General features: G+C 35.0%; 7 protein-coding genes, 1 long non-coding RNA gene and 1 other non-coding gene across 11 annotated transcripts; 5 read left to right on the plus strand and 4 right to left on the minus strand.

Moving 5' to 3' along the window:
- The first annotated feature begins 3,253 nt into the window (after positions 1–3,253).
- Positions 3,254–4,133, plus strand: LOC112722735 (uncharacterized). Its single transcript, XM_025773868.3, has 2 exons — positions 3,254–3,489; positions 3,735–4,133. The coding sequence occupies exons 1-2, from the start codon at positions 3,404–3,406 to the stop codon at positions 3,838–3,840; spliced, it is 192 nt and encodes a 63-aa protein (XP_025629653.1). The 5' UTR covers positions 3,254–3,403; the 3' UTR covers positions 3,841–4,133.
- A 149-nt stretch (positions 4,134–4,282) lies between these two features.
- LOC112722734 (prolycopene isomerase, chloroplastic) lies at positions 4,283–7,926 on the minus strand. The gene is made up of 7 exons (XM_025773867.2): positions 7,338–7,926; positions 7,072–7,182; positions 6,936–6,989; positions 6,560–6,841; positions 5,322–5,513; positions 5,063–5,221; positions 4,283–4,959 (listed from the first exon to the last, which is right to left on the minus strand). The coding sequence occupies exons 1-7, from the start codon at positions 7,698–7,700 to the stop codon at positions 4,408–4,410; spliced, it is 1,713 nt and encodes a 570-aa protein (XP_025629652.1). The 5' UTR covers positions 7,701–7,926; the 3' UTR covers positions 4,283–4,407.
- Positions 7,927–24,441: 16,515 nt separating this feature from the next.
- Positions 24,442–26,779, minus strand: LOC112722739 (uncharacterized). 3 transcript variants are annotated; one of them, XR_003162826.3, is made up of 4 exons: positions 26,178–26,779; positions 25,163–25,230; positions 24,815–25,082; positions 24,442–24,710 (listed from the first exon to the last, which is right to left on the minus strand). It is a non-coding gene; the product is annotated as an uncharacterized lncRNA (long non-coding RNA). The 3 variants fall into 3 exon arrangements; XR_003162827.3 differs by having other exon boundaries at positions 25,163–25,217; positions 26,178–26,727; XR_003162828.3 differs by having other exon boundaries at positions 26,182–26,306.
- Positions 26,780–28,396: 1,617 nt separating this feature from the next.
- LOC112722737 (prolycopene isomerase, chloroplastic) lies at positions 28,397–30,977 on the minus strand. The gene is made up of 6 exons (XM_025773870.3): positions 30,261–30,977; positions 30,126–30,179; positions 29,749–30,036; positions 29,463–29,654; positions 29,211–29,369; positions 28,397–29,115 (listed from the first exon to the last, which is right to left on the minus strand). Exons 1-6 carry the CDS (start codon positions 30,729–30,731, stop codon positions 28,564–28,566), a joined length of 1,716 nt encoding a protein of 571 aa, XP_025629655.1. The 5' UTR covers positions 30,732–30,977; the 3' UTR covers positions 28,397–28,563.
- A 795-nt stretch (positions 30,978–31,772) lies between these two features.
- On the plus strand, positions 31,773–43,005 carry LOC112722736 (dynamin-2A). The gene is made up of 22 exons (XM_025773869.3): positions 31,773–32,366; positions 32,609–32,659; positions 32,752–32,872; positions 33,043–33,135; positions 33,442–33,503; positions 33,698–33,815; positions 34,269–34,611; positions 34,938–35,085; positions 35,390–35,491; positions 35,567–35,686; positions 36,215–36,298; positions 36,647–36,774; positions 38,255–38,339; positions 38,460–38,586; positions 39,221–39,297; positions 39,968–40,024; positions 40,386–40,533; positions 40,639–40,787; positions 41,061–41,174; positions 41,252–41,319; positions 41,968–42,143; positions 42,461–43,005. The coding sequence occupies exons 1-22, from the start codon at positions 32,226–32,228 to the stop codon at positions 42,691–42,693; spliced, it is 2,745 nt and encodes a 914-aa protein (XP_025629654.1). The 5' UTR covers positions 31,773–32,225; the 3' UTR covers positions 42,694–43,005.
- Positions 43,006–43,380: 375 nt separating this feature from the next.
- On the plus strand, positions 43,381–46,895 carry LOC112722741 (uncharacterized). The gene is made up of 7 exons (XM_025773871.3): positions 43,381–44,435; positions 44,565–44,631; positions 44,720–44,770; positions 45,349–45,401; positions 45,512–45,722; positions 45,930–46,100; positions 46,676–46,895. The coding sequence occupies exons 1-7, from the start codon at positions 43,615–43,617 to the stop codon at positions 46,730–46,732; spliced, it is 1,431 nt and encodes a 476-aa protein (XP_025629656.1). The 5' UTR covers positions 43,381–43,614; the 3' UTR covers positions 46,733–46,895.
- Positions 46,896–48,947: 2,052 nt separating this feature from the next.
- TRNAV-AAC (transfer RNA valine (anticodon AAC)) lies at positions 48,948–49,021 on the minus strand. Its single transcript has one exon. It is a non-coding gene; the product is annotated as a tRNA-Val (tRNA).
- Positions 49,022–49,077: 56 nt separating this feature from the next.
- LOC112722742 (mitotic spindle checkpoint protein MAD1) lies at positions 49,078–58,627 on the plus strand. Its single transcript, XM_025773873.3, has 16 exons — positions 49,078–49,419; positions 49,520–49,619; positions 49,699–49,859; positions 50,051–50,248; positions 50,335–50,427; positions 50,653–50,769; positions 51,745–51,992; positions 52,547–52,718; positions 53,946–54,053; positions 54,153–54,356; positions 54,738–54,900; positions 55,498–55,588; positions 55,689–55,758; positions 57,146–57,274; positions 57,472–57,510; positions 57,893–58,627. The coding sequence occupies exons 1-16, from the start codon at positions 49,240–49,242 to the stop codon at positions 57,980–57,982; spliced, it is 2,163 nt and encodes a 720-aa protein (XP_025629658.1). The 5' UTR covers positions 49,078–49,239; the 3' UTR covers positions 57,983–58,627.
- Positions 58,628–102,477: 43,850 nt separating this feature from the next.
- Positions 102,478–105,652, plus strand: LOC112722743 (protein NRT1/ PTR FAMILY 4.3). The gene is made up of 4 exons (XM_025773874.3): positions 102,478–102,844; positions 103,009–103,226; positions 103,378–103,815; positions 104,502–105,652. The coding sequence occupies exons 1-4, from the start codon at positions 102,715–102,717 to the stop codon at positions 105,393–105,395; spliced, it is 1,680 nt and encodes a 559-aa protein (XP_025629659.1). The 5' UTR covers positions 102,478–102,714; the 3' UTR covers positions 105,396–105,652.
- The last annotated feature ends 9,657 nt before the right edge of the window (positions 105,653–115,309 follow it).

The raw sequence follows: 115,309 nt of genomic DNA on the forward strand, positions 1-115,309 counted from the left end.
CCTGAAAATCCAGCCACTAAATGATCATGAAAGTCACGTGTATAAGGGTTAGAAAGAGGTTAGAAAACTGATTTTTAATCCTATGGAACAAAGGTGTAAAGTAAAAAGGGTATTATGGTCATTTTTGGAAAAAAAGAGAGTTAAAAATATAATTTAAATGAAAAATAAATAAAATTCTGAAATTAGTATCATTAGGAATAAGATAGTAATTATATAAATTATTTGAGTCAAAATTATAATTATAATAAAGTTTCGGGTCTAAATAAAAGCTTTAGTAAAAGTTAGAAGTAAAACGGTAAAAAGTGGTAACTAGAATAAGTAAATAAATTAATAAAAGGTGAAATGATCTTTTAGGTCCCTAAGGGTAGAATTGACATTAATTAAAAGTATTATGGATAATTTAGTTATAGAAAAAATATTAGGATTAATCCGGTAACATTTTGACGGTAAATCAGGTTAAACGGTAAAATTAGAGTACTTAGGAGCATATTAGTAATTTTAGGCATAAAGTCAAATTAAAAATGATTAATTAACTTAATGGAAGGTTAGAAGGTCTTTAGTAAAAGTATGAGGTTAGAATGATAAAGTAATAACACTAGTGGTGAAAGCGTCGCTAAAAGTCTAAAGAAAGCTAGAAAAACGAAGTTATATACAGAAAGGGTAAAATTAGAAATGTACAAAAAATTCCAAGGACAAAATGGTAAAATATGTGACAAGGCTGAGATATTTTAAGAAAGGAACGGGCACAAGTTTTATTTAAAAAGAAGGACAGAGAAGTCCCTTAGAGATAAAGTTTATTGCGATGTGTCGTGAAAAAAGAAATGTAAACTCCAAGGTGCTAGAGGTTGTTTGGAGGCGGGTATTTACCCACTGATTGCTAAAACTATGTTTTCCCTTTGTGCGTATATTATGGCGTCAAGTTTTGCGACGATTGCCTGTTGTCACGGACTGGTGGTATGCTTAACCACATTGAGACGTATACACGGACGGACGCAATTGGGAAACCATATCTAGGACTAGTTCCTAGGTAACGTCGGGTTGCGGGTAGTCAACCGACGCATAAGCTCATGGCCTGCATAGGACTAGTCATGCATCATACTTGGTTGCTGCATTATCTATGTTTGTGGTTGCTTACTTGTACCTGTGATGCTTACTTGTACCTGTGATTGTATTTTGTCTCTGCTTCCTGTACTTTGTGTTTGTTTACTATTCTGCTATATACTTGTGCTTGTACTTGTTTGTGTGACTTACCGACCTAACTGCGCGAAGTCTTAGACTTAGGCTGCGGAACCCCTCATAGGATTCCTGTGTAGTACCCTGCTGGGAACCTTAGGTTCTCACCCTTACTTCCCCATTCTGCAGATGCAAACTGGCAAGATTTTCTTTGAGTTTCTAGCCTTGGGACTAGCGAGCAGCAGTAGCATTACCGGAGGGTCAGAGCAACTTCTCTTACTTGGGCTACGTGCTTTTGTAAATACCTATAAGAACAAGTTAGAATAGGTTCTAGCATAGTTATCAGAATCGGACCGGACTGGCTGGTTCGACCGAAAAACCGATGAACCGGTAGTCTGGCCGGTTCGGTTGGTAGATTTGACCGAATAAGCATTCGAACCGGTCAATGGTGGTCAAACCCGTTGAAAACGGCCGGTTCGCGGGTCAGATCTAACTAAACCCGCCGCGGGTCCACGGTACACCTGCGGAACACCGAAGCATCGTAGGAGTGCCCACTTGTGTGCTTTTGTAAATACCTATAAGAACAAGTTAGAATAGGTTCTAGCATAGTTATCAGAATCGGATCGGACTGGCTGGTTCGACCGAAAAACCGATGAACCGGTAGTCTGGCCGGTTCGGTTGGTAGATTGGACCGAATAAGCATTCGAACCGGTCAACGGTGGTCAAACCCGTTGAAAATCGGCCGGTTCGCGGGTCAGATCTAACTAAACCCGCCGCGAGTCCACGTTACACCTGCGGAACACCGAAGCATCGTAGGAGTGCCCACTTGTGCCCAAAATTGTTGACGGAAGGTTTCGAACAGGGAGCTACGCCAAAACCCAACCTTTCCCTTTCCACTGTGGCAAACTTAATTCTTACCTACATATATGACAAAAATTATATATATAACAAAACCTAATGATTTTTTATTTTTTTTTATTTTTTAACGTATGGATTTACATGGATACCAAACAATAAACAACACATAGTATACAAATATATTGATATATTGATATTGATTGTGTTATCTTTTATTTTTTATTTATTAAAATTGAAAAAATATTTTGTATTAATAACTAATTTATTATCTTTTTTGCATTATAAATTATATCTAAGAATTGATATTTAATTGTTATTAATATATTTTTGAAAATATGCATTTAATTTTTAATTCTAATTTTATTTTTATAATTTTATATTTTTATCTAATTATGACCGGGTCAATCGGGTAAATCAGTGACCCACCGGTTGAACCAGTAACCCAGTGACCCAGTCATATGACCAGGTCAATTACCGGTTCGATTCTGATAACTATGGGTTCTAGACTAGGGTGACTCTTGTCAATCGAGGCCTGTTAGTATAAATATGGAGTCTGTAAATATTTTCATGAATAAGCAACGACGTAACCCAGTGTGAATTATTATGTACTAAATGAGCTTTCGGGCATATGTGTATGATATTACTATGTTTTCTGTATTTTCTATGCTTCATGTATATATTATCTATTTAACTTTATCTATTTCGTTATATCTATATATCTGACACGCGATCTCGACTAGTACAGGCTCATATGTATATATTTAATATAAGGTCTAAAGTCTCTAGGAAAAGCCATGTAGTAGCGCCTAGCGGCTAGCATTGGTCATGACATACTGAAAGTTAGTTCGTTACACTAGGTTTTATTTGAAATTGTTAGGAGTTAAATTGATGCCTTAAAAAATTTGGTCACGTCATCTAACCGCTATCAATGTCAATTAAAATTGTCAGGTCAGCTTTCTGGTGATGAAAACGACGGAAGAACCAAATTGAAGCACGAGTTAAAATTTTAAGTTACAATTAGAGTCAATTGAAACTTTGAAGACTAAATTGAATCGGAATCAAATTTCAGAATTATTTTGAGTATTAAATCGATTATAATGGTTAATTATAAAAGTCAATTATTAATGCATGACTTCTCTATTCCGCCGTAATGCCGATTACAAATGGAGTGTGCGGTGTAATTTTGCGTGGATGTTTCTAATTTTGCGTGTAAAATAAAAATACAATAGAATAACGCAACCCGTAGAGGCATAGACGGGAGACCGCAGTTATTGGGGATCAATTTGGGAACATAGAATAGAGTCGAATAGAAAAGTAGTCCTCCATTGACGAAGGCAGCACGAGAAGAATTAAGAAAGAGACAGAGAGAGAGATGCCGCAGCCGAGCAAGGAGCCCTGCAAGAAAGAGGCCTGCGACATTCAAGCTTGCCTATCCAAGAATAACTTTCTCCCTCAAAGGTATGCTTCCAGTAACGTTGCTTGAACATGGAAATGGTTTAGGGTTCTTGTCAAACCTTTTTGAGAGACAAATGCATATGAAATAAATCTGAGAACCAAAACGAGCTACATATTTATAAACTTTAAAAGTACTCACTAAACCGTTTTCAACACAGGGCATGAGTGTCAAGTAGCAATCATCCAGTAATATTTTAGTTAGCACTGAGTTGTTGGAAGTTTGTCATATCTGCTTTCATAATGTGTAGGTGCATGAAACCCATTGAACTGCTGAACTCCTGTTGTGAGAAATGCGATTTTAAGTCAACTCACTGTGCTTCCCTTTCTGGACTCTTGAAGCAAAAGCCAAAATGAGAGTTGGGTTGGGTTATATTCTTAGAAATCAATGCTGGCAGCTACAACCCTTCAACCAAAAAATAGGAAACTCACGCACACGAAACTTCATGAGGTTACTCATTTAGGGGAAGAAGCTTATGAAATAAAAAGGCACCATGCCATTAGTATTGATTAGTGGTAAAAAGAAATTTAGATATTTTGGGGGTGATATTCCATTATCATCTTTATACTAAACAAAATATTATGATGCAATAATATTTTCTATGTATGTTTTATATTGCTATATCAATAAAAAATTGATACATTATTCAGATTGGTATTTATTTTAATTGTATTTCCTTGAATTGTTATCTGATACCTTGATTGAGGCACATGCTAGTTATTTTCTTATTGTCTTTAATGCTATTATCTCCAACAAGGCAACAATATTGAAAGAATGCAGATGTTTAGGCATTTGGTCTTTGGTAAAAGGAGCTGAGATTTTATTCCCTGTAGTTAAAATTTCTAATAGATACACACAATAATTAAACAATAAAATATCTCAATTGAGAAGGAAGACACAAAAACTCTCATGTTGTGCGGTTTTCATATACCAATTGCATCAAGCAACTGGGAATGTTGAGACACTGAAACTAACGAATTTGCTGCAATTGCACCACTGGCAGCAACGGCAGGGATCCCAATTCCAGGAAAGGTGGAGTCTCCACAACAGAAGAGCTGTGGGATGGGAGTTGAAGAGCCAGGAAAGCTTTCTTTGCCAGCTTCCAGTGCTGGCCCAAATGTTCCTCTGTGCCTTCTAAGAAACCTTCTATGTGTCAGTGGACTTCCAACTAACTTCACTTCACATTTCTCCCTCCTGAAGCCTTCGCCAAGCACTCGCTCCACAGCTTTCCAGATAACCTCTGATCTCTCAGCTTTGAGCTTTCTGTATTCGGGACTTGTACGTTCAAGTCCTTCCCATAACTCGAATGGTTCAGTTCCTGGTATATAAGCATGTAACACATGTTTCCCAGGTGGTGCCATATCAGGACTAAGTACACTGGGTACTGATACCAGCACTACATTCTGTTCAGCATCAACACCTCTTTCCCAGTCATTTACAACTACGTGATGAATCCCCAGATCGTCGCGGATACCCTGCTCAACCAAACATATTGTTGTGAGTTGTGACTTGTCACACTAACAATGCTATCCATAGATTCAAGTGAAAAATAAATCAGAAACAGAAAGGCAGGCCAACCTCAGCATCAATTCCCAAATGGAGATGCATGAACGATTCACATTGAGGGGTGGTTTTAATCTTATCCGAGTAAGACTTTGGAATAACGTCTTTAGGCAGCAAACGCAAAGTGTCCCACATTGATGCATTGCTCACAACAGCCTTTTTAGCTCGTATGAACTGCACAATGAATAATATATATCAATATATCATATCCAACAACCCCAGTTTACCTTACTTAGGTTGATCTTTATGCCTTTTCTTTTAGTCATATACTTACTTGACCACTTCTCAGCTTGACTCCAATGGCTCTGCCGTTTTCAACAACAATTTTTTCCACATGACTCCGAAGAGAAATCCGTCCACCAAATTTCTCGAGTCCTCTTACAAGAGCATCAACAATAGCAGCACTTCCATGATTGGGGAATTCTAGACAGCTTCCTGGTTTGTACCATTCTGCAAGCATATACACCTGAAAATTTGGGGGAAAGTAACCATTCAGGCATCAATACAAGAAACTGTTATTGGTAAATTAAAGTTTCAAGTTTCAACCAGCAGTGTTACTATTGCTTAGAAGATGAAGATTTACGATAAATGACGGATCAATCTTCTATTAGTCACTAGTTAATACTCAATTTAACTCCTAAAATTACGATTGACTCAATTTGGCCCTCAAAATTTACAATTGTAATTCATGTTAGCCCTTGAGCTGATTTCCGTGAATGATATGTTGATTTTGCACGTTAACTTGTTAAGATTGGGACTCCTTGCTTGGATTTCATGTGACTGAGACCTATTAGACCTCCTAGAAGTTTGATGGCTCTCCAACATTCTCATGAAGATGACAATAACAAGTTCAATTTGAAAATTTTGCAGCTCTGGAGCAACAATCAAGCTTCTAGAGCTCTAATAAGTCCTGATCATATGAAACCTGGGCGAAGAACCTAAATTGTAACAAATTAATATATCAAATCAACATGTCGTTAATGGAGATTAGCTAAAGGGTTAATGTGAGTTAAAATTGTAAATTTTGGAGTCCAATTTGAGTCCATTGAAATTTTAAAGATTAAATTAAATTCGACTTCAAATTTCATGGGCCAAATTTCATGGGGTGAACGCGGATTGGATTGGATATGGCCAAAATTTCGATCCGATCCGCACTAAAATCATCAAATCGGATCGGATCCAATATCCGCAGTTTTTAAGCTTAGATCCGATCCGATCTGATCTGCACATTTTCGGATCTGATATCGGATATATCCGCAAACATAAAAATATTTTTAAAAGCTTATTTTTATTAAAAAAAATATCAATAAAAATCATTTTTCTATTCTTTTAAATATGTTTACTCTTAAAATAATATTAAGCATATTTTTCTTAAATAATAAACTAAAATAATACCACATATATGATAATTATTAGTTAAAATAAAACAAACTTCTTGTGGTAGCAAGAAACTGATGTGCAAATGGAATGATATATATATATAAAATTTCATGTGTAGTAGTTGGTAGTTACCATCTCTTGTGAGATTACACCATTAGTTTTCAACCCTGAAAATATGAATGACCATAGGTCAATCCAATTCCGTATGAAAGGGTCTTTTATGTGCAATCCATCAAGTATTTCCGAGAATGGTCTGGAAAGTCTTTTGGCCCCAAAAGGTCCCCCCATTTGAACAAAGGATTTTATGAGAGAAGGAGCATATCTAACTGCTGCTGTCGAAAGAACGCCAAAATCTCCTCGAATAGATAGAGCAGGAAGCGCCATTGCTGCTGTTGAAAGTGGAAGTATGGTATCCTGTCAAGGAAGTCACAAATTTTCTATGTTGTCAAGCTTGTCTACCTACTCTTGGACATTATTTGCATGGAAAAGCGGAAATGTTAGAACTCACCATAAGTTTCTTCCATTCTTGAACAGCATTTGGTCCTGCATACTTCTCAAGGTCCTGCAAATAACTGAGCTGATAAGTAGAAATCAAAACAGAAAAAAACAGCAAGGAATGAGATGAGTATGCAAGTTCCTTCCACCTTCAAAAATTCCGTAGGCCCTACTCGAAACCTGAAGTCACCTTCAGGGATGTAGACATCCCATGAATCATAAGTGGCACATGGGATAGACTCGCCCAATGCATCTAGAACCTGAAGCCATAAAAGCAAACTGAGAACTGAGAAGTCCCAAGCAAGGTAGTAAAAGAATGTTATAAAACCACTTATTCTAAAAGTTTAGGCAATTAGATAGAGACACGTGAATAGTTATATCTCGAACAAAGGAGATAAAGCAAGGGAAATAGTACCTGGGCAAGAGGATTAGGCTGAGAACCCTTTGATTGCAAGCCAGAGAATACAGATGGACCAGAATCAAACTTGTAGCCTTTGATATCAAAAGAATGGGCAGCCCCGCCGGGGCGGTCATGGCTTTCGACAACAAGCACATCCTGCTCGTATCTTGCCAGAAGTCCTGCACAACACAGTCCGCCTATCCCACTGCCAACCACCACAACATCAGCTTCTGCCGTGGCCGTGGATGAAGGAGGAGAGGAAGATGCCACCTGCACCTTCCACTTGGCTGTGGATACTCTCTCACTTGGAACAAGAGGAGGAGCAAGAGCAGGATATCGAAACGTTGCAGCTCCCATCATCATATTCATGGTATGCATTGGATGTTGCAATGAATGAATGAATGAAGAAATGGCCGCTTTGATGATAGTTTTTGTAAAAGTTCGAACTCTCAATTAATTGAACCAAGATCGCTCATTCACATAAATGACACTGATATTTTTCTCTCAAACTCACCAACACTCTTAAGAAGATAGAGGAGATAGTTTCAGTACTAACTCAAAGCATTTTTCATTCATGGCACATATAGCTATGCTACATTTGCTTGCCTTTATATAGGCAAAAGTTAATAACTTAAAACCAGTTAAGAGAAAAGTTTAAGGGTATGTAGAATTTATCTTTTTGGTCAATATTTTTAGCCATCAGACCAAATTCTTTTAGTTTAATAATTTAACAATATATTTTTAAGTTATACTTTTAAATAATAATGATTATTACAAAAAATAATAAATTTTCCTGATCACATAAGATTCTCTTTAAATTAAACTATTAGAAAAGGCAACTTCCTTTACGTGTCAAAACATGTACTTAATTGTCTTAATCTCGATTCACATGGTATCAAGATCAAGAACTATCTCCACTAGGGTATCTTTGACTGTCTTTAGCATTATTAATTGATTATCATTTATCATCTACCAACTTGGTCAAATCTACACTGCGACTTAATTGAACACACATAGCGTCAAGTCTATGATATGATGCTTTTCTTGAAGAAAAAGCGTAGCTCATTTTTCTTCCATCCTTCCTCCATTTCATGTGATAATTCCATTCGTCCATCAGCAAGTCATGTGCCGGGCTGCCAACAATTACTATAATTCAATTCTTTGTGAGTAGTGACTGGTGTGCGGTTCCATTCCACCAGACTTTGAACGAAGACTTTTTCTTTAAATATAGTATAATTTTTTGTGCAACGCACGAGGCCAATTCAATGTAATTGTTATTGTTGGATTCAGAATATAAAAGAAAAATGTGTACCACCAGCTCGGAACATGAAGTAATTAATAAACAAAAACTACAAAATGCATGATGCCTTCAATTGGAAATGGAGGGCTGGAGTTGCTCTTATTCAAATTAACCGCCAAGCACGCTGCATATTTTATGGCCAGACTTGGAGTCTGCAGACGTGCATTATTATTAAACAATAGTCAGTACTCTGATGGCTTGACCCTTCCAGAAGCTTGGACAAATTCTTAACCGTGCCATGAACTGTGAATCTGGTCATTTACCCCTGCTTTTTCTGTTGTGATTTTTCTCCCTTTTGTTAATTTTCTCCGTTTTCAGACAAAAATAGTTAAGTTATATTAGTTTAATATTAAATATTATGTTAAATATTATTTTGTGTTATTTAAACATATATATATATATATATATATATATATATATATATAAAAGAATAATATCAATTTTCAAAGAATTTTTAGTTGGATAATGTAGTCCTTAACAAATCGATATTCACATTCAATTTTGGTAAAAAATTGGACAAATCATTTCGTATTATTATTTAATAAAGATAACAATCTGTAATATCAGGATTAATTCGTTTGATGCAATAAAAATTTGGAGACTAATTTAGTAATTAAAATTTGACAAGTATTAAGATGTGCGACTAAAACTTTTTTAAGAATTGGTTTGGAATATTATTCAAAATATAGTTAATTTTTCCATCTCAATATCTCATTACTACTTTCTAATCAAACCTACTTTTAAAAGATCAAACTATTCTAAGAGAATAAAAATATAAATTAAGATAGTATGTTTAGAATTTTAAGACAATAATTCAACAATAAAATTATCTTCTAAATATAATTGAATAATTTTTTATTTCTCAAAATATTATGAACTAAATGATCGTTTTATTTTATTATATATATATATATATATATATATATATATATATATATATATATATAATATTTTATAAAATTAGAGACTAATTTATTAATTTTAAAGTTGGATTCTTATATACAATACAAAAGTATATTGCTCTATATTGAGAGTTGGTTACTTTGTCATTTTTCAAAATTTCATGATTTTCAGACCAATATAACAAAATTTTAAACAAATTTATTACACTAACACATTCTAAGTATATATTTAACAAATACTTAATGACACTAAGATTTTACTCTTCATTATAACAAACTTTAATTTATATCCTTACAATGATAAAAGATTAATTATTTTTTAATTATATCTTAAATTTATATACCGTAAACATTAACCTAATAGGAAATATTAGTAAAAAAAATTCAAATATTGGTTGCTCCATATAATTTGAAATCTACAACTTAAATCTATATTAGCAAAAATTATTAACCTCCAGCAAAGTATCAAATTCCAATAATATAATAGTCACAATGTGCAAATTTGTATTATTTCAATCAAATTTGCAATAGTAAATGTTCTGGCTGAGATTGGCCGGTATATAACTCGTCCATCGATGAATGTCTTTAAGCTTTTTCGTCGAGATGAGTTATACGTCGGCAAAGAGAGAACAAAGGGGTGAGTACCTGCAAAAGACACTCCGACGCTTAAGTCAGTAAATGTTTAAGAGGTATATAATAATTCTATGAAGAGTAAAGTATTATTTTTGTCCCTAACGTTTGGGGTAAGTCCCAAAGTTGTTCCTAACGTTGGCTCAATGTTGTCCTGCCGTTAGGGATCCGTTAACAGAATTGACGGCGGGACAAAATTGAGACGATTTTGAAACGTTAGGACTTAAATAGAACGAAAACGTTGGGGAAAAACGATACATATAAATAAATTTTAATTTTATCCTTCAATAATATCAATTTTTTACTATATATAATATTCAATTATTTTTTAATCACATCTAGGTAAATTACACTTAATCACACTACTTTCATTCTAAATAAATTTTTTTATATTTTTATATTAACTTATAACTTTAAGTGTAAAATTATAAAAAAATTAATTTATTTAGAATGAAAGTAATGTGATTAAGTGTAATTTACTTAGATATGATTAAAAAATAATTAAATACTATGTACAGTAAAAATTGATATTATTGAAGGATAAAACTAAAATTTATTTATATGTATCGTTTTTGTCCCCAACGTTTTCGTCCTATTTAAGTCCCTAACGTTTCAAAATTGTCTCAATTTTGTCCTGCCGTCAATTCTGTTAACGGATCCCTAACGGCAGGACAACATTGAATCAATTTTGAAACGTTAGGGACTTATATAAGACGATTGAAACGTTAGGGACAACTTTGGGACTTATCCCAAACGTTGGGGACAAAAACGATACTTTACTCTTCTATGAATATAGAATGTTATTAGACGTGAAATAGAACTTATCACGTGTGTGTCCTTATAATAATTCTATGAATATAGAATGTAAGACATGAAATAAAATTTATCATGTGTTTTGTGTATAATAATTCTATGAATATAAAAAGTAAGACATGAAAATAGAACTTATCATGTGTTGTGTGTTGAGATATAGAAATTAGTGCCTTTTATAGGCATAGAGTTTATGAATGATATTCATGTTATGACCGTTTCGTCATTAAGATGGAAATGATGGTCATTAAGTGAGTAATAAAGGTGTCGGTTACAAACAAAGAATGAATGATAATTAAGACTGAGTTATAACTCATAATGCACAATAAAGACCGAGTTATAAGGTGACGGATCACAGCCCCCAAGCTTTGTCTGCCGATTAAATGATCCAGGCTAAGCTTAGAAAATAAAATGAGTTATAACTCGATTAAAAGACAAGTGAATAATGATGTGGTGAGCCCCCAAATTTAGTCGGATTATTATGTCGACACTTATTCAAAAAATAATTGAGTGGTAAGAGTTATTCAATTAAGATAGTTGTGTGGGAGATACTTCTCTGCTTAAGAACAATTTTAGCATTTGATTGTATGTGAACTGAAAAGTTCAGAAATAGATATCCATTGACGGAATCGATTGTATGATCTGAGGATATAATGGTTAATTGTCTTGGGAATTTTTTCAGCCTACAACAGCTTATTGATGAATTTTTTGTTCAAAGTAATTAGTTATTGAATATTTATAATTTATAGTGAATGTCATATGACATGAATAAGATAAATTGAGAAAATGAATATGTACAAAGTCGCAACATATATTGAATAATATATATTGTAAAAGTAAAAGAGTTCAAAGTAGAAAAATATACCTTGAAAATTGATAATTATAAAGAAGAAGACGACATATATGAATGTCATACATGTCAAATGTGAATATCTGAATTTTGTTTTGTAGGATATGCTTTAATTTAATAATAAAGCAATAAGATAACAGTCATTGAATGATACATTTAGTATAATATTTTTAGGAGTTACAATATGATGAGGGATATTCCTCGTGCAATAATAATAAATTTTGAATGTTTGCACGTATTTTTGCTTAACTTTTTGTATTAAATCAATAGTAACATAAAATTTAATAAAATAAATAGTGCAACAGTTATATATTGCTAGAGAATAAAGAATATATAATCAATCAAATGACATAGAGCTATTAGGATTATTTTTGAACAATTCAATTTTAAATTTAAGTTCATGCAAAAATACATTTAAATTTATAAATGTAGTAGGGAGAAAGAATGAAGTATTGATAATAAAATAAATAATAGAGATTAAATTAATATAGTGTTATTGAAAAATTTTATTATGAGTTTTTGAAAGAATTCAATTACATTCGAGATTTGGATTCATCTAATTGTATAGATGAAAAAATAAATAAATAAATAAATATAATTTATGAAAAAAAAATTAGCATGATGGTATGAAAATTATAATGCCATAATGATATGTTTGAAATTTGTTCATGTGTGATGAATGAATTCATATATAAATTGAAATTAAAAAAGTGCTAAAGAAATAACTAGCAAATAATGTTCATGCTTTTGATTTGATATTATAGTTTATCAAATTTTAAGAATGAATTTTAAAAAAATTCAATAGATTTGCATATATTGATTTTGGAGTATAGAGAGCAAAACATGTTTGACAAGTGTGACACATGGATAAGAATAGCTCATGCAAAGAATGAATTGTGGTACATTTGGATTTAAAATGACAATGATATATAGGAAGAGGTTTTATCAATACTCTCATGACAATAGATAAGGAAAATATAAGAGATGAGACTACTGTATATTAGATGATCCCAAGAGCTGAAAACAAAATTATAAGCGACTATATAACAGGCTTTGTACTCTTTCCGCTTTTGGTCAAGAATAAAAAAGATACAACATAGCAAGTAATTAAAGAGCATGAAATTAAAGAAATTTTGTAGGTGACATACATTGATTTATTTAAATTTTTAGGAGTTTGAAGTGCATATTTTTAGACTTCGAATTATTGATAGAAAGTATAATAAATTAAAGATTAGTGTCAATAATCATTTCATTATTCTAAATGAATTGTTTGTAAAATCCTCAATGAATATTATTTGGCCTTATGAAACTGAGTTTTGAATAGAGGTTGAGAAATAAAAATAAAAAATTAAAATACATAAATTGCTAAAATATATAAATGTTATTTGAAAATCAATTCAAGTATTTGAATATAATTCAAATTCTTTGAATCTATTCGGTGGAGCAGGAAATTAGTTTACCGGCCCACGGTGAGTGCCAATTATTCTTGCTGAGATTGGTTGGTATATAACTCGTCTGCCGATGAATGTCTTCAATCTTCTTCGTTGAGATGAGTTATACGTCAGCAAGGAGAGAACAAGGGGGTGGATACCTGCAAAAGACACTCTGACGTTCAAGTCAGTAAGTGTTTAAGAGGCATATAATAATTCTATGAATATAGAATGTTAGACGTGAAATAAAATTTATCACATGTGTGTCCTTATAATAATTCTATGAATATAGAATGTAAGATATAAAATAGAATTTATCATGTGTTTTATTTATAATAATTCTATGAATATAGAATGTAAGACATGAAAATAAAACTTATCATATATTGTGTGTTGAGATATAGAAATTGGTGCCTTTATAGGCATAGAGTTGATGAATGATATTCATATTATGACCGTTTGGTCATTAAAATGAAAATGATGGTCATTAAGTCGGTAATAAAGGTGTCGGTTACAAGCAAAGAATGAATGATAATTAAGACTGAATTATAACTCATAATGCATAATAAAGACTGAGTTATAAGGTGACGAATCAGTAAATATTAAATATATATTGTATAAGATAAATAAAGTAAAATAATTTACTTTTTATGTTACTCTATCGAATTAGGCACCATAAGATTTATAGAAAGCAAATCCTTTTAACTTGTATTTTGATTGTTCAGTGTTTACATTTTTTAACATTAATTTGTAAAATACTAATCATAAATAGACTATTAATTTCACAAAAAATTTATAATATATGACTATCCCTAAATATTCAATACTATTATTTTGCTTTGAATTTTAAGATCCAAAAATCACCATGCTTTGCAGTAAAATTTGAAACAAATGTATAATTAAATTCATATTATATAATGAAACATAATTTTGTCACAATTTATTATTCGTTTCAGTAAACTGTACATTATTCTAGTGGAATTCCTAGTAAAATAAATGAAATAAAAACAAAAAATTATACGTACTTTTTTTAATTTTGCTTCTATCAGATATACTTAAAAAAAAACAAAAGAAACTATTATTATTCTTGAAAAATAAAATATAAACACAACTATCAAATTATAAATTAACAAATATAAATAATTTATTGATATTAAAAAATTATATTCAAACCAAATAAAAATTTATGATTTTAAAATGAATGATTAATGAAATAATATATGCTAAAATATTAATAAAAGAATAATTATTTATTTACAGCATATAAATCATAATACTCGAACAAATATTTATATCATCATATCATACACTGTCAAAAAGAAAAATAAAAAATAAAAAACCCAATGTTATATATTATTACCACTTATCTCAAGAAATGATGGTTCTATGTCAACTTATAGGTACTACTACGATAATTACAATTGCCATTCAACATTTTATTATTCAATTGATTTAAAGATTTTATATATTACACAACTCTACTGTAAAATCATTAGTTGAGTAAGTTTTAAATTTTGTTTATCTATAATCTTTAATCACTTCAAATAATTAAGCCTTTTTATTTAAATTCCTAATTACACAATAACGCTAATCTTAATATCATTGATTGCAATACAAATGCTAGATCAACATTTTTCAAATTCAAAATGTTAGCATTACTAATACATTTTACTTTTTTTTTTCTTAAATATTATAACAACCTTACAAATAATTTATTTTCAAATTCTTCCTCTATTGTACATAAGCGGATTATGTCAAATAAGATAAAACCTTAAATCCTTAAATTCATAAAACCTAGATCATAAAAATAAAAATAAGATAAATTAGAACTTGTTTTAATAACAAAATTAAATAATTCAAATTTGAAAAAACACTAGGAAATTATATGTTTATACTCTAATAGTTGCGAAAAAGTGAATCATTTTATTTGGATCAAAATCTTTTACAATGAAGAAGCTAGTAAGGTGATAAAGTGAGCAAACTACAAAATCATTAGAAATCAGAAACAATCATATATATACAATTTCGCTAGAGAATTAAGAGGGGTCCAGCGAACTCCTGTTGGATTGGATCCCTAAACCTATTTCACCATACAAGCAAGAAGCTACATCTCAATTTACCCACAGTGAACCAAATTAATCCTAGAAAATCCAACCTTTCACCATTTGACTGAAGAATCATTCAAAATCCCCCCAAACTGCAGCGCCTCCCTCCCACCTTCGTCGTGCGCCATTTCTGCCCGCCGTCAACCTAGGTGAGCCGCTCTATTCCGTTCCAATTGAGAGACACCACCGAGGTTAGACACTCAGCGAAGCCTGCCACTGCTGCCGCATTTCGTGGTTGCGGCGCCATTGAATCAAAATCCCCAAACTACAGCGCCTCCCTCCCACCTTCGTCGTGTGCCTTTCTTGCCCGCCGTCAACCTAGGTGAGCCGATCTATTCCGTTCCAACAGAGAGACACCACCGGGGTTAGACGCTCAGCGAAGCCCGCCACTGCTGCCACATGTCGTGGTCGCGGCGCCATTGAATCAAAATCCCCAAACTACTGCGCCTCCCTCCCAACTTCGTCGTGCGCCTTCCCTGCCCGCCGTCAACCCAGGTGAGTCGCTCCGTTCCGATCCAACTGCAAAACACCGCGGGGGTCAGACGCTCGTCGAATCCCGCCGTTGCTGCTGCATGTCGTCGTCGCGGCGCTGTTGAAGCTCAGCCCAGCTTTCCGCGACTGTTACTCGTCATCGCCGCACCACTGAAGCTCGAAGGTCCCTCGAGTGTTCTGCCCCAACGGACGCCGTGTCAAACTCGTACAGGCGGCGCCGTGAAGCATCGTCTGAAAGCACTCCTCAGTAGGTAAGTATTAATGGATTCATGGGTGTTGCTTGATCTTGGTACGAGTATAATGGATGTTACTAGATTTTGTATTAGAACATATAATGACACAGTCATATAATGTGTTTTTCGAATTATTGGATGTTACTTCTAAGTACAATTAGAGGTTTGATTATAGGACTTGAATTGGATTTTGTCAATTACTAATTTTTTTTTTAATTGGCAAAAAATATGTTAAAACCAAGGTTGCGAGAACTGAACTGATCATTGAAATGAAATGGTTGAATCGTGGTCGAATCGATTTCATTAAATATAAAATAAAACTATTAAAAGTATAGTATAAATCTTTTAAAATTTAAATTCAATCATTCATATAATAATAAAATTTAAAATTTTATAACCTACCCACTAATTAAACTATATCTCATCACATCATTAAAATTCTACATTCAAATTCAAAAATCACAATTTATAACTAAAAAAAATCATTGCATAAATACTATATCGATATTCAATCAACAATCACCAACAATCAATAATAATATCAATAATTACTTAATTAGACAAAACTCACTCAATTAATGTCAAATTACTAATTAGAAATAGCTATGAACTAATATCATCAGCAACATTTTTTTAAGATGAGCAAAACAAACTATTCCCTGCCCCCTTGAAACCTAACTTCATGTTTCAGCCATTACAGCAATTACAGCAAAATAAAACTTCAGCCATTACAGCAATTACAGCAAAATTCAGAATTACAGCAATTCAAAATCTAAAATTATATCAATTCTGTTCAGCATTATAAAATTATACCAAAATTCAATTCAGCATTCAAAATTCAGGATCTGAAATTATATCAAAATTAGGAGGATTATTAGAAGAATATATTACAGAATATATAATTCCACAATGTGATCACTAGTTTTTAGCCATTAACAGAAAATAAATTCAAAAGAAAAATTAAGTTCCTTTATAAACCAAAGAACGAAACAGAAAATAATGTTAGAATTACTTTCAATAGCAAGGGTATGTGCCAAATATTCGGCCCATCATGGAGACAGAAGTAATGTTCTGAAAAACAGTTTTGAAATTCTATTCAGCAATCCGTATTACAGCAATTCTGTAGCAGAATTAACAGAATAAAAAATTAATTGAAAAACTAAAGAACTCTGCAGCAACTCCAGCAAGCCAGTGATTCATATAATTAATAGAATAAAAAATATTAATTAAAAAACTGAAGAACTCTACAGCAACTCCAACAAGCCAGCAATTCATATCATTATGAGTTTATCAAAAAAATTAATTAAAACACTAAGAAACTCACTGAGGCAGAGAAAGCAGAGACGGCCTAAAGTGGCATAGCGATTCTCGGCAGGACAGAGGCGGCCGACGACAGAAGCTATGCCCCGACCTTCCGACGACGACGGCGACAGAAAGCTTCAAACGGACCACCCGACGACGACGATGGCGATAGAAGCTTCGAGGGGTGATGGTGGCAACGAATGGTGGCAACGACTGGTGGCCACTGTCGGTGCCGATAGTGGACTGTTGTTGGCTGAGAGAGAGAGAGAGAGGGGCTGCTGGCTAAGAGAGAAAGGGAAGTAGCGCCGTAGTGGGTTAGGGATTTTGTGCCATTTTGGTGAGTGAGACTGATGAGAGTGAGGGAGAAGGGAGAAGGGATTTGGGCAGAGAAGAGAATAAGAGATGAGTTGTTGATGCTGAGTACGATGGGTGATTTAGGGATTATAGTTCAGCTTAGTTGTTTAGCCTTTTTCTTTTTTTTTTTCTTTTTCTTATAGGGACAAAACGACGCCGTTTAGAGTTTTTTTTTTTAAACCAAAAACCGGTTAAAAAACCGAACGGTTCTGCCGGTTCATCGGTTAACCGCCGGTTCGATCGGTTTTTTTACCGATTTTTTGTCAGACGGTTTCTGAGCTTACCCGAACTGGCTAGGTGACCGGTTTTTGGTTAATCCAGTTGAACCGGCCAGTCCGGTTCGATTTTCAGAACCATGGTTAAAACGGAGTCCCCAGTGCGTTGTTTTTTTTTTCTCGGAATAAAATTACGTTCAATTATGGTGATTATAGGTCGATGCAATTGTTAGTCACTGGATGTTGCTGTCGTTAGGGGTCCCCACTTGCTGTGAGGCATGTGCATAAAGATTGGATATTACAGTTTTGATAGATTGGACTGTTAAATTTGTAGCAAAATTCTTTTTCTGTTCCACTAAAAAAGTGTATGCTGTTTGTTTCCCATATTCTTTATTCTCCGTTGAATATTAAAAAAGTTGATGGTATTTGGTTTCTATATTAGTGTTTCTCCATTGAATCGGTGGAATCTGCGTGCTCCCGCTGTGCAATGTTTTTTAATGCTGAATGTGTAAGTTTGAAATTTAACAACACATTCACAATGGATTAAATTAACAAAACACTGTGAAATGAGGCTCCTTTTTCCCCAAATTATTTGTGTACATGTTTTTTATCATGTTAGGCGTTGGTTGGTTTTAATATCAATGTGGATGATTCTAGACCGGTTTTGTCTATTTACATGTCCAAGTAGGTGTGTTGTAGAGGTGATTAAATTTATGTGAATTGCTCTTTGTTGTTCGCTAGCTTCAATGTACTTATGTCATAATTTTCCCTTGTGTGAATAACTTCCCAAAAGCAAATATTTACAGATTATAAAACCACCCCAATTGTGCTGCCGAAAAGAGAAGTGAGATGGGGAAAAAGGTAAAATGATATTTACCGTTATCGACGTGTCTTCCCACATGATCCTATTTGTGACTTACAGCTAATATTTTTATTGTCAGAAATTGTTAGAGTCGCGATGCTCGCCCAGCTACATTCATGATATAATGAGTCAGCTCACTAAAAACAACACGGTTGAAAAGCTTGCAGAGATAGAGGAAATTGGCTTCGGATTCTTGAGGCTTATACCGTATTGAGCGGTGAAGCAATACATCATGGTTCATCTGACAGAATCGTACGATGTTGAGAAAAGAACCTTGTTAGTCGACGTTGGCAACATCCGCCTCAATGCCAAGTTAATCGGGCGGATCTTCGACATTCTATCTCGTGGTAAGTTTCGCTTTCAAAATTAATTAGCGTGTCATGCGCTTGTTCGTGCAAATATCATTGTATATAAAAGAATGGAGACTGCCAATGGAAACCTCAATCAGGAAAACACACCTCAGGAAACAACTGACTCCAGAGTTCCCGATCCAGGCATGCTCTCAATAGCACTAGTGCAACATGAAGAATGGGAATTCGACGAGAAAGTTTCTCAATACAGCTATTCTATGGCAACAGAATCAGACAGGATGGAGTTTAGGAGATATTTCATACTAGTGGTACTAAAAATGTTCTTGTGGCCTACAATACAATAGGTAATTTCGCCATGGCACATTTATCCCGTTCTGGATGTTTCTGATCCTAGAAGATTCAACTGGCCACTGCATAATCTAAAGTGGCTGGACAAGGCAGTAGAGTAATATAAGCTCAAAGGGAACAAAACTTGTGAATGCTGCATGTTCGTCGTGCTAGTCGGATGCATTCAATGAGTATTAGTAAACTGAGCATATCTTTTATGTTGTAGAGCATAAGTTGTCCCCTTCTTCTGTCTAGGTACTGTATTTTCAACGGTTGAAACACAGTCAGCTGGATAACTGTCATGAGCTAAAACCATGGCTCGCTGCGTGGACCGCAGAAAATCTAGAAAAGAAGGCGACATATATCCTTTCCGAGGTACTCATTTATTCGACTGTCTCTGTATGTTCAACTATGAAACTCTCCGCCGTCCACTATAAATTATTCCCGTGTTTAACTCGCTTTGCCATATGCATCTTATGAATGGTGTTTATGTTGTCTCTAATACTTTAATCATTGTATGGCCTTTTTATGTAATTAATCTACTCGACTGGTTTCTTTATGTTGGCATTGGTTACTTTTAAGCCAGTATCTAAGTGGATGTTGCTTTTGATAGGCATCAGGATGTTTCCTTCTTTACTAAATGGATGTTTCTGCATATGTTTTTCGAGTTTTCATGTGTTAATCATTTGTGAATGCCTGTGTTTTGTTAAGAAGTTAATAGATTTTCTTTTCTTAGATATTTCTCAGCAGATTTCTTGGTGTATGTAACCCATTTGTTTTTTACTAGATATAAGTAACATTTCGTTTTGTTAAGCGGTAGCATGTTCCGTGTTTAAACAAAATGAAAATTCCTTTATTTTTTTGCATACATTTATAGTGGTGAAATTGTAATGTATCTGATTCTTTAAGGACTGCATGGCCTTGTTCTGTAATCAATATACTCGGCAGGTTTCTTTGTGTTGGCATCAGTTACTTTATGCTAATATCTAAGTGGATGTTGCTTCTGAAAGCCATCAGGATGTTTCTTTTCTTTACTAAATGGATGTTTTTGAATATATTTTTCGATTTTACCTATGTTAGGTAGTTGGGGATGACTCTATTTTTGTAAGATGTGAATGGATTTTTCTTTTTTGGGTTGTCTTACTGATACCTGTAACTTTGATTTTAATTCCAGATTCTTTGCATGTCTTAAATCTGGGGCCCTCGCAAACAGAAAGGGGAAAAGTGAAGACTTAAAAGGCCGATTACCTCAAGCTGTAAGAAAAAAATTGCCAAAAAACATAGTGAAAACACGGAGGAAAAGCTTCGATTCCTCCAAAGGTAAGCACGTATTTACGTGTTAATGTGTTAATATATTGTTACTTGTGGTGTATGTGTTGCTATGTGTCATGTGTAATTAACTTCATTATTGTTTTTTGTATTCTCATTGTGTTTACAAACAGGGAAGCTCTGCCGGTAGAGAGAGCGAGCAGGATTCAATGGAAAGACAACCACTTAGAAGCACAACAAAGCCACCTCTAAATAGAAAACGGTCACCGCATGCAGAGAGATCGAAAACTAACCTGGAAGTGAGTATATGTTTCTGATTGTGTATGGATTTAATTCTGTACAAGCTCAAGTATTTTCAGATGTTCTTTTTCAATGCAATTAGATGTTTCTTTAAATGACACATTCGATGTGAATAAAATGGATAAGTCTATCAGCAACTAAAAGAAAGGGGGGAGTTAAAAGAGACCAAACATGTAAGTCCAATGCAAAATTATCTGCAGAAAAAGCTACCCTAATGAGACCAAAGGATAATGAGGATAATGAGCTTCTTGCTAAGAGGATGCGCTGAATGTTTCACCAGGCAGTTGACCAACAGAATAAAAGAATGGAGACTGCCCATGGGAACAACCTCAATCAGGAAAACACACCTCAGGAAACAACTGACTCCAGAGTTCCCGATCCAGGCATGCTCTCAATAGCACTAGTGCAACATGAAGAATGGGAATTCGATGGGAAAGTTTCTCAATACAGCTGTCCTATGGCAACAGAATCAGACAGGATGGAGTTTAGGAGATATTTCATACTAGTGGTACTAAAAATGTTCTTGTGCCCTATAATACAACAGGTAATTTCGCCATGGCACATTTATCCCGTTCTGGATGTTTCTGATCCTAGAAGATTCAACTGGCCGTTGCATAATCTAAAGTGGCTGGACAAGGCAGTAGAGAAATATAAGCTCAAAGGGAACAAAACCTGTGAGGGATGCATGTTTGTCGTGCTAGTCGGATGCATTCAATGAGTATTAGTAAACTGAGCATATCTTTTATGTTGTAGAGCATAAGTTGTCCCCTTCTTCTGTCTAGGTACTGTATTTTCAACGGTTGAAACACAATCAGCTGGATAACTGTCATGAGCCAAAACCATGGCTCGCTGCGTGGACCACAGAAAATCTAGAAAAGAAGTCGACATATATCCTTTTCGAGGTACTCATTTATTCGACTGTCTCTGTATGTTCAACTATGAAACTCTCCGCCGTCCACTATAAATTATTCCCATGTTTAACTCGCTTTGCCATATGTATATTATGAATGGTGTTTATGTTGTCTCTAATACTTTAATCATTGTATGACCTTTTTATGTAATTAATCTACTCGACTGGTTTCTTTGTGTTGGCACTGGTTACTTTTAAGCCAGTATCTAAGTGGATGTTGCTTCTGATAGGCATCAGGATGTTTCCTTCTTTACTAAATGGATGTTTCTGCATATGTTTTTCGAGTTTTCATGTGTTAATCATTTGCAAATGCCTGTGTTTTGCTAAGAAGTTAATTGATTTTCTTTTCTTAGATATTTCTCAGCAGATTTCTTGGTGTATGTAACCCATTTGTTTTTTACTAGATATAAGTGACATTTCGTTTTGTTAAGCGGCAGCATGTTCCATGTTTAAACAAAATGGAAATTCCTTTATTTTTTTTGCATACATTTATAGAGGTGAAATTGTGATGTATCTAATTCTTTAAGGACTGCATGACTTTGTACTGTAATCAATATTCTTGACAGGTTTCTTTGTGTTGGCACCAATTACTTTATGCTAATATCTAAGTGGATGTTGCTTCTGAAAGCCATCAGGATGTTTCTTTTCTTTACTAAATGGATGTTTTTGAATATATTTTCCAATTTTACCTACGTTAGGTAGTTGGGGATGGATATGTTTTTGTAAGATGTGAATGGATTTTTCTTTTTTGGGTTGTCTTACTGATACCTGTAACTTTGATTTTAATTTCAGATTCTTTGCATGTCTTAAATCTGGGGCCCTCGCAAACAGAAAGGGGAAAAGTGAAGACTTAAAAGGCCGATTACCTCAAGCTGTAAGAAAAAAGCTGCCAAAAAACATAGCGAAAACACGGAGGTAAAGCTTCGATTCCTCCAAGGGTAAGCACCTATTTACATGTTAATATATTGTTACTTGTGGTGTATGTGTTGCTATGTGTCATGTGTAATTAACTTCATTATTGTTTTTTTTATTCTCATTGTGTTTACAAACAGGGAATCTCTGCCTGTAGAGAGAGCGAGTAAGATTCAATGGAAAGACAACCACTTAGAAGCACAACAAAGCCACCTCTAAATAGAAAACGGTCACCGTATGCGGAGAGATCGAAAGCTAACCTGGAAGTGAGTATATGTTTCTGATTGTGTATGGATTCAATTCTATACAAGCTCAAGTATTTTCAGATGTTCTTTTTCAATGCAATTAGATGTTTTTTTAAATGACACATTCGATGTAAATATAATAGATAAGTCTATCAGCAACTAAGAGAAAGGGCCTAAATCATCGACTAGCTTTGCATAAGTTTGTTAGGTTCATTTCAATGTACTTGGATGTTTTTTTACCCAACATATTCGTTATGCGTAAAACAACCTAACAAGGGAGCTACACAAAAAAATGGGGGGGCTAAAAAGGACCGATCACGTAGGTCCAGCCCAAAACAATCTGAGGAAAAGGATCTCCCAATTAGCACAGATGATGATGAGGAGAATGAGCCTCTTACTAAGAGGATGTGCCGATATAACCAGAGGGTTGACCAACAAAAACCAAGTGCCGATCCAACCGAAGGCAACCTCAATCAGGATAACGCTCTCCATGAAACATCTGTCTCTAGAGTGCCCGATGCAGGAACACTATCCGTTGCGTTAGTGCAACATGAAGAATGGGAGTTCGACGGGTAAGTCTCCTAAGCAAAACTATTTTATTTTGTGGTCTATTTTGCTTTTTAGTGAATTAGAAATTGTATCCGTATACAACTGTCTTTTCTCTAACATCGATTGAGTTTCTTGCAATAATCCCGATTTCCTGTCGAACAGAGACCCCGAGAGTGAACGAATATGACAATACCTTAAGCAACTGCATAACAAAAGGCCACTGCAGACCGTGATGCCAGCCACTCTGTCTTGCATGACTCCTAATCCAATAAGCAAGAAGATTTCACCTGGCATGATTCGGACGGAACAGAAATCTACCCAATGTACTCCTATAAAGGTGCATCCACTGCTAAAAGGGCGAAAGCTGGACGAAGATGATATGAGCAATTACGACGATGGACTGCCGATGGTTTGTTGGAGGTTGTGGCGTCCTATGAAGGAAGGCAGCATCTACCCAGCGCCCGGGTAGCAGTGAGCAGATGTCCTCTCGGACCAATGATAGATGCTGCCTTCCTTCGTAGGACGCCACAAGATAGATGCTGATTGAGGTGGCCTTCGGTTGGAGCGTTATCCTGATTGAAGTGGCCTTCAGTTGGATCGACACTTGGTTTTTGTTGGTCAACCCTCTGGTTATACAGTCGGCAGATCCTCTTAGCAAGAGGCTCATTCTCCTCATTATCATCTGTGCTAATTGGGAAATCCTTTTCCTCAGATTGTTTTGGGCTGGACCTATGTGATCGGTCCTTTTTAGCCCCCCATTTTTTGCGTAGCTCCCCTGCTAGGCTGTTTTACGCATAAGGAATATGTTGGGTAAAGAAACATCCAAGTACATTGAAATGAACCTAATAAACTTATGCAAAGCTAGTCGATGATTTAAACCAATACAGAAACCAGTCGAGTAGATTGATTACATAAAAAGGCCATGAATGATTAAAGTATTAAAGTATTAGAGACAACATAAACACCATTCATAAGATACATATACCAAATCCCGGAGTTCAGTTGTTGTTCGTCTATGGAACCTCCTTTTGATGGCCACGTGCGCCGGACTTTTGTCGTCCAGGGATGGGAATTCATTGCCTACAGCATGTCCGTGTGTCAGTCCAAAATAAACTATATATACACAATGATATTTGCACGAACAGGCGCATGGCATGCTAATTAATTTAGAAAACAGAACTTACCACGAGACGGAATGCCGAAGATCCGCCCGATTAATTTGGCATTGAGGCGGATGTTGCCAACGTCGACTATCAAGGTGCTTTTCTCAACATCGTACAATTCAGCCAGACAAACCATGATGTATTGCTTCATCGCTCAATACGGAATAAGCCTCAAGAATCCGAAGCCAATTTCATCTATCTCTGCAAGCTTTTCAACCGCATTGTTTTTAGTGAGCTGGCTCATCATATCATGAATGTAGTTGGGCGAGCATTGCGACTCTAATAATTTCTGACAATAGCAACAGTAGCTGTAACTCACAAATAGGATCATGTGGAAAGACACGTCGATAAAGGTAAATATCATTTTACCTTTTTCCCCATCTCGCTTCTCTGTTCGGCAGCACAATTGGGGTAGCTTTATAATCTGTAAATATCCGCTTTTGGGAAGTTATTCACACAAAGAAAAATTATGACATAAGTACATTGAATCCAACGAGCAACATAGAGCAATTCACATAAATTTAATCACTTCTACAACAAACCTACTTGGATATGTAAATAGACAAAACCGGTCAAGAATCATCCACATTGATACTAAAACCAACAAACGCCTAACATGATCAGAAACATATACACAAATAATTTGGGGAAAAAAAGTGCCCCGTTTCACCGTGTATAGTTAATTTAATCCATTGTGAATGTGTTGTTAAATTTCAAACCTTTCACAACAAGCACAACCCAGTTAAGCATCTATATGTAGAGTCAACTCAATAGGATCTATTTGCAACGAGATTGAACACATTCAACATTCAAAAACATTGCGCAACGGGAGCACGTAGATTCCACCGATTCACCGGAAAAACACTAATATAAAAACCAAATACCATCAACTTTTTTAATATTCAATGGAGAACGAAGAATATGGGAAACAAACAGCATACACTTTTTTTAGTGGGAAAGAAAAAGAATTTTGATACAAATTAAACAGTCCAATCTATCAAAACAATAATATCCAATCTCTATGCACATGCATTTCAACAAGTGAGAACCCCTAACAACAACAACAACATCCAGTGGCTAACAATTGCATCATCCTATATTCACCACAATTGAATCTAATTTTATTCCGAGAAAAAAACTAACGCCCTGGGACTCCATTTTCACGCATTTTTGGCCAATTTAAAAAAAAAAACAACAACTAGTAATTGAGAAAATCCAATTCAAATTCTACAATCAAACTTCTAATTGTACTCATATGTAACATCCAATAATACAAAAAATACATTATATAAATGTGTCATGATATATTCTGATACAAAATCAAGTAACATCCTTTATACTCGTACCAAGATCAAGCAACACCCATGAATCCATAAATACTTACCTACCGAGGAGTGCTTTCAACGATGCTTCATGGCGCCACTTGGAGGAGTCTGACGCAGCGTCCGTTGGGGCAGAACACGCGAGGGACCTTCGAGCTTCAGTGGTGCGGCGATGACGACATGCAGCAGTCGCGGAAGGCTAGGCTGAGCTTCAACGACGCCGCGATGACGACATGTAGCAGCAGCGGTGGGCTTCGCCGAGCGTCTGACCCCGGCAATGTCTCGCAGTTGGAACGGAACGGAGCGGCTCACCTGGATTGACGGCGGGCAGGGAAGGCGCACGACAAAGGTGGGAGGGAGGCGCTGCAGGTTGGGGATTTTGTTTCAATGACGCCGCGACCATGACATGCGGCAGCAGCGGCGGGCTTCGCTGAGTGTCTGACCCCGGCGGTGTCTCTCAGTTGGAACGGAATGGAGCGGCTCACCTGGGTTGACGGTGGGCAGGAAAGGCGCACAACGAAGGTGGGAGGGAGGCGATGCAGTTTGGGGATTTTGGATGATTCTTCAGTCACACGGTGAAAGGTGGGGTTTATTAGGGTTAATTTGGTTCACGGTAGTTAAATTGGGATGTTGCTTTTTGCTTCTACCGTGAAATGGGCTCCGGGTCCGGTCCAGTAAAGTTGACAAGAGTTGGCTGTACTCTTTTTTTTATTTCCTAGCAGAATTGTATATAAAAAAAATCTTTTAAAATGAAAAAATTAATAAAGTGATAAAGTAAAAAAATTACTACCAACGTAACAGATGGATGAGAGTTTGGGTCCCTTAACCATCTCTCCCGAGTTTCATAGGATGGGAATGGAACTTGCTTGCTTCGGAGGGTCGCTCACTTTGTGTGCCTCTGCAGTATTCGAGGGATTAGTCACTGGGTTTCCGGACAAAAAAAAAAAAGTAAAAAAATTACCGAGTCATTGGAAATCGGAAACAATCGTAAAAGGATTTGATGCATCTTTGTATGCTATTTCCTTTGAAATTGCTTGCTTTCTTTTCATCAGCTATTGCACCAAATTTGGACCTTAATCAGAATTGAAAATTGTCAATATTTGCAGAAAATTGTCTAAGTCTCATCATATTTTTCTCCATGTTTGCACATTACAATCAGCATAAACATAATACATAAAGGAATATGGATGGATCAGTTTGGCCCTTGATTTGCCATTGTTATGTGATATGGTCTTTTGATGAATTCAACTATTGAACCTTGATTTGCAATTGTTGCATCGTATTCAATACCAAATTTCACACTTGATTTTCTAGCTGATAACATTTAGAAGTAGTTGGAGTTATATCAGTCTGTTAAGTGTAATTAGAAGTGGTTAGAGATTGTTATAACTGTGCCAGCTAGGACAAGTTAGTTAGACTAATCTTTGTCTACAAATACAGTGTAATAAGTCTCTCTCTGCAGTTGGTTCAATAATCACAGATCAGAATCTTCTACACTCTTCTCAAACTCTCTTCTCTCTCCTTAAACTCAGGCCTGATACCTTTCACTAGCAATGATAAAAAAAGAAGTTAAATTGCAATGACTAACACCACCTACTGCTACCATGAATTCAAACAAAAAATTAGAGTAACTACGGGAACATAAAAGCATGGATTAGGGAACATGGAATTGATGTGAGTTGAATTTTCTGAATCCTTATATGTACTCCAAGTTTGTTTTGGCAGATGATACTTGATTCATCTCTTTATCCCCTCAAATTGGTTTCCCTTTCAAATAAGTGATTCAAATATTGGAATCATTTTTTCATTGTATTTTTTGTTTTATCTATTTCTTCCACTATCTTTGAAGAAAAAATTTACTCAAGTGATTGGTTTTTCAACACAGGGCATGAGTATCAAGTAGCAATCATCCAGTAGTTTTGTATTGAAAGATGACAGAGCTGCATGTCTTCAAATTTTACTAGCCAAACAAAACTCCCGCACAAGAAGTCCGTCAAACTGCATCAAGTTACTCATCTACGGCACGAAGTCATTAATATGGATTAGTGGTAAAAATAAATTTAGATATTTTAGGGTTATATTCCATAATCATCTTTATACTAAACAAAATATTATTATCCACCAACACATTCTAAGTATGTTTTGTATAATCAATACGAAATGATACATTATTTAGATTGGTATATTATTTTTTGTGTATATGAAAACCTTATACAAAATGATACACGTTAGTTACTTTCTTATTGTCTTCAATGCTATGAGCTCCAACAAGGCAATAATATTGAAAGAATCCTGATGTTAGGCATTTGGTATCAGTAAAAGGAGATGAGATTCTACTCCCTGCAGTTAAAATTTCTAATACAAGTCATGGCTTTTACTACAAGTATACAACAATACCACATCTCAATGGAAGAAGGAAGAGACAAAGACTGTCATGATGTGTGGTTTTCATATTCCTATTGCATCAAGCAACTGGGAATGTTGAGACACTGAAACTAGCGAATTTGCTACAATTGCGCCACTGGCAGCAACGGCTGGGACCCCAATGCCAGGAAAGGTGGAGTCTCCGCAACAGAAGAGGTGTGGGATGGGTGTTGAATGGCCAGGAAATGTTTCTTTGCCAGCTTGCAGTGCTGGTCCATATGTTCCTCTGTTCCTTCTAAGAAACCTTTCATGTGTCAGTGGACTTCCAACTAATTTCACTTCACATTTCTCCCTCTTGAAGCCTTCACCAAGGGCTCGCTCCACAGCTTTCCACATTACCTCTGATCTCTCAGCTTTGAGCTTTCTATATTCAGCACTTGTACGATCAAGTCCTTCCCACAACTCAAATGGTTCAGTTCCTGGCATATAAGCATGTAACACATGTTTCCCAGGGGGTGCCAGATTAGGACTAAGCACACTGGGTACTGATATCAGCACTACATTCTGGTCAGCATCAACACCTCTTCCCCAGTCATTTACAACTATGTGATGAATCCCCAGATCATCGCGGATACCCTGCTCAATCAAAATATTGTTGTGACTTGTGACACTGACAATGCTATCCACAGCTTCAAGCTTAAAATAAATCAGAAACAGAAAGGCTGGCAAACCTCAGCATCAAATCCCAAATGGAGATGCATGAACGATTCACATTGAGGGGTGGATTTAATCCTATCTGAGTAAGACTTTGGAATAACTTCTTTAGGAAGCAAATTCAAAGTGTCCCACATTGATGCATTGCTTACAACAGCCTTTTTAGCTCGTATAAACTGCACAATGCATAATAAATATTATACCCATATACCTCAGTTTACCTAACTAAGGTTGATCTCTTGCGCCTATTCTTTTAGTCATATACTTACTTGACCACTTCTCAGTTTGACTCCAACGGCTCTGCCATTTTCAACAACAATTTTTTCCACATGACTCCGAAGAGAAATCCGTCCACCAAATTTCTCGAGTCCTCGTATAAGAGCATCAACAATAGCAGCAGTTCCATCAAGGGGGTATTCTAGACAGCATCCTGGTTTGTACCATTCTGCAAACATATAAATCTGAAAAGTTTGGGGAAAATAGCCGTTTAGACATCAACACAAAAAACTGTTATTGGTAAAATTCTTGTGATAGCAGGAAACATTTAGTAGTTACCATCTCAGCAGAGAGTATACCATTAGTTTTGACCCCTGCAAGCAAGAATGCCAGTAGGTCAATCCAATTCCTTATGAAAGGATCTTTCAGTTCCAATCCATCAAGTACTTCCGAGAATGGTCTGAGAAGTTTTGTGGCCCCAAGAGCACCCTGAGGTCCCATTTGAACAAAGGATTTTATGAGAGAAGGAGCATATCTAGCTGCTGCAGTCGAAAGAACACCCAAATCTCCTCGAATAGATAGAGGAGGAAGCGCCATTGCTGCTGTTGAAAGTGGAAGTACAGCATCCTGTCAAGAAAGTTATAAAAATTTTCTATTGTCAAGCTTATCAACTCTCGAACATTGTTTGCATAGAAAAGCAGAATGTTAGAACTTACCAGAAGTTTCTTCCATTCTTGAACAGCATTTGGACCTGCATACTTCTCAAGGTCCTGCAAATAACTGAGGTAATTAGTAGAAATCAAAACAAATTAAGCAGCTAGGAATGAGATGAATATGCAAGTTCCTTCCACCTTAAAAAATTCCGTAGGCCCTATTCTTGACAAGAATTCACCTTCGGGGATGTAGACCATCCATGAATCATAAGTGGCACATGGGAGAGACTCGCCCAATGCATCTAGAACCTGGGCAAGAGGATTAGCCTGAGGACCCCTTGATTGCAATCCAGAGAATAAAGATGGACCAGAATCAAACTTGTAGCCTTTGATATCAAAAGAATGGGCAGCCCCGCCGGGCTGGTCATGGCTTTCGACGACAACCACATCCTGCTCGTATCTTGCCAGAAGTGCTGCACAGCACAGTCCGCCTATCCCGCTTCCAACCACCACAACATCAGCCTCTGCTGTAACCGTGGCCGTGGTTGAAGGAGGAGAGGAAGATGCCACCTGCACCTTCCACTTGGATGAGGATACTCTCTCACTCGGAACAAGAGGAAGACCAGGAGGAGGATATCGTAACGATCCAACTCCCATCATCATATTCATGGTGGATTTGATGATATTCTTTGTAACTTCCTCATCCAAACTTCAACCTCGCTCTTCCTTCCCAAATCTCACTCCTCACTCACTCCCCTTTAGATTTCTAGTTGTTAAATTAGCCACGTCACCAGACTTTTTGTGTGTGTGACATTTTTGGACTCCTCCAAAATTATTAACTACTTCACAAATACCATGCTATCTATACCCCTCAATGCGGGAAGCACAAACGTCATATCAATATATCATGATTTCTTTTCTTTTTAGTAGTTTTAACTTTTAAAAGAGAGTGAAGAGTTAAAATGGAAAAATAAAAAAAGAAAAAATGACTTTAGTTCTTTATTTTATTTCCAATTCTTTATATTTCTAGCTGATGGCTCACATTGGTATTTACTATTTATAACATCAGGAAGTTATGATTATGACGTTAAATTTGTTAAATTCTTAAAATATAATATTGATATATTAAAAATAAGTCATCATGCATTTAAATATATATGCCATCTAATTTATTTTTAATATATATTTTATATAAGTAGTTAATTTTTTGCAAACTTAGCATAATTGTTTTACAAACTATAGTATTAATATATCTTAATATTTATGAGATATAACGTTCTATATTTCTAATTTATAAAATTTAAAATATTAACATAAATATGACAAGTGAAAAAGTATCTTGTGCTAATATCACTTACATGAATGGTTGTTAATATAATTTACCTCTAATAAATTTGTTATTCTATTAAATTATTTTCAAGTTTAAAGTATTGACATCAAATTATTTTTATTCAATAAAAAATTAATATTGTCTAATTTTAAATTAATATATGTTAAGAATAAAAAGAAAAAAAAATCAATACTTATAATATAAAAATATTGTGTGTATATTAAAATTAACAATTATATTTGTAATATTATTTAATTTATTATATATTTTATATTTTATATTTTAATATATATTTTATAGTAATAACTAATTTTAGTGGATACCACATGACGTGTTTGCATAATTGCATATGATAACAGGAATAATAAGTCTTGTTAATTAGCACGGAACACTAAAAAGAAAGAATGTTGTGATTTTTATTAGTACTCTAGCCTTGTAAATGACTTTAGTTAAGATGGCATGGCTTGCACTTAGGTATGCCGGCTAATTGGCTAGAGGTTAAAAGCGCGAAATAGAGGCATGTCCTAGCAAAAAGGAGGAAGGAAAATAAATAGGCAAAAAAGTTCAAATCGCAATCGCATGAGAGAGAGTGTATGAGAGTGTGCAGGTGCAGCGGCCAGCACAGGCACATCAGATGACGGTGATTTAATTTCGATTTGGTTGGGAGTCCTTTCATTCTTTGTTTCAATTTCATTTCATTGACGCAAAAACCATATAACTAAAAACCGAAATAAAAGGAAACGCACCGCAAATCTGGGCGGAAACCTAAGTGAGTCTGTGCAGATCAGATCATAGTGAGATCCGTTTGGGTGTTGGAATCGCATCCGAATCCAATGGAAGCAATCGAAGAATTGTATCAGCTCTCTGATTCCATGCGCCAGGCCTCCTCCGTCCTCGCCGACGACGATCCCGACGACCCCGCCACCTCTAAGCGCCCTTCCACCTTCCTCAACGTCGTTGCCCTCGGCAATGTCGTAAGTTTCTCCGATCCGCTTCTCGCCATTTCCAATTACGTATCTCTCTGTGCAATATGCAATGCTTCCATTTCATAATCTGTCTGAGAATTTGAGTGCCACGCTCTCACACACTTTACGCTTCTCTGTATAACAATCCAGTATTCCTTTATTGTTTAATCATTTCGTCGATTGATGTCTATGTATCGGATCGGATCCATTTTGTTAAACTAATAACGAAGCAAATTGTGGTGGTGGATCAGGGTGCTGGCAAATCTGCTGTCTTGAATAGCTTGATTGGACATCCTGTTTTGGTAACTGCTTCATTCCTATTTGCTATTTCCGTTACTCTTTGTTTGCTGAATGGGATTTTTTGTACCAATAACTGAACCATTGGCGTTGCCAGCCTACTGGCGAAAATGGTGCAACCAGAGCTCCCATAAGCATCGAATTGAACAGGGACGGCTCTTTAAGCAGCAAGTCCATCATCCTGCAAATTGACAATAAATCTCAACAGGTTTCTGCGAGTAAGAACTTAAGCTCATTATCTATTCATTTTGAAATGTGGTTCATGTGTCTCTCTTAACACTTAAACATCTACCCCCCCCCCTCCCCCCTTCTCCCTGTAAAAGAAATTCTACAAGCATTCTTTGTTCCTATCATCTTTCTGATTCATTGTCTTGTTTTCCTCTCATAGGTGCCCTTCGGCATTCTCTACAGGATAGACTAAGCAAAGGATCATCAGGTAGGAGCCGTGATGAAATATATCTGAAACTTCGAACCAGTACAGGTAGGCCAGGATCACTTGTAGTCCCACTTCCTTTATGCATGAATACATTCTACCATTGAATACTTGCTTTCAATGTGTTAATATAAAAATTCTGTTTATGTTAGTTAGGGCACACTGGAGTTAGTCTTATGGTATTATGCTCAATACTATAATTTCCAATTTATTATGATCTCATGTTCTCTCAACACCCTCCTCCCGGCCCCAACCCTCTTTCCCTTTCTTTGGAAGCTCAAACACAGAAATGCTTACATTACATGCATTAGCAATGTGAGACTTACACCTTAGTTCTGTTCTGAAATTCTACAGCACCGCCACTGAAATTGATTGACTTACCTGGATTGGACCAGCGGATTATGGATGACAAAGCAGTGAGTAGTTTTAAATTATATTCTCCTTTAGTCCTAGTTTGAGATTCATCAAATATGTTCTGGCAATTACACCTGTATTCTCCATTGAGGGTGGTGTATGTTTAATGTTAGTTATATCTTGAGTCAGATGTTTTCTTCTTCTCGTATACTTTCTTTGAAGAACAGTGTAATGTCTTCATGTTTTTCATCTTCAGATCAGTGAATATGTGGAGCACAATGATGCTATATTGCTGGTAGTCATTCCTGCTTCTCAGGCACCAGAAATTTCTGCATCACGAGCCCTCAGAGTGGCAAAGGAGTATGATGCAGAATGTATGTTTTAAGCTCTTCTTGCTTTGTATTATCCTGTCACCTCATCTCAAATTTATAGCTATTTGTTAGATACATAAAATCAATCTTGAGACTCCATTTAAGAACTTAAACTTTTTAAAGAGTTGGTCCTAGATGTAGCATCATTACCTTTTTGACAACGAGGTTAAGAGTTTGATCCTTGGGTATATGTATATCTTAAATGAATGAGTTCTAGCAGAAACCAGATTAAGCCTCTGCATTGTCAACTCTAAGCCCAAAGGGAATTTCTTGAGGTCATGTTAGTGATGTTTTGCCATTCAAGAATCTCCATTAACAGTTTAAGTATTTAGGAAAGAGGGCACCTAACACCATTAAACCGCTTAATTTTAGAAACTTCATCGTTATGTTTACCTAATCATAAACTCATGGTAATGTTTCCTTTAACTAGTTTTTTCTTGGGGTTTTCAATTGTAGCCACTAGAACAGTTGGTGTTATCAGTAAAATTGATCAGGCTGCTGCAGAACCAAAAGCTCTTGCAGCAGTGCAGGCTCTCCTATTGAACCAGGGACCCCCCAAAACATCTGATATTCCATGGGTTGCTTTGATTGGCCAATCTGTATCTATAGCTTCTGCACAGTCTGGGAGTGCAGCATCTGAGAACTCTTTGGAAACTGCTTGGCGAGCAGAGACTGAAAGTTTGAAATCAATATTGACTGGAGCTCCTCAAAACAAGCTTGGGAGAGTTGCCTTGGTTGAGTCTCTTGCTGGACAGATTCGCAACCGCATGAAACTAAGGCTTCCAACTCTTCTCACTGGGTACTTAGTTTTTGCTAGCTTATGTTTCCTTGTTTAGTATAAATGTCATATTTCCCAGCAAGGAACAGGATTAAGGGAGACTGAGCATGCTGTGTAACATGAAAATGGATAATGACTGCAAAGGGAGTGAACATTCAATTTAACAGTGATGAAAAATCACATTGTTAAACTTAGATTTATACTACTAATTATCTGTAAAATGCATTTATAATTAATAACAAATGGCTCACTTCGGAGTGTGTTGTTTAATTTTATTAAGTTGGCTTGGGGTTTTGAGTGGCTTCAAAAACTATGATGATCCTTTGCTAAAAATAAAAATGCTGCAGGCTGCAGGGCAAGTCTCAAATTGTTCAGGACGAGTTAGTGAAGCTTGGTGAGCAAATGGTTAGTACATCCGAAGGTACTCGGGCTTTAGCTTTGGAGTTGTGTCGTGAGTTTGAGGAGAAGTTTCTCCAACATCTTACTGGGGGCGAGGTTAGTAGTTTTCATTATCTATTTTTCACACCTTCAAGGATGCATAGTATTTTATTATGTAGTATTTTTTGGGAAAACTGGATATACCAAAGATTTTGGAGCTATTTATCATGTACCCTTTTAGAGGATTTGAGATTAGTAAAATTTGCAAGGTCCTTTGATATGGGCAATTTATGTAGTGAGTGGTGTTTTCAGATCTAAATGAGTGCAAGATTCTACGATCAGGAATTGGATTCCACAGTTTTTCAGTACCAGAATTCTATCTTTGTCTTCATCCAATTTTCTGCTGTTGATTTCCCTACAGGGTAATGGTTGGAAAGTTGTGGCCAGTTTTGAAGGGAATTTTCCTAACAGAATTAAGCAACTTCCTATTGACAGACACTTCGACATAAATAATGTCAAGAGGGTAAATCTTGAACTCAATTCCTCATATTCTCTTATGGTGCTTACTTCTTATTTATCCCATTTTTGTTTATGTCAGATTGTTCTAGAAGCAGACGGCTATCAGCCTTATCTAATCTCTCCAGAGAAAGGTTTGAGGTCCTTAATAAAAGGTGTTCTTGATTTGGCAAAGGAGCCATCGCGCCTATGTGTAGATGAGGTATGCATCTAACGAATTGTTCCTTTTGTTTCTGGAGATATTAAGTCTTCAAAGGATAGTCCAATAAAAATAACTTGGGGACAGACCTGTCTAGAGATTTAGCCTTAGGGGGTATTGTACTAGGGTCAACCTTCAAAGCTGGACTTCTATTTGGGTACAGATCTGTATGCCCTAATGAATATTTGTCCTCCTTTTCCCATGTCACATTAGTTGCTGTAGCCATTGTCGGAACATTTGGGTCAGAAAGCAAATTGTCTTGTGCATCAGAACAATATATGTGTAAAGATTATGAAGTCCCGGCAAATGGTCAATATGTTTTGGGAGCATAATGTATTTTCATATTAACTGGGCCATTTATTTGTTTTAACCTGTACTCATAGAGATATGTCAATTTCCTTGGCTGGTTTGCTAATTTGATATCATCACATGGACACTGCAATTTTGGTAGACTTCTTATAAACTAATTTAAAATCCCATCTTGTGTTTCTACTGAGCTTTTTACTGAGATTATTTATAACTACCATTTAGGTACATCGTGTGCTTGTGGATCTAGTTTCTGCTGCTGCAAATGCCACTCCTGGGCTTGGAAGATATCCTCCATTTAAGAGAGAGGTAACACAAATGTTAAGGCATAGGATAGCTCTTGTCTAGCAGACCTCTTATCTCTGCCTTGTATTATTCTTCTCTCCAACTTAATAAAATTATTCTTTTTTTCAAAATAAATAAATAAATACAAGGCATAATATCATTTTAGTTGAACTCCCTATCGGATAAGTTGGGAAATTCGAACTACGATTCCTGCTAGTATTTTTTTTGTTTATATTATTGTATATAGAATCTTTCATTCTCCTATCTTCTTGTATCATTCTTTGTCTCTTTTTCTTTTATCCAAAATAAAGGAAATCTGCCATTATCATTGTATTAAGAACTAATTGGCTCATTGCAAATTTTTTTTACCAGATTGTGGCAATAGCAAGTTCTGCCCTTGAGAAATTTAAAAATGAATCCAAAACGATGGTGGTTGCACTAGTTGATATGGAGCGTGCATTTGTTCCTCCCCAGCACTTCATTCGTTTAGTGCAGAGACGGTATGTTCAATATATGAAACTTTTTGTATCTCCATTTGTGGATTCATAATCTATGCTCTTTGATGGGATAATGCATGAATTAAACATTGAGGTAGAATGTGCAACTCCTTACATTCACTACCATTGTCTTGGTATATATATATGTATGGCTTATGGAATTGCTGTGTGATTGAAATGGGATGCTGGGATTGAGAAGATATTTAGGATTCTAAAGATTTGAATCTGTTGACTTACCTGATTGTAGTCTTCCCAAGTATATGACATTTATGATTTGCTATGTTCTAGCTGCCTCCTGACAAGGGTAGAAAATAACATTTTAAGTCTAGTCCCGGTAATTGAGTTTGCCAGCCTCCCAACTGTCAATGTCTTGCAAATTGGTGGAAAGTGATTCTGTGAATTGGGGAATCAATCCTCTTAGATGATTGTTCCTCTATTAGTAATGAGATTCCCCCCCCCCCCCCCCCCCCAAACAACTCTTTCCTCCTCCTCCCAGTACATGATAAATACAATAGTGCATTTGATATCAAATGTCAGCTTTTATTCTATGCTGATAAAAATGTGCTGAAACCTGGTATTCATTGCATTCTCTGTTAATACTAAGCCAAACCAATATTCGTTGGTTCTTCTAATTCAAGTCTTATGTTTCTAATGTTCATTATCGAGTATCCATCTAAGTAATTATCATTGACTTCATGCCTAAGACTTATAGTTGCCCATAATTAGTGGCTTAGTTATTGAGAATTCTAAATATATGTGAATGGTTGTTTAGCCATTTTAATGAGTTTTTACTAATATGTCCAGGCATTAAGCTATTAGAGGGTATAGTTGCATCGATTGATAACTTTCAAAATCTACATTTCTGTGGGCCCAATCGAGGGTTATATGACTAGCTGAAGTTTATGTTGTATACCTTATTGGATATCATGATAGCGTTATAATATAATCTATGTTTAATTACTCTGGAGGTTCCTATATTTTAGCCCAATTTTCAATTAGATTTCTATAGTTTCAAAGTTTCTAATACAGTCCTTATAGTGTATAAAAATTTTGAATAATTAAAAAAATGTCACATCTCACGCTTGCATGCTGAAAGAGAGATATATTGATCTCTTCCCCCTCTTAATCATGAAAAATTGGGTGGGGGGGGATTGTGTGCTTCTGATTCATTGTATGGTTATGAGAGTGGTTGGTTAAATAATATTAATGAAATCTCCATCTAACTTGACCTTCTTTTTATTTTTTTTGTAATATTAGTTGAAAGTAGGGAGTTGAATTTCTCTTACGCTACAGCGACTTGATTAAACTTTTAAACTATAGGAACTTAACTGAAAATTGAATAAAACTGTTGGGACTTACAAAGTTATTAAGCCTATAATATACTATGCATATACACACACCAAAATTAACTGTCACACCATCTGATTGAAGCTGTATTTATTTAACTTTCATATTTTTTAATGGCTCCAACTAATTTTATTAGAATGGAAAGACAACGCCGAGAAGAGGAGCTAAAGAACCGGTCATCCAAAAAGGCAACTGATGCAGAACAGTCAATTCTGAGTAGGGTGCGGGATTATTTACATTGGAAAAATTTACAGACTTGAATTTGTTACTATCATATGATAGTTTAGAATTTTCTATTTTTCTAAATACATGCAAGATACATCTACTCTTTCCTTTTCCAGGCAACTAGTCCTCAACAAAGTGGAGGAAACTTAAAATCAATGAAAGAGAAGTCCAATCAGCCTGACAAAGATATACAAGAGCCATCGAGCTTAAAGACTGCTGGGCCCGATGGGGAGATAACGGCAGGTTTTTTTATTTTCATCCTAAAATTTGCATTTTGCACCTAATATTATTAAGGATTCTGTTGCATAATTATTAACCTGGTGGCTTCCTCCTTTTCTTTTATGATTTCCTCTTTTCCCATCCTAGAACTGGATCTTCAGTATTCATGTCAGTCAAAACAGTTACCTCCCTTAATTTTGTGGTGGTCATTCTTATCATATATAACTTGCAATAGTTGGATTTTCCCCCCCCAAATATTGTTGGGCAAGCCTTGGATGAGGCTGATTTTTAAATCACTAAATTAGTCATACGCAGATTGTACTGGAGATCATTTGAACAGACAGCATCACTGAAGAAGCAGAGAAAAATTTGAGAGGATTCTTTTCATTTTCAGTCTGTTTAATGAATACAAACGAGAAAAACAATATTATCGTGTTATATCTCCAGTTATAGATATACAATAAGCTTTTATTGCAAATATCATAAAAGTTATTCACTATTTTCTAATATTCATAGAATCTCTGGATCATGTGTTAATGAAAGTTTCTAAGCCTACCTTATCTATTTCCATCTCCCTGTTTTAAAGTTAGGTGTTATGTCTTTCTAAGTTACGTGTTTAGTACTTTGAATTAACTTCTGTAATCACCCCTCAATGCAGGATATATGTTGAAAAAAAGCGGAAAGGGTAGTGGTTGGAGTAGAAGATGGTTTGTCTTAAACGAGAAGAGTGGCAAGGTTTGTAAATTATGTTGTTCAAATCTCTAATTTTGAATCAGAACAAGCTAGCATCATCTAATAATGTGATTTAAAAGTTAAAAGTTGAAAGAGTTAGTTCAAGCACTTAACCGTCCAACATAATGACTTGTTGCTTCACAGAATTGGTTTTCCTACTTTTATGTATGTAAGATATGTAATTGCTATTGGGCTTGAAATGGAGATACTAGATAATACACAGGGCCACTCTAGTTTGTTCAAAATTACATGTTTTAATTGAGAATAGAGTTACAAAATTCGAACTCTTTACCATTGGTCATGGGGTTTTAATACCATGTCAAGGGCTGACTCTTTTGAAAACTTAAACTATAGACGAAGGATAATTATTGTTTTTATGCCTCTAAGTGGGTCCTTGATTTGTTTTTAAGTTTCTTTTTCCCCCTCTTAAAATGAGCCTATATGGACAGGAACCTTGAATATGTTTTGCCTTCAAAAAGTTTCTATATTGTTTTTGGTTTATCCTTTTTCCCCTTCCAGTGCTTCAACTATTGGATTGATATGATGACCTGAATAATTAAGCTCAAAGGTCATATGTCTCTTGCCTAGGACCTCCAATTGTTAAGGCTATTATTCATTTTTTGCAAAAATATAGTATCATACAAATTGATTTAAATATGCTTTGTATTTCCAGCTTGGTTACACCAAGAAACAAGAGGAGAAACATTTCCGGGGAGTCATTACATTAGAGGTATGGACCTTCTTGAATTTATGTTACTAACTTCAATATTAACTGTTTTGGGAAAAATTGAGATAAATAACCGCATATAGAGATTGTGTGATGTGTGACTGACCAGTTTCAAAAAGTTCAAAGTAAATGTTGAACTGTGTGGTTATGTTGTCCTTCCTTATAGATATTGTTTCATGGTTGTCAAACTCCCTTTATGTCGTGTGAATGTTTTTTTACCTTCATGTCTATAGTGGCATATCGTCATGATTTGAGTGAGTGCTTCATTTAATTAGAGCTTGAATTTGATCCAAGAGGGAATATTCAATAGATCTTAAGTGTGGTGATTCATCTATTGCTTTTGTCTTCTGAATGTCATGATCAGGAATGCAACATTGAGGAACTTTCTGAAGATGATGAAGCCCCTGCAAAGAGTTCTAAGGATAAGAAGTCCAACGGACCTGATTCTGGAAAAACATCAAACCTTACTTTCAAGATAACAAATAAGGTCCCCTATAAAACTGTCATGAAAGGTAATCACTCATTCTAGTTTATTAATTCTCTCCCAGTTCTCTTAAATCCATCTTCAGATCTGAACAATGCTGGGATTGTCCTAATGTTTAAAATGCATTTTGCAGCTCAAAGCACAGTTTTGTTAAAGGCTGAGAGCATGGCAGATAAGGTTGAGTGGATCAACAAGCTAAGAAATGTTGCACAGTCTAAAGGTGGTCAAGTCATCGGTGAGCAGGGTTTTCCTATGCGACAGAGTCTTTCTGATGGTTCCCTTGTAAGGAATTTTTTCTCTTTTTTGCTAGAATCTTTTTCTCATGAACATATTTCATTGGATAGTCCAATTTTGCTTACATTTCTTCTCAAGTTTGGGATTTATGTGTTGGATACAAAAAGTTTCCTTTGACAGCCTCCTCCTTTGAAGTAGATATTTGTGTGCAAATAACTCATTGCTTTTGGAACTTAGGGTCTTTTTTTGGAGTGCTGTTAACTTTTCTGATAGTTACAAACACAGACCACTTTCTAGTTAATTGAGAACTTGCTCTTGTAGGATACTATGGCTAGAAAACCTGCAGACCCAGAAGAGGAACTTAGATGGATGTCTCAAGAAGTGCGTGGTTATGTTGAAGCTGTTCTTAACAGCCTTGCTGCTAATGTCCCAAAAGTGAGTTTACTTTGATTGTTCAGTTTTTTTTTTTTTTTTTTGGCTGTCTGTGAGATTAGTTAGTTTTGGTTGGGCAGGCAGTTGTGCTTTGTCAAGTAGAGAAAGCCAAAGAAGACATGCTTAACCAGTTATACAGTTCCATCAGGTTAGTGCATTCTCCAAGCATGTTATGGTCTGATAATTGTCAAGTACATTGCTTCTTAGCTTGTTTTTTATTTATAATGTAATGGGCTGCCATTATTCGTATACCTTGAAGATCAGGGCAGAGACACTGTGGGAATATACAAGGAGGATAAAATTTCATGGTGGTGGATAGCGAGTTCAGTATGTTTGGTTGGCAAAGAATGCTTATACCTTTTGAGGATATTTGTTAGAGCTTATACTTGTTGTGGGATAAGGTTGAAGCAGAATGTGTGTATCTTTAAGGATATTCTTTAGACCTTAGATTCGAGCTCTAGGACTATACTTTTGGTGACCCTGAGGTGTTTTTCCTGTGATAATTACATCTGATATGTTAGACTGGGCACGTTGCTGCACTTTTTGTTTTGGTTTTCCATGCTTGTTCTTTTATCTGTGCTAGAATTGTGATATCTAACATCCTCTAGTTGTATTCATTATCATTTCTCTCTAATGAAATATCATTTAATTAAAAAATATATATAATATGAATCTTTTACATATTTTTTTACCTAACCACTATACTCATTCACAATTACTATTCACAAATTGAACATTTGATGGTGAAAAAACATGTTTTCCTCCCTCCATTTATTTTATTCAATTTGGTTGACAGTGCTCAAAGCTCAGCTAAAATTGAGGAGCTGCTCCAGGAGGACCAAAATGTCAAGCGCAAAAGGGAGCGTGTTCAGAAACAGTCTTCGCTTCTTTCGAAACTAACTAGGCAACTTGGCATCCACGACAACAGAGCGGCTGCAGCCTCCACTTGGTCTGATGGAGGGAGTGCAATAGGTAATGTCTGCAAACTTGCCTGAGGTGCATTTTTGAAGTTGTTCAACAAGTTATATTGTATTCACTTTTCATTTTCAGGAAAGATTAAGTTGTAGTATCAAGTATTTGGAAAAAATTCCAAGTTTTTTCTTTTTCGAAGAAAACATGGATGACTAGGTTTATAAAATGTTAGAATTCATAGCCGTTCCTGTATCGTGATGAATGCAAACTTCCAATGTTCACTATCAGATAGTATCTGAATATTCATCAGTTAAATCTATATTTTTGTATATCATTTCATTTACATTTATGTAGTTCTAACAAACATATTTATGCAGAAAGTAGCCCAAGAACCTCTGGAGCCTCCTCAGGTGATGATTGGAGGTCTGCATTTGATGCTGCTGCTAATGGTCCCAGTGACTTGCCATCTAGGTATGGTTCTGGTGGTCATAGTAGACGTTACAGTGACCCGTCCCAAAATGGCGATTTGAGCTCAGGGTCAAATTCTGGAAGTCGCCGGACACCTACTCGATTGCCACCAGCCCCTCCGCCATCTGGTTCAAGATATTAGATAAACCATGGTTTTCATCAAGATTATGCATTCTTGTTGTCTGGACGCATTCAGTTTTTCTTGCTTTTATTTCGAGACTGTTCCACACCCCCTCTCTAAGTAACATAGTGGAATGTTATAGGCTTGTAGATAAGTATTGATTTGCAGTCATCTTAGCATGCGTCCAATTTTATTCCCTTACTGGGTATGTGGGGGCAATGTTGGGTAAGATGATATTGTCTTCCCAACATTTTTTTTCCAAAAAAAAAAGAATACAGATGTAATTGTTTTGTATCTATGTGATTATCGGCAGTTATATCATTTGTCCATCAATCGTGATTGCTTTTATTCTGATTTTTCATTTAAGCACAAATCTCTTTTCTTGTTTAGAGTCAAGTAGTATATTACTGGAAGTAATAAATTTTTATTTGTCAAGAATGGGTCCTGTTCACTTGGTAGTGGAAATTTTTAAAGTTTAATTTTGATGTATTGACTGTGTGAACGGTTATTTAAAAAAATAAATGTGATTGTATAATTGTATAAAATATTTTATATTGTTAATGTATTAAAATTAAACTCAAATTTCAATTCTATTTTTTTTTCAATTATTGTAAACATTCTGTTTGATTTAAAATTAACTCAATTCAAATACGTCTAAAAGGAAAAGGATTTATCATTTCAAACACACCCTATGTGAAATTGTTGTCCTTATTCTTGGTGTCAAAGCCACTAGAACTCTAGAAGTGATATAATAGTGAAGTGGCTTCAGTAAGTCAAATAAAAATTAAAAAAAAAAATACAATTTTTGGGGCACTTTCACTTTGGTCGTGGGTGTTAATTCAGTTGTAGCAATCAAATCAAGTATCAGGAGTTGTGGTTATAATATGAGGTTCTCATTGTTGGCGACGTGGCAAAGTAACGTTCGGGAGAAGAGAAGTTGCAATGGCAGTGTGCGGCAGCGTTATCGTGAGATGCTGCATTCCTCCTTCCCCATTTCTCGGCCGCAGATTCGACTTGTCGGAGAAGGAGAAGAAGCCATCCTCATTCTCATGCACCGTTGCCACTAGTAGAATCACTGCACTCTTTTGGGGATTTGGCAGAAAAACCAACTCCACGCAAATCCAACAACAACAACAACAACAACAACAACTATTCACTCTCACAGCGCCAGAGCCAGAAGGCACTAACAATAACAAAGTGATAAGTGTATCGGTTCTGTCTTCAATCTCAGAGGTTGCAGCCGCTGAATGGGACGCGTGCGCGGTGGATGCCACTGCCCCCGGCAAGTTCAATCCCTTTGTGACCCACGCCTTCCTCTCCACCTTGGAGACCTCCGGCTCCGCCGTCGCCCAAACCGGTTGGACCCCGCACCACGTGGTGGCCCGGGACGAGTCGTCCTCCTCCCGCCCCGTGGTGGCCGCCGTTCCCCTCTACCTGAAAAGCCACTCGTACGGCGAGTTCGTGTTCGATCACTCCTGGGCCAATGCATACTATTCGTACGGATCCAGGTATTACCCGAAGCTGCAATGCTGTGTCCCCTTCAGTCCCGTGACGGGGCCAAGAATCTTGCTCCGCGATACTCCCTTCAAGAGTGAAACCTTTGACATCCTCCTCTCTGCCATGAAGGATATCGCTGCCAAGTCTCAGATTTCGTCCTTGCATGTTACTTTCCCCACTGAGAGTGAGTGCCTTCAACTCAGCCAAAAAGGGTTCTTGCCCAGGATTGGAATGCAGTACCACTGGAAAAACCGCAACTACAAAAAGTGAGTCATCCAAGCATTTCTTTTAGGGTTTAGGGTTTAGGATATCTGGGCCTGTGAAGATGCATGCAAATATGCAATATAAGTTCGTAGCATTGGTCAATATTCCATACAATTATTTTTTGTTGGCAGGTTTGATGACTTTTTGATGGACATGAAGCAAAGTAAAAGGAAAAATATACGCCAAGAGCGCAAAAAGGTTTGTATTGGTTGCAAAAGCATTTAATGACATGAGAAGAATTTTGTCATATGTTCCTGGATTTGTCATATTATTTGTGTATCTGCAGATCTCAGCCCAGAACTTGATTATGAAAAGGCTCCGGGGTTATGAAATAAAGGTACTTTGCAAGACTTTGATATTTGAAGGATTGCATTTTCTTAACAAGTTAGTCGATATGGTTACTATTGAAGATTTTAAGCATATATTAGTTAGAGAAAATGATTTATGGAAACATTATATTTAACCATATATCATCATGTGTTTTTCTGTCTCATATATTGATGATCTTCTGTTGAACTGGTCTAGGCCAAATGATCTCTGCTGGCAAACTTACAATTGAAAGCAAAACATATTTGAAATCATCCTTTTCTCTTTAATAAATAAGAGGTGCAGAGAAACATGCTCTTAGCAAACTATTCAAAAGTAAAATTGAATTACACATGAATGACATGATGAAATGATGTCTTGATCATGCAATTCTTAACTTAAAAAGTTAGACGGTTTCATCATATAGCTTTTAGTACCTTAGGAAGATATGTCCATAAGAGCATCCGCCCTAATGCTTGTACTCTTTTAATCATTTCATAGCACTGATAACAGTTTAGTTTTGGTGTGTGTTTTTATATATTCTGTTAAAACTTAGTGTCTGTTTCTTGTTATTTGCTAACTCATTATCTCATGTTTATGTAATGGAAGGCAACACATTGGGATTCTTTCTATAATTTCTATCGGAACACAACTGATAACAAGTATGTTTCCTTTGATTGAACCCATCAAATGTGATAAGAACTAATTTTTGCAAGATGGAATTGTTGAAGTAACCACACTTAATAATGCAGCATCCTTTGTCTATTGACAGATGGGGTACTCCATACCTGACACGTGATTTTTTTCATGAGCTGGGGTCAAAAATGGGAGATCAGGTACTACTTGTTGTTGCTGAAGAAGGGGATGAACTAGTTGCTGGTGCCCTAAATCTTATAGGAGGTGATACTTTGTTTGGACGCCTATGGGGATGTCACCCACGAGCTTACTATCCAAGTTTGCATTTTGAAGCATGTTATTACCAGGTTTACATTCTGTGATTTTTTCCCCAAAGTTGTTTTTTGATCTGTTTCCCATATTTTTTGCTTGGTTCTGATTTTATGGTTGGAATATAATGCTAAAGTTTTACATCAGATACTTCTTCCATCGTATCTTTTATGGAATAGACCTTCCCTTTGGCTTCCTGTGGAGTCAGCTTATGCATTTTGTATTTGTATTTCGTAACATTGCAGGCAATCGAAGCAGCTATTGAACTCGATCTTAAAACGGTGGAAGCTGGAGCTCAGGGTGAGCATAAGATTCAGCGAGGGTATCTTCCTGTGACAACTTATAGCTGCCATTACCTTCTTGATGAAGAATTTAGGAGAGCTATAGAAGACTTCTTAATACGTGAAACTTCTCAGGTATGATGAATTTGTTCATGAAGGTAGATTCTTCTAAGTTATTATGCATGTATGCTGCTTAGTGTCTCACCTTTCTTTGTTCACTCTTGTTCTACTACTTCTTATAAAATCATTTTATCAAATGGATCTTGTTCTACTACTTCTTATAAATCATTTTATCAAATGGATCCATTTCTTGCTAATGATATGAAATGTTTGATTGTACAATAAATTTAGTTGATAGATTTTCCTTGCAGAGTAACTGCTAGGATGACATCATATTTGAGTAGTAGGATGTGTTTTTCCTCTTTTAAACATTTGGAGTCAGAGGCCCAAATGTTGAGTGCTGGGATGCAATTTCCATTTTCGTTTTGAGACATATGATAGTGGATTCACCAAAATAACCCTTAATTTAGCAACAAAACAGTAACATGCAATATCCTTATTTAATCTTCACAGAAGGTTTCGAGCCTGGAGGAGTCTTATCTGCCTCCTTTTGTTCTTGTTTTTGATATATCTGAATGATGTCATTTTACATTCATGTTCTTATGGTTCTGAACTCGCGGGCTATGACTTTGACTCTTTTGCCTCTGCAGGTGAAGCTTGTTATGAAGCTGTTGCATGATTCTGGTCCTTTTAAGGAAGGTATCTAATAGAAAGTAAACACTACGGCATGGTGGTAATTTTCATTTGTAAATATGTAAATGGTAATTGTTATCTTGTGAATATTATATCTTGCCAGGAATATCTTATATATGTACAGCTGAATTGATGATCATTAATTAACAAAATACACACATTAGAAAACCTTCGAAATTTTTCTGCGAATGTTTGTCCTAGAGTGCACCCAACCCCTTTATTGCCTTAAAATTGTCAAACTCATTCCTCCAAGATCAACTTCATACATCTTGGTTTAAAACAATGGACCTATATTATATCTTTAGAACAATGTATTTCAATCTGGTTAGTCTTGATAATCTACAGCTCAATTATTTAAAACGAGTAAACGCTTGCTTATTCTCAAGTATGTGAAGATGATTCATTTTAATTATCAATATTATAAAATTATTATATTTTTTCTTTGAAATTAGAGTCTATCAATCATTTTAAGTGTTATTATTATAGATTCATTGATGTGTTATATTAAATGACCTTTACATGTCATATGACCATATGGTATGAAATTTTTAGAAATGAGCTAAATACACTATAGTCTATAGGCCAGTTAGGTAGTGTTTGGGGGTCAAAAATAGAGGCAACAGGACTAAAATTTTTAGTAACAGAGATTGAAATTTTATTAATATTTATTTTCAAAAATATCATGATCTAACTTTTTCATTCTACTCCTTCCACCATCTTTACTTTTGCTACCTCACCTCCATTTTATCCCTAATCTCTCACCTCATCAGTACATTTACTCCCATTAAATAGGATATTAAAACATAAATCAATCATATACATTTTACACTAAATATAATATAGACTTAATTAGTTTTCATCTCTCAATCTTTGTTTTTTAATTTCTCTTTCTCAGTCACAGTCTTTTATTTTTTTCCAAACGCTACTGACACATTACCATCATAGCGTGAGACTAGTGAATGAAAATTGCATGCTATTTATTTATCTATCCATTTATCTATGTTAAATAAATACCAACTCCATCGTTTAACTCTACAACTGAAGAAAAAATATATATTCTCGCAAAATACATTTTCTCTTTTGTGTATGTCTCTCTCTTTTATGTATTACACACGTATATATCACGTTATTATATATAACAACTAAATTACTTAAAAAGACAAGAATTTATCAAAGTGTTTATCTATCTATCTACCTACCGGTAATCAATTAGACTAACTCTAAAACTTAATATAGGTTAATGATAAAGTTGAATTTGCTCACATATAATAATATTTAGATGTATTTAAAATGTCTAAAAAAATATTTTTTCTTTTTTATTAAAATACAATTAAATACAAATGACGTGTGTGAAATATGTATCAGATGAGTGTCGTGTTTGAGTAACAGATAAAACAACTTAACGAAATATTCATGTTTTATAGGGGGATATATATCACAATGTTATAGCCGCTAAACCGCTTATGGAATAAACAAACTATCTTTTCTTTTCTTTTCTTTTTTTGGTTTCGATCTTAGTTAGTGTCTCTACATGTTTCATTACCCGTTATTATTCTTACCAAATGATGTATTCATGCTCTAATATTCCCTAATCAGTTAAATACTTAAATGATCCCGTAAAATATTACGGGAGTAAATGGCAGTATTGGTCAAAATTCAACACATGTAAGCATGTAAAGTTACAAAATAAAGTCACAAGAGCAGCTCATGATCACTCCCAAATTTAGACAACCTGCATGGTGACGACCATTTTTGCTACAAAATACGAAAACTACAGCTTAGCCTCTTCAAGCACTTAATTATACGATGTAAGTGTATAATAAAGTGGGACACCAACTTACAAGAGAGAGGAGAAACCTCAAACATTATTTTGAGGTGCTTTGGATCCATATTAATTTCCACAATAGTTATTTTGAGTTATATTGTTCATGATATTTCCCTCTTGACCATGAAGATCAAGATGGTAAACAAACCTTATGCAAACAACTTTTTTCAATATTAGCTGTTCATTAACAAAATTTCAATAGAAAACTCGTGGACCTTGAGCAAAAAACCAATAAAAATGGACTAAATAATCAAGGGAAGGACTAAACTCACTTGAATGTTCACCCACACCAACAAACTACATTTTCCGACCTAGGGCCTCTAAATATTCAAGTGGAAGATAATCAACGGAAATGAATAACAAAAACAAAAGTTAAAATCATTAAATAATAACCTATTATAAAATGGCGTCGCCCGGACTCGAACCGGAGACCTTCAGTGTGTTAGACTGACGTGATAACCAACTACACCACGACACCTAGATGCAAATCCTTCGAGATTTTTAAATTTTATAGAGTACATTTCTTTCTGCGATGGTTGTAACTTGTAATCCCTGGGGTTTGAAGTGGCGCCTGTGCTGGGGGGGGGCTGGTTTCAATTTCAAATAAGAGAGAGAAAGAGAGAAGGGTGACAGGGTGCGGTGCATATTGTGGAAGATTGATTTGATTGTTCCAAGTGCAGCGAAGAGAAAAGAAGAATGATATTGAGGACTCCTCCCCCATCCAAGAGGCCACGCGCCGATGCCGACTCCGACTCCGACGCCAATCGTCAGCTCGTTATCTACGAGGATCCTCCTCCGCCGGCGCCTTTGCCTGAGTCCGCGGCGCAGGATCTCGATAACACCCACTTTCTCTGCACCTATCAGTGTCGCCAAATGGTGTGTTTCCCATTATCTCTTCCCAGTCCATTTTCATTTTCATTCTGCAACGTTCTTCTCAACCTCTTCATCTAAACATTATTCATATGAATTGTTTCAGGTTAAAGCCGAGTTCATAGAGGCCTTAAGCACAGCTGAAAACCAAGTTCGTGATTATCAATCTAAATTGGAGGCATTGGATATTAATTTCCGTAAAGTTGGTTCGTATCTGCTTTCTACCCGAACCATGTTTCCTTTTCTGATACCTTTTTTAGCTTCTAATTAATTAATTTGCTACAGAGTCTGAGAGGAAGAAATTTCTTGACCAGTTATCATACACCCAACAGGAACTTGCTGCTTCTAAAGGCCGCGAGCACGCACTCCAAGAACAGCTTCTGAAGGAGGTTACTGAATCTCAAGAACGATTGAGAAAACAAATACAGTTAAACAGTGATCTTGAGGTAGATTTTAATTCTCTGCATACTTCTCTTTTAGAAGACGAATAAATACTTTTGTACCAATATGCATTTTTTAGCAGGAAGCTGAGTTTGGTGGTCTGGTTGATGATAATGTCTATTGAACTGTTGAATTTGAACCTTGTTACTCGCCAATGTTACTAGTGTTTTTTCTTATCTAATCCTGTGGAGTCTAGGTTAAGCTCCAAAATGAGATGAACATTCGTGCGAAGGCCGAGTCACATGCTGCTTCAACAGAAGAAAAAGCAAAATCTTTAGAAGGAAAGCTCAGCCATCTTTCGGAGAGTACAGAGAGAGAGAAACAGCGACTTAACGATGAACTTACACAACTGAAAAGGGACTCGAAGTTTTCTGTTTCTAAAATAACTGCAAATGTAAGTGGCAATATTTGGTGTGCAAACTAAGCTGGATGTTTATAGCTACGAGTTCTTGCTTAAGTTGTGCAGTTCTTTCATTGTAGCTGGAAAAAGTGGAATGTAGAGCTAATAATGCGGAGAAAGAAGCAGAGCTTCTGAAAGAGCAATTGGAACATCTGAAGGACCGACTCAATGAGGTTTAGATATCTAATTAGTTGCTCATTTGGCTTTATATGTTCCTTTGAGAATCTTCTGTGAACATTGCATAGCATGCAATGTTAAAATTTTATTCTGGATGATTTGAATTCTTCTGGTCAGCTTTCTGTTGGATTTATATCTTTACTTCATTTCATTATGATATACCTTTTTTTCCTTTTTTTTATGAACTTATTTTGGTTTTACATCTTGATTTGTGTTGGTAGTGTTTGCATGAGAAGATTGAAGTTGAGAAAAAACTAGCAACTTTGGCCTCCCGCGAAATTTCTTCCACGGAGAGTAGTGTTTTAGTTAAAGAGTTGCAACAAGAGCTTCAGAATTATGTAAGATTGCTTCCATTTGTTTTTCTTGAACTTCAATTCATTTTTTGTGGTGATTGTAGAAGTTTCATGTGTCAATGACTTGATGTGTGGACTGGTACCAGTAATTAATCAAGTGGTATTCTCGTAAATTTAAAGGTGCCACTATTTGTTGAATTATTTGGATATAAAAAGGAAAGGTTTTTCCTATAGAATGTGTTTGTATCAAGCAGTTATGGCTTCTGTTCATGTTTAATAAAGGACAAATCGATCCCTGACTTTTTGGTCCGCAGACATTTAAGTCCTTGGGGATATAAAAATACATTTAAGTCCTTGGCCTCTTCAAAATTTGGACACATCGATCCCTGGATCTAATTTGTCCCATTTTAAAAATTCTCTCACGTGTGCATCAGTGTCAACCAGGTCAGTACAACAGGAGTCACTTTTGATTTTTCCGTTGGGTCTGACAAACCCAAGTGAACATAAGGGATCGATCTAGGTTTTGAAAAGGTCAGAGACTTAAATGTATTTTCAAATCCTCGAGGACTTAAATGTCCGCAGATCAAAAGGTCAAGAACCTATTTGTCTTTTTCTCATGCATAAATGAATTAAAAGAATAGTTACTGGTTTAGGTGTAACTCAAATGATTTTCTGAACAGACACAGAAGTCCATATTCAGTGCAATGTTTGTTAAGTTGTATGCTTCGTAAGGAGGCAGTATTTTTTTTATTTTTGATTCCTTTAACTATAGTTTTTTTTTCCTTAATGTTATTTAGGATATCTCCACATAGTGAGATAAGGTTTTATTGTTGTTGTTTGTTGTTTGTCTGTTATTTAGGATAGCATCTTATCCTATGCCTTGCAGGCTTCTTTTTATGTGTGTTTTGTTTAATTCATGAACACTTTTGTTTAAAAATGGAGAATACTAGATTATTGCCTTTGTTGGCTTTCATTCTGTCATAATCTGAAAAATATATCCTGATTACTTTGATATTTTAGGAAACTGAAGTAAGGGAAGCGAGAAAGCTAAGATTGAGTTATGAGAACGTTGAACTTTTGAAGGAAAAATTGTTGGAGGAGAAGAGCCGCCGGGAAAGAGTAGAATCTGAGCTGTCCAAATTACAGGATGTCCAGCTAAATATTGAAAAGTTAGAGGATCAGATATCCTCTTGGAGATTAATGATTAAAGATATTCCTGGTGTCTCATGCTTTGAGGACATACCTATAAAGTTTTCAGCTTTACAGAAGTACGTGAGTAGCTAAAAATGTGTTTCCTCAGCTCTATTCATAGATTTGAGGCAGTAGAAACATTGTCCAGAATAATTGTTCTGGAGTATTGTTTAATTTTATATTTTATTTTTGGTTAAAGCTGAACTTGACCCTTAGTAATATTTCTTTCTTTGTGGGCAACTTGAGGTTGTGGAGATTATGAGATCTACTGGGCTCATTCCAAGCAATTTTATCTCTAATGTCCCATAAGGCACTTCTTTTATTGGTGCACAAATTGCACTACTTTAGGAAATCATTTTGATGGAGAGATTAACCAATGCTGGTGCATCAAGAGTTTTCTATCTATCCATTTTAACTGTGTCACTTCAAAAATGATGATGAATTGGATTTGTATAAGACCTGCAATCCCTTCATAATGAGATTTCTTTTTGCTTTTTTGGCACCACACTTTTTTTTTTCTTTTTTTGGTTTTTTTTTTTTTTGGGGGGGGGGGTATTAGTGTAGATGCCTGTGCATCCTCGTGTAGTGTACTGTCATTTGATCATGACATTGTTATTTTCTATCAATGCAGAGAGATCATTGATGGCAAACAGAAGGAGGGTGAACAAACTTCCCGTGTGAAGCAATTGCAAGTAGCTCTGGATGTTGCTGAAATTGGTAAACAAAGTGCTGAGTCTGAGGCTGCATTGGCCAAAGAGAAGGCAGAAGCATTAAAATCGGAGATTAAACAGATTGAGTTAATGGTTAGTGTTTAATGAGACAGCTTCAATAATAGATGCTTTACTTGTTCATTAGTGTTCCGGTATCGTCTTTGGATTTCTTTTTATATGTTTATTCTAGATAATGAGTTTAATGTAGAACATACAATATGGACAATTGAAACAGCAGTGGTAAAAACAGCTTAGAATGTTTTAACAGATAAATATTTGGCTACCAGGTTGTGGCTTTCAACAATATCTAGAAGTGATTTAGATGCTTGGAATAGGAGATAGTTTGAATGCTGGGTATACTATCTAGAATGGACTTTTCATCACTAATTCCAAGGAAATACTCCATAGCTGCTTTATAACCTCTATTTTTTTTCTCTGTTCTATTGATATTTTTCAGCTCAGTATGAATAACATCTATGCCTGTTATAAACTATATTCACAGATCTTACTTTTCATTACAAGTTTAATTCTCCCATCAATCTATAAATCACTCAAGCAACATATTCATATTTGTCCAACACTGATATTTGAAACTTCTGCAGCCTTGATCTTTTACCTTCCTACTTCATGTGCAGTGCGTAGGTTCATTACTTGCAAAGTTATCGTGTATTATAAGTGAAATTAATGCGAACACAACTTTCAGAGACTTGATCACAACATGCCTATGGAATGAAGCATTTAAGTGTCAATTTATAACTTTATGGCTTTTTATCTTGAATGGATAAAGTTGTGATAAGTATCAAAATATTCTATTCAGTTTCCGTATTTTTCATGCTGATTGTACAGGGAAGAAAAGACTTTGTATATTTATTTTGTATCTTGTGTATTTTTGTCTTAAGACAACCATACTGTTGCAAAGTACTGTTTGGTGCAATCACCCCTTCTGCTCTAGCTCTACTGAAGTTTGTGAACTTGCACTATTAGCCCCAAAGCTTGATTGTTGTTTCCATGTTGTTTACTGTACACGACTATGCTTGACAGTCAGTGTTAAAATATCACTTCCATTTAATTGAAAGTTTTGATATTTCTTTTGAATCTTTCATGTTTCTCAATATTTCATGTAATTTCCTACCATAACTTTCTGCCGTATTATACTTTGGATCTGTTTTGAAACAGCCATTATTTGGGCAACAACTAGCTAAACTTCTAGGCAAGTCTATTCATGATAATAGTGGATAATCACTGCATGACAGTTATATTACTATGTCGGCCAATAATTTTAGTTCTGTTATATCAATTACATGTATCTTGCCATTTCAGCTTGCTGTTGTTACTGAGGAAAGAAACAAATTAAGAAATATGTCCAATTTGAAGAATGATGAAGCAGCAGATGGATCTAAGAGTATTAGCACTCTGCAGGCCCTTCAGGTTGCACTTTTCCCTTTCCTGTTATCATTTCAGTCATTGTGTGATCTCTTTTTTGTTTACCTTTTTTGTTTAACTTTTTTGTTTGGTTGATACAAACAGGACCTTGAATCATCTCTTGCAAAGAAAGATGACTGTATTAAAGAATTAGAAAGTGCCTTACATGAGCAGAGAGCAGTTAATAATCGTCAACATGAGGAAATCAAGTTACTTAATGAAAAGTTGCATAATGAGTTAAAAAGAATTAAGTCATTGGAGAGGGAGAGTGACCGCCTCCGTTCAGAGATTTCTTTATTAGAGGCAAAGGTTGGTGCTGATTTAGCCGTTTATTTATGTTTAGTTTTTCAATTTTCAAGTGCAAAGAATTTAATATTGAAGTTCCTCCTATTTGTTTAATAGCCATCTTTACTATGAACATTGGTATGGTTCTACTTGTCATGTATAGACTCTGATAAAAAAGATGTAATTACTTCTTTTGTTAAGTAAACTAGGGCTTCATTGGAGTTTTCAAATTTCAATTAAAATATATTTTGAGCAACCAACATTTTTCACAAGATACAGTATTCACTAATCTCTCTCTCTCTTTTTTTTTTTTATTTAACTTCAAAACTGTTTCACCCACACTTAGCATTTTTGTTCTTGTTTGATGGATATCTGACCTTCTAATCTTTGCTTTTCCTTCTATAGTTGGGTCATGGTGATTTTTCTGCTGCTAATACAAAAGTTCTGCGGATGGTGAATACCCTTACTGTTGATAATGAGGCCAAACAAACCATAGAAGCACTGCAAACCGAGCTGCAAAAAACTAAAGAGAAATTGAAAGCTGTTGAGGAATTGAAGGGTCAATCAGGTACACAATGACAGATCTGTGTTTAGAAGAGTAGGTAATTAGAGTTGAGGATTTGACAAAGAACAGTTTGAAACTGATTTGATAGTCCTGCTTTTGCAAGTGATTATGCATTTTATACTGACTGAATTGAGCCTAAAAACTGATTTATTTTTGTCCCTCTGGTCAGTATCTGCGGATTTAGATTAGATTGTTTGCTTTATATCAAATCTTTGAAAACAGAATGTCTAGAGGTCTCATCTGAAAGTTATTTAAATGGAACAGAAAACAGAGTGAGATGGAGGAGTTAAGCCCCACTTTGGTCCCTGAGATTGGCAAGTTGCACTGATTTAGTCCCTGACTTTCTAATTGTTACAATTTGGTCTCCCAGATTAAAAAAAGTGCACCAATGTAGTCTCTCGTATATTTTCCGTCGTCAGAGCTCAACGCCGTTATGATAATAGCTTAACATCTCTACTTTAGGCTGACATTAATTGTAACAAGAATCTTCCCTTTTCACACCCCCGATGGGGAAAAAAAAGAAATTAAGAAAAAAAAAAAAGCAGCAGCATGTTCGAAAGTTGTCCAAGGCTTCCATCCTGATCACTGTTAACTGTTCAGGTGACACTGGAAAGCTGGTAGATAGCTACATATCAGATAAGATAGTGCAATTAAAGGAGCAAATTGCCACACTTGAGAAGCGAGAAGAAAGGTGTGTTGTTTGATGTTTATAGCTGGCTACCTTTTTCGTCATTATATGTTTTTTTTATCAATATGATTCTGGAATAACAGAATGCTTACAACATGAACAGATACAAGACTGTGTTTGCAGACAGAATTTCAGTCTTCCGGAGGGCATGCTGCGAGCTTTTTGGTTACAAGGTTGGTATATAGGGAATTTGGTTTTACTTAAATCCATCATGAAAAAATAGCATAAAATAAAACTATTGCACTAAAAGGTGTTTTTTAAACACAATGTGAATTAACTGAATATAATGCATATTCATTTTTTTAATCATTATATCTGCAAGTAACATTTTAGCATGCTTCTTTGTGAGGTGGTTTCTATAACAGATTGCTTGTAGTGAAGTTGGTATGCTGGAAAACTATCTCACATAAAAAGTGATGTCATACATCGATAGAAAAATTATGAAATGGCAATTTCACTAAAATATTTATGTGGCAATATTAGAAGTCATCTCATATGTCACGAGTTTATTGTGTCATTACTTGATATTCTTTTTTATACATTATAAATAAATTGATAGATAGATAGATAGATAGATGAATAAATAAATAGATTTTTATATAATAAAATTTATTATTCAAATAGGATATATAATATTAGAATTTAGACTATTGATATGATTTAATATTTTTCATATTATTTTTTTTAGAATTAGATAATTTAGTGTGTGAAATGAAATTAATGCTAGATTGATTATATAGATGTTATTTCCTGTGGTAGTATAAATATAGTTCTAAAATAGATTTTTTTTATGTTGTTAAAATGAAAAATGGATGACATGACAATTTTATATGAAACTTAAAACCTTATGTGTCATTTATTCACTATTTTGGACTCTCTTTTAATATATTATAAAAGTGATGTGATAAAAAAACTATAAAATGACAATTTCACTAAAATATTTATATGGCAACATTAGAAGTTATCTAATATTGTCAAGAGTTTATTGTGTCATTACTTGTATTCTCTTTTATAGATTATAAATAAATTGATAGATAAATAGATGAATAAATAAATAGATTTTCATAAAATGAAATTTATTATTTACATAGGATATAGAATAGTAGAATTTTGACCATTGATATGAATTGATATTTTTCATGTTATTTATTTTTAGAATTAGATAATTTAGTGTGTGAAATTATGAGATTAATGCTAGATTGATTATGTAAATGCTATTCTTTATGGTAGTATAAATGTAGTTCTAAGATAGATACTTTTTTCTATGTTGTTGCAATAGATGACATGACAATTTCATATGAAACTTAAAACTTTAGGAAAACTTTATGTGTCATTCATTCACCATAACATTACTTTATGTTCTGTTTTAATATATTATAATAGATAGATGGTTTGCACTTTTCTGTTCAATAGAACACGCCATCCAATAGTTCTGCCCATATTGTGTTGTTCTCTCTCAAAGGAATTGTCTCTTGAGCTTTTGCTCATTATTTTAGAACTGGATGAAGCTGACAACTTATTCTAGAACGCTTCTGAATTTGTTGGTATTCAAATTGGCAGATTGTAATGGATGAACACCAGCGACCAAATGGAATCCCAGTGACACGATTTACCTTGCAATCAATTTATGCACAAAGTGATGATGAGAAACTTGAATTTGACTATGAATCAGGGAATACTAATATTTTGGTAAGATTCTTAATTCTATACTGGATTTAATGAAGATTAAGAGGCTACATTCTGTGTTCAGTTATACACAATCAGTTTGGATAGGCTTTTGTTAATCCAACAACAAAATTTATGAAAGTATGTTCTGAGGTTGATTTCACAATGATGGCTTGTAAACATTCTGATATGCTGCTTTCATTTCATCTCAATAACAATAGGTAAACCAATACACAGCTCAGCCTGAGATATCTCGTCAGGTAAGGAAATTAAAATTTTGTTGAAATATTTTTCAATAATAAATACATCTGTTAAATATTTATTTTTTTCCACTACATATCGTTAGAAAGGAATATTTAGTTGAATAACTTTGTTATTAATAATTATCTAATACATCGATTCTAATTTCTAATCATTAAGCAAGTAGTTTGTAACGAGAAAAACTGTGTTTGCAGAAAAACATTCATTTGTTTTATATAAATAATTGAGAATATTTTTCACAAGAAAAATAGACATTCTAGGACTTGCTTTTCTATAAAAAAACAGCCTAAGTATACCTTTTTTGAGTTTATTGTACGTAATTTGTCATATGTTCTTGTTTCTTCTACTGAAAGGTGCGTTTGTTGACTTAAACACTCCCAGGTTGAGATATTCATTCGGAAGATGAATTCAATTCCTGCTTTCACTGCCAACCTAACGGTGGAGTCCTTCAATAGAAGAACCTTATCTTAAATTCAACCAACTTGTCTACAGTCTACATTATACAGTCTCGTCACAACACTCATTCATGTCAATATGTTGTACATGGTGCCTCCCCAACTTCTGAATGTTGGTCAACTCAAGTTTTGAATTCTGAAATTGTTGCCACATGGATAGCTTGGATTTGAGAAAAAGGCCAATTCTCTCGTGCCTTTTAAAATTATGCCAAAATTGCTGAATTTGATCTTGATATATGATTTTAGGAAAAACTGTCAATGTGTGCTCTACCAGTGTATGTGTGTGTTAGGAAATTAAATTTTCACCCGACACTGTAGACAACACCTTGAAAAAATATACATCATATATTGCTGAGTTACCTGTCTAGGGTTTATCTTGTTGAATCACTTTACTAGTGTGCCCTAGATGTTGGCATGAATTTGGGGTCGAAAGTAATGTAACATTGCGATGTTCTGATCTGACTGAGCGTAACTGGTGAGACTTGTAGGGGGTCTAGTAGCCATGGTACTGCAATGCACTGTTTTGGTAGTAGATTGCAAAGCTATAGAAACGGGCAAGAGGATTCAGGGTAGCTACTAGCTAGTGTTGCACCAAGTGCAAGTGGGTTCAGTCAAATTACAGTTAATTATTCATGTTGCTTTGTCTTAGTTTCAAGCCAAATTGTTTGCCATTACAGTTTTCTCTGAACCATTCATCACCATGTTAAATTGTATGTCTATGTCTATGTATTTGCATGTGCGTATTAGTTGATGTTACTTTAGCTTCTTTACACCGAGCATCTAAAGGCAAAAGGGAATACTATTTTTTAGGATAAAGTATGCTTTTTGTTCTTAAATTTTTTTTACACTTTCATTTATTCAAAGTTTTTTTATTTAATTATTTTTTTCTTTATTCATTTTACTTTATTTGACATAAATTTGCTAGCAGTATTTCAACGCAATTTGTTTCAACACTGCTACTAATAATTCTTAGGTCGAGTTCATTCCTTTTTAAAGGAGTGTATCTGCTCTCCAAATTAAGATCTTGATATAATATCGATTTCATATCTTGTCAAGAATACCAAAAATTGAGTGAAACAAAAATAAAAAAGATACTTCATCCATTTTTTTTAATAAAAATGACATTATTAAAATAAGAACGACAACACTATCTTTCTAAATTGTATTGTGATATTAATTATGTGGGTTATACTTTTTTTAATGACCAATTTTATGGTGTCTATAAATTGGTGTCTAAATTTTGCCTAACTTTAACTTATCTTTTGTAGTAAATTTTAATTTTTTAAAAATTATTTATTATTATATCTTTTAAATTAAATATTATTTTTTAACTTTTTTAGTAAATAAGCACCACCTTTTAAACACTCTAGCATTTACCTTTTTTAATAGGAGCACAATTATCTTCCAATAAATTGGATGTTCATACATAGCCATGGAGCTTGCGGAGAGTCTCAGTCTTAGGTTGTACTTATTAGTGCTTTTGTATAGCTCCATTCACCGCCACAAAGATTCATATAGTTTCTGACAATCAATTCTAAATTTAATTGCACGGCACTAAAGTAATAGGAAGACTTTATTTTATTAGTATTTAATTGTGTTTTTGGAAGTCTATTTTCCAACTTTTAACGCAACAACGATCCTATTAAAAAAATTGAAAATGTTTGGTAAAAAAAAATTTAGCCCAAATTAATTAAAACCTACAGTAATTAATAAATATTAAATAAGGTAAATTTTGATTTTTTTTTTTGTCTCTTTAGCATTATCGTTATATAAAAGTAGAAAAAGGCCAGACAGCCTATTAAAGACTTACAGTCTGGCCTGTCAGGCCTGTCTGCACCTGTTAAAACATAATTAAATATATAAATAATTTTTTATTATTAACAAAATTATAAGATATTTTAAATTTATTATGTTTTATTATAAATATTTTTATATATTTTAAATACTTTAAAAGATTAAAAATTGTTATAAATATTAAATATCACATATTATATATAAATATTTTTATTAAAAATAAATTTTTAATTAATATTTTATTTTTATAAAAAAAATTATCAAATTTTTTAATAAATTTTAAATCAGGCTAAACTGAATAACTGACTAGACTTAGTATTTTATAAAAAATCTATAACAGACTGAGTCAGATTCAAACCAATTAATTACAGAATAGGTTAGGCCTATTAAGACTTAAACCTGACTTAACCTAACCTATTTCTACTCCTACCCGCATGTTAATTTGGTGAATTAATTGTACAGACTACAGAAAAAAATTCTCTCTTATAGTCTTATAAGTTATAACATTCATATTTAGTTCAACACTTGAGGCATCTTAGAAAGCCAACATATATATATAAGCAAAAGTTTGCCTATGATATAACTTATATTTAAATTAAGCTTTTGAATGAAATTTCAAAAGCTAAATTATGGCTGCTTCATGATTATTAATTATTAATTATTAGAAGAATAAGTAAGCTCTATTTACTTTACTTCATTCGATAATCATCATAAGGTTTTGAAATGTTTTAGTTATATTTTATTCTGGTTGTCTAGCGTCTCATACATATAATAGAAATATAATATATAATATATAATTGTTTGTTGTGTTTTAGTGTTTAATTATTCTTCATGTTTCTATAAATAATCAAATTATGAAGAAGGAATTGTGAAGCTCCCTGTATGAGAATTAGAAAGAGCTTTCATCATCATCACCAGGAGATTAAACTATAACTAATCATAATAAAAAGAAAAATTGTTGACTTATGAAAGCTGCACTGACATAGCTACTACCTACTAGTATCATGTAATTTTCTCAAAGCCCACATTCAAGTTTGACATAATCTGGATTATTATAAGAAGCATGCTTATTAAGGTACGCTTACTTAACAGTTAACACTTATGTTGTGCAGGTAGAAATAGAAGAAAGTCAAAGCGTACAAATTTGAATAGGACGGAGAACAAAACAAATGTCAATGCTTGCATGGACTCCATTAATGAATTGAATGTAAGAAAGGAAGAATGAAAAGGGATCTTCCATGACAAATTATTCAATGTATGTAAATACGTAGGAGATCCTTCACTTAGGGGAATTAATTATAAAGCTCAACAGCAATATGATAAGGATAGTCAATATGTCACTTATTGCAATTTCACCCAAAAAGTAAGGTAGTGATGTGAGTGGATATGTATATGTTATTATTAAGCCTACTTTTTTTTAGGCAAATTAAAGGAGAAGGAAGGAGCCAAGGGGCTTTAGGGTTATGGGATGGATGCATGGACATGAACATGAATTGCATTTTCTATGTGGGGTGGCCCAACCACCAACTCATACATATATACTATTGGAAAAATTTCAAGTATACTGAGAACACCGGTGTTCTAATTATTTTAATCGTTGATTTCAATTAATATATATTATATATATTTTTTATAATTCAGATCAACGGTTAAAATAATTGAAACACCAATGTTCTCGATACACTTAAAACTCTTCCCATACTATATATGTATGGCCCCTTTTGACTTTACCCCCATCAATTGTATTTGCTGGCTAGCTTTGACAATATCAAATTTAAAAGGTTTGCCTATCCTATTGTTTTAGATGATTTTCCATGTATACATACTTTTTTCTTTTACATCAGTGTGCATAACTTTTTGGATATTTGACCATCGAGAGCCAACAATTAATTTTTTAAAAATAGTATACACAATAAATAAATAAATAAATAAATAAATAAATAAATAAATAAATAAATAAATATTGATATTATTTAATTTATTTTTTAATATATATTTTATATGAGTAATTAATTTTTAGTATGAATTATTAATTTTAATTCTCATTTTAGTTCACCTTTGATGAGTAGACAATTAGGTATAAAATCTATTACATATATTCATAATATATAGAGTAAAGTGATAAATAAATTTTTGAGAATTTATATTTTAGACAGATTAGTTTTTTAAAAAAGAATATTAATAAAGTCTTCTAAGATAACAAATATGGATAAATAAATTTAAATTAAGACCTTCTACTTTAATTATAGAGACTAATTTAAAAATAGGATATCCATATTTACTATTTTAGAGAACTCTGTTGATATTTTTTTTAGGGACTAATTCATTTAAAGTGTAAATCCTCAAAAATTTAGAATTTAATCCTTTTAATATTTTAATTTTTTCTCACTTGAAAGAATAAAATATAATCTCTCACCATTAATTTTATAAATACAAAAAAATATAAAAAATATTAAAAATAAAAAATTACAATTTACTCCCTCAATTTAAAAAAATAAGAAGATTCATTCTCCAAAAATTTATTTATCATTTTTACTCTAATATATACCCACGTACCTGATAAATGAAACCCTAAAAAAGTGTATATATATACATAATATTGCACCAATGCAAGGAAGTAGCAGTAAAAGTAACACATCAAATCAAATCAAACAAATTTCAAAGAATCTTGAGTTCTGTAGCCAGTTTATGAGTATGCTGTTGCTTTAAATTTCAAAGATAACGCATCATATCAAATGTAAAATGGAATACATACAAGAATAGAAGAGTGAAAGCAGCAGAGCCACAGCTGATGAGTGATGACAAATACCAAATAATAATGTCCTTAAAAGTAACAGTCATGAATCATGACTGATCCTTTCTAATTTCTTTCTTCCCTTCTCTCTATTATACACGCCTCTTTCAGTGGATTAGAATTGGATTTGGTGGCAGCAAAGTAAACGTTGGAAATAATAATAATATTTTTTAGGACATATGATAAATTTACGGTTAGTAAAAAATTTTAAATGTTTTTATTTAATGAATATAAAATAAAGATATTAAAAATTTAAATTTTTTATATTTTAAATAAAAGAATTTAATTTACAAATTTAATGTATATCCTTAAGAGTTAAGACACAAAATAAATAAATCCAAATAATAATAATAATAATAATAATAATAATAATAAGGAATAAGTATTGTTTTGGTCTCTAACGTTTAGGGTCAAAATAAAAATCGTCCCTAACCTAATTTTCGATTCAAAATCGTTCTCAATGTTTTATTTAGTATTAAAATCGTCCTTTCTAATTTTTTTAGACATAAAAGCCCTTTCATTTGTTACCGGTAATTTATGACAATAAAAAAGCATTATAAATAACTAATTAATAAAAAAAGGTAAAGGCATGTGAAATTCACTGTTGTAGACTCCACCATTGTAAATCTCTTGGAGAGAGAATTTCATGACTTCCCAAAGTTCAACCTCTTCTTGAAACCGATCTTTCTCTCATAGCAGACTACTACTTTGCTCCCATGTGAGAGGTCGGTGTTGCGAACTTCAGGGGCAAAGGAGAACCCTGGTCACAGGTTCTAGGGCTGTGTCTATTTTGAGATTTGTTGTTTTCTTTAAAATTGAGTCGTTTGTGTGATGTAATGAAAAGTGAACACGGTGAGTATGTGTAAATTCAATAAGGATGCAACTTCTTTCGTTAGGCAGATCCAGAGACAGAAGTAGAACACTCAGAAATTGTAAGAATAAAGAGAAAAATTTTCTCGCTGAAATCAAGAATGAAAGTGGAAGAATGGAAGCTGAACGTCATTGTTGTGTTGGGGTTTATTGGGTGGGTTGGGTTTGTGTATTTGCTATTGCAAAATTTTTCTAAAGTAAGGCAACCATGTCTAATTTCATTGAATCTTGTCTGAACAATGTGTTGGAGTATGCTATTTTTGTTAAGAAGTTATTGTGGATAAATTGGGTTAGAATTTATTATTTAGGTGGGTACCCTAATTCAGTTCCATTGAATCTGTTTCAAGTATGTATGAATGACAATTATGTAACAATAGTTGGTTTTTGAAATGAGAGTAGAATTTCAGTTTAGCAATTAAATGGGTTTGATTATTGTGTTTTGCATAATTTTTTTGTTATAAGGCTACTGCTGATAAATGAACAATTCCATAACAAAATCATAAACAACAAACTAAGTAACATCAACATATTAAACATCAGAATAACATAGATAATAAATATATTTTTTCGCAATCAACTAAATTCCAAAAGGGTAAATGGTCCAAGCCAATAATTCAGAACAATATTAATTAGCTCATAAACAAAATATAACTAACATGCAAATAGTCCAGAATAAAACCAAGCTAACAGTACCAGCATGATATTACTAAAAAAATTAATTCTAACTTATCTCGAACAAAATATGTCCTAATTGTCTAAATTTTCTATGGTAATCCCTATTTTCTTGGAGGCAACTTTGTCATTAACCTCAATTTCTTAGGAGAAACATGAGGTACTCCAGAATTTCTGATAGAAAATTGTCCAACAGGTTGACTTGAAGTCTGTCTCTCTACATATTTATGTTGGACTAGTGGTTGTGTTGAAGATGTGAAAAGGGTTGGCTGAGATGCTGGAAGGGATGTGGTGTTTGGTTGTGTTGAGGATGAAGAAGGTGCTGAACTTATTGGGCTGGTGTGCTTTTTGGGATGTAGTACTTCTTTGGCTGAACCGTTAGTCTTAGTGGTTTCCTTGAACCTGCCTCTAGACCTTTTGGGTTGTGTTACAGAGTTAGACTGGGCTGAAGATGGTGACTGTGTTGCTGAAGCAGTTTTTCTCTTGACAACTATTTTAGCAGTGGGCTGTAAAGATGCAGTCTTCCTTCCTCCCTTGGCAGCTGGGGGATGTGAATTGGTGCTTGACTTCTTATTCTTTCCTTTGCTAAGCTTCTTTAATTGTTGGGCCTAATAGATATATGTAAATTAAGTAGATACCTATTAGGCTTAGGACAAACATCAGACAAGCTTTATGGAAAATAAAAAAATCATCATACCTCCTCTTCAATAGGTTTAGGGCATTTACTTTTATTGTGTCCAAATGAACCACATATTGAGCATCTTTGGATTTGCTCCCTCCTTGACAAGTGAGTACAGCTACTCTGTTCTTTCTCCCCAGCAACTGGTCTTCTCTTTTTCACTGGTCGGTGACTAGGCCTTCTATATGGTGGTGGCATAACATCATCATAAGTTGTCCTCCCAGAGATCAAGTGCATTCAATGGGTGTATGACTGACTCGTAGCACTTCAAGTATGCTTCTTTCTTATAACAGTCGACCACAAAAATTTCCAAGTCAAGCCCTTGAATTTGATGCAACCAACAACATGCACACAAGGTATGCCACTCATCTGCCACTTTCTACATGATCACTCATGAGTACCTATATCCACAACAAACTTTTCTAAACCATTAACAACCTCATATTTCTAAGCTGTAGACCAATATGGCTGCCACTCCCCAGTTGATCTAGACCTTCTATCCAATCTTATTCTAATCCTAGGTAAGATTGTTCCTGAATAGTTCTGAGCTAGTCTTTTGTTTTGTGCCCACTTAGTCATTAATTTAACCCTGATCTCCTCCAACATTGTAACTATAGGATTCTCTCTAGCATCTACTATAGTAGAATTAAAGTTCTCAGACATGTTATTAACCAGTGTATCTACTTTAGAATGAAATAAGAACCTAGATCTAGACCAATATCTAGGTAGAATAGCAATTAAGTACCGAAAAGCTTCCTGATTCAAAGCTTTCAGTTCTGCCATGTACTTCTCCCAATCTTTTCAGTGAGTCGCCTTAGCACACTTCCACATCATTTACTTCAAATGTAAACGGGAAAACCTTTTTCTAAAGTTGTTGTATAAGTGTCTCATAGAGAATCGGTTGTCCACACCTGGTATGACATCCTAAAATGCTAGCAACAAACCCTACACAGGTGATATTAATGAGCATATAGTTAGGCATACTTTATGTTTTACATCGTATGATTTTGTAATGAATAATGTTGTTGAGTTAAGAAATTAACTAAATTAATTGATGATGACAAACATTATTTTATTGGGCTAATTACCCAATTAGTATTGATTATTTCTGATTAAGTATTGCAGGCAAAATTCATTATTGCAGCAGCCCAATATAGAACAAGATGAATCTATTTTTGTGGGCAACAATTTCAAACAAAGCCCAATTGCAAATAACTAAGAAATCAAATGGGCTGAACCAGAAAAGAGCGAACCAACTCAAGCCCGAATTCATCTCTCAAGCAAATCCCTCCAAATTGCTTCCACTAAAGCAACGTTCACCTTTTTCATTCGGTCAGAACTCAGAGAAGAGAGAGAGAGCTTCGTCGCTAAGCCATTCATCGAAGAAGAAAGAAAGAGAAAGTTCAATCCAAAAAGCAAAAGTCTAATCACCAAAAATCAAACCATATCAAGCTAAGTCTTAAGCTAAAGGTGATTTATTTCCCTTTGCATGCATCCAATTTTCTTTTCTTCTTCTCAAACTCTCTGCTATTCCAAATTGAGATAGATGAAGAAAGTGATCTCTGTTCACCACTGCTGTAAATCAATGGTTAAATTTGTTTCTTGGGGATAAAGTAGTATCTCAAGAGTTCAGATGTGGGATTGCCATTAAAAACTGTTCTTAATTGCTTTCCTGAGGCTTTCGGTCAAACAAGAGAAAGTCAGACTTAAATTTTTAATTTAGGGATTAACTGAAAAAGTGATGTGGTAAGTTGGTAGCATACAGTTCAAAGAGTTGACCTAAGAGAGAGCAACTCAACAACATGCGAGGAGATACAAAAGAAAATTTGTTTATTATTCTGAAGAGGAGGAGAGAGAACCAGTGTTTTGAGGTTTTATGTTCTAAGAAGAGTTCTCTGAAGAAGTTCATCAACTTGGACAGTGCTTCCTAGTCAAAGGAGCATTCCGCCAGAATGAGGAACTAAATCAGAGGCAATAGCAAATCTGGTTCATCACATAGCAAACAGGCTGTTGAAGCATTAATCTTCTTCATGTTTTACAGATTGTAATTTCATTTTCTATGTATATCTTTCTGTAATTTCTTAAGTGTGAAAAGGCATAAAGAGAGAGCTCAAGTAAAAGCCAAGAGTGATAAGAGATTGAGTGATACACTTGAGAGAAAAGTCTAGAGTTATTTCAGATTTCTTTAGGTTGATTCTGTGTCTTGTATCTTGTATTAATGAGGTACCCCTTTCTTAGTTGGATAAGCACTAAAAGTGAAGAGTTAGGTATTAGCATAGCCAAGTCAAGTTAGGTTAGAACTTGATAAGAAAAGGATTGTGTTAATCCTGAGGAATTGGTGTATGTAATACTTTAACTATAGTGGAAATTCTGCCACTGTTGTGGTGGAGACTGGATATAGGTTGCATTGCACAAGGCAACTGAACCAGGATACATGATGGTGTCAGCTTCTCTCTTCCCTTCTCTGTTCTGTTTTATGATATTCATGAGACAAAATGAAGTTGTCTCATAAATTTTCCGCTGCTGAGTTCGAACAGAATCCAAGTGAAAGTTTATAAGTTAAGCCATATTTCCGTAAAGTAAAAGAAGGTCATAGATTCGAAACCCTCCCCCCCCCCCCTCTTCTCTAAACCTTCTACAACCTTCAAATGTAAATGTGCAAATGCTATTAGTGAAGTAGACTTACTTTCTGTTGGTCAGACATGAATGTGGAGCTTCCCATCTTCTCAATCCCAATATCAGATGCAAGATGATTTAGGAACCAAGTCCATGAGTCCTTGATCTTGGATGGGCAGCATTTGGTCATTCGGATCCCAACCTATTGTAGTAAGCAATTGTCCACACTAATGTGTCTTCAAAAAGCATCTATCTAGACCTATGAAGGACCTGCAATGCTGAAAGCTCTGCTTGCATGCTTCCAAGCACACAGATCCTTTGGAAGATGCAATAATTTGTCATGGATGATGTTTGCACTTCATTTGCAAAATCAGGAGACTTTTTACACCTTGGGATTTGATTCAACTTTCTTCTTAAATGCCTTGCCAAGCTATTTGGAGTGTAAAATTCTCACTCTGTGTGCTTGTATACATGTGTGATTCAAATTTATGCTTCAAAGCTGCCAAGTATCTTCTTCTTCCATTTTGGTAGCATACAGCCAAAAAGGACACTCATTAGAACAAACTGCCCTTACCCCTCTAAATATAATTACTCTTCTAGTCTGCACAACATATGCAGTGACAGTGTCCTTAAATTCTTCTCGAGATGCATATAGTGTCCCAACTTTTCACTTGTATTGCTTCATGTGTTTTTGTGCCTTGTGAACTAGATACCTCACTCCCTCATGGTTTGAATCTGACCCCTCATTTCCACCATCCTCCCCCAACTCTAACCTCGTGGTCCAATTCTAATTCTTTACTGTCTGCTTCTTCATCATTTTCAAAATTCTTAGTTGCCATACCTTTCTTCTTTACGGCCCTACGTCTATCAATCATGACATTCACATCCTCAAACCCACTGATATCAGGATCAAACTCATCTTCACTGTTGGTGAAGTGCAAATAATCTATACTGTCATCTTCCTCTTCAGATGATTTATATTCTGAATCGAGATTATCACTATCACCAAAATTACCAAACTCAACTTCGTGATTATCATCTTCATCACTATCCCTAGTCTTTGCCCCAGTATCGTCAGCACCTGATTTAGGTTGGTTTTGTCCTGCCTCATTAGGTCTATCGACTATATCAGCCGTATTGTCACCTTCCTGACCATACTCAGCTTGTTCACCACCATATACAACCAGCTTTTGTCTCTCACCTTTATCAACAATCCCTTTATCCTCCCCAACATCAATGTAGCCACCATCAAGAAACACATCGTCATCCTCAACCTTGTGCACAACAAACAACTCTACATATTCTCTTAATTCAACTATTTTACACATGGCAATCAAATTTGTATCACCTTTAAACAACTTCAAAATTTTCTCCATGTCTTCGTATATAGGATCCTTGAACCACAATGCTGAGATATTCTCATCAATGTAACCAAAATACTTTAACTCTGCATAAGCTTGAAATACGGACCACCGATCACAATCAATATCTTCTATAACTGTTGTTTCTCTTCCCACATACTGTAAAGGCCCTTTTTGATAAGTAAATCATCTTCCGTGGTAGACTTTCAGTTTAAAATAGTCCATCCTCTTCTCCAACACCCTATCAGTAAATCGCTATCAGAACACATTACTATATTACAAGAATTAAAAAAAAAAAAAAAACATACACAGACATCTTGCCAACCTTGCGAATACTGCTTTACTGACTGTTCAAGTCCCTTCCTTCAAACAAATCGAACTCGCCTGCTCTCTTCTATCCAAGAACAACTTCCGTCGTTTCCGATTCAGGGTTAAGGCATGAAGCAATCACATTGGTTTTTGGAACGTTATGATTAATGTTGTTGTTAATGTTGACGGTTTACATACAAATGAAGACATGAAGTGTTTCGTGCAAAATTGAAAAGTTGAAAAGGGTAGTTTTGTCATTTAAAAAATTTTAATACCAAATAAAACATTGAGAACAATTTTAAATCGAAAACTAGATTAGAGACGATTTTAATTTTGACCCTAAACGTTAGAGACTAAAACAGTATATATCCTTAATAATAATTAAGTAATGCACATCCAATGGCTTCTTTTTCGCCGACATTAGGCATTAATATATAATGGTAATGCCATAAGAAAAGGAGGACCTCCAATTATCCTTAAAGCTAATTAAGTGATCAACCCTCAATTTATATTATGCTATGTTGTGGGGTGGGAAAAACTTGCAAATCATCATCATTATTGAACAATCAAGAACCTATATATCAGCATTCACCACCATTTATTTAACCCTTTTTTTTCTTTTTTTTTTCCCTATTTTACTTTTTTGGTTTGTCCTTTAGCTGAAATAATAAAGAATCATGAGTGTCTCCCATCTGAAAGGTCAAGGCTTGCACAAAGATTTCTCTTCTAATAAGGTTGCTGATTTCATCGCATTTATGTTGGTTACAGAGTTATAAAAAATAAAAATAAAAAATATTTCACGGCATATATAAAAATCAGATTTGTACAATTATTTTCCTTCGATTAATAAAATCGTTTTGTCAGTTATGATCTTATCAAATCATGTTGCAAATAAATAAATATAATAGTTTAAATGTTTTCCTATTTCCACAGTAATTTAAACAATAAATTCTTTTAAGAATTCAAATTATATATGATAAATCCAACTGAAAATATTGTGAAAAATAATATATATCTAATATAAAATGAGAATTGAATTTTCGATAATTTGTTAAATGATAACGAATAAGTTAACTCTACTCAACTACTACATACGAGTTACATATCTAAAGATAAACAATTTTATATTTTCAATACATTATTGAAAAAAAATATTACTATTATCCTCTTAAAATATATTTTTAAGGCACGAAATAGTTAAATTCTATTTTCATTACTCAAAAAAGATAAGGGTGAGAATTGAATATTCGTTCTTCGTTAATAATTCTTTTGAATACACCTTGAAACTGGCAATTTATATATGGAAGACATGGAAAGAAGATAATCAGTTCATGAATAACCCTTCGTTGACTTCTTGGGGGACATAGTATTTTATATAGTATAAGCATGCCATGAATTCGAATCCAACTTATGCATCTGTGGAATCAAATTTGTACAAGAATTTGTTTTCTTCAATGATGAAATTCGCATTATGGGATGGATATATTAAATAACTATTTAAATCCGCACAATGGAAGAAAAAGGCTGCCTAATAATAGCTTTTGTTGACTTATATATATAATAACGAGAAATATTTAAAGACAAGCATAATTTATTATTTTTTACTGTTATTTTTAGTTATTAATTTAATTTTTTAATTTAATAATATTTTTTTAATTTATATTTTAAATATTAATGATTAACTAATAATTAAAAATAATAAATTATATTAATTTTCTAATATTCATCTATAATAATATATCGAATTTCTTATGAAGAGAAATAAACATGTTCTTCTAAATTCTAATTCAATTAGAACTTTCTTAAGTCTTTTAAGAGTTTATAAAGGGACTGAGCTTTTCTTTTTCCGTTAGAAAAAAAAGAAGAAAACAGAAAAAGAAAGCTAATTAAGTTAATTAATATATTATGAAAGTGTTTGTTATGGTGTTTAAAAGATATTGTTTAATTGTTAAAATAAGTTAAATAATTAATTTTAAATTTAAAAATATAAAATTAAAATTTTTTAAATATTTTAAAATTATTATAAAAAATAATTTAGACAAAAATTAGACATCAAACAAAAGACACTATAAAATTAACTTATTATAAAATTATATATAGTCTAATCTCTTTACACTCTTATTAATTAATTCATACATATATTATCCAGAGGCTTTTTGTTTCATTATTGTGATATGTAGGCTATTTTTTTATGATCAGGACCCATGTTAATTATGTAAAAAAATTCATGGTCTACAATCGTAGGCGAATAAAAAAAAGCACAATTTTGGTTAAAATCATTTATATTTTTATTAAGCGTCAATCACATCCTCCATCAGTCTTAAACATTATCATCATAATTAAAAAGAAGAAAAAAAAAAACTCTTTTGTATCCATTTTATAATAGGATAAGCTCTCCTAGTGGTGCACTAATAATATTTTTTGTTAAGAGTTTAGGTAGGGGGATTGAGGAAATGAAGAAGCCGAAGGGTTGAAAGTATAGGGTAGGGATTCACATCTCCTTTTCCATATTTTGCTAATTATTTTATTCTATATGGTTTTTTGACCGCGTTATTGATTAAATAAGAATTAATACTTTTAGATAGATGTATGTATATTCATAAGAGAGCATATTCAAATACAATCATATTAAATATATATTAAAATTATTTATAATTATTAATATAAAAAGTATATATTAAAATAAGTTAATTATATATATATATATATATATATATATATATAATAATTAATTTTAATACAAATAATATTTTGGACATATCATTATTGTTTACAGAAGTAAAAGATCAGAATATAGATTTTGGGTTGATGGGATCCGCTTAGGATTCATGTGGTGTGTCTCCACTTTGTCTCCCGCTTTGGTCTCAATGCATCTTTTCTATGTACTTGAAAATCTAAGCACAACAAAGATCATGTACCCAATTTCTCAAGCTATCAAATCCATTTTCCCATTGACTATCTACTATGCCGACAAACCATTCAACTAATGCCATCTGTATAACCTATGCGATTCTAGAGTCTAGAGTGAAAATATTGGATATGTAAGACACTTTTTATTAGTAATAATTTCATATTAGGACTAAAGAATTTTAATATGAAAAAAATGGTGTGTTTTTGTTGAAAATGATTATATATATATATATATATAGGTGGGTGGACATTGCAGAGACAGCAGTACAATACGCAAGTAATGTACTGACTTAATGCAGCATGCGTGATTGACAAGTGGCGTAATCAGAAGCAACACGCATTCTGCATGTTGTTCATGTGGCGTGCATCCAGCCAACACGCACTCTGCGTGTTGGACACGTGTCAGGCATGCAAAAGATGTGACACCTAACGTATTGCTGAACAGATTTTCAAGTGTCAAGAGGCTGTGTATCTCTGATATGGCGAATCCAGGCCAGCTTTATGTAACTTTTAGATGAACTACTCACGACGGGTTCGGTGCTAAAAATCGCCATACTCTGGTTGACCAAAAAGTCCTAATTGTTATCGGTCCAACTGGTCACAACCTCTCCATCAATCAGTAGGTTAAATATGTGTAACACATCCTCAATTGTCACTGTAACCTCATCGGCTGGCAATACGAAGGAATAAGTCTCCAACCTCTACCTTTTCACAAGAGTAGATAATAAGGCGGAATGCCCTTTGATCTGTTCCACTCTCGATACATAGTAGAATTCCGTTGTTCGTAAAGTTTGGTCAACCACCGGATGTCAAATCTTCGACAGATCAAACTTATAGGACAGAATATTCTTGTTAGCTTGATATAGGACAACTGAAAAAAAAAAAACAACAAAATTATAATATAATATATCAAATATTAAATTAAAAATTAACTCCACTTTCATAAAAGAAAATAAAAATTACTTATGCAACTTAGAATACAATAATAATTTTATAACAGCAAATAAAAAATATAATTAGAAAAAATTCAAAAAAAATATTTATATTATTTATTAATTTTACATATTACTTGATAAATTAAAATGATATTATTTTCAATTAATAGTAACATCATAATAGAATATCCAGTAAAAAAATTGAAAAGATTATCTTATTAAATAATTTTAATCAAAAGAATTTTTAAACTTGTTAATTCACTACAACTACTAATAATAATATTAATTCAAATAACTACACTAATAATAATACAATTTAAATACAAAATTCTAAATTAACAAAAATATTAAACTTACATATTAGATTGTCTTAAATAAGTAATAACATGATCTTCTACAAATATATAATTACGTACCATTTTTTCAAGCAACACATTAGTTACTCTCTCTCTTACTCTCACAAAAAAATATCACATTTCCTCTCAATAACAATCAAAACCCTCTCACCAAACCCTACTTAAATGAAATGAAGACCAAACAGCAGCAAAACCTTTCCCCATCCCTTTTTTAAAGCCTTCAACCAAACCTTTGGTTGGCCTCTCCGGAGCATGATGTTGGGTGCATAGAGATCACCCTGCTCAGGAGAGCAACACGTGACTGGGACGCTGACTGGAAATCTCTGCTACTACAACACGCAGGGCACGTGTTGCAAGTATGCTCGAAACTTGAGGGTGAATTTCTGCGAAAGGGATGTTGAAAACAAGCAAAGCATCCCTGCACCTTCACACGCAGGGTGCATGATAATTCTTGACTCGACAAGTGACGAATCTCTGCGTATTTCTACTTAAAATTTTTGCAAAAACTGCATCAATTTTTTTGAAAAGATAACACGTATTCAATATGTTGAAACTGTGTTTCTGAAACATCCACATTTCTATAAAGCACCCCGAACACTAATATTAAACAAAATTATCCATCTCTTTTCTATATATAAAATAATTTCTGTCATATTAGGAACACTAATTTACGTCTTCTTCAAATAATCACGCTCATATTGTTGAGTTAAGAAATTAACTAAATTAATTAGTGATGACAAACATTATTTTTGGGCAAAATAAATAATTAGTGTTGATTAATTATATTTACTTATTACTAATTATTTATTGTTGCAGGCCAAAATTCCATAGCCCAAATGGAATGAAAAGCAATCAGCAAGGATGATGGGCTGGAAGCAAAAATCAGAAGCCCAAGAAAAAGCAAAGAAACAAAGCCAAAGAAATCAAAACGGGCAAAAAGAAGTGATCCGATTCAAGCCCAAAGTGAATTTCAATTCCCTCCATCTTGCCTTACCAAAGGCAACGTTCCCCTCCTCTCTAACCAAGTCAATCAGAGTTTCAGAAAAGTAAGAAAGAGAAAGAGAGAAAGAGCTTCTTCACCAAGATAGTCACCAAAGAAGCAAGAAAGAGAAACTAAGCTTGAAAGGCAGAAGTCATCTCAACAAATCCAAACCAAATCAAGCTTAGGTTATAGGTAAATCTTTTTCTCATACATGCAACTCGGTTATATTTCTTCTTCCCAACTCTCTGCTCTATCCAAAATGGGATACAAAGGAAAGAAGATTTCTGTTCTTCCCTGCTGTGTATCTATGGTCTTAAACAAGACTTGGGGACCAAGTAGTTTCTCAATGGCTAAGATCAAGTTGACCATGAGAAGATTTCTATGGTTATTTCTTTGTGGCTTTCGGTCAAGATGAAGAAGTCAGAAGCAAAGTTTCTACTCTAAGGTTTAATGAGAAAAAGTAAATCTGTGGGTTGGTGAAGTTCAAGGCTCAAGGTGTTGACCTTGGAAGAAGAATCCAGCAACATGCAAGGAGATAAAGGAAGCTTGCTACTCATTCAAAAGGCAAGGAGAGAAAACCAGAGTGTGAGAACAGTGTTCTATTAAGAAGTTCCTCTACTTGGATAATGCTTTCTTTCAAAGAAGCATTCGGCCAATACTGAAGAACTGCATCTGAGGTTTGCGAATCTGGTTTTGCACATAACAAAGAGGCTGCGGATGAAGTCAATCTCCTTCATGTTTTACAGATTGTAATGTACTTTTCTATGTTTATCTTTCTGTAATTTCTTGTGAGAAAAGGCATTGTGAGAAAGCTCAAGTAAAAGCCATGAGTGGAAAAAGGCTGAGTGAAACACTTGAGAGAAAAACCTAGAGTTATTTTCAGATTTTTTTAGGTATATTTATGTCTTGTATCTTGTACCTATGAGGTATCCCTTTCTTAGTTGGGTTAGCACTAAGAGTGAATAGTTAGGTATTAGCATAGCCAATGTCAAGTTAGGTTAGAACTTGAGTGTGAAAGGATTGGGTCAATCCTGTGAAATTGGTGTATGTAATACTGTTAACTATAGTGAAATTCTTCCATAGTTGTGGAGGAGACTGGATGTAGGTTGCATAGCGCAAGGCAACCGAACCAGGATACATGCTGGTGTTAGCTTTTCTCTTCTCTGCTGAGTTCTGTTTTCTGATATTCATGAGACAAAAATAAATTGTCTCATAAATTTCCGCTGCTGAGTACAAACAGAACTTGAATTGAAAGTTTGTTTTAAAAGGGTAATAACAGCAATTAAAAGGAAGGCATAGATTCAACCCCCCTTCTCTAAGCCTACCACAACCTTCAATTGGTATCAGGAGCTAAGGTCTCAAGAATCAAGCTTAACCACTTGGAGCAAAGATCCAATGGCGAACAACTTGGGCACAACCACAGTTGCCTAGACCCTCACTGAAGGCCAATCAAACAACCGGCCACCTTTCTTCAACGGGAAAAACTACTCCTACTGGAAGGAAAGGATAAGGATTTTCATCCAATCCATTGACTACAACATATGGAAGATTGTTGTGAGCGGTCCCAAGATCCCAACAAAAACAAATGCTGATGGAGTGGTAACTCCAAAAGAAGAAGCTGAATGGAATGAAGATGATAAGAAGAAGATAGAGCTGAATGCTAAAGCAATCAACCTTCTTCACTGTGCTATCAGCTTTGAAGAGTACCGGAAGGTGTCTAGATGCAAGACAGCCAAAGAAATCTGGGAAAAACTCCAGGTTACACACGAAGGCACCAAACAAGTAAAAGAAACGAGGATTGATATGCTGCGAAAAGAGTACGAGATGTTTAGCATGAAGGATGGAGAAAGCATTGATGAAGCGTTTGAGAGATTCTCAATCATAATCAACAACCTTGATGCTATGGGTACAAACTATGCAGAACAAACCTTGGTGAGAAAACTCCTTAGAAGCCTCACAAAAGAATGGGAAACCACTGCCACTGTCCTAACCGAAAGTAACAACCTAAGTCCCATAACCTATGATGAGCTGAGAGGAAAACTCCTTGCCTATGAAGCCACACACACAAACACAGACTCAAAGAAAAAGGGAATAGCCCTCAAGTCACAAATAGAACCGAAAGAGAGTGAGTCTAGTGATGGTATTTCAGATGATGAGCTTTTGTTTTTTGCTAGGAGATTTAGAAGGATGATGAAGAACAATAGCAAATACAAAGGTTCAAGTTCAAAGGAGCACAAGATCGACTTGAGCAAAGTGACATGCCATCACTGCAAGGAGGCTGGACACTTCAAGCTAAACTGTCCAAAGCTCAAAAAGGAGGACAAAGGAAAAAAGGAAAGGAAGAGAGTACTCATGGCAGCTTGGGAGGATTCTGAGGATGACTCAAATGAAGAAGAAGAATCTGAAGGAGATGACAAAGACTGCTTCATGGCTGGAAACAACAATCTTGATGAGGTAAACTATTATGATTTGACCATTGAGGATTTGCATGCTATTATTGATGATCTCACTTTAAACACATTAAAACTGCTTGATAAATACAATGAATGCAGATCTGAAAGAGATGTGTTAAAAGGTGAAAATAATTTTTTAAAAGAAAAAGTGAAGGAAACTGAATGTGCTTTGGACATCATTGAAGAAAACAGATTTCTAAAATCTGAACTTGAAAAATTAAAAGAAAAGCACATTGTGGATCCTTCTCATGAGTTAATTGCTGAAAATGAAAGATTAAATGATATGATTAAAAGACTGAATGGTGACTTAGCAAAATTTGCTCAAGGTTCTAGCAACTTGGACAAATTACTTGCAAGTCAAAGACCATTGTTTGAAAAATCTGGTTTAGGCTACATAGCTAAGGAAGATGCAGTTTCTAATACTTCCTCTATAAAATTTGTGACTTCTTCATCAAATACCAAATCCATACCAAGCAAATCAGGTATCGGATATGTTTCAACTTGTGAAGAAAAATTTGATGAAGCATACACAAGTGAAACTGAGCCTTCACCAAGAACTGGTCCGAGTTCAAACCGGCCAGGTTTGGGTTACATTTCGAAAAATGAGGCTGTTTTCAAGAAACCACCATTTTACAACAAAACCTCATATTCGAAAGGTAAAAATGTTCAAAGAAATTCTGGTGAAAATGCTTTTGCAAAGAAGAACAACTTTAATAAAAATCAGTTTGTCAAAAGAAATGCATCTCCTTCAAAAACCAGAAAATTTCAACACTTTAATCATTTCAAGCAATATAACTCATCTCAATTTCAGCGACACACATCTGAAAATCATTGTGTCAATTGCAAGAAATTTGGTCACTCATATGAACAATGTTTCATTGAAAAAAGAGTTGTTGGAAACAAAGTTTACAATGTTGTTTGTGATTTCAATGCACTTGGGCAACCAAGATGGATTAACTTCAAAGGATCCAAATTAATTTGGATACCTAAAGCTACTTGAAAATCTTCATGCAGATTTGCCTAGCATCCAAGAACAAAAAGGACATGTGGTACATGGATAGTGGATGTTCAAGGCACATGACTGGGAGGTCAACTTACTTCATCAAACTAAATAAGTATGATGGAGGTTTTGTGACCTTTGGAGATGATGGTAAAGGTAAAATCATTGCTGTTGGAAAAGTAGGTAATGAACAATCTACTTTCATTGATGATGTACTTTTGGTATGTGGTTTGAATCACAATCTTTTGAGTATAAGTCAGCTGTGTGATTTAGGATATTTGGTGATTTTCAAAAGATTTGAATGTTGTGTTGTTAATGAAAAAATAAATGAAGTGATGTTTGTTGCCAAGCGTTTTAATAATATGTATGGACTTACTCTTGATGAACTAAAAGATCAAAATGTAGCTTGTCTTCACTCTAAAGAATCTGAAAAGTGATTATGGCATAAGAGATTGGGCCATGCAAGTATGTTTCAAATAAACAAACTTGTTAAGAAAGAATTAGTAAGAGGTCTTCCTTTGATAAAGTTTGACAAAGACATCACTTGTGATGCTTGCCAAATGGGAAAACAAACAAAAAGTTTTTTTAAACCAAAGGAAGACATCTCTACTAAAAGACCACTTGAGTTGCTACACATTGATTTATTTGGTCCAACAAGAACTCAAAGCCTAGGTGGTAAACATTATGGTTTAGTAATTGTGGATGACTACACTAGGTTTGGTTGGGTTTTATTTCTTGCACACAAAAATGAAGCCTTTTCGGCCTTTGAACCTTTTTGCAAGAAAATTCAAAATGAAAAGGATTTGAAAATCTCTTCTATAAGAAGCGATCATGGAACTGAATTTGAAAATAATTTATTTGAATCCTTTTGTGAGGAATTTGGAATATCTCACAACTTCTCTTGTCCAAGAACACCACAACAAAATGGTGTTGTGGAAAGAAGAAATAGAAGCATACAAGAGATGACAAGAGCTATGCTTTGTGAGAGTAATGTTCCAAAATTCCTTTGGGCTGAAGCAATTAACACAGCTTGTCACATTTTAAATAGAACAATCATAAGGAAAATTTTGAAGAAAACCCCTTATGAACTTTGGAAAGGCTACCCACCAAACTTAGATTACTTGCACATCTTTGGATGCAAATGTTTTGTTTTAAATAACAAAGAAAATTTGGGAAAATTTGATCTAAAGGCTTATGAGTGTTTGTTTGTAGGATATCCCACAACTAGTAAAGCATATAGAGTTTATCATCAAGATGCTAGAATTATTGAAGAGTCTATACATGTTACATTCTGTGATACTAACTTGGTACAAAGCATTTTGGAAGATTGTGATGCAGGAAATCAAGCTCAAAAGGAAGATGAAACCACTCAAAATAATGAAAAAGGAAATTCTGGTCAAACTGAACCAGAAACTGCAACTGCTGAAAATTCGTGAGACAATTCCATTTTGTCTCATGAATCTGAAGGAAATCCTGAAGCCAGCAGCACCCAGAATCCCTTGGCTTCTCAAACTGCCTCCAAGTCCACCAGACCTCATGAATGGAGATTTTTGAAGAATTATTCTGAGGAATTTGTCATTGGAGACGTCTCTCATGGAGTGCAAACAAGGTCTTCCACTAGAAAGGCAAATGAAGGATCAAACATTGCCCTTCTTTCACAAATAGAGCCTCAAAACGTCAAGGAAGCACTCAGTGACCCTTCTTGGGTTAAAGCTATGGAGGATGAGCTTCTTGAGTTTGAAAAGAATCAAGTATGGACTTTGGTTCCAAGGCCAAGTGAAAAGAAAGTGACCGGCACCAAGTGGATATTTCGGAACAAGTAAGGAGAAGATGGTAGCATTGCAAGAAACAAGGCAAGGCTAGTGGCACAAGGATATGACCAAGAAGAAGGAATAGACTTTGATGAATCCTTTGCCCCTGTTGCCCGAATGGAAGCCATAAGACTTCTCTTAGCTTATGCTGCATATTGTGGTTTTAAATTATATCAAATTGATGTAAAATGTGCATTTTTGAATGGAGTGATAGATAGAGAAGTGTATGTGGAGCAGCCTCCTGGTTTTGAAAATAAAGAGCATTCTAATCATGTTTTCAAATTATCTAAAGCTCTCTATGGTTTAAGACAAGCTCCTAGAGCTTGGTATGAGAGACTTAGCTCTTTTCTTTTGAAAAATGGTTTTCAAAGAGGCACCACTGACACAACTCTATTTATCAAGAACTCTAATGATTCTTTTATTCTAGTCCAAATATATGTTGATGACATTATTTTTGGATCAGCCAATGAATCCCTTTGTTCTGAATTTGGAAAACTCATGACAAGTAAATTTGACATGAGTATGATGGGTGAACTTAATTTCTTCCTTGGGTTGCAAATTAAACAAACTGAAAAAGGTATTTTCATTCATCAAGAAAAGTATGCCAAGGAATTAGTTAAGAAATTTGGTATGGAAAATGCCAAACCCATGGGAACTCCCATGCATCCTAGTTCTAAATTAGATAAGGGAGAAGCTGAGAAAGATGTTGATGAGACTAGGTATAGAGAAATGATTGGTTCTCTTATGTACTTAACTTCCTCTAGGCCCGATATTGTGCAAAGTGTTGGATTGTGTTCTAGGTTCCAATCCAAACCAAAAGAGTCACATCTTTCTGCAGTTAAGAGGATCATTAGATATATTCATGGCACATCCAATTTTGGTCTTTCGTATCCTAAGATTGATGATTTTTCTACAGTTGATTATTGTGATGCAGATTTTGCTGGTGATAGAGTTGATAGAAGGAGCACTTCCGGTTTATGTTGCTTCCTTGGGAAATCCTTAAATGTTTGGTCAAGTAAGAAGCAACCAACAGTGGCCCTATCCACTGCAGAGGCTGAGTATATAGCTGCTTCTTCTTGTTGTTCTCAGCTTTTATAGTTAAAAACACAACTTGCTGATTACAAATTAAATGCTGAAAATATTCCCTTAATGTGTGATAATATGAGTGCCATTAATATTTCTAAAAATCCAGTTTTGCACTCTAGGACTAAGCATATTGAAGTGAAATTTCACTCAATAAGAGAACATGTCCAAAAGGGGGATATTAGTATTCAATTTGTTAAATCAGAGGAGCAATTAGCAGATATATTCACAAAACCACTAGCTGAGGATAGATTCTGCATGCTTAGGACTTGTCTAGAAATTTTGAGTTATGATTCTTTATTTGAAAAATGCTGATGTATTTGTTGGAGCTTTTTATCTCATAAACAGGTATGAGACAATTCTGGACAGGTGATGAACGTTCCCCTTAATCAGCGTGATCTGGGCTTATTCCATGTGAAAAATGATTTAGGCCAACCTTAAATATCATATCTAGAGTAGTCCAGTGTGTTTCCTTAAATCCAACCATCTCTGGGCCCTAATATGAATGTTAAAATTTCTGTTTGGTTGTTAAATTTTTTTTGGGCTGTGTGTTTAATTTTTTGAAAGGATTTTCATTTAAAGTTTTTGATCCAAAAAGATTTTCAGTTTAATTTATTGTTTCTCAAAATTTAAAATTAATTTCCAGTTTTATTTTAAAATCAAATAAAATATTTCTTTTATGAGGTCATGTCTTTTCAAGTCTTTTCAAATGGTGATGCAGTTGCATGGTTTTGGAAATCCACTTTTGGGTACGGTTACCGACACTCCCTCTATTCCCTCCATAACTTCTCCTCAAACTCTTCGGTTTCTTCCCACTCACTTCATTGGCTCTCTCCTCAAAAGTCTGAAACCAACCAAATGAGGAAGAAGACCATTGCTAAAAGGCCTCCTCGTGAAAAAGTGTACAAGCTTCCCTCAAAGCCTTCCACTCGTTCCCAAGACCGAACCTTTACTCCATCTCCTTCTCCTCCTACCTCTCCTCCTCGCTGTGACCCCATGGCTCGGACCAAAAACACTCCAAGATATCCTGCTCCTGCCAAACCGACGCCACCACCTAAGGCAACGCCATCCAAACCAAGCTCTTCGAAACCTGGCTCATCCAAGGGTAAGCATCCTGCTGTTGAAGAACCTGTTCCTGAGACTACAAAACCTAAGTCAAGGTCTGTTCCTGTGCGCTCACAAAGAGGTAACCCTCATCGCCCTCTCAAATCTGTTAGAGAACCAGACATTGATCCTTTTGCTCACAAATCACACTACATGACATCTCACTCAGACTATAACCCCCATTGTTTCAAATCTGCCATGAACCACGATTTTTATGAGGGAGTTATTCAGTATCGTACTCTATGTCCCTCCTTTCTTGCAGATTTACCTGATTTGAAAAAGAAAGGTTTTCCTTTTGTTGAAAATTTGGAATTTTTAGACTGGAATCACCTTTTCAAAATCAAAAAACCTATATATCCTCAGTTAGTCAAAGAATTTTATGCAAACATGACTTACCATGAAGGAAGTGTGCATTCTTATGTTAAGGGCAGAGACATTATTTTGAATAATGAAACTATCAGTGACTCTTTGAAGTACACTGATGTTGGGCCGTGTGCTTATACATCTGTAAAGTGGGATGATGGAGTTGGTATCTCTTATCATGATGCTTTGGCTCACATTTGTGAACATGTTTCCTTAATTGATGGCATCACACCCACTCACAAAGCCCTAGGATATGAACGTGCTCAGTTGCACCGAATTGTCAACCATATCTTAATTCCTCAAAGTGGTTCATATCAAAGGGTTTCTTACACGGACACACTTGTTTTGTATGCCCTAATCACTAAAACAGAAATCTCTTTTGCCTATTTGATGGCTAGATACATGTTTGATTCTGTTAGAAGTGTGAAAGATAAAGCACTACCTTATGGCATATTTTTAACTTGCATATTTGAGAATTTTGGTGTTGATCTGTCAAATGAGGATTATGAAAACAGACATTCATACCTAAAAGGGGGTGGTTCAGTGAAACAGCAAAAAGGACCAACTAGATCTGAAAGAGTGGTTCTAGATGATGATGATGAAGAGTTCATTCCAGATGACTCTCCCCCTCCTTCCACCGAGGGTACTTCCATCTCCACCGGGAAGAAATCTACTCTGCTGAATGTGGTCCAGGATGTCGCTCAAGAGTTTGTTTCCCAATCAAATCACATGATTGCCATGAGCAAGGAACAAAGGAAGCTAGCTAGCAAGCATGAGAACTTTCTGAGAAAATCAAGGGACAGGATGGCTGTGCTCATGACCTTCATTGATAACCTTCACAATGATGAAGACATTGCCACTGATGTTGAAGAGGAAGCTGCTTCGGAAGGGAATGGTTCTGATGCCTAGGATTTGTCTCATGAAAACTGCTGCTGCTGCTCTCCTTTTTGTCTCATGAATTCTGTTTCTTTAGCTACTTTTGAACTGTTTTATTTTGGATGACTGTAATAACTCTAGATATTGCTGCACCTTTGGTAGTTTAGTCAGTACTTTGCACTATGGACTAACTCTTTTCTGCAGGATGCAAGACTTTGTTTTTGTTGATCTTGCTTATTATCCACCCTTGATGACAAAAGGGGGAGTAATAGCAATAGGATAATAGATGGATAATAGATCCTAGTACTTCTTTTGGGATTTTTGCTGCATTAATACTTGAGTTTGCATGCTGAATATTCTTTGCTGCATTAATACTTGATTTCACATGCTGAATCAGATTGCTGATGGTATTAGCTTGATGTTGGGCTGATTATGTGATGTTGCTTATCTGATATCCCTTAGCCAAGATAAATGTATTTTAGCTCTTTATTGTGCTCTCTTTAAGATCAAAGAAAAATAGGAACAAAGAGGAAAGCACAAATTCAAGGGGAGCTAATCTTGAAAAGGAAAGGGGGAGCAACATAAAAGCAAATGACAAAAATCAAAGAGAGTTTCTATACCTTACTCAATTTATTTCCTTTTTTATTATTGCTTAAATCATGTTTGTCATCAAGGGGGAGATTGTTGAGTTAAGAAATTAACTAAATTAATTAGTGATGACAAACATTATTTTTGGGCAAAATAAATAATTAGTGTTGATTAATTATATTTACTTATTACTAATTGTTTATTATTGCAGGCCAAAATTCGATAGCCCAAATGGAATGAAAAGCAATCCTAGCAAGGATGATGGGCTGAAAGCAAAAATCAGAAGCCCAAGAAAAAGCAAAGAAACAAAGCCAAAGAAATCAAAACGGGCAAAAAGAAATGATCCGATTCAAGCCCAAAGTAAATTTCAATTCCCTCCATCTTGCCTTACTAAAAGCAACGTTCCCCTCTTCTCTGACCAAGTCAAATCAGAGTTTCAGAAAAGTAAGAAAGAGAAAGAGAGAAAGAGCTTCTTCACCAAGATAGTCACCAAAGAAGCAAGAAAGAGAAACTAAGCTTGAAAGGCAGAAGTCATCTCAACAAATCCAAACCAAATCAAGCTTAGGTTATAGGTAAATCTTTTCCTCATACATACAACTCGGTTACATATCTTCTTCCCAACTCTGTGCTCTATCCGAAATGGGATACAAAGGAAAGAGGATTTCTGTTCTTCCCTGCTGTGTATCTACGGTCTTAAACAAGACTTGGGGACCAAGTAGTTTCTCAATGGCTAAGATCAAGTTGACCATGAGAAGATTTCTATGGTTACTACTTTGTGGCTTTCGGTCAAGATGAAGAAGTCAGAAGCAAAGTTTCTACTCTAAGGTTTAATGAGAAAAAGTGAATCTGTGGGTTGGTGAAGCTCAAGGCTCAAGGTGTTGACCTTGGAAGAAGAACCCAGCAACATGCAAGGAGATAAAAGAACCTTGCTGCTCATTCAAAAGGCAAGGAGAGAAAACCAGAGTGTGAGAACAGTGTTCTGTTAAGAAGTTCCTCTACTTGGATAATGCTTTCTTTCAAAGAAGCATTCGGCCAATACTGAAGAACTGCATCTGAGGTATGCGAATCTGGTTTTGCACATAGCAAAGAAGCTGCTGATGAAGTCAATCTCCTTCATGTTTTACAGATTGTAATGTACTTTTCTATGTTTATCTTTCTGTAATTTCTTGTGAGAAAAGGCATTGTGAGAAAGTTCAAGTAAAAGCCATGAGTGGAAAAAGGCTTAGTGAAACACTTGAGAGAAAAATCTAGAATTATTTTCAGATTTCTTTAGGTATATTTATGTCTTGTATCTTGTACCTGTGAGGTATCCCTTTCTTAGTTGGGTTAGCACTAAGAGTGAATAGTTAGGTATTAGCATAGTCAATGTCAAGTTAGGTTAGAACTTGAGTGTGAAAGGATTGGGTCAATCCTGTGAAATTGGTGTATGTAATACTGTTAACTATAGTGAAATTCTTTCATAGTTGTGGAGGAGACTGGATGTAGGTTGCATAGCACAAGGCAACCGAACCAGGATACATGCTGGTATTAGCTTTTCTCTTCTCTGCTGAGTTCTGTTTTCTGATATTCATGAGACAAAAATAAATTGTCTCATAAATTTTTGCTGCTGAGTACAAATAGAACCTGAATTAAAAGTTTGTTTTAAAAGGGTAATAACAGCAATTAAAAGAAAGGCATAGATTCAACCCCCCTTCTCTAAGTCTACCACAACCTTCAATTGTATATACATAGAGGATTCTCAATTTGATGTCCAATTTCGAATTTCTATTCTATTATGTTTCTGTAAGCAATTTATTAACTAACTACTATTTGTATCTGGTTTTTTCTTCAATTTTAGTTCACTTTTATAAGATGCTCCATCCGAGTTCTATAAGAAAGCACAAATATCCTAAAGCCCACTAATGAGAATAAGGTTAACAAATTTGTCATAAAGAGTTGATGAATCTTTTTATGTTTTCTTTTAATAAAAGTAATTAATATATAAAACTGTATATATGAAATAGCAAATTTAGCTTTTTGGGTAGAGAATCTATATCGGATAATGATGAGCTAAATTAGTCTTGCTTCCATTCTTACTATCCATTTTAGAATAATTTGTCTATGAAAGAGACTAGTAATTTTTAATATTTTGATTATTATTTAATTACTATAAATTTAAATTATTTTTAATAAATAAATTTTATTAATTTATATATATAAATTTTAATAAATATAAATATAAGTTATATATTTTTTATATATAAAATTTTTATAAATATAAATATAAATTATTATTAATTAAATATTAATAAAAAATATAATATTTATTGGTCATATAATATTTTTCTCAAGCAAAAACTACTCTGTATTTAAATTTCTATTTGCGAATTTAGCACCAAATATACGCACCAACCAATAAAAAATATATTTACATTATACACCCAACTCATCAAACAATTAACAACTCTTGTAAGAAAGTCCAAAATGCTAATTTATATAATTAAGAATCATTATTGGGTGAGGACATTTTTTACTTTTTTCATAAAAATTGTTAATTATTTAATGAGTTCTAATTGTATAATAAAAAAATTATGTTAAATAATTAATATCTTTTTTATATTTATTTTATATTTGAATTAAAACTGAAAATTCTCAAGTAAGTTGAGAAAGAGAGATTAAATTAAAGAACCACAAGTAATAAATACTTTTTTAAATTATACAACGAAATTAATAAACAAAAATTTATTTTTATTTTTATCTTGTGTCGCAGTAGAAGAATAAAATGAAAATAGAAATTTCAGGTTTTAAAAAAGAAGAAAAGTAACACAATGATATATCCCGATTCGATCATGAAGTGTAATGTAATCTATGTCCAATCTTCACTATAACAAGTAAAATTTTTTACTATAATCAAGATTGATTACAAACAGTTAAATACCAATTCCAAGAGACTCACACTATTATAATTTGTCTAATCTATCCCAAGTTTAGTAACACCTAGGTGTTAATCCAACCTAGTTAAGGAAAACGAGCACACTTTCGAAATCAAACATTCAAACAATGGTTAAATGATTTTTGTGTGAACAACTCTCTTTACCTTTTGTATCTCTCAAAATAAGTTTAAATCTAGACAATAGAGAAGAATGAACACACTCATAAACAAAGAAAACATGGTTGTTTGTATGGTATGAAAATATGCACAAAAATAATTGCTTTCTTCCTTGATGATTCATTAATATATAGAGTTTCATATCTCTTTTTTAATGTAGGAATAATTTTCTTTTTGATCAAACTAGTTGTTGCGCTTTTTAATACTTTAACCGTTGGCATTGAAGAGAGAATCTTTCCTTCTTTGTTCATCAATATCAAGTGCAGCAACTTCTCAATTTATGTGACACGATTCTTGCTGATGATAAATTTCTTTTTCTTGAATTCATCCTTAAAGAATTGCCAACTATATAATGAAGGTCAATATTTAAGATTAAATTTTTCAATTATGAATTCATAGAATCTTTTTTTTTTGTAACCTTCTTGTTTTGATAAGAATATATCACAATGATTGCTTATTTTTTTTATGTTTGTTTAGAACCTATCAAATCTTTCCTTCAACACTTGGAATATATAATTAATACACTCAATCAATTACACCTCAATCAAATATTTGTCATATATTCTCTGAACTTAACAATTTCTCCCTTACGATAAACATTTTGATTGAACAAAGGGAATAAGATAAAGATGACTTCTTTGATAAAGTAGCAAGCTCCCCTGTTTATGGGCTCAAAATAACTATAGCAGCAAAAAAACATAGGTTCAATCTTCTCCCTTCTTTTATCATCAAGGGATGAAAACAAAAAATATCTGCAATACTGCATTAGTCCCAAACGTCTAAAAACATACAAGAAAATAGTCATGCAACAACAAAACAAAAATAAAGAATTAAAACAGAAAAACTGCAACTGCAACGGTGAGAATATATAAACATATACCGAGACATAATGTGTCAAAACTTCTCAATTAATATATAAAATCATAGCAAATATCATAAAGGTAAAGCATATATGTATCAAATCAAGCATAGATGAAAGCAAAGCATTAAAGCATGTTGAGAAAAAAAAAACAGAGCATAAGATAAGAGAACATAAAGCAAAAAAGGATAGCAAAAAGTTCAAAAAGAAGGTGCCCTATTCATCACACCCAGAAAAAAAAATCTCGTCTCAACCTAAGAGGTAAAACTAAAAAACAACATTAGTTATATAAAACAGTATTAAATTCAGATGGATCAATATAGGTCTTAGCTATAGAATATTGCAGCGCTAGGAGATGATTCAAAATTTTGTCTCCTGCATAGTTCTTCTGCAGAATTTTTTGGTTCATGTTGCCATGGTGCTGTCTTTTCTTAAAAATTGGATGAACTTGATGTAACTCTTTCAGATATTCTCTAATCTCACCCATTTCAATAATTTTGCTTTTCTTCATCAACTCCAAAAGTCATAAATCCTCCAGCATACTTATTTAGCTTGTGAAAAAAGTTGGCCATATCTCATTATATGCCTTAAACATCCATTTATACAAAATATCGTATCTCTCTTTTGCTTTTTTTATGTAAGGCAAACCTGCAATATCTTATATGAAATTTTTGGTATCCAAATCCTTTTGAATCCTTTTATGTTAAGTCTTTTTGGTTGTCCAAGAGCATTATAATCATGAATAATCCTATAAACTTTATCACTAATTTTCTTTTCAAAAATGAAGCATTGAGGTGAAGAATGTCCAGCTTTGTTGCAGTTGGAACAAATATTGCTTCTTGCTGAAATTTTTTATTAATAGGGAGGATTCTTGTGTTTGAAAGAGGTGGCCCTTTGATTTTGATTAAAAATAGGTTTGGCTCTTTTGGTTTTGGAAGAGGAGGCTTTATAATCATTTTTCAAAATTGATTTTCTTTCCTCCACAAAATCAAGACCAAATTTTATAAAAAGATGCATTTGATTAGCAAGAACTTTGTCCAAATTTTTAGAACTTTGAATAAACTTTGTTAAATTAATGTTTAAGTTCTTGATCTTCTCATCAAGTTTTTTATTTTTAGCAAGAACATCCCTTGATGCAGCAGCCGAATGCCTTAATTTTAAATCCTCAATTTCAGTTTAAAAATATACATTTTCTTATTTTAAAACACAAAAGGATTCGGCTATGATCAATTGCTCTTTGAGGTGATTGTCTTCCCATTTTAAAGCTTATTTTCTTTCTTACATTTAGCATATTTATAAAAATATTTTTCAAATTTACAATTAGATCATCAATGATAATATGCAATTCATTGGGTGATAATTCAAAAAAATTTACCTCATTAAAATCATGTTAATCTGCCATGAGACAAACATGAGCTTCACAATCAAATTTATCACTTTTCAATTTATCCCATGAGGCCATCAACGCTTTCTTTTGTGGACATTCTCTGACTCTTCCCTTTTGTTTCATCATCTTTTTCAATTTTCAGCAATGAATTCTAACTCATCATCGGATAGGTTGTCTTCATCTTCTTCTTTTGATGTGATTTTTTATTTAAATGTCACTTCTATTTTCTTGTTATCATTGCTGAGATAATTAGATTTATAGGCCAACAACATTCCTTTCAATTCATCATAAGTAATTTTGTTGAGATCATTAGCTTCAGATATGGCAATGCTCATGTCTCCCATTACTTGATAAGACTTCTTAAGATCTTCCTAACAAGCTCTACTTCATAGAAGTATCTTCCCATTGTATCAAGGTTATTGATGATGATGGAGAACCTCTCAAACAGTGCATCAATAGATTCATCTTTCATCATGAAGAACATCTATATTCCTTCATAAGCATGTTAACACAGGTTCCTCTGACTTGTTCCGTTCTCTCATGTGTGAGTTGCAACTTGTCCCATATCTCTTTTGTTGTTTTTACACCTTGATACTTTTGTGAATTTCTCAAAGCTAATAGCGCAATGCATCATATTGATAGCTTTGGCGTTTAACTTTACTTTCTTCTTTTCTTTAGTTGTCCATTCGGAATCTTTCTTTGGAACAACATTGCCTTCAACGTCATGTTTGGTAGAAACGTCGAAGCCATTCGCAATGATCTTCCATATGTTGTAGTCTGTTGATTGCACAAAAATTCTCATCATTTCTTTCCGACAAGAATAGTTAGTTCCATTGAAGAAAGGGGGTCTAAAACATGATTATCCTTCGGTTAACATGTAAGCAATAAAGGTTGCCATGGATCTTTTAGTCCAAGATGTTAAGCTTGCCTCTTGAGCCTAAGCTCTAATGCTAATTGAAGGTTCCCATGTGAGTTGAGAAGGGGATTGAATCAAGGAAACACAAGTGATAAGCACCTTTTTCAGATTATGCAATGGAACTAATAAATAGGAGATTATTTTTGTTTTTGTCTCGTCCCCCAATAGGAGAATAAAACGAAAATGAAAGTTGCAGATTTTAGGAAAGAAGAAGAGTAACACCACGGTATATCTTGGTTCGGCCACAAAGTACAATGTGACCTACGTCCAGTCTCCATCACAACAATGGTAAAATTTCTACTATAACCAAGATTGATTACAAACACTAATTCAAAGAGACTCACACTCTTGTAACTTACCTAACTTATCCCAATTTTATCAACACCTAGGTGCTAACCCAACCTTAGTTAAAGGAACTAAGTGCACTTTAATCCCAGCACACTTTCAAAATCAAACACTCAAACAATGATTAAATGGTTTTTGTGTGAATAACTTTATTTGTCTTTTGTATATCTCAAAATAAGCTTAAATCTAGGCAATAGACACTACAAGAAAAACGTCGAATATTGTGAAATTTATGGTCAGATTTAGTGTCAGACGTTAGCATTGGATTTATCGACAAATTTACCGGCAGATTTAGTAATGAATTCGTCGGGTAAAAAAGTTACCGTCGGATTTGGTTTTCCGAAGGTAATAATTGGGGGGAAAGAAAGAAAAATTGGCGCGATCATTATCGTTAGAATTACTGATGGATTTAACCACCAAATTCGCCTGTAAAGTGCAGTTAATGGGACATTATGTCTTGGACACGCGTAATACATTACCGTCGGATTTATTTGCCGATAATTTTGTCCTAATATCTCTCTCTCTCTCTCTCTCTCTAAATCTCTCTTCTGATCTCTCTCTCTCTCTCTCTCTCTCTCTCTCTCTCTCTCTCTCTCTCTCTTCGACAGCCCCCTCTGCCAACGCCGGCGCCACTAACAGCCTCCAAAGGATCTCCTCTTCAGTCTTACTCTTCACAACACCGAAACACCCTCACTCCCATTCTCCCAGCACTGAATCTCCTCTCACTTTCTTAGCTTTTAACAATGACGAAGCTCATCCCTCTTCTCCATTGTCGACGCCGCCTCACAGTACCTGACTCGTGTTCTGCAGTGGTGCGACCCTTTTCTCTCCCTCCCCCATCCTTAAATATTTTCTCTCTCCGTCCTCCTCCACAGCACCATGCACCAGTAGCTGTCGTCGTTATCCACGTACTAACAGCTGCCGTCATCCTTCACACACAGTAGTGTCACGCACCAGACGGTATCCAATTCAGGATTTTTAATTTCGGAATTTTTTTAATTCTGTTTTGATTTAGGATTTTTTAATTCATGATTTTTTATGATTTTATTTTTATAATTCTATGTTTTTGTTGTTGGATTGTTTGATTTAAGGGAAGTTGTTGGATTATGAAGCTTTTACTATTTAAACTTTTGTTATTCTTAGGCAATGGCTGCATTGGTTATTGGAAAAATGTGGTTATAAGCACTCAAGTGGTGAGTGATTTTAGAGAATTCTATCTAATTTGTATAAGCAAATATTGTAGAAATGATTGAATTGTGTGAGGTTCTAGTCAAAATATGCTTTTATGCTATTTTTTATCTCAACAACATATTGTATTATGGTAGATTTGTACAATTTGATTTTGAATAATTTGCTAAATTGGCTTGAAATTTGTTTCTGGTTTTGCTGTGTGAAACTACACTGAGATTTTATATTCATGATACAACTTTATGTTGTGTCTTTCATGGTCATGTATGAGATTTTAAACAGTCATTTAAGTTTAATTTCAATTTTGGGGTGAAATTAAAATCGTTTATGCATTACAATCTAATTTAAATGAAAAGTAAGTTGATATAAATGCTATTACAAGTGAAATTAGATTCTTGCTTTGGAGAAATTGTTTTATCTTTTCTATACTCGAAAGTTTAGTATAGATTCCATTCAATGATCAGATTACACTCTTATTTGATTATACATGAAACCTTTATGTATAAAGTATTTGTTATAATCAATTATCTTTTATAACTGATTCAATTACCTTTATGTGGTCGCTTTTTCGTATAGATCCATCGAGAACAAGAAGCTTGTTATGGGTATGATAAAAACTCTAGTGTTTCACACGGGTAAAGCACCTAAGAGAATCGAACTGATTGGGTTTTGCATGAATACCAACTTCAAGATAAGGACCTTGCTGATAAAGGTGTTCATTAGGTAACTACTGATTTTTTATTCATGAAAATTAAGTATATTTCTACTTTGTTGAGACTAAAAAAATATATGTTGCTAATTATTGTTATCTGTTAGTATTTTTGCTTTTCTGCCCATATGGGAATCACTAAGAATCTAGGATTGTTGTTATTTATCTTGTTATCGTCTTATGTTTTACTAGAAGCTATGCTCTTAGCTTATGAGCATATTTTGATACATGAGGATTAATAATTTTTTTTAAAAATTTAAAATTTAAGTTTACCGTCGAATAAATTTACTAGTAATTATTATTTTAATTACTAATTAAAAATATATTATCATCAAATTTACTAAAAAAAAATCCGATGGTAATTAACGAAAATTTTCTGATGGTAATTAGCGGCAAATGAAAAAATCGTCAGTAAATAATTACTGACGAGATTTTTACCATCGGATTTATTCTGACGATAAACATATTACCGACGGATTTTTTGATAAATCTACCGGTAAATCCGATGATACCCGACGAATTTTTTGTAGTGAGAGAAGAATGAACACACTCAAAAAACAAAGAAAACAAGGTTTTTGTAGGATCTAAAAATGTGTATGGAAATGGTTGCTTTTTTCCTTGATGATTCATCACAATATAGAGCTTCATATATCTTATTTAATGTCGAAATAATTTTCCTTTTGATAAAGCTAGCAGAACATATAAACCCCGTAAAATTAACGAATAATTAGTCAATAAATTAAATATTAATCAAAGAAATTAGAAATATGAATTTTTTTTAGTTTAATGAGATAGAACAAATTAAAATAAAAATTTTGACACTAATTTTAAAGAATTTGGCCCAAGATTGGCCAAACCAAGTGAACCGAACCCGTATTTGACCCAAGGCCCAATCCAATCCAGCCCACACTTAAGCAATTCAGCATTCCTTCCTTTTCCATTCACTACACACGTTCAAAAAACACAAGGGAGAAGAAGGAGAAGTTCCGAACCCTTGTTCCAAATTCAAGTTGCCATAACTTCTCGCTCCGAGCTCTAATTGCTGCACCGTTTGTGACCACACGTCCACCGCATCGAGCTCTACAAAAATCAATAATCAATTTGGTAAGAAAATCTCAATTTTATTCTTAGTTCTTTCTTCCCTAATTTTTTAAAATTCCATGGATTAGATATTGAGATTTTATTGATTTTAGTTTTTAGGATCAAGTTAGCTTAGTGAGCTTACCGGATTTTTACCCAATTCTCAGTTGGTAAGGTGAGAACTCTCAAACTCTATTAGATTTTTTGGTTATATGTGTTTGGGTATTAAGTATGTATGTATGGATGCAATTATATGAAATAGGTGATGTATATATATGTTTTGGAGCATAATTGAGGAGATAAAAACTTAATTGGGTCCTTGGATGCTGAATTTTGGTGGTGGAACTTGTGAACTTGCGTAGTCGGGTTGTCTTTGGGCTATACGAAGAAATTAGTTAAGGTATAATTTTGGTTTCTCGTATATAATATGTAATGTATTGTGAAAACTTAGGCTAGATGACTTAGGATAAGTTGAATTATGAATTTTGGAGCTTGATTAGTAGTTTTAGTTGATAATGTATGATGAATTGATGAGGCATGATAGATTGAATAATTTATGATATGAATGTAGTTAGTTTAGTGAGATTAGTTCATGAATGATGATGTTGATGGTGATATATGATAACATTGGATGTGGATATATGAATGTTAATGATTGCATTAGTATGATTGAAAAATGTTGGGAATAAAACTATTCAAAATTGAGGTATGATTGGATATAGAAGAATGTGGGGCTGTGTTGGTTGTGATATGGTGTGTTTTGGTGCAAGGTATGGATGTGTAAATGTGGTTAATGTGTTATGCTTTTGTGAAAATAGAGGTTTGATCAATTTTGTGAAAAATTAATTTTTGGCCAAATTTCGGCGAAGCATAACTCGAATTCTGGGCCTCCAAACTTTTTCAAACTTGTTTCATATAAAAATTAGGTCTGTAAAGCTTACACCGTTCAAAGAACAAATGAAAAATGCTTTAAAATGAGAGAGTTATGCGAGTTTGGTGTGTAAAATTAAAATTCTGGAATAGTTAACATTTTTGCTTACCCTGCAGAATTCGCGTACGCAAACCCGCACGCGACGCGGCTATTCCATTCGGGATTGGTGTCTCGCGTACGTGAGAAGTGAAATATTGAGGGGTTGCGTATGCGAAGGTTGGTATGCGACGCGATCATTCCTTTCGGGTTTGGTGACTCGTGTACGCGAGAACTGGGTTTTTGAGTGGTAGCATACGCAACCACCTGCACGCAACCTGGCCATTTCTTTCGAGTTTGGTGCCTCGCATACGCGAGCAAGTGTACGCGTACGTGAGCAAGGCAAAATGCACCCCCTCGTACACGAGACTGTCCCGCGTACGCAGAACCCCTGATCTCAACAAAGTGAATTTTATGTTTTAAAACCCGATTTTGAACCTCTAAACCTCTATTTTTACTCTTTTAGCCTCTAAACCTTAGTTGTATACTTAGTGATGAGGTCAGGTTAGGAAGGAGTGGTAACTTGGAGGTGAAGTATGCTTGAAATATGATGAATTATGTATGAGGAGTGCAGAGATATGATGTATATGTGATATTTATGGCTATAATGAATGATTATGAAATTATTATGAATGATAATGAGGCTTATGCACTTCTTTTATCTGAGATACGAGTTTTTCTGTGTAAAAAGCAATGGCTTGCCACCACATGCTCTAGGTTGAGACTCGATACTCTATTGACCCTACGTTGCAAGGGTGACCGGGCACGTATAAATTCCCGGAAAGGTTCCCCCAATGAGCAGAATTTATATATATGAGAAAAAACTATACATAGACTCTTGGGGATGCGCGTCGAGGGACTGTCCAGGGTTTAGCAGCCAGACATGTCGGGTTTGCTTGATAATTGATATATGAGACTCATCAGTCATAGGACAGGCATACATCATATGCATATGTTTGAATTGCTTGCTTGTGCATTAATTGGGAATGCCTATGTGAATTTAATATGCCTAATTGTTATACTTGCTACCTGCATTACTTGTATTCTAGTTGTGTTTGCCATGTCTGCTTGTTTGTCTGTATGGTTCCACCGGAGTTGGAGGATTTGGAGGAAAGTGGATGATGGAGGGTTGGAATAGAGTTTGGTTAAGTTTAGGAACCTTAAAGAACCACCCTTGTTTTTGGTTTTCCATTTTAAATCTTTAAGTTTTATAATCGGAGTATCGGAGTTCTAGGATTGCCTCTGGCTTTCCCAGGACCTTATATCTTATGTATACAGCACCTTTACCATGCTGAGAACCTCTGATTCTCATTCCATACGAATATTTGTGTTTTTCAGATGCAGGTCGAGAGACACCTCGCTAGACGTCTGGAGTTCTTGCAGTGAAGTGGGTCTTTTGGGACATTATATTTTGTGTTGTTTAGATATATGCTTATGTATAGAACTCTCTTATAGACTTGATTTACTTTTGCACCTCATGGAGGTTTATGGAGCACTAGGGTTTCTTTTGTGTATTTTGGGTTATGGATTTTATATGTATGTATGTATGTATATCCTCCAGCTAGCCTTAGCTTCGTAGGGTTAGCTCGGCGGGCTTGAATATTTTGTACCTTGACCCTCTACTCTCCTTGTATATATATGTTTATGTACCTAATCTTTCTTCGTACGTAAGTAAACGTCATTCCATAGCGTTGCGCTTTTAATTTTACGATTTTGTTTTACCTATCCTTCAAAGCTCTTTGAATATTATATATATATATATATATATATATATATATATATATATATATATATATATATATATATATTATTTTAGAGGTCGTAATACCACACCACCTCTATTTTACAACTTAAGCGTAAAGCTCTGTGTGGTAGGGTGTTACAGAATGCGTTTGCACTCTTTAATGCTTTAATCGTTGGCATTGAGGAGAGAATCTTTCATTCTTTATTCATCAATATCAAGTGCAGTAACTATCCAATTTATGTGACATGATTCTTGCTTATGATAGATTCCTTTTCCTTGAGTTCATCCTTGAAAAATTGACAATTATATAATGAAGGCCAATCTTTAAGATTGAATTTTTCAATTGTGAATTCATAGAATCTTTTTTTTTTGTATGTAGCCTTCTTGTTTTGGTAAGAATATATTATAATGATTGCTTATGCTTGCAGAAAATCAAAACCTATCAAATCTTTCTTACAATACTTGGAATATATAATTAATGCATTCAATCAATTATACCTCAATTAAATATTTGTCATCATCAAGGTTGTCAGATATTCTCTGAATTCAACAAAAACATTAATCAATTTTCTAATTTTCACTAAAAATATTAATCTCAATTCATTGCTTTTCAATCACTATAAAAAAAATGTTGTATACCATCGGATTTAGCGTCACAGAGTAGCAGCGGATTTACCATCGGATTTACCGGTGATAACGGCGTCGAATTCGTAAGGTGAAGTAATTACCGGAAAATTATGGTTTCCGACGGTAAATTCGCGGGTAATATTTGGAGGAAAAATAAAATAAATTGTTGCATCCTTTACTGTTAGATTTACCGTCGAAAAAATCCAACGGTAGACCAATTAGTGAAACGCTGTATTTTGGTGACCCGCAATGGTTTACTGTTGAAAAAATTCGACGATAAATTCGATGGTAAAAGAGCGTAAATTCAAATTGAGAACCCTCTTCCCTCTCATTTGAGATTCACTCCTCTCACTCAACCACCATGTCCTCCCCTCCCCCCAACATCACTATCTGCCGCCGTCGACACCACCACCATCACAGCCCCCTCTCCATCACCGTCAACCCACCCACCGCTTACACCCCTCCCTTCTTCTTCTTCTTCTTCTCCTTCTTCTATCCTTGCCACTTCATTGTTCACCTTCTCCTTTCTCAGAACCGTCACCACAGACCTACCACGCCGCTACCCAGCTTTGCCTCTCTCCCTCATCACGTCTCTACTCGACTTTGCTTCCTACTCACCTGTCACCGTGCCTCTCTCTGCCTCTCCTCCATCTTTGTGGGTGGTTATTACTGCTCATCCCTCATCATCTGTGCCTCTGTGGTTGTGCTACCATTGATGTTATTGTTGTTAATTTTAGTATTTATTGGTTTATGATATTAATAAGAATATAGCAATGGTTACAATATTGAATTGGTTTATGAATTTGTTTATGAATATGAATATGTAAAATAATTTTGCTGTTTATGAATATGCTGAAGTTTTGTTGATTGTTGAATTGGTTTTATATGAATTCATAATGTAAAGAAAAAATTGACATTATTCCAATTATCCAATGAATTTTTTTTATCTTAAAAATGTGACATTTTAGAGAAGAAGAAATATTATTTTGAGTATATGTGTTATGTACATTATTGAGCTTCTTGTTGATTATTTTCTTATTTTTAACTCACAAATGTGTTGAAATAATCTTAGGCACACTAATTGAGTTAAATTTGAACTTTGAAAAGTGTTTCGATTATTGAATTGAATTGCTGAATATTATTGCTAAAGTTGTTTGAAATTGTCTGAATTATGTTTATTCACTATGTTACGGCTGGTTTTGCTCTTTGCAGACATGACTACGGGTAGATGTGTTGCAAATTAGCCTACTGGTCGTGGTTGTGGTAGAGGGAGGGTAAACCTCTGGGATTTATGGATCCTCTCCCTCTACTCCAACTACCCCAGCAGGTTGTGGGTTTAGCGAACCAGTTGTTCATCATGGTCACTAACCCTAACTACGTCCTTTGACCACGGCGACGACGCCGTCTCCAACCGTTCATTAGCCTGCTGCCATAGCAACATCGCCTCCAGCGACGGAAGCTGCAACCCCAGAGTCCTCTCACGGAAGTGAGACAGCTGATGCCCCTCCACCACCTCCCATTGTAAGGGTGACGATTTAGCCTGATGGCGACACGGGGTAAGTATCATTTTAAGTCATCTATATTTCCTAAAAGTGTGTCATGTTTTTTTATTGTTGAATTGCTGAAAGTATCTGATTATTGATTCTAGTTTAATGGATTTAGGAATGTAGGTTTGAATGGCTGAAAGTGTGTCATATTTTCTGATTATTGAATTACTGAAAGTTTCTAATTATTGATTCTAGTTTAGTGGATCTAGGGCTGTAGGTTTGAATGGATAAAAGTGTTTTATGTTTTCTGATTATGAATTGTTGAAAGTGTCTAGTTATTGATTCTAATTTAGTGGATTTAAGGCTGTAGGTTTGAATGGCTGAAAGTGTTTCATGTTTCTTGATTATTGAATTGATGAAATTGTCTGATTATTGATTCTAATTTACTGGATTTAGGGCTGTAGGTTTGAGTGGCTGAAAGTGTTTTATGTTTTCTGATTATTGAATTGCTGAAAGTGTCTGATTATTGATTCTAGTTTAGTGGCTCCGACCTAGAAATAAAGAAGGTTCTGTTAGTTCACTGGGAGACCGATGAGGGGTTCAGGTATCGGCATCTCACCAACAGAGCTAACAGGGCATCGGCCAGGTCATTCAAGTATACTGGCGGTTCAGTAACCTTCATAAAGACTAAGGCCAGGCTGATATGTAGTCTCTTTAATTTTATTATTAACCTAGTTATATTCTTTTATATATCATTACTAGTCATATGTTTCAATGCAACATGTGTAGTCGAAGTCGTTGGATCATGAGGTGATATTGGCGGAGACGTTCAAGTACACTCACATGTTGAAGTAGAACAAATCGAGATTTGCTGATCAGCGGTCTCAAGATCATTATGTGAGTAAACATACATCTGATCTTCTGATATAAAATTAGAGATTAATTGTATAGTTGTCGTACTAATCACAATAACAAGTGTTACACAGGAGTACTACATACAGAGACTAGAAGCCGCGACTCCGCAATCTCAGCAAAGTGGAGAGGACGCTGCTGATGGCTCTGCTACTTCAGTTGCCGATCCCGATACAGTTTGGCGCAAGACTGACTCAGTGCCGTACAAGAACTGCATATACGGGTTGTGGTTGTTCTTCGCCAGCAGCCTCCGCATCTCCACATTGAGACCATCATTCGCCTCTGCCACCAGTTTAGTCGTCGAGCCCGAGGAAGACGTGGATTTGAAGTTGCAGGTGCAGGAGCTCACCCGTAGCGTTCACCAGCAGGCTCAGGAGCTAAATGATTGTCGCGAGAGATATCAGAAGATCCTCACACACGTGACCACGGATGACCTCAGGCTGGAGTGGATGGAGCAGCTAGAGCGGCTTCAGCGGATGGAGGCTCAGATATGGAGGAGTACCAGGCTCAGATGAGCGCTCCTGGCATCATACCTGCTGTTGGCACTCAAACATTACTGCCTTCTGTGCCATCTCATTAGGGCCACGGAAATGACAACGACGACGATGATGATGAGGACTACCTGTATCTTTAGTGATTAGTGTTTCGTTTTATTGTTTCATTGTACTTATTTGATTTACTTGACTTTTAATTTATTTGAACATTTGATAATTTATTTTAAATAATAGGTTTCTATTATTTATAAATTGACCATTAATTGTGTAAAAATAAATTTAAATAAAAATAAAAATTGACCATTTATTTCACAATTTTTTTAAAAAAATTGACATTACTGTCAGATTTATCGAGGGAATAATCTGACAGTAATAATGCGAGAACAAAAAATTGTGGCACCAACATTACCGTCGGAAAAATTCGTCAATAACCAAATAGTATTTTAAGCAAGTAATCCGTCGCAAAATTCGACAGTAATTACTGTCGGACGAAAAAATTTCGACGATAAATATTTACCAGCAAGATTTATACCGTCTAGTTCCTTCCGATAAAAAATCCAACGATAACTTAATTACCGTCGGATTATATTCATTTTTCCGATAATAAATCTGATAGTATTCACTATTTTTGTTTTAGTGAATAATGAAACTATCATGTGTGTTTGAGATAGTTATATGGAGCTAAGTACAATAAATTCATATATATATATATATATATATATATATATATATATATATATATATATATATATATATATAAAAAGAGAGAGAAGGAGTTATTTTAGTATGATTATATCACGGTAATTATAATAATTATAATATTTTAAAAAATATTACTAAAATTAAAATAATATTTTTTATGGAATTAAATAATTTTTTTTGAAAAATATTATTTAAAAGAAATGTTACTTAAATATAAAAAAATATATAATTTTAATTTTAATGATATTTACATAATCATCGTAGCTACATGATTTTATATATATATATATATATATGAAAAGTATGTCGTGAGCTGCTTTTTCCCATGAAACAAAAAGGACAAAGAGACATGGGATTTTAAAAGGGAATAGATTGGCCAATGAATTCGAAAAACATGAGCATATCATTCTGTTGTTAAAATAATTTACACCGACAACCTTTTGTTTTGGTCTCTTTGTCTTTGTTGTATCACACCAAACTATTAATTACTACTTCGCAATTAGTACATGAAAGTTCAAAGGAAAATGTCTCTATATATGTATATACTTATAATAAAACAGAAATTAAGGTTGGTAGACATGCAAAATCAGAAATAAAACTGAAAGTAAAATAACTAAATAAGTATGTCTTGTGTTAGACATGGAACTACTGATTATTTCCTCTACGGCTCTACCATGCACCAAAGTGCAATTCATCCAACATCTTATTATGCCTCCTCTCTTGTGATTATAGCAGGCTTGACTCTTTGCTCTTCTTTTGCAGGAATAAAAACCAAACCAAACATTGAGCATAAAAATTATATGGATTATTGAATAAATCTTTTCACAACAGATTATATATAGCTAATAATGTCGTTGCTGTTTTTTTTTTTTTTTTAAGCAAAAAGCTCAACATAATAAAGTGGAGCAATTAAAAAATATATAGAAACTAATCAACAAAAAAAAAAATTCCTCCATAATTAACTCCCACAATGTCGATAGCAGCTAAAAAAATCAAACTTAATCCACTCTTTGTAACTCTTAGTATTGACAGCAGAATTAAATTTTAAATTTCAGATTTCTCTATCACATATATATTTTAAGTACTTCATTATGTATTATATATATAATATAATATAATATAATATAATAAGAAGAGTTTAATTCACTCATTTTTTATATTTTTGGTGTATATTAAGAATATCAAACTAAAAATGATCTTTTATGCATCAAGTACTACTGAGTGAGTAATTATTAAAAATTATAACTCATTCTCCTAATATTTAGAGTACAAATTTAAAAATTATTTTTGGAAACATCAAAATAATAACATTAAACTTTTTATTTAGAAATTAAGAAGATAATTAAAAAATAGATTAAGACTCCTAATATTTTTTATTAAAATTTTAGTTTTTTTGTTTTAATATAAATTTTGAACTCAGAGAGAGAGAGAGAGAGAGAGAGAGAGAGAGAGAGAGAGAGAGAGAGAGAGAGAGAGAGAGAGAGAGAGAGAGAGAGAGAGAGAGAGAGAGAGAGAGAGAGAGAGAGAGAGAGAGAATGTTTGATTTTTCTACAAAAGTAATTAATTATTTGATGAATTTTAATTATATTAATAACAGTTTTCATCAATTTTGTAGTTTGATATTCTTAACTAAAAACAGCAAAATCCATAAATGAACAATAAAATTAAACTCTATTTTGACCATATCATAATATAATAAGGGAAATAATAAATGAGTAATTTATTTATAGATGGTTGGTGGTGTTGTAGAGAAAGATAGATCAGAGATGCAAAAGTATGTAGGTGAATCGAATTTGTCCCAGAGAATAAATAGATAAAAAATTATTATTAGAAATTTAAAAATATTTTTTATATATTACAATTAATTATCATATATTTATATATAAATATATTCAATTTAATTTATATTGTAATATATAATTTATATTTTAATATATATTTTAGTTTAATAATTAATTTTATTGTACACATATTATAACTGTTATGAATTATTAGAAAAGAATAATTGTGTATATTAATTAAGATAATTATTTAAAATATTTTTATATAAAAATGGCAAATATTAAATATTTTTATATATTTAATTAAATAATCTATTATTTAATAGGATAATAGATAATAATTGTGAATATGTAACTTATTATTTTACACAAAAATATCAAACAATTTAATATATTTAAATATTATTATTTTAAATTATTATTTGAATAATAATAATTTATATTATATTTATAAGTATTTATATAAAAATATATAATTTATATTTATATTTGTTAAAATTTATATACATCAGTCAGTATAATTTGCACATCGGTATATAATTATGCTGATTAAATAAAAAAAAAAAGGAGAAGAGAGAAGTAGAGTGGAGACAAGAGAGTGGAGCCCACCCACCCGTGAACCGTGTGAATGGATGGATGATGTATGTGAGTGGAGGGTGTGGGACACGTGCGAATACAAGCAAAGCAAGGGGAGTCCCCCCTCCCTCCTTTTCGCTCAGATTCTTTCTTTCTTTCTTTCTTTCTTTCAGTTACAGCGTCATCGTCAACGTTTGTGAGTAAGTGGACTAGTAGTAAATCTCTAACAACAATTATTCCCTTCCATCTATAAATTCAAGAAGCAACGCAATACACGCTGTGCTTCACCTCTCTAATCAAATCCTAATCCCAATCCCAATCCCAATCCCAATGGAGCAGCAAAGCAAAAACAGCCGCCTAGAAGAAGAAGGACAACACACCACCACGTCCCTTGACTGGAGAGGAAGGCCCTCCAATCCTTCTAAGCATGGCGGATTCAGACCTGCTGCTTTCGTTCTTGGTATTCTCCCTTCCTTGCTTCCAGATCTAGTTTTCAGTTAGCAGTTATATATCATGTCACACCTACCTACTAGCTATCTACTAGCTATAATAATAATAATCATAATTAATTTGCCTAATTAATTATATTAGTTCATTCTTTGTGCTGGTTTTATATATATTAAGGGATGCAAGCATTTGAAATCATGGCAATAGCAGCAGTGGGAAACAACCTGATAACATATGTAATGAATGAGATGCACTTCTCACTGTCCAAGTCTGCCAACGTGGTAACAAACTTCGTTGGGACTATCTTTATCCTCGCCCTCTTCGGTGGCTACCTTTCAGACTCTTATCTCGGCTGCTTCTGGACCATCCTCATCTTTGCCTTTGTCGAACTTTCTGTAAGCTACTCAATTATCTCTCTATTTTTTGTCTTTATAAAACCAACAATACATACATACAGCTGGCATGAGAAATATAATTTTGTTAGTTTTCTCTTTTCTGCCTAGAAAGGTTAAGGTTACAAATTAAAATTGAGTATTGGGCATGCAGGGTTTCATATTACTGTCAGTGCAAGCTCATGTTCCGCAGTTGAAGCCACCGGCATGCAATATAATGAGCGGGGAAGAGTGCATAGAAGCAAAGGGGTTTCAGGCGATGATATTCTTTGTGGCAATATACCTTGTGGCGTTAGGGAGCGGGTGTGTGAAGCCAAACATGATTGCTCATGGAGCAGACCAATTCGATCAGGACAACCCAAAGCAGTTGAAGAAGCTCTCTTCCTATTTCAACGCTGCTTATTTTGCCTTCTCCGTCGGACAACTTGTTGCCTTGACCCTTCTTGTTTGGCTCCAAACTCACTCCGGAATGGACGTCGGCTTCGGCGTCTCCGCTGCTGTCATGGCTATGGCCTTGATAAGCTTCCTTTCTGGCACTCTCTATTACAGGAACAAACCCCCTCAAGGCAGCATCCTCACTCCTATCGCTCAAGTATATTTTATTTCTCCTTTCTCCACCTCAAATCTTGATACTTTTACAAGAAGAGAAATATTAAGCCACATGAATACTTTCTCTTTATTTTTTGTCCTATATTTAAATTAACATAAATGTTATAAAATTATTAAAATTTATTATTTTTTATTATCAATGTCTGAAAATATATATTAAAGTATGTCGTTAAATTTTTAAATTAAAAAAAATTATGATAATTTTTTAATATTTTTTTAAATTAATATTAACTAATTTTTTATACTAAAATGTTAAGATAACATCTTTTAGGAAAAATGTTGGAAGGTTATCAAAAGTTATTGTTTTTGGCTGACAGTTAATTATTAATGATCAATCTTTAAAAGTATGAAATAAAATATATGATTAAATTATTAGACTAAAAAAATTTGACCAAAGAAATTAAGTTAATAGTCTCAAAATTAGACTAAGAGTGTGTTTAGTTTGTATATTTATTTTTTATTTTTATTTTTAATATTTTCTATTTTTTAAATTTTGTGAAATAAAAAAGTAAAAAAATAAAAACAAAAAATAAAATTTTATTATTATTTTTTTTTTCATAAAATCTAAAAAATAAAAAATATTTAAATAAAAATAAAAAATAAAAACGCAAATCAAAAGCTTGACGCCAAAATAATCTAATTTCCATTATTATATATGTTTTGTATCAGGTTTTTGTAGCAGCATTTTTTAAGAGAAAGCAGTTATCTCCATCTAATCCACAAATGCTTGATGGAAGCCATAAGTTCAGGTTCTTGGACAAGGCATGCATTAGAGTGGAATCGTGGGAGGAGGAAAGCGCATGGACCATATTTGCATGCACCATTGTTTTCAACACAATCTTAGCACAGCTTCAGACATTCTCAGTCCAGCAAGGAAGCGCCATGGACACTCATCTCACCAGAAACTTCCGCATCCCACCCGCCTCGCTTCAGTCCATCCCTTACATCATCCTCATCCTCGCCGTCCCTCTCTACGACACCTTTTTCGTCCCCTTCGCCCGACGAATCACCGGCCACGAGTCCGGAATCTCCCCTCTCCGCCGGATAGGCCTCGGTCTCTTCCTCGCTACCTTCTCCATGGTTTCTGCTGCTCTCATGGAGAAAAAGAGAAGAGACGCTGCCGTCATCCACAGCAAAACCCTGTCCATCTTCTGGATCACTCCGCAGTTCTTGATCTTCGGCCTCTCGGAGATGTTCACCGCCGTTGGGCTCATTGAGTTCTTCTACAAGCAGCCACTGAAGGGGATGCAGGCATTCTTGACCGCCATAACGTATTGCTCCTACTCCTTCGGCTTCTACTTGAGCTCTGTCTTGGTCTCTTTGATCAACAAGATCACTACAGGGTCCTCCGGCGGCGGGTGGTTACACCATAACAACCTCAACCAAGACAGGCTGGACCTCTTCTACTGGTTGCTGGCTTCACTCAGTTTGCTCAACTTCCTCAACTATCTGTTTTGGTCAAGATGGTACTCTTCTCCATCCCCTTCATCCTCATCTCATCATGATGCCAAGGACAACACCTCCTCTAATAAATATTCTGCAAATCACAATAATATTCCTTAGTATATATATATGCCATATATTAGCTATACAGAACTGTAGGAAAAAAAATAATCATATATCTAATTAAGGAGGCTGGAACCTTAGTTACTTCATAAGTAGTTCCATATATGTAATATTATTCTCATCTAATTACTCTCTAATTTGAAGTCCATTGGAGAGGTGTACGTACATCTTAGTTCTCTGTATTTGAAAATTTTTCATGTACTTGATCTTCTTGTTCGAATGTAAAAGTTAATTTAATTATATATTTTTCGGAATGCTAGGCTTGTAAGACTTACACACTCCTGGACAAAGTATTGGCCATGTGATATTTGACTTGGATCTAAAATTAAAAGATCGATAATTTGTTTTTTGAAAAGAATCCCGCTAAAGAGTTAATGGATTATTTGTATAATGTTTACAATGAGCTATTTATTTAGCTCAATATGAGTTAAAAAATGAACATCCAAGTAAAATATTATTAATTTCTCAAACACAATACACTCATACTATCCAGAATAATCAAGTACTAGAGATAATAAACATCTGATATCCTACTGAATCAAACATTTCTAAATTTTCATTGCACACATTGTCCAGATCCTCCATTTTCTCCCTATACTTCCTCTTTTAAAAAATGTACTCTATATTATGTAACGTTTTTATGTATTTTTTCGTAAGCATTCATTATGAATTAAAATTTATTACATCATTTATAGTATAAAAAAAATTTGCAATATCATCATTCATCATATCTTAAGTCAACAAATGAATTTAAAAAGGTTATGTATATACAAATAATTAACTAATAAATTAGTCACCGTATATTTATATGTAAAATATATATAAACTTTTATGTATTTTATAACATAGAATAGTTGTTAAGATTATTTACACCAAATTTTTAAACAAAAATTGGTTTATAATTAAATGCGAATAGAACATTTTTTTTTAGAAAATTTTTACTTTGAATCCTATAGTGTTTAAAGTTAGTCTCAAAATTTTACTAATAGGATCAACCAGTTAAACAAAGAAAAGTTTTTCTAATTTCTTTTAAAATGTATCCTATACCAATTAAAAGACAAGCGGGTAAATGATAATGACATAATCATTTAAGTGAGGAAGAGGAGGCTAGTGCATATGAAACCTAACATATAATTTCTAAGTAATATCACTATGCATGCGTAGTTAATTTGTTGCATCACCAAAGAAATTGCAAACTAATCCATTATATTAATGTTTTGAAGAATACAAGTTTAGAACTCAGAAGAAATTAAATTTTGATAGGAAGGATTACACATGAGAATCCATGGGAGTTTGTTCCTACTTACTAGCCTGTTGTTGTTTGGAACAGTGATGTACGTTTTTGTAAAGAGACATGTCTCCAACATGTTTTTACCGCTGAAGAGAGCCCCCCCTCTCCTCTTTCAAGAGTATATGAATTTGGCATCCTCCTATGTCCTAGGACGATAGGTATATCATAATGTTGCCCAAAAGATTAACACACAGAGACCACGGCCCCCACTTCCTCACAACAAAAGTTGCTTGTCATACCACTCACACCATTTCTTCTTCAAACTTATCATTATTTGCTCCACTCACTTCTCCTCTTCCTGTGATCCTCTCTTTTCTTTCTTTATCATTTATTTTAGAGTATATACGAAATCAATAGTATTAGGAAACTAGCATATTTTTTAATTTATAGACTGTAGTCATCTAGTCGTTATTATTAGTATTTTTAATAATGTGAGATTATATCTAATGGTGTGGAATTACATACTTTTTTTCTATTGATTAAATATTAACTAAATTTTAATAAAAGTGTTGACCCCTTAGACTTTTTCTATCTAAATAGATCTCTAAAAAATTTTACATCTTTGTCTCCAAAAAAATCTTTTTACACATCGAAATTCCTAAACTTTACAAAAACAGAACACATAAGTTCCTACCTTAGTCAGACTAGTAGTTTTTATTTGGACAAATAAGTCATTAAAAGTGTGACAAAAGGACCTATATATCTTACTTTTGTAAAGTTCAAGGACCTTTATGTAATAAAATTTGTTTGGAGACAAAAACGTCCGAAATAAAATTTCTTAAGTACCTATTTGGGTATTGTTACGGTGGGTAACCGGAAATTAGTGGGCTGGACGGCGTTGGTTGGCCCAAACGTATGGATGAGGAGGATTCCAAGCGGATCTGCAACTCGGTGCCCTCCGTCCGACTTGTGCGTGAGAAAGAATGGGGGGTGGTACCTGCAAAGACACTCCAATGCTTAAGTCAGTAAGGGTGTGAGCAGGTCTAGAGAGTATTGGGACTTAGAGATACCTGAGAAGTGTCAGTGTATTTATAGTGGTGAACCAATAACCACCGTTGGAGTAGTGCCACTTTTTTAGGGTGTTAACCGTCCCTTTATCTTAGGGAAGTTAAGATATGGCTTGGGGAAGTGGTTAGAGAGATTCTAGGGGCAGTTATTCATTCAAATGAGTGCTTATCTGCCAGCTAACCCTCGTTCCCGACTTCTTTAGAGCAAGTCGTGACGAGTACCGACTTCCTAAGACGAAGATTGGTACTGGGTGAGGCCCAACCCTTTGGATTAGGCCTTTCGCTTGGTTCTGGGCCTTTATTATTGGGCCAGGGTATGAACAGTGCCCCTACTCGAGCCCAATTTCTCTAAGATTTTGGGTTCGAGTATTCTACTCGGGGTTGTAGCTGACTTGTTGGAGGACCGACGTGATGGTCTGAAGCCGACGTGACTTTTTGTGACCTTTTGGTTCTGACAGTTACGTCTAATCAAGCGTCGTGTCCGTTAGGGATGTGCGTAGGGATTAATGGCCTTGGTAACGGTGCGTCTTTAATGACTGCCCCGTTTTTACCATTGTGCCCCTAACATACTTATAAATACTTTCCCTCTCTTTCATTGTTTCGTTTCTGCGATTTTTCAAATTTCCCCTTCATTCGTTCGTGCTGCATTCTTGTATCTCCGAAGGCTTTCGTTTCCTCCAACCCTCATTTCCAGATAAAGGTTAGTTCTTTTTGGAACATGCTTTTCTATTTGCATGCCTTTATTTTGTAGATAGGTTAGTTTGTAGACTTTAGTTCCGTATTCCCTCCCTTTAGAGACCGTGTTTTTTATTTTTCTTTTCTTTTCTCCCTTGTAGGTTTTTGTTACCTTTTTAAGAAAAAGAAATGGCTTCCGTAGATGTTCTTTCTCAGTGAGTTGATGTCACGGTCCTAGGGGAGGAGCCCTCGGTCGATACTGATTTTATCACCCACCTTCGTACTCACCACAGAATTTGTACTTCTGAGGAGGACGAGCCGAAGTATGAGTTGGTAGTCCCGGGTCCTGAAGACCGGGTTTGTTTTGGGAGGGCCAATGAGGTGGCCCCTCATTTTTTCTTTATGTATGAGTGCATGATCACCCGTTTGGGTGTTTTTCTTCCTTTTTCAAACTTTGAGATGTCTGTTTTGCATCACTGTCGAGTTGTCCCTACCCAGCTTCACCCCAACTCTTGGGATTTTTTGAAAATTTATCAATTTATTAGCCAAGCTTTGGAGTTCCCGACCTCTTTGAAGATTTTTTTCTATCTCTTTCATATGACCAAACCCTTCAGTGGGCTGAACAATAAGCAACAGTGGGTGTCTTTCCGAGCCATACAGGGTCGGAGAGTTTTTACCCTTTTTGACGAATCCTTCCATGACTTTAAAAATTATTTTTTCAAAGTTCAAGCTGTAGAGGGTCACCACCCCTTTTTTCTGGATAATAATTCTACTCCCCGCTTTCCTTTGTACTGGCTGGAGGCCTCCCCTGCGAGAAATATGGTCTGGATGACCTGGATGAGGTAGAAGCAGCCGTTGTGGGGTTCCTCCGAGAAGTGTGGGGGAGGGCCCCGTACTTGGACACTAAAAAGTTTCTCCAGGGGTCCCCGACCTTTGTCCAGGCACAGCTAGGTAGCTTTTATTCGTTTGTTAGATTACCGACTTGTCTGATTGACCTTCCCGACTTGTTTTAATCTATTATCTATTATTTTTTCAGAAATGGCGAAGGCAAACGCTCAGGAGTCTTACCAGAGAGTCCAGGAGGCTAAAGCAAGGTCTCGCGCCAGGACTGGTGGCGCCAGGGCGGTTATCTCTCCTCCTTCTCCTCCTCGAAACGTTGGGACTCCTTCCCAGCCATTGTGATTTCTTCTTCTGCTTCCTCTCAGCCGCCCCCCTCTGCCCGACCTTCTCCTGAGCCAGAGAAAAGGAAGCGTAAGACCTTAGAATCTGGCTCTTCTGGTGAGGTTAAGGCGGATGCTCTTGCATTCGTCCGAAAGAACATCTACCCCCATGCTCGTATAAGCATGGATGATGCTTCTGTTCGGCACTACCTTACCACTCTGGTTGAGGAGAGTCTCAAGGCGGCGGGGGTTTGCAGCAAACTCTTAGATATTTTTGAGAAGACTCCTCTCAGCTCTTTAGGGATGACCTCGAGGGTCGAGGAGCTGGAAAGAAGGCTTCTTATGTATCAAGAGCAGGAGAGGGAGTTGAAGGAGGAAGTCGCCAAGTTGAAGGAGGAGAGATATAGCCTCCGGGAGAAGGAGAGGAAGTTGCAAGCCCAATGCAACATGGAGGTGGGCTTGAGGAAGACAGCACAGGACAGCTACCAAAGTTTATTTGACGATCTTGTGTCTCTGAAAAATGATCTGTTGAATTCTCAGAAGGCCTATACCGAGTTGGAGGACTCTATTGCTGATGAAGCTGAGGAGGCTTGGAGGATCTTTAAGGAGCAGGTCGGAGTCATTGCTCCTGACTTGGACCTTTCTCCTTTAGATCCTGATAAAGTTGTCATTGATGGTGCCATTGTGGATCCCCCTGTCCCCGTAATTATTTCCGAGTCAGAATTGAAGACTCGGGGGCAGAGGATCATAGAGTCCCCTCCTCGCCCTAACGACGCTCCGAGTTCTTCTACTGTTCCTCCGACTTCCTCTTCATCTCCTATGGATGCCTCTCTTCCTGGTCCTGGCGGCGTTCTTCCTGACTCTGGTGGTGGTGATCCGTCTACTCTTCTTCCTAAAAAGTAATTTGTTGGCTATTTTGGGGGCCCGGCCTGTGGGTCTCCCCTTTTTTAAACTTCTTTATTTGTGTTGGTGGTGATGTTCTGAACAATTTGTTTTTGGCCTTATAAGGCCGTAAACAAAACATTTAAAAATACCCCTTTTTTAATAAGGGTTTAGGTTAACAAAAAATAAATACCCTTTTTGGATAAGGGTTTAAGTTACCTTATGCGTGCATGGTTTTCTGATTGCGATTTTTTCGAATTCTCCTTGATCTTTTCTAGAAAACCTTTTCTTTGGCTTGTCTGTCTTTCTGAACCTTTTAGTTTCAAGGATCTTTAGGACAGCCTTTTAATTTTTCTTGGTTTTTTTTCCCTATCTCTTTCGTTATTCCTAATACTCAATTTTGTTTTATTGAGTTTTCATGACTTAGGTTATTTTTGCGATTCGTTTTCTATTTCTACTCGGTCTTTTCATTTCGACTTATGAGTCGGAATGTTTCCGAGTTTCTTACGATCACCTTTTATAACCTCTTTACACCGACTTGTACCTCGTCGTTTTATCCTGACGACCATCTAGGTCGGTTCATGGGATTTTCACGTTTTGTCGAGCTTAAGTCGGCGCGTTTCGTAGAAAGAGAAAACAACAAAGGAATTTAAGAGATATTTGTAAAAAAGATCTTTATTAATTGGGGAGGTACTTTATTGCTGCTAAGGATTTTTGACAGTCTATTTCCTTTAGCCCCTACTATGATGCCTCGTTAAAAACCCTTCTCCAGAAAAAACCCTTTGGTTTTGGGAAAAAATCATGAAGTTGGGAAAAGAGTACATCAGGGAGTAGAGTTCGCTTTTAGCTATAGTACCTTTTCATATTACAGGCATGCCACGACCTTGGTAACTCGGTGCCGTCCAGGTCGGTCACTTTATAATAGCCTTTTCCTAAGACTTCATTGATTTTGTATGGTCCCTTCCAATTTGCAGCGAGCTTTCCTTCCCCTAATTTGTTGACTCCAATGTCGTTTCTGATCAAGACCAAGTCACTTAGGGTGAATGCTCTTCGAATGACTTTTTTGTTGTATCTTGTAGCCATCCTTTGCTTCAACGCTGCTTCTCTTATCTGGGCTTCTTCTCGGACTTCGGGGAGCAAGTCGAGCTCCTCTTTGTGCCCCTGTATATTTTTGATCTCGTCATGGAGAATCACTCTTAGGCTTTGCTCGTTGACTTCTATTGGGATCATGGCTTCTACCCCATAAACTAGTCGGAAGGGTGTTTCTCCAGTGGCGGATTGGGGGGTCGTCCTGTAGGCCCATAGTACTTGTGGGAGCTCTTCAGCCCAGGCTCCTTTTGCATCTTGTAGCCTTTTCTTTAGCCCTGCCAGTATGACTTTGTTGGCTGCCTCGGCTTGCTCATTGGCTTGCGGGTGTTCCACCGAGGTGAACTGGTGCTTGATTTTCATACTGGCTACTAGGCTTCTAAAGGTAGAGTCGGTGAACTGGGTTCCATTATCTGTAGTAATGGAATAAGGTATCCCATATCTTGTGATGATATTTTTGTAGAGGAACCTCGGACTTCTCTGTGCGGTGATGCTGGCCAATGGTTCTGCTTCTATCCATTTTGTGAAGTAATCTATTCCCACGATCAGGTATCTGACTTGTCCTGGCGCCTGGGGAAAAGGACCTAACAAATCCATTCCCCATTTTGCAAAGGGCCATGGAGAAGTGATACTGATGAGTTCCTCCGGGGGAGCCACGTGGAAATTTGCATGCATCTGACATGGTTGGCACTTTTTCACAAATTCGGTTGCATCTTTCTGCAAGGTCGGCTAGTAGAATCCAGCTCGGATCACTTTTCTGGTTAATGACCTTGCTCCGAGATGATTGCCGCAGATCCCACTATGGACTTCCTCTAACACCTCGGTGGTCATTGAGGTTGGTACACACTTTAATAATGGTGTTGATATCCCCCTCCTGTAGAGAATATTTTTCACCAGGGTGTAGTGTTGTGCTTCTCTCCGGATTTTCTTAGCCTCTTTTTCCTCCTTCGGGAGGATGTCGAATTTTATGTATTCAACCAAGGGGTTCATCCATCCGAGGCTTAATCCAACTACCTCAAGGACCTCTTGTTTGTCTTTTTCTTTTACCACGGAGGGTTCCTGGAGAGTTTCCTGGATCAGGCTTCTGTTATTCCCTCCTGGCTTGGTACTTGCTAACTTGGATAGGGCATCTGCTCTGCAATTGAGATCCCGAGTTATGTGTTTGACCTCGGTTTCTGCAAAGCGCCCAAGGTGTTCTAGAGTTTTTTCCAAGTACCTCTTCATGTTTGGGTCTTTTGCCTGATACTCTCCACTTATCTGGGAGGTCACCACTTGCGAGTCGCTGTATATCATCACCTTTGTAGCACCGACTTCTTCTGCCAGCTTCAATCCAGCAATCAAGGCTTCATACTCTGCCTGATTATTTGAAGCTGGGAATTCAAATTTGAGGGAAACCTCTATCTGGGTTCCTCTTTCATCCACCAGTATTATGCCTGCACCACTTCCTGTTTTGTTTGAGGATCCATCTACATAGAGTTCCCATGTAGTTGGTTTTTCCTCTTGGTCTTCTGTGTATTCTGCAATGAAGTCGGTGAGGCACTGGGCTTTAATCGCCGTCCGAGTTTCATACTTCAAGTCGAACTCGGAGAGCTCAATTGCCCATTGAACCATTCTCCCTGCAACATCCGTCTTTTGGAGGATTTGCTTCATGGGTTGGTTCGTGCGGACTCTTATTGTGTGAGTTTGAAAGTAAGGCCGTAGTCTTCGTGAGGCTACTACTAAGGAGTAGGAAAACTTCTCTAGTTTGTGGTACCTTAGCTCAGGGCCTTGTAGAACTTTACTGATGAAATATACTGGGTACTGACCGGCCTCGTCTTCTCTTATCAGGGCCGATGAGACGGCCTTGTCTGCTACAGATAAGTATAGGACGAGGTCTTCTCCAGCTATAGGTCGGGTCAGAATAGGAGGTTGGCTCAAGAATCTTTTGAACTCCTGGAACGCTTCCTCGCATTCAGGAGTCCATTCGAACTGACATCCCTTTCTCAATAAGGAGAACGGCGGAAGGGATTTTAGTGCTGATCCTGCCAAAAATCTGGAGAGGGCTGCAAGTCAGCCATTCAGTTGTTGGACTTCTCTTAAACAAGTCGGGCTTTTCATCTCCAGGATAGCTCTACACTTATCGGGATTTGCTTCGATCCCTCTTTGTGTCAGCATAAACCCTAGAAATTTTCCTGCCTCTACCGCGAAGGCACACTTTGTGGAATTTAGTCTCATCTCGTGTAACCTTATAGTGTCAAAGACTCATGAGAGATCTGACAAGAGGTCAACTTCTTTTTCGGTTTTCATCAACATGTCGTCGACGTATACTTCCATTAGGCTTCCAAGGTGAGAGGCGAACACCTTATTCATCAGCCTCTGGTATGTGGCCCCTGCATTTTTCAATCCAAATGGCATGACCACGTAGCAGAAATTAGCTCTGGGCGTGATGAATGACGTCTTCTCCTGGTCTGGCTCATACATCGGGATTTGATTATACCCCGAGTAGGCGTCCATGAACGACAAGTATTGATACCCCGAGCTGGAGTCTACTAGGGTGTCAATACTTGGCAGTGGATAAGGGTCCTTGGGACAGGCCTTATTTAAGTCGGTATAGTCGACGCACATTCTCCATTTGCCATTTTGTTTTTTGACTAGCACTACATTGGCTAGCCATGTTGGGTACTTGACTTCTCTGATGAAGCCGTCTTCTAGGAGTGCCTGTACTTGCTCTTCTACTACCAGGGCTCGTTCCGGGCCGAGCTTGCGTCTCCTTTGTTGTACAGGTTGGGACCCCGAGTAGACCGAAAGCTTGTGGGACATGAGCTCGGGGTCTATCCCTGGCATGTTGGAGGCCTTCCAGGCGAAGAGATCGGAGTTATCTCTTAGGAGCTTAGTCAACCCTTGTTTTAGGGTTTCCCCTAGGTTGGCTCCTATGTGAGTATCTTTCCCTTCCTCTTCGCCAACCTGTACCTCCTCGGTTTTTCCTCCTGGCTGTGGTCGTAGCTCTTCTTTAGCCCTTGCTCCTCCGAGCTCTATTGTGTGAACTTCTCGGCCTTTTCCTCTTAGGTTTAAGCTTTCATTGTAGCATTTTCTTGCCAATTTCTGGTCCCCCCTTACCGTTGCTATCCCCGCTGAGGTCGGAAATTTCATACAAAGGTGGGGTGTGGATACCACCGCTCCGAGTCGATTAAGGGTAGCTCTGCCGATTAAAGCATTATATGCTGACTCTACATCGATGACTATGAAGTCTATGCTCAGAGTTTTTTATTTTTCCCCTTTTCCAAAAGTGGTGTGGAGGGACAAAAATCCCAGTGGCTTTATTGGCGTGTCGCCTAATCCGTATAAGGTGTCGGGGTAAGCTCTCAACTCTTTCTCATCCAACCCTAGTTTATCAAAAGCGGGTTTAAAAAGGATGTCCGCTGAGCTTCCTTGGTCTACTAGGGTTCTGTGGAGATGGGCATTTGCTAGGATCATAGTTATTACCACTGGATCATCGTGTCCAGGGATTATTCCTTGCCCATCTTCTTTTGTGAATGAAATAGTAGGGAGGTCGGATGACTCTCCTCCGACCTGGTATACTCTCTTGAGATGCCTTTTGCGAGAAGATTTGGTGAGTCCCCCTCCTGCGAATCCCCCTGAGATCATATGGACATGTCTCTCCGGAGTCTGCAGTGGTGGGTCTCTTCTATCCATATCGTCTCGCTTTCTCTTGCCGTGACTGTCCGACCTTTCTATGAGATATCTGTCAAGCCGACCTTCTCTAGCCAGCTTTTCTATCACATTTTTAAGGTCGTAGCAGTCATTTGTGGAGTGGCCATATATTTTATGGTA

The sequence above is a fragment of the Arachis hypogaea genome, chromosome 11 (assembly GCF_003086295.3).
Source record: "Arachis hypogaea cultivar Tifrunner chromosome 11, arahy.Tifrunner.gnm2.J5K5, whole genome shotgun sequence".
In the NCBI taxonomy this organism is placed as follows: domain Eukaryota; kingdom Viridiplantae; phylum Streptophyta; class Magnoliopsida; order Fabales; family Fabaceae; genus Arachis; species Arachis hypogaea.

Bases quoted from the DNA above. Each gene is read 5' to 3' on its own strand.
- LOC112722735 (XM_025773868.3), top strand. From the start codon at position 3,404: ATGCCGCAGCCGAGCAAGGAGCCCTGCAAGAAAGAGGCCTGCGACATT. The intron at 3,490-3,734 runs GTATGCTTCCAG...CATAATGTGTAG, and splicing joins AATAACTTTCTCCCTCAAAG to GTGCATGAAACCCATTGAAC.
- LOC112722734 (XM_025773867.2), bottom strand. From the start codon at position 7,700: ATGCATACCATGAATATGATGATGGGAGCTGCAACGTTTCGATATCCT. The intron at 7,183-7,337 runs GTACTATTTCCC...TTATGGCTTCAG, and splicing joins AGCCTAATCCTCTTGCCCAG to GTTCTAGATGCATTGGGCGA. The intron at 6,990-7,071 runs GTGGAAGGAACT...AGTTATTTGCAG, and splicing joins GGCCTACGGAATTTTTGAAG to GACCTTGAGAAGTATGCAGG.
- LOC112722737 (XM_025773870.3), bottom strand. From the start codon at position 30,731: ATGAATATGATGATGGGAGTTGGATCGTTACGATATCCTCCTCCTGGT. The intron at 30,180-30,260 runs GTGGAAGGAACT...AGTTATTTGCAG, and splicing joins GGCCTACGGAATTTTTTAAG to GACCTTGAGAAGTATGCAGG. The intron at 29,116-29,210 runs GTTTGCCAGCCT...TTGATTGAGCAG, and splicing joins ATTTGGGATTTGATGCTGAG to GGTATCCGCGATGATCTGGG.
- LOC112722736 (XM_025773869.3), top strand. From the start codon at position 32,226: ATGGAAGCAATCGAAGAATTGTATCAGCTCTCTGATTCCATGCGCCAG. The intron at 35,492-35,566 runs GTAAATCTTGAA...TGTTTATGTCAG, and splicing joins ACATAAATAATGTCAAGAGG to ATTGTTCTAGAAGCAGACGG. The intron at 40,788-41,060 runs GTAAGGAATTTT...TTGCTCTTGTAG, and splicing joins GTCTTTCTGATGGTTCCCTT to GATACTATGGCTAGAAAACC.
- LOC112722741 (XM_025773871.3), top strand. From the start codon at position 43,615: ATGGCAGTGTGCGGCAGCGTTATCGTGAGATGCTGCATTCCTCCTTCC. The intron at 44,771-45,348 runs GTACTTTGCAAG...ATGTAATGGAAG, and splicing joins TCCGGGGTTATGAAATAAAG to GCAACACATTGGGATTCTTT. The intron at 46,101-46,675 runs GTATGATGAATT...TTGCCTCTGCAG, and splicing joins TAATACGTGAAACTTCTCAG to GTGAAGCTTGTTATGAAGCT.
- LOC112722742 (XM_025773873.3), top strand. From the start codon at position 49,240: ATGATATTGAGGACTCCTCCCCCATCCAAGAGGCCACGCGCCGATGCC. The intron at 50,249-50,334 runs GTAAGTGGCAAT...CTTTCATTGTAG, and splicing joins TTTCTAAAATAACTGCAAAT to CTGGAAAAAGTGGAATGTAG. The intron at 55,759-57,145 runs GTTGGTATATAG...TCAAATTGGCAG, and splicing joins GCGAGCTTTTTGGTTACAAG to ATTGTAATGGATGAACACCA.
- LOC112722743 (XM_025773874.3), top strand. From the start codon at position 102,715: ATGGAGCAGCAAAGCAAAAACAGCCGCCTAGAAGAAGAAGGACAACAC. The intron at 103,227-103,377 runs GTAAGCTACTCA...TTGGGCATGCAG, and splicing joins TTGCCTTTGTCGAACTTTCT to GGTTTCATATTACTGTCAGT. The intron at 103,816-104,501 runs GTATATTTTATT...GTTTTGTATCAG, and splicing joins TCCTCACTCCTATCGCTCAA to GTTTTTGTAGCAGCATTTTT.